At 38.7% G+C, this 143,985-nt stretch overlaps 2 protein-coding genes across 8 annotated transcripts; one reads left to right on the plus strand and one right to left on the minus strand.

Annotated features, from left to right (window-relative positions):
• Positions 1–7,918: 7,918 nt before the first annotated feature.
• LOC102218176 (DNA-binding protein SATB1) lies at positions 7,919–91,179 on the minus strand. 7 transcript variants are annotated; one of them, XM_023331299.1, is made up of 14 exons: positions 90,822–91,179; positions 89,415–89,448; positions 73,192–73,433; positions 67,794–67,970; positions 66,084–66,210; positions 60,893–61,016; positions 51,343–51,454; positions 49,564–49,641; positions 44,420–44,913; positions 42,883–43,095; positions 37,544–37,666; positions 35,919–36,074; positions 14,703–14,909; positions 7,919–10,344 (listed from the first exon to the last, which is right to left on the minus strand). In XM_023331299.1, the coding sequence occupies exons 3-14, from the start codon at positions 73,406–73,408 to the stop codon at positions 9,721–9,723; spliced, it is 2,652 nt and encodes an 883-aa protein (XP_023187067.1). In that variant the 5' UTR covers positions 73,409–73,433; positions 89,415–89,448; positions 90,822–91,179; the 3' UTR covers positions 7,919–9,720. The 7 variants fall into 7 exon arrangements, with proteins under 7 accessions (XP_023187067.1, XP_023187070.1, XP_023187069.1 ...); XM_023331302.1 differs by lacking the exon at positions 89,415–89,448 and having other exon boundaries at positions 60,968–61,016; XM_023331301.1 differs by lacking the exon at positions 89,415–89,448 and having other exon boundaries at positions 37,595–37,666.
• Positions 91,180–130,790: 39,611 nt separating this feature from the next.
• LOC106699635 (m-AAA protease-interacting protein 1, mitochondrial-like) lies at positions 130,791–138,587 on the plus strand. Its single transcript, XM_014468920.2, has 5 exons — positions 130,791–131,298; positions 133,212–133,283; positions 133,427–133,553; positions 134,559–134,703; positions 137,570–138,587. The coding sequence occupies exons 1-5, from the start codon at positions 130,900–130,902 to the stop codon at positions 137,652–137,654; spliced, it is 828 nt and encodes a 275-aa protein (XP_014324406.1). The 5' UTR covers positions 130,791–130,899; the 3' UTR covers positions 137,655–138,587.
• The last annotated feature ends 5,398 nt before the right edge of the window (positions 138,588–143,985 follow it).

Consider the following 143,985-nt stretch of genomic DNA (forward strand, 5'->3'; position numbering starts at 1 on the left):
ACAGTTATAGGCGAGATTCGAGTTTATGTTGTGGCGTTGCCTCTGAGATTGCCATTAAAATAACTTTATTAGGCTTTCTGCTGCATTTCCTGTCTGATTTACTGCACAGTCCCAGGAGCTCGCCGGTAGGCGCAGAGGACTCGCCGACACGAGGAGCCAGACCTGCCAATGTTCTGCCGCGGCAACCTGAGCATAACGTCCCTATTAATCTGTAGATAAACGTGGCAGAAAGGCAGCAGAGACGCTGCCCAGTAAAACGGGCTGCAGACCTGTTAATGCAGCATGTGTTCATGTTGGTGTGTCCATGTTGACAGAGATAACAACCAGATGATGCCAGGAAAACAACCTGTTTAGGGACACTAATCCGATGTGTTTGACTTGCTGTCAAATGTTCTGTAAGGTTACCAAAATGCAAGGATTACACAGAAGAAACAGTCAAGTTTTGCTGCTTTGTCATCTGGAGTACTGTGCCAAAGGAATAAATAATCCTTTATTTCTTCTTACTTTCCTTTTCAATTCCATTGAAATGCATACATCTTACACACCACTCATGCAGGTGAAGAATGCTGCAAGTTTTCATATATTCATGAGTCCAAAAAGCCAATTCATTTTGAAAGAGAATAAGAGTCACTGCAGTTACAAAAGGCCTTTGCAGAAATTTCTAATTATTCTACAGCAGCTGCATTTTCATTGACTTTATAATTGCACAAAATTGTAATAACAAAAATCAATGGATATATGACAATTTAAAAAAAAAAAGTTTTTGCACGAAGAGATCGTTTTTCGGCTGTCTCAAAATTTGTGTATTTCACAAAAGTGCAATGGCAACAGTTTTTTTTTGCATCATGTGACCAACAACCAGATGTTACTACTGGCGGAAAAGACAGAGATGGCGTGGCATGTTTTTTAATGACTTGCCGCGTCAACAAACGTTTTCACGTGATTTTATTTGTGTTTTTTATTTAATGGAAACATCGCAATTCCAAAATTGTGTTTTTTCAACATTAGTAGGATATTGAAAGTTTTGCACACATTTATAACAGAAAAACAGCTAGTGTGAAAGACCAGTCACAAGTGGAAAAAATGTAAAAGGGCTGATCGACAAGTTTTCCTTTATCTACAAACTTGTTGAATTTTATGATTGGACCAAAAATGAGCAAACACCACACCAATGTCACACAAAAGTGGTGGAGAGTTAATAATTTGGGCTTGTTTGGGAAGCCATACATGCCCAAATTCAGAGTCAAAAACAGCCGTCAATGGAAACTGACAATGATCCCAAACTACAAAACAAAAACACTGACAAAGGATCAAAATGTTTCAATGGCCCGATCAAAGTCCACACCTTCACCTGATTTAAATTCACTGGAAAAAATTACCAGAATTCCTCCACAATATTTTTGAGTGACAGATGGAAAAAAAAGGACAACTGCAAGTTATTGTTGCCAACAGTTCACCAAGCTGTTAAATCACAAGTTGTATTTAAGTTTTCACACTCAGCTTTTACATTTTAACTGCATCTTTATTTTAAAAATAACGATAGTGCAGAATCTTTTGTGCATTTTTTGCTGTTTAGTTTAGAAGCTGTAAAAAGCTGGTGTTTTTCTCTGAAACCCCCAAATTAAAAGCCTGTATGGTTTCTTTTCACCATGACTGTAAATGCTGTAAATATTAGTGATGTTACGTGATGTGCCGAGGCTTCGAGGCGTGTGTCGAGTAATGGAGGGGGCGTTTCCGTAAAGCGCGTATCGAGGCTTGCTTCATTTAGGGGAGGAGCCGAAAACGATGACGTCCGAAGCCTCGCTGCCCGGCTGTACCACGTGACTGCTTCGGGAAATGGCTCAGAGTTTGGCGCGGGGTTTGACAGCTTTAGAAACCCCACAGGATCCATTCAATATGTGGGTTGTTGTAGGCGAGTTGGGTCAGTTGAGAGAGTGGATAGAGTTTTGATAGTTTGGATAGCAGAGTTTGTATAGTGGTTATTTAGTTTGATACAGTTAGTTTGGTGTTTGGAGAGTTTAGGAGATAGATAGATAGATAGATAGATAGATAGATAGATAGATAGATAGATAGATAGATAGATAGATAGATAGATAGATAGATAGATAGATAGATAGATAGATAGATAGATAGATAGATAGATAGATAGATAGATAGATAGATAGGAGATTTAGGAGCACGAGGACAGGATAGGAGAAGGATGGAGCCGGCGAGAAAGAGGAGGATTTCCCCTCCTCTTTCGATTTCGAATTGATATCTTATGTTCTGTAAAGGTGAGGTGTTTATTGTGCTCCAAGGAGTTGGGGTACAATAATAACACCTCATCCATGTAGTGTCAAAAAAGAGAAATCGTTTGAAACCAAAAACTGTGGAGAAATTGTTGTTTCTTAATAAAAATGCATGAAATCATCCAAGTTACACAAGCATTAGCCTATTCACTAGCCCCTCCCTAGTTCCACAGGCACTTTCACTGTCCTCTGCCTGATTAAGTCCATGCCATTTTTCTAGAGTCACAGAAAAACTTTATTACACAACATGCCATATCACATGACACTACTATTTTGGGAATAATTACACACAGAGGATACATTCAAACAATATTTTATTATACACATATGTGTATACATAATTTATGTAGACAAATGATTTCGTCCTACACCTTTTGTGAAGTCATTCCCAAGAGCCATAATAGACAAAAATTCAATGCATCACACGTGTTAAGATACAGCTGGCTGTGATTATACACCTGGCCAGTAGGTGGTTTCGTGTGCACATGAAGCCTCAAGAAATGAACCCTTTCTCGAACCATTTGGCTCAAGTGGTTCAATGCCTCATGAGGCTTCATCTCACCATCACTAGTAAATATGATCCGTTATCTCCAAACAAAATTTATTTTTTCTACAGTCACAAGAGCGCGTTAAAATAAAGATTTTTTTTGTTTGCAGAAAATGGCTTGCTGTAGTGGCCTGACTCCAAACTCAACTTTGGAGTCAGGCCATTTTAAAAAGCTTGAACTGCAAGAACTATAAGGGTCAAACTTCTGCAAGCTGGGCCAAGCAGGCTTAAATGAAACCTTCACAGGTGCTGTCAATTATGGCAATTAGGATGAGGTGCCATGCAGAGAGCTTTCACATATCTGTCCAGGGCAAGTTGAGACTCTGTAGAGCGTTGATTGACTAATGTGTTTACTTTCTTCCTGCTGCATAAGGAAATGCAGACACAGCAGGTCTTAATGCTCAATTCCAATTTTTGGGGTAAAATTTATTTTGCTAATTTCTTTTTTTATTTCTTGGTCGGTTGTTTTTACTACTAAATAAATGTGACCTATAAGACTTCTGTGTGAATGGTTCACGTCCCCAAAGCCGTCCACATGTGGCGAAGTAGAACGTTGACGTCACACAGTGGCGCATTGTTTACGGAAGTAATAATGGATTGAGCAGTTTATGGGTCGATTTGAAAGTTTATTCAGCAACGGGAGCCGACAGCATGTCACAAGATCATAGCAAGACTAAGGAAGCTAAAAATAAATAAAGAAAGAAAGTTTATCTAATAGCAATGGCCCTTTGTGAAGCACTGACTGCAATCTCTATTTGTTTACCTTGTCGGGCTTCTTCTGATGCAGAATTATGATGCATATCTCACATCAATGACATAAAACTCTGATCAAATGAGACATAACCGTTTAAAAACAATAATATATCGTCCCATTAAAGAAATGTGACCGCGATCAGAGTTCTGCATGAACGGTTAACGTCCCCAAAGCCAGCCGCGTGCACAGAAGAAGAAGAAGAAGAACGTCGACGTCACTCGGCAGCGCCTGTTTACGGAAGTAATAACGGATAGAGCCGTTTATGGGTCGAATTTAAGTCTTTTCAGCAACGGCAGCAGTATCATCACAAGAACATAGCAAGACGAAGGAAAGAAAGCTAAAAAAAAAAAAAAAAAGAAAAGAAAAAAAGACTTCTTTCATAAGTTTATAATCACAATTTTCAACCATTGTTTGCCTAGCTTCTTCTGGCGCAGAATTATGACGCATGTCTGTGACATAAAAATCGAACAAAATAGACCAGTTAGAGTGAAGAAAGTTTGAAAACGATCCGAATTAGTACCACATAATGGAAATGATCGGAATTGGGGAGTTCAGAATGGCATGGAAAAGCCGACCTGGGTCGCATTTGCCTGCTGTGTGAACATAGCCTTACCTCGTGTTTCCTTGAATTCCTTTATTTATTTATTTTCTCTTTACCTTATGCTGTTGATGAGCATTGTAGCGAGTCATTCCCCTGCTTTGCTTAACATCGTGACACTTCCAGAAGTCTTTGTTATGATGAAGCCAAAACTCCTGTTTCCCTTCAGTTCGCCTGTGAAGTGTTAATGCTTGCATTTGATTGACGTCTCCATGAGGACTCTGGGGGATTGTGTTCAGTGGAGCGTGCGCGCTTTGCAGCATTTAAGTACATCCACGCTGCAGATGTGCATCCTTGCAATGCAAAATTCTAATTATTGAACAAACTCACAATTTCTGGATGTTTTTATTTTAATCAGTTTTGTCCACTTAATTTAAAGTTTTCTTTTAATTATTGGAAGTGTGCACTTTGGTAATAGTTGATGTTGAAATCCACACATGGAAAAGCAGTGTTTTACCTTCAGCATTACAACTATTTAAAATTAGATTTATGAGTAGGTTTGATTCAGTATTGATGTCTGGACTTAAAGTTTCCGGATGTATTTACGGTCCAAATTTATGGATGATGTTTAAAAAGGCTTGAATAAATATTTTTTTTTATTGCAGCTGCATAATTCTGCACTGAACATTTCTAAAAATGCCACTTTAACAAACTATTGCCTGTAATAAAATTTCTTAAGTAGTACCTGGGCAACATAGAACTATATTTTCCACAGATTGTACTTTCTAAAGCAGTGCTGTCTTCTGCCAAGAGCCTATAAACATTTGAACCGGTTCAAAAATTGGTGGATTTTTCTGTGAAAAATCTGCGGAAAATCTGCCAATTTGCAGATTATTTTGCAGAGAATTTCTAAGGTAAAGAAAATTAAGTTAGGAAATATGAGACAAATCTACCTGACATGCCCCTGGTTTGCATATGCAAACTAGCCAATTCAGGAGCGCCATTGAATTTCCTTGGTGCTGATTGGCTGTACCACCAAGAGCAGATATAGTTTCTGTGGTAGATGGTTTCCAAAGTGCATATTTATGTATTTTAAGGTACACTTACCTTAAAATACATTGGTTGATGTATTAGAATAGGAAGTTGTATACATTTTTAGAGGAGTTTTTAAGAAATCATAGATTTGACCTTCATATTTGTGGCCATTTCTGAGTTGATTTTCCCATTTATTTTGAATCTTCATCTTGAACTAACCAGTAGAAACACATCTTTAGTTTACTTTATGTCAAATTTTTGTTCAAAATGCTGTATTTCACAGATTTTATGATGCTGTGCACTCTGTTTTCCTGTGCATTTGGAAGAGAAATAGGCTCAGAGCATCACCTTCACTTTAGAGCGTTTGTTGCCAGAAGGCTCTTTCTCATCCGACCAAATGACACAAATTAGAAAAATTTTGCAAACTCTTAATGTGTTTTTGACAGCATCTAGGTTTCCTTTCTTTAAACTCCCTTAATGGCCAAACTTGGGTGTTTGACTCAATTTCAGCCTTTAACTTTTTACTATTTTTCTGAATGTGCATATGGCGAAGGTTATGAAGATCAATACTCTTCTGCTCTGGTTTAACACAATGTTCTCTTGTCTTTCTTATTTTGTAGAACAGTTGAGAAACATTATGCCACAACATGTAGGAATCAGAAGGTCATTCTAATAAAAAGTTTGAAGACACTTTCATCAACTTAAATAAGTCAGATAAGAATAAAATTTGTTTTTAAGGAATCATTCAGGCATTTTTAAAATACTTGATGTTTTTCCCTCTGAATAAATGGACTCAAATTACAGGTTATATTTGTACAGAATGTTCAGCATAAGATATGCTAATTTATTTAAAGATTAATTTACATTTAGGTTATTTATGGTGCTAATAAACAAAGAGTTTTGTGCACGACAAAGATGGAAAACCATTTTTTACTCATAAATTAACTCATGTTATAACCTTAAACCTGAAAATTTAACAAATATATAAAGCTAATCTGACAAATGATTTTCCTTACACTGCAAACATTATTTCATGTTATGCGTCCCCTATAAATATGTTTCCTCTCACCACCGTTCAGACTTTACCATTATTATTTAACCAGTTAAAATTAAACTTTGCTTAGAGCTCCACCCAGCTCTCACCACACATGTGCGTCAGCTGGAAGCTTAATGTGGAAACTGTTTGCTGAGGATTTCTACAAATATCACAAGAAGATGCCTCTGTTTGCTTCTTTTTCACCAACTCAGAAAAGGTGGCCTGTTCCCCAGCATGACGTCTCTTTAGTTTAATCATTTAAAAGCATATAAGCCTCCCCATGACGTGCCTGAGGTAACAGCATTGGTGACTCATCAGTCACCTTTATTGCCATGAATGTGATTTCTATTTTAACGTGTGGTGAAGTCTTTGAAGTGGAGAGCCAGAAAACAGCCTTACCTGTCGGAGAGTCGAACACAAACCAGAGCTTTCTGCTGCTGCTTGGGAGAGAGTATTTACTGAAGAATCAAATTTAACATCTACATGAAGAAAGTTACACTGAGGTTGACAGAACATGTTTATTTTTGACTTTATTTTGACCCTAATCTATGATTTACTAAAAGGAAATATTCTTTCTTTCTGTGTTAATCTTGTCCCTGTACCTTAATATCACATTATAAAAGCTTGTTTGTGTTATTAAATATTAAGAAGAAAAGCAACCTCGCAGTTTAAGCAATTTAGTTTCCTAGGTATTTACAATTACTTCTATAACGTATAGTTTTACAATTACTGAGAATGTAATTTTGAACTTAGTGAGTTTTTAGCTTTAAATATGTTTTATTTACTTGTAGTATAAATACTGACTATTTTGGCATTGTTTTTAATATTTTTGTTCAAATTTTAAACAATGATTATGTCATATTAGCCATTTTTGATGTTAGATTTTTAAAATGTATTTAGATAATTTTAGCAATTTTTAAATTTATTTTTGTAAGATTTAGACCATTTTGGACTTTAAATATTTTACACAAAATTTTCTCTTTATGCTTTAGTTATATTTTCTTTTATTTATCATAAAATAACCCTCAGAAAATCCAGATTTTACAGCAAACACACAGAGGAACAGTGGAGGAAAATATTTCAGGACAGATTTGTCAGTTTTTGGACTTAATTGGACAGAAATTATGTAAATTTTTAAAAACTTCTCCTTGTTTGCACTTTTAGTTGTTTTTTTATGCGCAGTACTAACTCAGTATTTAGAGATGTTCTTCTCCACTGTGTCCATGTGCTTGCACAGGAAGAACAAGTACATTAAAGTAATTAGACATGCTGGTTTAGCAACTCCATTAAATATAACCTTAAATGTACTGGACGCATTCTGTAAAATGACTTCTGCTGTAAAAAAAAAAGCTGTTTTCTAAAGGAGACAGTCTGGTTGTCATGAAAACAGTGATAATGACTTAACGCTGATGTTGCTGATAGTTGTTGGCACCTCTGTCAGCGAGCGGGTGAAAAATCAGGAAAAATCAACGCCGCTTTCTTATTTCAATCTCGTTTTCACCTCTTAACATGCTTTGTGTCCCCTCAGATCATCACCTCTGACAGCTCAGACATTTTTTTGTTTGTATTTCTTCTCCCCGGAACACAAACCGCATTACGTTTTGCAGGATAAGACAGAAAGCCGGCTGCTGGAGGACAGGCTGGCACGTTTCCCTGGGTGTGAACAGGTGAGGGGGGATTCCCTCTCAGTGAGGTCAGGACACCTGCGCCGCGTTAGATGTTAACTCCCAGGTGTTCACACCTCACGCTTTTATTTATTTCAGATTTCACAGGTGCTTCAGATACACTCAGCAGTTCGGAGGAGCCCAGGTACAGTCGCTCTGAGAGGAAGAGGCACAACAGAAAGTTCAGTTCTTGTACGATGAGCTTTTACACAAACTTCAAATATATTTACAATAATAAACAATCAATGATCCATACCATGTGATATTTACAGTTATTACAAACAGCAGGTGTTCCCAGCTGAGCGGGGCGTTTAAAAACAATTCACATTGTCTCGTGTTTTGATTCCGGAGAAGAAGACAAAATAAAAACCCCTCCCTCCGAGGGCGAAAGAGTCTGGTCAAGTTAATGCCAAGAAATCTGTGTAACAATACAAACACTTTTAATCGTGTAATTAACAATCAATAACCACTTCTAGTTAGAACATCTCTGCAGAGACGAACTGAGAAACACTTACAAAAACAGTCGGTTTGTAACAAAATAACCGGTGTTCTCGTTGAAATGAAGGCTTTTTAAAAAAAAGGAAACACTTTTTGTACAGGATCTTTACACAGCCGGAGCTTTCCCAATCGGATCGTTGACCATAGGAAGACGTGTCGCAGACATCGGACCTCACACAGATTGCATATGTTTTTTTCTTTTTAACTCTCTCTCTAAGCTCGCTTCAGGTTAGTCGTTCCACCTAAGCTTATTTGCATGATAGTAAAAATTGCATACAACAATAATAGTGAAGCTTGTAGCATGATTAGCTTGACGGACAGCACTTTATAGGCAACCTTTAAAGCACGCTTCTCCGTTTAAGACGTTTAAGACACTTTTTGTTTTCACTGCCCGGTGAAGTTACACTTATAAATAGGAATAAAAAGACTGGTGGAGATTATTGTTTAAAAAAAAAAAAAAAAAAAAAAAAAGAGGGGGGGAAAGTGACAAAGTTTCAAAATGAAAACTGTAATAATTACATCAGAAACACTGCATGAACCGCAAATAAATAACGTCAGACAACAGAACATTTTCATCCATTCACATTTCTAACCGTGTGGCATTTCACAAATTACAGTGACGAAGGTTTTGCAAAATAATCTAACATCGGCAGTGCCGTATAGTACAAGGCATTTGTTGGCATAGTTTCTTTAAGACTGTACTTTTTTTTTATTTTTACAGTTACAATATAATGTCTATATATATTTATATTTATAATTCTTCCCTAACAGATAATAAGTACAGATTGAGATCTTCTCAGAGATGCACCTGGGCTCTGGGTGATTGCAGTGATCCAGAATCACATTACGCTCTTTTGTAAAAGAATAACTTATCCGCCAGCAGGCTCCAGACTTGATACCTCATAATTAAGGCCTTGACAACCACTTGGTCCTTGATTTCAATTTCTTTAAAAAAACTACATACATAAACACCTATCGAACTCCTGGGAAACTTTTTTTTTGTTTGTTTCTTTTTTTGTTTCCTTTCGGAATATAATCAGTAGCTCAAAAAGAGAAGTCAGTGTAAAACGACGTACATCGAGTGCAGCCAGCAAATATCCACGTCAACATAATTACAATAACTTTTTTTTCTTTTTGTGCAGGTTATTAAAATGATGCTTCAGTCTTTACAGTGATTATTACAAGTTTTACAAAATCCAAAAAGTAGTTCTGGGATTTTTTTGGAGTCTGAAATGGGCTTTCCAGTGTGTGTGATCACATATTTCCACATAGACACGCCTCGCTGGTCCGGACGCCGTACAGACTGAGGTCACGGCTCCGCCTCACGTTCAGCGCGCTGCCATCATCATGGTCGTCGGTCCTACTTGACCTCGTGCTCGGACTCGGACTGCACCTCGGCGCCGCGGCCCAGGTGCTCCTCCATCTTGATGGAGAAGATGGTGGCGGTGGTCTGCGTGCTCTCGTCCAGCTCCTTCAGCAGCTCCCCGCTCTCCCTGAAGTCCGTCAGCTCCTCCTCGAAGGCGGGGCTGCTGCGGCTGCTGCTGCTGCTGCTGGTGTTCGCCGCCGTGCTGCCGCAGTTGTTGTTGTTAGCGGCGGCGGCGGTGTTGCTGTCCTTCGGTGCCTTGGCCGGGTGATTGACGTAAAAGCGTTGGTTCTGGAAGAACTTGATGATGGTGAGCTTGGGCAGGTCCAGCTGGGCGGAGAGCGTGTGGATGGCCTCTTCGTCGGGGTAAAGGCCCACGTCCTGGATGAAGCTCTGCAGGATGCCCAGAGCCTCCAGGGAGATCTTCCCCCCGCCGCGGGACTTGATGCCGCGGCCGCCCTCGTCCTCCGTCTCGGCCGGGGAGGCGGTGGACGGCTGTCGAGGCGGCAGTCGGGGGCCGGCGTTGTTCTGCTGCTGCAAGGGCTGCTGGGAGAGAAGAGGCTGGGAGGGGTGGAGCGACAGCGAGGGCTGGTGCTGCTGCTGAGACTGAGGCAGCTGAGCCTGGAGAGAGAAAAACCAGAGGAGAGTAGAAACTAGTTACAGTTACTTGAAAAAATATACTTTTAGGAGTATTTTTACTCCTTGCTTTTCCTTGAGTAATTTTATTATGAAGTATTTCTACTATAACTTGAGTAAAATTTCTGGGATGAAAACCAAACATGTTTTAACTAAACATTCACCAAACACACACCTGCAGTTTTTGTTAATGTTTCATAAGTATTTTATGGAAAGAAACTTTTCTTTTGCCTGATTTATTTATTGTTTTGTTATATGAATTATTGTCATTTTTGTCCCTAATATACCAAAATTTCCACTTAACTTTATATTTTGGTCCAACTGATTAAGTAAATTTTAAATATTAGATGATTGATAATTTGACCAGTTACTCTGTACTTGAGTAGACTTTCTACCAAATACATTTTTACTCCACTAGGCCTGTAGCAATAAATTAATTAATCCCATGATAAATTAAAACAAATACAATAATTTCCAGTTACAGGATTTATCTTTTTCTATCAAAACCTGGATGACAAGTGTTTAGTCTGGTGTTTTGGGCTCAACTAGCCCTTCAATTGAATGACAATTTTGTTTACAGACACTTCATAATTCATCTTATTTGTTGTTTTATTTATTTTTAGACATTTAAAATGTCTTCCAGTTCCAGAGTTGAATGTTCATTAGAATTTAAAGTTTATTGATCTTTGAGAATTTGTTCTTGTATTATTATGCCATTATTACCATCATGTTACCTAAAAATGGTGTCAAAACAACAATATTAATGTTTATGGCAATAACTTCAGCAAAATTTGTTATCCTGACAGGCCTTATGTATGCACTGGTTGGCTGTTGGCTTTATTGGGAGCTGAAAAGCAACATCACCCTCAGGTACTTAAATAACTCAAGCAGCATAACAGAGAGGAAACCAGTGTTTCAATTCTGTCCTCAGCAGCTTATCAGGCTCCAGTGGCAGCCGGCAATAATCATTCTTGCGCTCAATTCACGTAGCGACGGTGCGGCTGACTCGCCGCTGTTGATGGCTTTCACTCCGGCTTCGGTTTGGAGTCCCGTCAGTACAAACACATGACACATTACTCGTAAAATGTCTCATTGTGTGGCTGGAGAGGGAGCGAGTGGGCAACTCGTGGTCCCTGTTGACCCGGCGAAATGGCTGCTGTTGTGTTTTCATTTCTGACTCAGACGCTGTCGATAGGTGTTTCATAATCAAGTTTGCAAAACAGCACTTTGCGGGGACTCGGCTCGCCAGCTGCATAAATGCACCCAGAGATGTGATTTTACTGTACCAATATACCGAGCTCCGGTAACTCTTGTTGAGCAAATGGGAGTTAATTTGGCCGACGTGTCGCGTTAGTGAAAGACCGGCGGAAAATATTTAAACCCTGTTTTTTTTATGGACAGTAAGGAACTGCACCATTAAGTCAGAAATAATCTAATTTTATCCATCTACAAGCATTTCTGTTGCATGCAAAGTCTGCATAAAAACTCCCTCATTCCATATCTGCTGCTAAAAGAAATCCTATTACCTTATTTATATCCAGTAAATGAGAGCCTTTGTGAAACAACTGGCCGTGTATCTAAGGAACCAAAAAAACAAATCAAGCAGTCAGCTGTGGCGCGGACTTTTAATAGGAGTATTATTGTGCTTCATTAAGATGTTTCTACCGTTAACTGAGCCTTTGTGTTATTTGTTATTCATACGCCAGATGTCTCGTATAAAGCAGCTCTGTTAACTAAGTTCAGCCTAATGATATCTTTGAAAACAGCTTTCTGTGAAAAGTAGGAACTTTGAAGTGTTGCCGTGGTTCTAATTTACAAGTGTTCATTATGACTCTTAAACGTTGTTTATTTATTTTCCTGGAATATTAGCTGAAAATGCATTAAATGAGAAAAATTGTGTTTTTCACTTGTTTTTGACTCTTTCAGGATCTCATAAGCAGATTGTTGTCAAGAGAGTCTAGTTCTGCGTCTCACAAGTAGTGTTTACAAATTTATTCAGGCTGCAAAAATGATTCAGATCCAAAGGCAGTTTAATAACTGATTATTCTCTCCTATCAGATGACTCATTTAGCAACTAAATTGTCCAATAAAAGACATAACTTCTATGAAACTAACCGTCTGGCTTAAATTGTAAGAAAATAAGCACAAGAAAGAAAAGTGTGGAACAGCTATTTATAAATGTTTGGTTTAATTTCTACTATAGTTATGTTAAAAAAAGTACAGCTTGATAAAAAAAAAACATGGTCTCTACAGGGTTTTAAATTATTTCCATCTAAACTGAAGTGTTAAAAAAACAACAGATTTTGCATTTACACCCCTACTGCATTTTGCATTTATGAGGTAGCAGGGAAAAGATGCTCATCAGACACTGAACTGTATCAGTAGCTGCGTATTAGAAATTGGAATTATTAAAATAAATTTGCTTAATGGAAACACGCCAATTTAAAAAAAAAAACATTTGCTTTCTTTAGGATGAGGTGGTTTGATGGCTAAAATTAGTTTTGCAAAATTTGTGTATTTTGCGCATCACGCAAATCACATGATTAGGGCTGTTGTAAAAGAATATTTTAGTAATCGAGTACTCTATAGAATATTTTTACGATTATCCGAGGAATCGGATCTATCGCTCTCTCTCTCTCTCAGCGCCATCCCTACCGTTGGCTCCAAAACCGTGACAACGCAAGTTCAACGCCACAAAATCTCTCGTAGTCCAACCACCTCACCGCACAATTCAACACCATGCTGCCAGCACTTCACAAAAGCTCATAGGCGGAAGAAAGAAATAATAATGATCCAGGCGGAACACGGTGCGCTACATAATAAAACATAAATTAAGCTTCGAGGCAGATGCATTTTTCTCGAGGAATTTTAATAATCGAGGTACTCGAATCAGCCCTACACATGATCAGTAATTGGATGTTACTTCTAGCAGGAAAAGACAAAGAAGACAACAGGAAGTAGTAGGAGGATGACGGTGTTGCATGTTTCTTCACATCTTATTGCACGAACAAACTTTGTTTCAAAATTGTGTTGTTTTTTTTTGACATTATTGGAATATAGTCAAAGTTTTGCTCACATTTTTAATGGAAACATAACTACTGCATGTTCCACAAATCCAGAAAATTGTAAAACAGCCGAAACACTGAGATCCTTTAAACGTAAACTAATAATCAATCTGTTTAGAGTTGCTTTAAAACCATAACAAATGAAACACTAACCAACATTTTGATTTGTAAATGACGGCAGTTGGAAAAATTTAATGTTTCAGTTGTTGATTTTTGTGTTTTTATGATGTAAAGCAGTGGTCCCCAACCCCCGGGACCAATTGGTACCGGGCCGCGCAAGAAATAATTAAATACTTCCGTTTTATGTGTTGAGTCTGGAGGATCTTTTATTTTGAAAATCCTTTAACCGGATCCTGTCGGTTACGTCTTGAGCGCCAACATCAAGCCCACAAGCAGCAGAATGAGTTAGAAACAGCAGCAACAGCATCGGTGTCGGTCGTCTCGACGCGCCCAAGTGATTTGGGCAAGTGTTGCTACCACTTGTGGTACTGTGTTTATTACTATCAAGAAACATCTCTACTTTTGTCTGATCTGTACTAATTACATTGCTTAACAAGTTTTGATGCTTATTTTGCTTAAAATTAGTGCATCGATTTTGTTTTTAAAGGGAGAAGAGGCTTTTTGATGGCAACCTTTTTATGTTTGTTCAGTCTCTTCTACTGTCCTGAGCTTAAACATTTAAAGGGGCTATAATATGTACATAAAACCCTTTTATAGCATAATCGAGTCATTATGTTTCCTTTAGTTGTTAGAAAAATGCTGCATATATAAAAAAATTACTTAAAAGAACTTTGACACCTTGAAATTGGGTCTCCGTCTCTTTAAGAAGCTTCTATTCTTTCTAACACTTTGCATTTATCAATCATCAAAACAATCCTCCATATTATGCTGTTAACCGTTTCAGGAGCGTTGAACTGAGACTGAAAATTAGCTTATAACTCTTCCCAGATTGATGTTCAGGCTCACTAGTTGCTTCTTTAAAGTCATTGCTCATTTCTTTCCATCTTGGTGTTGTGTTGACATGTTGACACTGTGTGGAGGTGAAAACTTCAGCTTTTAAACAGGCGGTCACTCCATGTTATATTCTATTATCGTGTGAAATCTGTTGTGTATTTAAAGAGATTCCACACAATAAGTTAAACTGGGACAATTTTTTAACCTAATAAAAAAGATAAATCGCATTACATGACATTGTAGGATACAAAAAGTGTATCTTTTGATAAGCTGACTCTATAAGCCTGGTTTTCCTCAGTTTGTTTGATTGAACGTCTTGCTCACCTGAAGCTGGTCGGTGGAAACGTGGATCAGGTGTGGCGGCCGCTCGTTGTGGTGCTGCTGCCCGGCGCTGCTCTCCTGCTCGTAGATGGCGTCGCGTTCGGCCTGCGAGAGGCTCAGGAACCGACGGATCATGGACAGGTTCTCCCAGAGCGTCCGGTTCTCTGGAGACGGATCCTCTTTCCAGCGCAGCAGCTCACAAAGCCAACCCTTGAAGAAATGAATGAGAGGAAAGTTCAGCAAGTTACAGACTCTCAAACACAGGAGAATCGAGCAAAGTGAAGATTTATTTTAAATAAGAAGGTCTAGTTTACAGTGCAAACATATTAACACACTTGAAGTAAGACAAACCTAACTTACAAGTAACTTTTCAGCACAATATAAGAGCTTGTTTTACGTGAATAAGTCCTTAATATTGATGAAAAAGTTCTAGTTCCACTGGCAGATTATTTCACTATAACATGGGAAAAATGTTTTGTTACAAGTGAAAACTTGTGAAATAGCTGCAAACAGATGCAGAATTATACAACCGTACACTTTGTACAACAAACAAGAAAGCAACAAGTGGTTTCTGGATGGTAGGTCAACAACAAAACACTTGTCTTTTCTAGCAGCCATTGCACCGCGCATACAGCGGTAAAACCAGCTGAATATTGACTTTAAAACTTTTATATCTTGCTGAAAAGTTACTTATAAGTTAGTTTTGTCTTATTTCAGTTGTACCAAGATATTTGCACTAAACGTAGACCAATAATACTTGGAAAGATTTATTGTATTTGCTGTGCAGACTAAAAAAACTTGTTGTTATACAAGTTGAAAAACCAACATTTACAATTAATTTATTAAGAAAAACAAGTCAGAATAGGTATTTAACAGAAATGTTTTCCAGCACTAAACCCCCCCCCCCAAAGAAACACCCAAACACACACAAACTGAAGCTGCGGTGTGTCTGCTCCTCCTCTGCAGCTGAAGATGAAGACGAGAGTGACTGGAGGTCAAGTGGCACAGCAGCAAGGAACAATTTAATGTGACAAGAAGCACAGTCTCACACTGAGCTGCACCCTCAGGAGGAAACAAGCGACTCGTGTGTTTGAGACGCTCCAGCAGAGGGCCACGAAACACAGAGCTCAAAGACGGCGATCACAGAGAAAACCGATTTAACTGATCAAACAAAAAACCATGGATTGGTTGATTTATGACTCTAGATGTTTCTTTAAAGCTTAAAGTAAATAAGAGGTTCAGTTATGCCACGAGTAAATGGTTCTGCATGTAAGGAAAAGAATTAAATGACTTTAAAGTGAAGAATTATAAAAGCACCTAACGAAATAACCCCGAAAATGAGTTTACTCTTAGATTAGAAGGAAAGGGGCAGGAAAGCACATAATCCAGAAACAAAACTCCATTTTTTCTTGCAGACCAGCTTCTTTTTGCTAAAAGGTCGGGTGATTCATTTCAATTAAATACGTCTAAATACATGGATTCAGTCGGAGAAGTTTGAACTAAAATAGTTGCTGAGGTAACTAAAACAAATTTGGTCAAAATTGATATCTTAAGCAGAGTTGTAATTACTTTTACATAAAAGTATCAGTAAAACTTAACAAGTTTCAGAAAACTTTTGAGCCATTGCTGAATAAAAACAAAAATGTGAGGCCTGTTCCGGTTAAAAAAAGGAATATCGTCCAACACCCTGTGAATAAATAAAATGAAAAGATATTTACCAGCAATAATACACACACACCAAACACACCGGCCCTATTTCAGCAGGATACACAAAGAAACTCAGCATGCAGAAATGAGTGAGATTTATTTTAATTGCCCAAAGATGCACAGGATCGGGTTGGAGTGACCCACTGCTGTCATGAATCTGAGTTGGAAAGTAGGTGTGAAGTAGGGACAGCATTAAAACTAACATTATAGCTGGAAATGGCTGATTTCATGATGCTGGTTTCACTTCCATCAACACACATCGTCACAGGATGTGCTGCGGCTGCTGGAGACTTTAAGGTGGTTTAAAGAAAAACTAGAGCTGGTGATTGATTCAATCAAACTGACTGGTTTCACTCTACATTTTCTAGAAAAATGAACCAGGATAAAACAAAAACAAGTAAAAGTTGATTTCTGCTGCTACTCTGAGCTGCGTCATTGAGCTTATATGTGGGGAAGAATATTTTTGAATCTGTCAGAATTTAGCACAAAAATGAGGTTTTCCAAATGTTCCTGTACATCATTTATTTAACAATAATTGAAGAAATTAACTTACTCTTATCACTAAGAGTTAAATATTAGTCAGGACTTGACGCTTAAGTAAAGTGTCAAGTCCTCTTGACTTAAATATTAACATTAGCTGGGGATTTTTCTGACAATCATAGAAACAATATTCATAATGATAATTATAATTGTTAACAATAAATGTTATTGTTGTTCTTTAAATACTGATTTGACCTTTATGAATGCAAATCCAGATCTATGTGCACCCGACACACTGCAACGAATAAAAACGTTCATGTCTGAGCAAAGATGGAGTCGGCAATATCTGTAAACCTTTAAGCTCTTCTTCTATTTTCAGGTACTGATGCATATAGAAGAATATTTGAGAAACTTTACTCAGTTAAAAATTGGTTTGTGAATAAATGTGAGAAGTGAAAGAAGTGAAGATGCAGATTCGCAGCTGTAGAGACAGAAGGACTCTTCAGAGGCTCGGTGACGTGGTCGGACATGATGACCTCAACTAGAACAGCATGAGTGTGTGAGTAAGAGCGAAACGGAAACACCGGACCTCTGCCCAAGCTGCGGGAGAGGTGTAAAAGAACGAGGGCGGAAGACAGCGGAGGGCGGGCGCGCCTCCGGATGTGTGAGAGTCTGTTTGTGGGCTTCTCTCTCGGCCCGGCGGTGTGTCCTGGCAGTGCGACAGAGCGGCGCTGTAATCTCCCGGCCAGTGCGCGGCAGCACCTTTCATTTCCGCGGGATTACACCGGGCTGCTGGTCCGCGCACAAACACGGCGACACACACGGAGACACGCACGGAGGGCAGAGCCACGTCGCCACACTGCATGCAGGAGATAACTCAGCAGTTTGGTCGTCCCCCGTTCCAACTCCTCCCATAAGCCACATCAAACCCAGGAGGGCTTCTGGAGGAAGGCGAGACCAGGAGAGACATAAAGAGCAGAGGAGGATGGAGGAGAGAGAGAAAGGGAGAGATGGGTGGTGGGGAGGAGGAGGAGGACGGGAGCAGAGGGGGCCATAAAGCCTGCGTGCCCACCTTGTTCCTTTGCCACGTTTATTGTTGCGTTTTTAATTTGCATGCAGAGGGATTTGGACGGCGCTCCGGTTGGGCTGTCTGTGGTTTCAGCTGATTCGGTATTGAAGAACACACACACAGACACACACACACACACCCACATCCCCACACACACACCACCACACAGCATCTTGTCAAAGCCAGAGAAACAGTACCCAAGCCCAACGATGGAGTAATCCAACTCAAACACTCCCCAAACCAGTAGGATTAAACCCAAAGCAGCAGAGCCAATCAAACAAAGGCGCGACGTGAACTCCATTTCAATGCCAGGAAGTCCATTTGATTAAATAAACTACCGAGAGTTTATTAGTTCACAAGTATGAATTTTTTTTGTTTGTTTCTTTTTGTATGTGTGTTTGGCTCTTTTCTCTCACTTCTCTGCCAGTTCTGGGGCGGCGTTGAGCTTTTAAAGAAAAAAAAAAATCATGTACCACAAAAAGAGAATTTACCAAACATTTCTTTTTATGCTAAATGGATGCCAAGCAGCGGTTAACTCTGCTCCCAGCCAGCACTGAGGACAGTGGACAGTCAGCATTTTCCATGGCAGTTTCAAGAGCTTTGTTTGTGTTTGTCTAATTGCATTGCTTCCACAGGCCAGGCAGAGGCAGCGAGACGGGAACAAAGATGCACATGGAGAGCCAGAAGAGTTAGCACGTCCTCCGCTTGTCTGTAAACTAAACAAGCAACTGGAGGATTTCCTTTAAAATACGCAATACAGTTAAATTAATAAGGAATAAACTAAAATACTGTTGTGCTCAGAAGTTTCCATGGACTCAAGTTTTTTTTATCAAATTGTTGCTGAAGTTTGTTGAATGTTTTTTTGACAGCTTCTGGTTGATGATGATGATGATGATGATGATGATGATGATGATGATGATGATGATGATGATGATCGAATTTGGTAGTTTCTCCTTTTGAAATAGAAAAAGTCTAAAGAACTCCCTAAAATCTGAAAAGTTTGTTTCCACAAGATGGAAAAGTCTTTTGGAGTCATTCTTAAAAAACTCTGCATCTAAAGATTATTTTGGTTATCAATTAATCTCTCCATTATTCTGACGACTAATCATTTAATCTGATAAGAAAAAAATTGGCACATTTTGCCTTTTTTTGTACAATGAAAGATGCAAATAAACACGAAATAATTAAATTCCTTTAAACAATAAAATGAACATTTTATTAAGCTTATTTAGTGAACACTTGATGATGTGCAGCAAAAGATGCATCTGCATTGGAAAAACTACTTCTAACATGTGAAAAGCTCAGCCTTTTCTGCTTGACTTAACATTAATACAATGTGGAGCGATTTTGTTGATTGTGTTTTGGATTAACAGATTAATAACTGGACAGCAAAAGGGGCGTAAATAAAAGATATTTTTACAGAATTTGAACCAGATGAGGCTAAAACTAAGCCACTTTAGGAGTTCTAAGTGGAACATTTTTTTAAAAAGGGTTTGTTTTTTTATATGTTAAATGCAAACTGTTTAAATTCTTCGTACGGTTTTGGCTTCATTACTGAAATTGTCGTTTTTTGAGTCAATATACTCCATGATTAATCCATTACTAAATTGATTTGTCTTTTTAGCCTTAGCCAACACCTTTCCAAGGTCAGAAAAAAAAGTCACCCAAACTGCCTCCTTCATATGAAAGAAAACTGGTCAGGAGCAAATCATGACTCAAGTCTGCATGAACTGGAACCCATCAAAGACGGTCCTGACCAAGAAAGAAGGCCCTGTTTGCATAAATTGGGTGGAATAATAAAAAAAAGAAAATCTTCAAATTCTTCAACTTTACCTCAAGTCGACAGCTAGACGGTTAAAACCTGGATACAAACGGGGCAGGATGTTCCCAAAGACGCAATGAAATTGGATTTAAAGAGGAAAAAGCAGCAGACCCACGCTGAGAATTATCCAAAGCCTCATTATCAAACTTAATGAAAATATGTGGATAATGCCTAAAGACCCAACAAATTCCAGGAAATCAACTAATTAAATTAACTCTACAAATTCTGGCGAAAAGAGAGAGGACAAGCATCCAGCCAGAATTATTCATCTACATATCAGCGCTATCCACAACAGAAGAGCACCAAGATGTTCCTTATTGATATCATTGTTTGAGTTTTATCGTTTTTAATCAGCCCATCATAAAAAACACCGGGGTCATGCTCATGGTAAGTGTATGGAAACCATTTGAATATATGTATATTTTAATAAACTTCAAAGCATCAACCTGATTCTATGCTTGACATTCCTGCACTCTTGTGATATTACCGCCCTGTTGCAAATCTGTTTTCCCCCTTATTGTTTAATGTAATTTGCCGAGCCTCTCCACTGCAGCTGACAAGCACCGACTGCTCTTGATTGGATCACAGAACTTGCTGCCCCTGCCGCTAAAGTGTCGCAATATGTTCCAGAAAACAAAAATCTAGGGCTCTTCAATGCAGTGTACTCTGGGTTTTGTTGTAGATCATTAAGGGCTCTCTATAAATAAATAGAACAAGTAGTTCAGAACAGGCTCGGTTGTCGACTAACAGGGACATTTATGCATCACTCAGATTTTCCCATGTTACAGTTTAACCATTCTGGTTGAAAGAACAGCACAGAGACAGGAACTAGAAGACTTAGGGAACTTGCAGTGACTGATGAGAAGAAATACTTTCACTTACGGATGACCTGCATTCGTATGAGAAACAGAAGTAAGATGGTTACTTTTAGTAAGCAGGCTGTGAAGCCTCAAACCTCACATGAAGCCACGTTATAATAAACCACATACTAGTGTGGCTGAATTCAGAGAACAATGTCTGAGAGGAAACAAAAACCAAGAACTAAACTATTAGTGAGGTCAAGATGTCAAAAGTCTCTAACATCCAGTTTTTGTTTAATATGTATTAGGTTCATTTCATCCACAGTTTGCAGATGTTTGTGTAAAATGCGACGCGGTATTGTACTGGGATCAGTTGGAGGTGTTCGTCTTGAGAGCTCCAGGAATGTGCTGCGTTATCAGATGTTTAGTGAATTACTCTGTAGGTGAGCGCAGCTACGCCACACCCAGCCGGGCATTCACACGGAGGAAAGGGCGTGGCCGGCGAACCTCCCATCAAACTCTGATGACCTCGTCACTGGGAGCGCAGCTACTGGCAGGTGGCTCCACTTCTTCTGAACAAGTCATGTAATCAAGTCAAAATTTAAAAGTGGCCTGTATTTGAAACTAATTTGGTGCTCATGCAAACCTCTGATAAGTACGGCAATGATTTGATTGACGAGAAGTTGGCGTGTTACGTAAAGAGCAATGCATCGGATTTAATGGGGGCTGTATTTTAGGTCTGGATAAGGTTGAGAGGTGACTCAAGAAATCACCTTGTCACAACATGACCAGACATTGGAGCCATTGAGTACATGGTACCTTAAAACTACGCCTCGTCCTCTTGGCCTTGCCCATGCCAGAGAAATGAAATATGCAAACCCACAATACAACTCCTACCAAACTCTGCTAAGCAATGCCAACACCATCCAAAGCATCAGTTAAACATCCTTTGAGTATCCAGATCTTCAATTATCGTTTAGACTGTTGGTTGCTATGGTAACGACACGTAAACACCATTGAGACCGTCACGATTGCCCCAATACTGCCTTGCGGTGCCTGTTGTAGGTGTGTCAGCTCCTTAGTTATTTACTTATTTATACTCATCACTGATCTATACTTAGACCAAATTATGTTGGTCATGTCGGACTTCTTACTGCTCAACACTTTCAAAGGGTAATTAAAAATATCAATAGCACTTAAGTCCAGTCTAAAGCTTCTTCTAGGAAAATTTGAGATCTTACTTCAAAGATAAAGAAACAATATTTAAACCAATGTCATGCTCCAATTCCTCAAGTTTCAAAAAGTAGGCGTGTGGTATTGATAGGTTTGTTTAGGTCTTAGTCTTACAGGTGGTGGTGACGTTGAAGACAAAGAAAAAATTGGTGTTATTGTTTTATGAGGCCTTTCAGACAGTATTTGTGCCAGTTTTGTGTCCAAATCATTGATTATCCATTTGTGGACAACAAGAGCTACATTTTCTGTCAAAGTTTTGCTTCCTTTTGTCATAGTTTACCTTGTGACCTTTGCAGTCTATTGCAATTCAATCATTAATTACTTTTAAGACCTCTTGAGAAAATGTGATACTCTGAACCATGACAATGCACTATCATGATCCAGTACTCTTCCTTTTTCTCCCATACCAGATGGATAAGCCGGTAACCAACATTCTCCAAGACAGTTTTCTTATTTAAAAAACACCAATTGGGTTTTCCTGACCAATCCCAGGTATAGGTTTCCTTGGATGTCTTACTTATTGATTCTGTTTTGAATAATTCTGCTTCTGTTTTGTTTTTTTAAGCACTCTTACATACACAGAGAGGAAAGTTCAGAATATTATTAGCTAATAGAAGATTTTAATTCAATAGAAAACTAAAGCATTAGAAAACTGTACAGCTATTTGTACAAAAGTACATGTCTCTAAACAAGGTACATGCTTTTATAGACCATGAATTAAGGGATTTAATAGTTTTGATGATTTTAATGAGTAGTGAAAAATACCCCACATTTTTAGTACTTGACTTACCTCACAGATTCGATTAGATAAAGGGAAAATCTCTTTACTTTTTGAAAAACTTACTGATTTTAAATTATTCAAATGCTACTAACCAAGCAGTGTGATGTAAACTTAGAAGCTGCAAGATTTGAAGATCCAATGAACTAGAGAAGAAAATCTTTTAGTCCAAGTAGAGATAGCAACCGTCGTGTTCGGGTGAAAACATTTTCCTAGGTACACAATAGCTGAATTCATCCGCAAGATTTCCCCCAACGATGCAATGAAGTGCATCGTGTAAGTGAGTGCAGGAGTCACAAGCTGCCAATGAGAGCTCTGTCAGAAAAACCCACCCACTGAGCCATTCACCACAAAACCTCTGCTGCAAAAATCCCCAACATAAAAAAAACCCTCTAAAAAAAGCAGGCTTTGCTGTCAAAAAACAGGGACGCTACAGAGAAGGACAGACAGAGTGGTCTGTCACACTGCCTGCACCAACACCTTCCCCTTAATCTCATTTGCTCCTTATCAGCCCCATCAAGCTGACCTCGGCCACCGTGAAAATAAATAAAATAAGCCAACAGATGTCCATCAATTTGCCATTGGAGGCTTATCCCCCTCCCCGTCGTCGTATTGCTGCGCGACAACAACTGAGGCCTCATTTTTAGCCTCGGTAAGGGCAGTAAGGGCTGAATTTGGAAGCAAAAAAGGCCAAGATGATGCATCAGAAATTAAAACAGAGGCAAAAAAGAAGAGAAGTAATGATTGTGGCCATTGTTGTCACTGGCTGGTTGGAGGAGAGGATGGTTACCGGGGCAGCCAGACAAATCTCTCCTGTGTCTCAAGCTGGGGGTGAGTTAAAGTAGGGGGGGAAGACAATGCATTACTGTCTTTATTCCTCCTCCTTGAACTTGGCAAAAGTCCAGCGCTGGCAGACAACACAGTGCAGATAAATGCAGTCGATAACACGGTGTGTTCAAACCTGTTTGTCCTCTCTGAGCGTGCCAAACCAGTAACTGCACATGCACATTCGACCTACAAAGCTGGGGTGTGCTGTGCTGTAAATGCATTACGCCACGGTGCACGCCCATCTGCTGACGACAGCAGACTACTGAGATATTCCTGATGCTCAGGCATATGTGAATCTAACGCAACAATAAGCAGTAACCGGGAGCTCGTCTCAAGACCAGAGCAAGGCTTTCTGTGCAAACAGAAAGCGATGGTTTGAAACGTGTTCAGTTTACTGTAGGGCAGGAAGGGAAAGAAAAACAGGAGAACTAGTGTTTTTACTGTGCTGTGGAAGAAAAAGGAAAGTCACTTAAAGTATAGGTGAATAATCAATGAATATTCAACATATGGAAAGAGCAAAAGAAGTCTCAAAGTGTTAAAAATAAAAATGGGCTTTAGGACGTTTTAAAAGTGGCACTTCTAATGTGCAACGACAAATTGTTGCATCATTTCTAGTGGTTCATTCACATTAAGCAGATTTACACCTGACAACATATTTTTAACTAGTTTAGAGTGACAATTGCAATGGGTTTGTTGCCCAAACATGGAAACGAAGATGTATGTCAAATATGGATAACAAATGAAGTCCTGATTAGTTTCTGGTTTGGTTATATTCAGGTCTGAATTGATTTACTGTTTGAACCCCAAACAATATTTGGGGTTCAATGCTCAGTTTTGTTCTTTTTCTGTGGATTTGAATATTTTCCTTGTGGAAATGTTTTTTTTCTTCTAGGTACTCTGGTTTTCTCCCTTAATCTAACAGCATGAATGCGAGAACAATGGGAGATTTTAATCTGTGTGCTTGGCTGTCTGGTTTTGCTTTATTACTACAAGATAGTCAGTAAAAGACAAAAATAGGATTGAAAAATTATATAATAATAATTAGAATTATTAATACCTATAATTGATTGCATAAAATACTCAAATAATAAAGATAATAATGCTTGCAGCATTTACGAATTTTAGAGAATGCAAACTTTAGTTTTTAGTGGTTTTTTAAAAGCTGCAACTCATTTAAACAAACATTGTTTTTGCTAAAGTGACAAACCTGTTAACAATACTGGCCCCTCTTTTAACCTGCTACTTAAGCTTCAACAGATGCCACTAGTTTAGCTTTTTTATTTTTTGAAGAGGCTTTTGTGACTGCGAGGAAGTCTTAGCTAAAGGTCACCGCAGGAGCTGCAACTTTTGCTCAGAGGAAGAGATACTGAATATGTTTTGTTGTCATGGAGGCAAAGAAAAAAAAGTCGAAATGGAGGTACTTGGAAAAAATATGCCATTTTCTAAAGCAGACTGAGTGATCAAAGAGTTTTATTATTCTCTGCATAATTTCTCATAACCACCATCTGATTACAGTTCTGTTCAGCAAACTTGAAAACAAACTAATAAAGCTGACAAATGGTAATCTTGTTAAATGATGGCTAGGCCTTCAGGAGGGATATATTTACAGCCATCCGACTCATTTCAGATTTTCCCCTTTAAAAATATTTCCCATCATAAAATGACCTAAACATAACTCTGATGTCTGTTTTCAGTGCCGGCGTTCCAGATTGTGCCACCATCCTTTTCTGTTCTTTCTGTGAGCGTCGGTCTGAATTCTTCATGCCAAACACTAAATCTCTGTTGGAGCTGCGACACGGAGAGGTCTTAGCCAGACAGTGAGCGTTTTCTGAAAGAGGTCGCAACCTCTGAGCATACAATAAGGCGACTTGTCAGCGTTAACAGATTGACGGCTAACGCGACGCGCATTGTGCGGAGGGGAGCGAGACGTGACCGCGCAGGAAACCGGGCCCCCTCTGTGTCAGAGCTAGCACCAGAAACAATGTAGACCGGCTCTGTGTGGCCGTTTACGTCATGGCTGCCGACTCAGTTTGGCGTTTGGGGAATTTTCGAGCAGGCAAATAGAGGCAGATGGAGCAAAGAAAGAATAACCAAAGGCAAATGACCATTCCATCTAAAACGGAGCGTATTAAACATCTGTGTGGTTTGCTAACAGATTTATTTATTTATTTCTTCCTCCACAGCTGCACATCATGCTGTAACAACCAAAATGTGGGAGTTCCCCAGAGTGTATTTGTGTTACAGGACTAATATGAAACTAAACACTAGTGGTTAGCAGAAAAAATACATCCACTGGAGGATTTTTTTCCAAAGTTCAGATATGGGAAGGAACATTTTTAGTAAGTTGCACCTTTAATATCAGTCAGTATAAAATCCGTGAAGGTTTTTCTGTCCCAACGCAGCACTCCAGATGGTTCATGTACACAAAATGGCTGAAAAATGAGTCACCAATGGAGCTTCAGCACACGTGCCTCTTTGTTTCAGATACTAATATTGTTGAAATTGCACCATAATCCAGTTTAGCCTGGTGGTGGGCTGATATTTGGGTACGAGCACTGCCTGCGCAGCCAGTGTTTGAGTGTTCAAACACGGCTCTCCCACCGCAAATTTACCTCTTGTTTATCATCTCTTCTATTCAATACTGATGAGGCAGATGGAGGCTGAACGCGCACGCACCAGATAACAAACAAGACGAGGATGAACAGCAGACAAACAGAAACCACAGCTCCCATCCCAAACACGCACACACACGCGCGCGCCGTCACGTAGAGCACCTACGTAGAGTCTGATTCCATCAATTATAAGAGCTTGATTGAGATTTAATTCAAAGCTGGGGTTTAATTGCTAATATCAAAGGATAATTAAGCTGATAAATCATGACTGATCTTATTGAATTAGAGATTGAAATAGCAGAGAACTTGCAAATTGTCTCTGTCAGTTGAATAAGTCATTTAATTGGTCTACAAGTTTGCCTCTGATACTAATCGAACTAAATATTCACCCTAAAAAATAAAGAATTAAAATAAGTTTGTCAGTTCGATACAATTACTAACCATCATTAAAGTAATTTACCTTGAGTTTAGGATTTGTTTTTTTCACTCTGCTTCAATAATATTCAGATTTTGCGGAATATTTCACACTCCATAAACCTGTTTTCATTTTACAAACTACAAACATCAATGTGTTTATTAGGAGTCTTTTGCTACAAAATTGTAAGTAGGAAAGAAAAACATATTAGTAAATGGAGTCCACCGGTGTGTATTTTAATCTCAGTTCTGTGAATGAAAACCAAGGAACAGAGCAGAAATGTCTGAGATAAAGATGTGGAGAAGTTTAAAGCAGGATTAGTTTCTAAAACAACATGCTAAGCTTTGGACGTCTCACAGAAATCTGATTCATCCATAAACATAAAATACAAAGACACAAACGCTCAAAGTAACTCTGGAGGAGCTGCAGAGATCAACAGCTCAGGAGGGAGAATCTGTTCACTCCACAAATCAGGCTTTTATGGAGAGACAAGAAATATAATGTTGAAAGAAATGAATGCAAGATACAATGAGTGGCAGAAAATGAACCCTGGTAATAACATCTCCATGGTATAACATGGTGGTGGAAGCATCATGCTGCGGCTCAGCAGAAACAGGGGAAAGATTGTGAAAAAAATACTGAAAAAACACAAAACTGTTGGAGGCTGCAAATGTTTTACACTGCAAAAAACACAAAATAATAAGAATTATTTTTTGACCAGTTTCCAGTGCAGATATCTTAGTACATTTGTAATCAAACAAAACTAACTTAAGTAACTTTTCAGCAAGATATAGGAGATTGTTTTAACTCAATAATTCCTTTATATTGATAAAAAAAGAACTTCTTATACTGGCAAATAATTTCACTTATAACAATATTGTTATAATTTCTTGATGGAAAGTTACTCATAAGTTAGTTTTGCCTTATTTCAAGTGAACTAAGATATTTGAACTGGAAACTAGATTAGTAAGGCTTTGTGTTTTTGTAGTGTAGAGAGAATCCTAGTGAGTGTTGGATTATGATGTAAAATCCCGACACAATACAGGTAAAGTAGAGATGAGTGCAAGGCAGAAATAGTGATGTGGAGATCATGAAATACATCAGGAGGAAAAATAATGTGAGTGAAACCAAGTGCACATAAGCAGGATGAGGACTTGGATAGATCCTAATATCTCCCCATGCGATTTCACTGCACTCTATCACACACACCCCTACACACGCACACACACCCCACCCCGACACACACTCTCTCTCTCTCTCTCTCTGTCTCAGACTGCATCTGCCGGAGCTGGTGGCTGTAGTTAAATTGAAATATTTCCCGGCGTGTGTCAGAAGCATGCAGAATGGTAATTATGACAGATCTGATTAGGCGGGCCGAGTCGGGCGGCTCCGGGCTGCAGGTGCGACCTTGTGCATTCCTGCGTGTGTAAATAAAATTAATTACAAGCGTAGGGGGCGCGCGGCGCGTGACATCGGCGCGCACAGGGGGGACTCCCACGGGGGGCACCCTAATGGAATATTTTCCCCGAGTCTAATAATACAGTTGGTATTGACTTGAGGTAATTAGGGGGATCATTAAAGCGCTTTTCCCGGCGTATTTGCCTGCCTGATCAGATTAGTGAGAATGGGCCTCAGAACAAGCCCTGTGTGGTCTGTCAGGAGAAAGAAGTGGAGACAGTGGGAGTGGGTTAGATAGCTCGCATTTGCAGGGAAGACGAAACGAGGAAAACGCCACACCTGGCACAGGAGCGGGAGCAGATTCGGTCAGAGCCAGAGACGGCTCAAGGAATTCGTCCTGAACTAAAGCGGCTAAAAGCTGGAGAACGTTCATTAAAGACATAAAAGGTGATGACGAAGCGTCCCGACAGATTCCCTGCTTAGACTGGAGGGTAGGAGGTAAGCGAGGAACCGCGAGGGAGCTGTAGCGGTTGGGAGACAGATGGGGTGAGAGGTGGCATGTAAGGCGTAAGTGAGAGAGATGGAAAGAGAGATGCAAAGTGCTCTGAGCATGCTCAGTGCGGCCCAGTGCTAAACAGTCGGATAAAGGCTGCTGGGAATTCCTCTGTCCATTAAACAATAAGAGAAAGACTCATTTCAGGGGGGCGACTCACCGTTTGTGAGATAACTCATGAGCTAAATTAATTATTCAGACAGCTGGGTCTCCAGATCAAGAAATTTGTGTCCTTAATAATAGAGGCGATCTAGCCCTGCCTGTTTCCCATGGCAACCTAATAACCAAGCAGGCACGGGAGATAAATAAATAAATCAATTAATAAACAGTCACGGGCCTTTTCGACCCCCGGGGCTCCGGAGCGCCGGCTCTGATCTGCCTAATTTGAGAGACGTGCGATGTGCGGAGGAGCCACACAGGCGGGGAAGCTAAGCGCATCTTTACAGACAACTTTAAAGTTTGTTTGGTGTCGTTTTACACAGAAAGCTTAAAACAAGGCTAAAATTTATATTAGGGCTGCACAAAATTTGATCAAAATGCATCTGAGATATTATTGTTCAATATGGCAATGAAGATATTTATTGTAATCGACCCACATTTCCCCAGCAGTTTTTCTTTTCCATTTCTCCCTAAAAGTTTGCATTCTGGTCACTAGATTGGCAGGGAAAATCCTTGCAACTGGACAAATATACTATACTAACATTTAGAGATGTGATAAAATGAAAACTATAAGTCCAAACACATCTTCTTAAGATGTTCCGGATAAGAACTCATGAAAAATTAAGATTTTTCTCCAAAAACGAATGTAAAAGATGGCCGACAGACGCACAATATATCGGCACTAACATCGGAATCAGACATTTTTTAACATATCGGTATTGGTCTGGTAAATAAAACAAGACTGCTATGAAGAACCAATATTTGTTTTCATCTTGTTGTCTGTTTCTGAACATGTTTAATGTTATTCAAAACTGTTGAAACAAGAAATATATATAATATCACTGATATCCAACATTGACAATATTTGATATCAGATTAATATCGGATTTCGATTTTGACCCAAATTTTATATCAGTGAATCTCTACTCCACATACATCAGAGAAGACTTGGGTTGCAAGGTAAATCACAAACGTTTCCTCGCAACATCCTTGTGTAGAATATTTATTTTCTAAAGAACTGCCTGTGTTGCCTTAGATAATTATATAAACACCATGCTACTCACTAACCGGGGTCTGTAATCGTGAAAAAAACAAACACAAACAGACATTAACTGCAGACTTAAGCATTTCTTTATTTATTGCGAACCATCGCAAACAATAGCGCATGTTTTTCGGATTTTGTGCAGCTCTAAAGCCGATGGTGGTAGCAAGAAAAACCAGACAAACCTGCTTCACGCACACAACTTCTGCACGATTGAAACATTATGGCAGATTTCCTAGACCACTGATCGTACGGGATGCCAGCGGCGCTAAAATTTTTGTTGTGCAACAAAATGCCCTTGAATGTAGAGCACCTCATGAAGTCTTCCCTTAAGTCATCAAGAAAGTGGCTTCACCTTCAAGAAAAACTGACAAGCCCTTCTCAAACCCCAGCTCTGCATCTTGAAAGCATGCTCACTGTCTCCATCATTTGCTTTTTCATTAATATTTGGATAAATTGCTATATTAAGCTGTAAATCACTGTGACATGCCGTGAGTGTTTAGGGTTAAGGCTGATGAATTGTTTTAATCTCATTCATCTTCAATAAAGTTTTCAGCTGCCTCTTTAAATGAAATAAATGTAAATTCAGACTTTCTACTTCCCCGTATATTTTGATTTTGGATTGATGATTGCATTTCAGTGCATTTTTCCAGCTCCAGTCGTGATTTAAAGTGGCTTCTCAGTAACAGACTAACATCTGAGCAGCCACAGTCTAGAAACAGACACTGAGAAAGGTCAGCCATCTGCCTCGCTTGTTAAGCCGCCACTAGATGCAGCGGAGTGATGCATGCACTGTGTGCATGTGTGTGTCCATGCATGGGTTGTGCTTTGGTAAAAAAAAAATTTAAAATAAGGAAAACCGTTTAGGGAAAAATTCCAAAACGACGACAACGCCGCAGACTCTTCCCGTAACTTCTGACAAGCTTTCACAGTTTTTCCGTCCAGTTCCCTTCCTCCTCTTATCAGTGTCACCACCTGCCCCCCCTCACCGCCCGCCACCTACCCACCTCCGCATCTCAAGACCAACATGGCACTCACTCACCCCCTCTGCCATCACCCAAACCCCCCTCCGTCGTCCACGACTCCAGGGAGCGCCGTGCCAGGCGGGTGCAGGGTGACAGATGGCACACACCAACCTCCCTCCCCTCCTCGCACTCTTCTCTCTCTCTCTCTCTCTCTCTCTCTCTCTCTCTCTCTCTCTCTCTCTTTCTCTCCCACCACCGCGCCCCCCCACTGCATCAGCCCCCCTGCTCGGCCTACCTCCCTCCTCCGGTGGCGCAGCGGCGGACCAGATCAGTGCCATTCTGTCTCATTAGAGCCTGGCTAATTAGCGTAGCCTCTTCCAGGGGAGAGTGAGTGAGTGAGGGAGAGAGACGGCGAGAGGATGATGATGATGGGAAAAGGAGGGCGTTGGTGGCGTTGACGACGATCTGAGCTCTTCTGGCCATTGAGTCGTCGGAGGGCTTTGAGCCCCGCGGTGCGTCGGGCTCCCAGGGTGCTTGTTTCGCGACAGCGGGGGCTCTGATTCCACCCACCGCATGATTCCTCTCAGGAAGTGTCGGGAATGTTTTGACACAAAAGTCAAGTCAAAGGAATGCCACCCCCTCTCCTACTCCCCATCCCCATCCGCTCCACACCAACCTGCAGCTAACCTCCCATCGCTTAGTTAAACATTAGCTGCCAGGCTAACCCGTCCCCTGTTAGCATACTGAAAAACTCTTTCAGCTTTCATCAGGTAATAATTTGAATTGATGAATGTATTTCAGACATTTCACCAAGAAAATAAACAAAAACAGTTCAGAGATCAAATTATAGCTACCATCCTTACAGACTTACTATGCTTCCCTGAACAGGTTAAAATCCTTTAAATCCAAATAAGTCGCTGCTGGCCACGCCCCCCAACTCAATGTTTACAATGGCCTGTGAAAATGGCTGAAAACAGATGCTCAAATATGCAACTGTACATCTTTGAAAAGCAGAAGTAGAGCCTCCTGCACAACCAACAAGAATGCTTTAAATGGTTTCTGGATAGTAAGTTGACCATAAAACACTTGTCTTTACCAACAGCCATTGAACAACGACTAAACTTGCTATAGCTTAGCTGGCGTTGCTAGGTAATGGTCAGAGCTTCGCTGGGGTTGCTAGGAAACAGGCGCGGCATTTCTAGGCGATGTTACATTCCGAAGGTTTTTGAAATGGCTCATTTTCCAGACACCTAAAACCATTAGTTTATTACCAAAAAATAACTGGGTGTTCTTTTAAGCGCTTGGGTTGTCTTTAAAAGCAGGAGACACCAAAATGGAAGTACAAATACATGGATTTTGCAAAACAACGTCCTTTTTTAAATGAAATGTGCCGTTGTGGGATTTCTGTCTGTGCCATCATTTTCTCCGATTCAGACGATTCACAGAGCTCAACGAAAATGGATTAATACAGATTCTGATTTCCTATCAACGAGACGTCTCTCCTCGTTTTCCCAGATTGACTGGGTGCGAGTCGCAACCTTTAATCAGATAAAGTAACACGGCTCAGGTTAGAATCACAGCTCTATAGTTGCATCTGAATATGTGGCAGTAAAAGAGTGATTGAAATGCAACACTGAATACGTGAGAGAGGAGGAGGAGGGGGCTGTTAGGGTCTGGCAGAGGCCTGCTGTGGTTACGAGCCCTAAGAGAGAACAGAATGGCTGTGTTCCAGATACCTCCCAAACACACTCATACAACACACACACATTCAATCTGCCTGCACAGAAACCTATATCTGATGCAGGAGAAGCACGCAGATCTATACACACACTCAGTGGAGCAGAGCGTGCACCAATCAGGTAAATGTTTACTACTCCTCCATCTTCAGAGCCACAGGATGAAAAAACAGACCGTGTTTCCTTCTGGTTTCTATCAAATACTTGTCTGTGAATAAACCAAGCGCTTCTTCTGAACATACCGCTGCTGGGAAACGCCCACCCAGCACACATGGGACTGACGTGCTGGTCAGCTGATTTTCTGTTCTGAAACACCCCCACCCTCCCAAAGCTGAGCCTGAACTGACAGGACGGTGCCAGCTTCGGTGATGAGGCCTCTCCGTCACCCTCCCCCAACGATTATTTCCCTGGACCCCATATGGGCACCCTGCCAGTCGAGCCCATCCTCCATCTTCATCACCAACCCCGATGCTCGCTGTTAGCAGGAGCCTTTCATTCGGGTTATATTTTCCCTGCAAACATCTCTTGACCTCTTCAGCTAAATGTGAATGAAGACAACTTGCTTCATACGAACCAAAAAAAGGCAATAAAGATGGCGTCGTTGATATCGCACATAATGGGGGGGAGAGAAACAAAATCCTCCAATCAGAAGGAGCGATGATTTCACCACTAACACCTCTTTTCAAGTGAGCAAGGAGAGATGAGTTGGCAGCAGTGTGTAGCAGGGTTAAACAGACACAGAGTCGGTGCTAATTACTTACTTGTTTTGCCTTCCCTGATATGAGTTCTTGAGAAAATCATGTTTTTTGTGCATGAATGGAAGGTGGAGTCTGTTCTACCGCTTTTGTATAAGGAAATATTTTTATTTCAGACACCATTAACTCTGCAGCACAGTGTAAAACCCAAGCAAGCATTTTTAGATCTAGTTTCTAGTGGAGTTATCTTAGTAGACTTGAAATAAGACAAAACTAACTTACAGGTAACTTTTCAGAACAGTGTAAGAGCTTATTTTAAGCCAATAATTCTTTTAAAGGAATGAAAATGATTTCACTTACAACAAGCCATTTTACCTATAAGTGAAATAATAAAATTTTTAAATCAATATGTAGTAATTATTTACTTGAAACAAGCTCCTTTATCTTACAGAAATTTTACTTGTAAGTTTCATCTTATTTCAAGTTGGTAAGAGATTGTTACTAAAAAATTTGATAAAAAATCCTTAGTTAAATGTTATAATAATAATTTCACCAAGAACTGAAAATTTCAAAAAACCTCTAGCATAAACATTTTTTGTAAGTGCTTAAACATTAAAAACCAGAATAGACAAGTCAGACTCTTAAAAAACAAATTGAAAATCTGAATTGGCCAGGAAAAGCTTGATACGTACGTCCTAATGGTGTTAAGACCATTATTATTATTATATATGTATATTTTATGTGTTGTTGTTGTTTCTAAGTTTTGCTTTTTCTCTTTCTACAGGTTTAGAGGCAGACTTGTGTTCTCTCTCTGATTCTTTCTTTCCTCTAATCCCATCTCATTTCCTTTAAAATGTTTTCCCAACCTTTTCCCAACTCACTTTTCACCTTTTTTTCCATCTCTGTGTCCATTATATTTTAAATAAATCCAAAGAAAGTCCTAATAAAGTTTTAAATACATCTGAAGTGGAGCGTTGTGGTGAAAGCAGTAATCCTCTGTTTGTGAAAGTAAATCTGTTGGGCCTCACTTTGACACTCAGACAACAATTCTCACTGCCACACTGCCAGACAGGAAACGTTTAAAAAAAGAGAGAAAAAAAGAGTTGAAAATTAGAATAACAACATTCGAAATAAAAATTTATGGAAATAAATTAACCAATCGTAAATAAAACTTCCAGCATAAATATTTTCCTTGAGTGTTTTATTTAACATTTAAAATCTGAATCTACAAGTCAGGACTTTAAAAACTTGGAAATCTGGATCAACAAGGAAAATCCTGATCAGTGCATCTCCAACATAACAAGACATGACTTGAACCCATCTATGAAGTGGATTAAAATGACTAGAAAATGTGGGATCTATTAGGAATTTGCACTGGAAGCTCTGCGTAAGCTTTGGGAGCAGGTTTGTGGTTGGAGCAGCGACTGGTCTGAAGGTTGCTGGGAGCTGTGGCGGCTGCTGAGGTAAGGGGGGAGACCAGCTGCCCGGGAAGCGCCCATTACGAGATGGAGCCAGAGATAAGTGCTCTCACAGGCCCCTTTTCAGAGGCATAATTAGCACACTTCTTATCTGCAGCTCAATTCACATTCACACCCGCCTGCCATGAATGGAACGTGAAAAAGAGGCAGAAATCGGAGGGAACGGTGGAGGCAGAGGGGCAAGACGGAGAGACGGGAGGGGAGGCGGGGAGGGCACGGTGGAAATCGGTTCCCAGACAAGCCGTCAATTTGGGGAGAAGGAGACAGGAGCGAGTTAATACTGCGACTGCCTTTTCTCTTTCTCCATCCTTCCAAGGAGTCTTTGAACTCTTTAACAAAAACAGTGGTTTGTGCATCAAACTGCAATTTGGTAAAACAAAGCTATCTGGGGCTATAATCATCCTAATCAGCAAGAAAAAAAACATAAAGCCTTTGCAGATATTCCGAGATTATTCCGCCCTTGGTGATCTATTTCCCCACCCGTCCTCCTCATCAGGCACAATTGTGGAAATCTCTCCAGCTCTGCCTGCGACACACACATTACCGCTAAGTCCTGGGTGCCGCAGCTTTAATTGCTTTTAATAAAGAGTTAAACTGCTGGTGTGTTTTCTCCTCGCCTGTTTCTCTGTTTCCAGCACACACAGGCTCGTATTGTTCGAGCTTTGTGAGAAGCTGACAGGGGCCCCTCATCATCATCTTACTGCGCCGAGCTAATATAAACAGGTTTGTTTGGTGTTGAAACAACGTCAACCGCTGAACTCCAAACCCACAATAAAGAAGACATGATGATGATGATGATGATGATATCTCACTGCTGCTGTGTTCTGGAGTCAAACACATTTCACCTAAAACTTCTAGGCAACTTCACGTGACACATTTCAATACCTGAACGAGTTTTTATCATGGATGTTTTATAAAGAAATGTTTGCAAGGAGCTAAATTGCTGCTTGTTCTGATACATAAAGATTATTTAGTTTGAAACACATCTGCTGTATGCCAGGTTGCAAACTCGTTGACACACTTTGGCGAAAAAGTAAAATAAGTATCGGCGTTTCCATTGACCATATATAACTGCGCAAATTGGAATTATAAAAATAAATTCACTTAATGTAAACATGCCCATTCTTTAGGGTTTTTCAGCTGTATCAAAATTTGTGCATTTTGAAAAACTGCAATGAAAACACTTTTTTCATGTGAAACTAATGCTACTTCTGGTGAAAATGACAAAGCAAATGCCAGGAAGTAGTAGGTGGATGACTTATCACAGGAACTGCAAAATTTTGGATTTTTTCAGCATTAGTGGAATATCAACAAAGTTCTGCACACATCTGTAATGGAATGGCCGCTACTGAAACATAACATAACAAGACGTTATGCTGCACTTGCTTTGAACATGATTAACACCGATAATAAAACAGCGAACACGACATTTCCCGTGTGTTTGGGTACCTGGCTCTTGGACGCAGCCACCTTGGCGAACAGGGCCTGGGACACTTTGGCCCGCTTCATCTCCTGCTGGATCTCGTCATAGATGGTGGAGGTGATGTTCAAGATGCAGTTCTCAGTTTTGCCGTTCCACTCGCTCGGCAGAGGCGATGGTTTTACCTGAACAAGAAACGTAAAACACACCTGATGCAGAAGCCTAAAAATGTTTAAAGGGAAACTTTATTTTGTTGTGATAAATATAAACATATGGAGCTAAAAGCCCTATTGACTAGAATGATGGCACTGTCCAATCCAATGAGATTTAGTCAACATGCTGACCAATAATATCTTACAAGTAACGCCTCTTGAACTTAGATTTTATGTTATAAACCAACACAAAGTAGTGCAGTGGTGATGTTGCTTATTGTCCTCCAGCAATATTACTTTGCATATGTGACGAAAAGTTACATTTTTATCAGATCTTCTTCTACTGCATGTATGCTGCGTCCATGATTAGGAATTGCGGCAAACCTTATACTTTATTTTTCATGGTTTTATCTTAACAATGCATCTCATCGTACCACTGCTCCATAAATATAATGATCTTTTCAGTACTTCAGGAGTGTCAAAATCGTTTTCATGTTGGGCTGCATCAAGATCATAAATTTCCTCAAAGGTTGTAAGCAGAATGCATCAACAGAAGTAACTAATAACTAAAATATTCTAACTTTTTTCAATTAATACTTCTAAATATTAACATGAAGGTAATTTGGTCCTATACACTTTGATAAAATAATACATAAACAGTGTTGTCATAAAGTTCATTGAGTCTAGAGGGCCACAGAAATGACTATAGTGGGCTGGATTTGGCCTGCGAGCCTCGAGTTTGACCTGTGCACTACTTCATGTTACTCTATCACATAAAATCTCAATAAAATACATAAACGTTTATGTTTGTAGCGTGAAAAAATGCACAAAAAAGTTTAAGGGACGGGAAACTATATTCAGTTTGATTTGCAGCGCATGAAGTCCAGCAGATGTTCTCTAGTGAAGGATGCACTGCAAAAACCAAAACTTAAAAGTGTCTTTAGTCTAGTTTCTGATGCAAATCACCTTGGTACACTTGAATGAGAAAAAACTAACTTACAGGTAACTTTTCAGCAAGAAATAGGAGCTGGGTTTAAGTCACTAATTCCTTGATATTGATGAAAAACTACTTTTTATGTTGGATGATTATTTCACATATAACATGGATAAAATGTCTTGTTATAAATTAAACAATTTGTCAGTAGAAATAGTACTTTTATATAAAAACAAAGGACTTAAAGTCAGCCCAAATATCTTGTTGAAAAGTTACTTGTAAGTTAGTTTTATTTCAAGTGTGCTAATATATTTGCACAAGAAATTAGACATAAAATACTTGGTAAGGTTTTTGCCATATGGAGTATGATATGGTGTCGTGTTGTGAGTTAGCATGAGGCTCTGAATGCGCTGATATGTTGGAACTATTAACATTGTGACAACTGAGCGTGACCCCTATCAAACTCTGACATAGTCACATAATATTTGCTGATGTTTCTAAATGCTTTTGCTCAGAAACTGTTGTGTGAGTGTGTGTGCTTTGACCGTGGGTGTAATTGTGTGTTCACATTTTGCAGTGTTGCAGTTGTCGGGGTGAGTGGGTGACGCTGTGTGCTCACAGGTGAAATTCCCACTGGGATCCGGGGATTCCAGTCCTCCGGCCTCACGCTGTTGCAGTCTTCCCTCCGAGGCTGAAAATGTCGAGAGCAGAAAAAAGACACGGCCATGTTTGTTCAGGCTCACATGTGGAATAATAAAAAGAAATCTGTCTGCACCAACACACACACACACACACACGCACATTGGAGTGTAGATTACACCCACACTGAGAGCTGGATTGTTGCTTTGCTTAAAACCACTCTGATGTGTTGTATGAAATGTTAGTATTCTTATGTGGAGCTGGTGATTAAAAAGCAAATGCAAGTCAAGTGAAATCAAATCATTTTTAATCAGCGGCTTGTTGCATCTTGACAAAAATCCTTTGACAAGGTAACAAGCATCCTAATAAAAGCATTACCCAAGAATCATTAGCATATGAATCATTCCATACGAGGCTTTTGAAAGGAGACATGCACAGGGCTGGGTATGAGTGCAAGTGAATGGCATTCAAATAAATTATAATAACACCAACAGCGAAGAACTCCTACCAAATAAGAGGCTGTGATCAAAAACATATATATTCAAGTATTTATCTAGCTGCCTAATATGAGCCTGATGTGTTAACAACAATACCAGAATCCTGAAATTTGTGGTTGAGATGGAATGTCTGGGCATCTCTGTCTCTTTTATCTTCTTTTACGACAGCGCGACGCGGAGCTCGTCAGTCTGAGCGGGACGATACCGTGTCAAACAAATTGTCGAGGCCTGGACGTGCAGCGACTGGCTGTGGGGGAGCCGAGCCGAGGCGTCAGCACACATGAGAGAAACATACCTCTGCATCTGTTTTTATGAGGCCAATAAAAAGCCTCCTCTGTCTCTGGCTCAATTGCCACCTTGGCTGATTTATGTGCGTGAATTCACACCGCATTGCTCCACCGGAGAGAGGCTGGCAGATGGCCAGGGTGCGCGGCGCGAGCGAACCTGCGTCTGCGGCCGTGCGTGAGAACTGCCTCGCGCAGGAGCGGCTCTGTATGATGAATGTCTGCGCGCCGAAGTCACGTGGGGGAAGTATACAACCCCTGGAGCGATCAGGCTGATGTGTCAACAGTATTCTGAGAGCTGTTTGAATAAGAATCACAAACCAGATGCTTTGAACTTTTTCTTTTCATTGTCCTGACTGTTAACACTGCAGATTTACAGCCAAGTAGCTGTTTGAGAGTTAAATGTTGCACTGGTCGTGTTTTCGTTGAGTTTCTGGTTGGATGCGAATTGGTTTTCTTTAAACTCTGAACTTGTTTTGGTCTTTGTCTTTACTCTTACTGCAAATCTACCTCTGTTTTTGCAAGCTAGGCCTGGGAGATATGACTTAAAAATAAAATCTCCATTTTCTTTCACACCAGATTCAATTTTATTCTTTTTTTTCTCACTTTCTTTTCACTTTTTGAAAATATTATCAAACAGTGGCTTTTATCATCCCTGCTTTGAACAGGACTTCTTCCCATTGTTTAATTACCAAAAAATAGTCACAATATTAGCAGAATAAAAACACAATTTTACCTAAAACCCATCTTAAAATGACAAAAAAAAAGTCACTTTAATGAGGCAAAAAGCTTTTATAGAGTTATCAAAATCTGAGTGGTTCTATCTTTGAAATGCATTCAGTTGTTTACAGGATCATTTCAAAGTCCTGCTGCTGATAATAATTTGATGCAGTTGTGTTAAAATATGAAGTATTTCCTTATTTATAGGTTATATATTATTTATAAACTTAAACCAAAGTATAGCTTTGTATAGCTCAACATTCCTCATTTGAATTTTTGTGTTATTTTTTGTGTTGAAGTTACCGTTTAATTTTTCTAACATTACCACTTTATTGTTGTAATTTTGTTACTTTTTTCTCATACTTTAAAAAATAAAAAAATTGTCCTGTTCGTAAACGTAACCTGAATTCAGTGTGCATTGGTGAACAAAGAAATTTGGATTTTTCAAAAACCAAAAATTTGATTAATCAATGAAATTGATTTATCGCCCAACCTGTTACAAACTGAACTGATATGTGCAGAAAACGCTTTTAAGCTAGTCACGCTATCAGGAAATTTGAATTTGAAGTTATGAATGATCAGACCTAAATGTTGCTTCGCCTGAGTCATTCACATACTTTTTTTTGTAGGATATGAGTTGATTTCCTCCTAATTAGCTGGACCGAATTAGTTCAAAGTTTCAAAGTGTCTTTGTCTCGACTGATAACTCTGCAGAGCTACTTCTGGTTTTTAGAAACTGGTTTCAAGTGCGTAGAAAAGGCTTTGTTAGATTAGATACATAAGCAAACAATTTCCTGTATCAGATGTGAATAGTAGCAGTTTCAAATCTCAACCTTAGCTTCAGGTTAATCATAAGAACACTTTACAGCAGACTTTGTTTTTTTTACATTTTCACTTCAATAAATTGTTGTGCAAAGATTCATTATTTGGCTCTGATGCACTGCTCTGAATTCAGACAGCTGCTCAGTGTATTAATGTGAACTGCTTGAGTGCTTTTGCTCTAAAGTCCTACTCTTTTTACTAGAAAGCAGAGCACTTAAAAGGAGAGGGGGCCTGATTTTGGAGATGGAAGGTCCTTTGTCCTTCTTACTTTCCCCCTTTTCACCTGAATAAAAGCCAAATATTCTTTGCAGACAGGACAGAGGACGCCTTTGTCTGCCCCCGCCACCTCCCAGATGCAGCTGACCGCGCATCAAATGCTCTTAAGTGGTAGAAAGTTGCCACATACGTCTCTCATAAAGGACACTGACTCTAAGAGAGGGTACAGAGTTGTGCTGTGGTATGCAGGGATTTGGAGAGAGGCACCGACTAAACGATGTTTGATCTTTCACGGAGCTTGTCATCACTGAGGGAAACCAAATTTTTTTCTTAGCGAGCGCTGTCTAATGCACGGTAAAAGGTCAAAATTAGCACAGATGTTTTTTACTTCCTCCGTCATTTGTGCATGATCTTCACCTGAGTGGTGAGGGTGGGGATGGTGCGGAGCTGATTTGCATGCAGAAAGAAGGTAAAGGAAAGTGAATTATCTGAAGTTTCAGTCAAGTGTTCGATGTTAGGGGTTTAAAAAAAACATCTCTGGGTGGAAACTGGATACATACTTGCAAGAAAAACTGAGTGTGCTAATAAGCACAAGAGTAGTCTGTGTTTGTACAATAAAAATGTGCAGCCTAATGGATAACCACTTAATGCACCAGTATTTATGGGAGAATGTTCATCGTACGTGTCTGGATTTGGTTTATGATAATAAAGCAAACGGCCCCCCCACAACTCTGCATACCTTTCCTCATCACTGACTGCAAGAAGACGCCTACATTAAACAGTAATAATATATCAGAACAGACAGCTTAAAGGTTTAAATAATGCGATCCTTGGTGGAGCGTGGAGGGGGCGTCGGTGGCAGCCGTGGTAGACCATCTACTCTGAACCTGGACTAAAAGGTCTGCACAGTTTTACAGCCAGGTTGGCTCAATTTAAACTAACACCATCATTAACTATCAGTTAAAGTTAGATTTAAAAAGACAGGACAGATAATAGATGCTTAAATGTATTAAGTGCCTCACAAAACAAAAAAACAAGAAAACATTCTACGCGTTGGAAGAAATACAAAAATTCTCAACTTAATATTACTACTATACTTGTTGCTCCACAACTTTATCAATCACAGTAATTTTCTTATATTCTGATATAAAATAACTCCTCCCTGACTTGGATTTGACAGAAAGAGATTTTACTGTTCATCCGAGCGTTGATAGTTGACGTGATAGTTACTGCTGGAGCTTCCCTCCAGGCCAACATCTGGTCTTTGTTTTACATGCTGGCCTTTTTCTGGCAGCTTCCTCTGCTCACATCTCCACAGCTAAAAACATTAGCTGACAAAGCCGCTGAAGCATCGATAAAAAAGGATTCCCAAGGATTTTTCATGTCAATTCTTTTCTTTTTCGACCAACTTTTGCTGCGTAAATTTAAAAAAATTCACTGTGAATTTATGGCTGGACATTATGGGTGGCCATTGATCGTATCGTTTATTGTGTATCATTTACTGTGATAAATTTATGATCATGATTTATTGTTGTCACAATAAATAATGTTTAAAAATACTTAAAACTGCTCATATTGTTGAAATTGTACGTAGTCACTATTTCTTCTCCACTGTTTTTTCAATTATTAAATGCGGTTACTGTGTAGATATTAACATTAAAAATCAAACTTATTTAAGCTACTTGTGTCCTAAATAAGCTTGTTACAAATGGGTTTGTTTCTCAAGAGGAGTATTTATGTCTTTGGGTCTGAAATTGCCATAAAGTTACCTAAAAAGGAGTAGTAAATAGTTCTTATCATCACTTTTCTCATTGCCACAATAGTACCACAAAATAAATTTGATAAAAAAATTTGATAAAATTTTAAACCGTATCGCCCAATCCTCTTGGGCAGACATAAAATCAACTCTGGAAACATTTTTTTCTTCCAATAACCAATAAAATTCCCAGCTTTACTGACTTTTCCAGACTCTGAAGGAATCCTATCTTTACAATTTCCTGTCTAGACACAACAGAGTCACCGGCAAATTTTCTGTATTTGGTAAAAAGTCGACTCAAGTACTGAGTAAGTGATGAATTAATCAATCATTAATATTTAAAAATTATATCATCGGGTGTGCTGTGGTGGTGGAGGGGTTAAGCACAACCCACATATAGAGGCCTTAGTCCTCGACACGGCTGTCGCAGGTTCGATTCCCGGCCTGGAGACCTTTGCCGCATGTCTTCCCCCTTCTCTCATTACCCTCTTTCCTGTCAATTCACTGTCAAATAAAGGTCACTAGAGCCAATCAAATCTTTAAAAAAATTATATCATTAGACAGATTAAAATATAAATTTCAGTGAAAGTTTTGGCATTTTAAGGACGAAAATGAAAATAAATCATTTAAGTAACAAAAAAATAACAAAATCAAGCAAGAAAAAATTTTTCCAAATCAGTTTCTTTCAATAAAAAATGTATGAAACTTTAACAAAAACTGCAGGTGTGTGTCTGTGTCTGGTGAATTTAACTCGAGTAGAGATACTTTATAATATCATTCAACTCAACTAAAAGTAAGAAGTACAGCACAGTAAAAGTATTTCTTTCAAAAAAGTTACTCAAATTAATGTAATTGAGTAAACCTAACTAGTCACTATCCAACTCTGGTGGTGATTTTTATTAGAAAACACATGTGTGATGATTCAAGAAGCACTGAGTGACAGTGGGGAAGCCAGCAGGAAAGAGTTCGGTACCTGAACTGGCCGACTGGTCGGCGTGCTGATGAGGGGAGTGGAGCCCATCGCGGACGCTGCCGTGAGGCTCCGCTCCCTCTCCTCCTGATAGATGCGGTCGCGCTCAGCCTCCGGAAGCTGCAGGAAGTTCTGCATGGCGCGCAGGTTGACCAGCAGCGACTGGGACGCCGTCTTGGGGTCTTCTTCCTTACGCAGGATCTCAGACAGCAAGCCCTGAAAAAAGAAACCAAAGATGGTTAAAAATTTATGTTTTTATTCTTAAGAGAAACAGCAATGTAGATTTTTTTTCTGCAGACACCAATTTTTATCCATATCAAAGAAAACCTCAATTCCTTTTCAGCTTCGTCTGTCCATTTACACACGACAAAAACACTTCACTGGAACTCGTGTGCATAATACGTGTAATTTTGCACGTTTTCTTTTTTTTTCCAGGTTGCCTTTGATAAGAGCTCAGCTATTCGCCTTGTTCAGCGGGCAATCAGTGTATCCTCTGTTTACTTTTCAATAGTGCTCAATTCCATCATTATGAGACAGCGATGACTCCATTATCGGTGATGTGTGATTGGGCCTTTTCATCAGCTCCTGGCCACACACTGTGCAAACCGACGCTGTGCTTCTCTCACCATCAATAGGTGTGATTTGGTAATAAAACAAGGTGATGGGGAAACATACTCGTGTTTTTTTTTTTAGCATTTAAGTCCTTTTTAATTAACCAGAGATGTCTAACAGCTAAATTTTTAAAAAATCAGACGAGACACGCCTCATGTTTTCAATATTTCAGTGTGAATGCATTGATCCAGACTAGCCAATCGGTTTCCTTTCTATTACAAAACCCACTCTAGTCTGATGAAACACAAAGTACAACTTCCCCCTTTTTTTCTGCCTTTTTTTGGAAAACCACAAACCTAATAAATTATCCTCTACAGGCGCACAATCTGGCTAATTCCTCACATCAGAGACAGATAAGACTGAGACGAAGCTTCCTGAACTGTACAAAAACACCACTGTCTTACTCTCCCATGTGACTTTTTAAAGTGAGCGCTGTACGTTCAGCTTGATCTTTATCAGTCGACTTAATGCTCCCTATTATATGCAACACCTTCAAAGCAAAGACAAATTGAAGGAACAGTTTGGATGATGTATTATCAACACCAGATTATTGCCAAGAGGAGAAACTGAGCACAAGTCGAGGCAAGATGGATGATCATTTTCTAAAGTTATTTTTAAATTAAGTCACTAATGTCAGGAGACTGAAGTTGTTGAACTGTGTTTATGAAGTTGAAATCATTTGATGGTTCTGCTTCTGTATTTTACAGGTTTTTCTCCAGATAACAATTAATTGATTACTAAATTAGTTGATGATTATTTCAAGAACTGATCAAACACAATTAATGGTATTAATCATTTCAGCCCTAATGAAAACAAAAGAAAAACTGTAAAAGTTGAACCTAAATTCCTCCCAAAAGTAACCTACAGGATGCATAGAAAACAGACTAACTGACGTGATAATCAAATAAATTCTGTGTTTTGTCCTCACCTGGGTTCTGTTGAAGGCCACCCGGGCAAAGACAGCCTGCGAGATGCCGGCCCGCTTCAGCTCATCCCTCACCCACTGGTAGATCTCAGAGGAAACCTCCGTGTTGGATCCCACCTGAGGCTCCAGCGGCTTGGTGTGGGAGTTGCGGTTTACAGGTGGGTGGTTGAGGTACTGCTGCGACAAGGACTGTTGCGCCAGCAGCCGGTTCACCGCGTACTGCTGGTTGAGGATCTGCGCCATCACGAGCTGCTGGTTCACCAGCTGGGGGCTGATGGGCGTGGACACCAACCCCGGATGGTGCAGGCCAGGGAGCTGCGGCTGCCGGCCGCCCGTTTGGCCGCCGTGCGGTGGAGCGTGCGGCAGTGGCGGCACTGGTGAAGATGGAGTCTGCTCTGCGGTGCTGCCAGGGATGGGCTGCTGCTGGGAGAAACCCAGGTGGTTGTGGTTGTGGTTGGAGCCAGGAGGGGAGAGATCCGACAGGCTGTCCATCTCCGCTGGAGGAAGAAAGGAAATAGAAAACACAAGCCAAACTCATCATTACGGCTGCAACTAAGGGCTGTTTTAGTAATCGATTATTCTGATGATTAATCGATCATTCTGACGACTCAGTAATCGGATAAAAACCCAAAACACCACTCCTGAAATATAAATATGAACAATGTTCAGATTTATAAATATGAAAAGTGTTCAGATTTATAAATATGAAGTGTTCATATTTATATTTCAAGCTTACAAAGTTACACATAGTGATTAATCATGATCAATCACAGCGCCAGTATGTGATTAATTTGATTAAATCTCTTGATCAATTAACAGCACTACTTACAGCTAGCACAACATTTTCATGTTTTCATCAATATTAAGAAATTACTGACTTAAAACAAGCTCCTATATTTTGCTGAAAAGTTAACTTGTCAGTTTTGTCTTATTCTATTCAGGGTTGCAACTAACTATTATATCAGTACATGATTATTCTATCAGTACATGATTATTCTATCAATTATGATTATTCTATCAAACTGGCACATTCGGTTGATTTTGCATTTAACCATTAAGTCTTTTTTATATATTAGAAATACATTGAAATATGCAAATAAACAATTTAATTCCTTTTTCAAGTAAGAAAATAAACATTTTATTGCCTAAACTGCAGCAAGATTTCATTCCTTTAGTGAAAGTTTCATCATTTGATGCAAAAGAGCTAAAATAATATTTCTAATATCAACATGTAAGAAGCTCAGTGCAGTGTAGATATAGTTTGTTGATTATTCTTCAGATTAACCAATTAATAACTGGATATGGAAAGGTGCTTAATAGGAGATTTTTTATCTTTACAGAATTTGAACCAGGCAACTTGAGGAGTTTTGGGTAGAACATATTTACAAAAGTTTTTCTTTTTATAATTGCAAAACATATAGATTTATGCAAAGGGCCTTTTTTAGAGTTCATATCCCATTTAACAATTAATCAATTACTAAATTAGTTGATTATTTCAATGATAAATTCAAAACGATTCATCTAATTATTTGATTCAGGCGGTTTGATTGGTCCATTTGTGTTTATTTGTAGGCAAGGCAGAAAAAAAAGCTTAAACAAACTAGTTTTATTATGTTTTTTTAAGAGAATCAGAAGGTCCAACCTTTAAAAAAAAGGGCAAAAATCTGTATCAGTCTGTAAAACCCGGATTATTACATCTCTAACCATGACCACAGATTCTAATCCAGGGAAACAAACCAGACTTGGTCTGCACCGGATCAAATTATTGCCTGGGGTCGAAGCTTGCCTGATCGTTAACATTCTTGTTTTTGCTCTTTATGGGGAGGCAATACAATCAGGAGCTTTGAAAAGGAAATTGTTAAAACCAAAATACCAACAAAAAGATACTGTAATCTGTGTTTTTTCGGGGTTTGTTTTCTTCAAAGGGCTCTTCATCGATGAGTGGATATGCCACAGTTGGTTATCCGGCTTAAAAAGAAAAAGATGTAACCGCTGATAAAAGAGCCTCATTGTGTTTGACCTGTGTGTCTCATGCCTTCAGAATTAAGTTCAGAATGTGTTTGGCCTCGTGGAAAAAGTAAAGAGAGAGAAAGAGATCGACAGTGGTGCATGTGTGTGTCTGGCTGGGATTTATGTTGGTGTGTAAATGCATCCTTAATTCTAAAATAAGGAACACACGGTGGCCAATGTGACAATTTTAGGGATGGATGGTGTAAATATAAATGTGAAAAACACAGACAGAATAAACATCAGTGCATGTAGAAACCACCTCGTTTTAATGTTTTTCACCTTCCAGAGTTTAAGTGAACCGAAATTAAATGTTTTCGTTGTCATTTGAAGGCATTTTCGGAGATTTCTGTGGTGTCTCTTCTTTCGGGAATCTTTAAGTCCATAATGGCTGCTGGGGAATATTTTAAGACTTGTTTAAATGATGTGCTAAGAGGATGAAAACAATGATTTAACATTCAAAGTGCTACCCACAGAGAAGTGAATAAGCAGCTGGAAATTTTTTAGGTTGCAGAGGATTTTTTTTTCTCATCTTCTGTGCTGAACGAGTGAGGGGGAAGCATTCAAGGATTCATCTGCGTGGCGATGCTAACTCCTCGGAAGTGGGCTGCGGCCTCCACATCGTATGGGATTAATGTTAAAGATTTGGATTCCCCCCCCCATTTGATAGAGCAAAATATTTCAGCAGATGGAAGATTAACTGCATGGATGTTTTCCAAAAAAATATTGATAATCGTGTCTATGAGGTGCTTGCTCTATAACTGTCAGGATGCAGAAAACCACCGTCCAAGGCAGGTCTATTGAGTTTTTTTTTAACAAATGATGTGGAGTGGAGGGGTGACGAGGATAAAACAAGAACAAAACAACAAAAAAATGTTGGTAATAATCACATCTTTTCTCATAATCCCTGGCATTCCTTGGCTCTGATGGTATGACATGCCTATTCACTCCTATATGAATGTGTGTGTGTGCATATGCTTGCACATGCAGACTGCTGGGGGGCATGCTCACAACACACAAACACAGAGGCACATGGAGGTATTTCCATGCAAATTGAAAAGAGAAGGGGTGACAGAAGAGCATGGCAGGCCCTGGGAGGAAAAAAAAAACGGCTGCCACAGAAGCAGGAGTCCTCATGTGGAATCCTGCCACAAAAGAGCCCCGGATTAAACACACAATGGGAATGGGATGTGAGCTGAGGGAGAGAGCGTGTGTGTGTGTGTGTGTCTGCGTGTGTTTGTGTTTGACGGTGTGAATGAAAAAGGGATTGACCCAACTCTCACTTTTACGTTGGCTTTCCTAAGGATCGGGAACTTTATTCAATAACCAGGAACTTTAACCAAAGCACAGATAAATAACTTTATTTCTCAGTTTAGCTGCATTTTCCAGCAGATTCCTCTCCACATGTTGCCATATATCAACCCAATTAAATGGACTCTGCCACAAGCCTGTGGTGGACAGGTGACATATATGTGCTGGATTTTTTATCTGAAGTTTGGTTAACATGATATGTTAGTGCTAAACTTTGTGTTTGACTGCACGTCTTGAGATGTTATCACCGCAAATGTGCACCAGTGTGGTTGGTTTTCTTATCACAACATAAAGTTCCAGACTGAAGGGTTTTATACATGACCGTTTGTATGAGTTGTCACGATTACACAGAGTTTAGGTGATCATTTGAGTGGAAAAGTGACTTTATGTTAAGGGTTTGTCCTAAAAATCATGCAACTTGTGCGATTTTATGAGAAGATTTGAGTTTTCTTCTTTCCTGCTTCAAAGGTTTGTGCTTAGTAAGAAACAATAAATTCATATAGAAACAAAAACACTCCATTAATAACTGGAACAGCTGATTCTTTTAGGCTTTTTCTTTCCCTGTGGCAAATCTACAGTACATGACATCTTTGAGATCGAAGCTTTAGCAAACAAATCTTGAGTCCTGATTATTACCAAAAGTAAAACTTTTCTTCCAAATTAATAAGAAATGTATAAAATATAAATTTGATTCTTGAGCACAACTCAAAAACTAATTCTGAGTCTGAATTTAAACTTTTCGGGTAAATAAACCCATTAAAGGAACAACCACCATTTCTAATTCTTCATCTGACCAATCAGAGAGGGAATTTGTTCTTAAAGTGACATAATCCAAGTCATTCTGTGACGAGAATGTGCTTCAAGCAACACAGACTTGTTTGTGAACTCGCTATGTGTAATGTGTTTGGCTGATATTACTTTGCAGTCATAAATTGTGAGAATTAGTAAATTAAATGGATCATTTTTCATCGTTCCGCCACAAATTTCAACATATTTCAAAGGATTTTTAAGTGATTGACCAACAAAAATGAAAGCATAGTGGTGAAGTGGAAAGGAAATGCGGAGTGACGGAAAGCTTTTATCTTTTCTTTTCAAAGTTTCAGTCAGACTTTTTCACAACTTAACTTCTTGTATTTTATCTCTGTTGTGTTTCTAAAACAAGCAGCACACTGTACTTTTCAGTTTCCTTGAAAAAAATTTAAAACGATTCCTTTTTCTTTCACAACACCAATTATTTGTCGTTTTTACCAGACAAACTGTCAAATGATTCCAGAGGCGCAAATACTTTTGCGTGTCGACAATAATATTTGTTGAGCTGTGATCTATGATGGCCTCCAGATCAAATTCCCAAAAATATTAGTGTCTCTCTGAAATCTACTCAAAATAAAATCAAGCATTTGGAATAGTACATTGTGAGATTTTCTAAGTTGAGGTAGAATGTTTAAGTCTCTGCTTTCAGGGAGAAGATGAGCTCTTAAAGTGAATCATTTTTCATTTCTACATGACTTTAAATTAGCATGAATTGCTTTTTAGAACTGGAAATAAGATTTTAATTAAAATTCTAGTTGGGAAAGTCAGAAGGTAACTGTTTTAGTTTATGCATTTAGGAATAAAATGCTGCTTCTCAAATATTGAGTGGGTGACTGCATCTCCTATTAAAGTTTCAAATGGAGATTTACAGTTAACAGGAGCTAACCTTGCAGGTATTGTGGTTGGGTTAAAGTAAAGCTGCAGGTCAATGTGTGTGTTTTAAGAGGGCGTGTGCGTGTGTGTGTGTGTGTGTGTGTGTGTATGCGTGTGTGCGTGTGTGTGCCCATGCTGTAACCTACCTAGCGCATTGGCACGCGGGCTCTCACGGAGGACACACGTCCCCAGGTAGCCCTCCAGCTGGGAGGGTTGGCGCATGCCTGCACGGGCGAATACACACACACAGACACACACACACACACACACACCGCCGTGCAGGCGTGAGGAGAGAAACACAGGGGTTAAGGCTTTCTACAGATTGTCTCTCCCACTTCCAGCTACGCAGGAATAAAAAGCATCAGCATTACTACAAAAAGGCCAGACTGGCAGCTGCAGCAGCTCCCCGTCTGAGGAACATAAAACCGGATAGAAAACAAGTGTGACAGAAAACGTGTGGGAGTGAAGCAAGAGAATACACAAGAACAGCGGCTCTGAAGTAAATAATGTACCCAGTGTACGTTGTCACTTTAAAAGGATCAGATAAAATATGATCGCAGCACACCGTTTGCATGCAGGATGTGAAAACATTTTTGATAAAGAATCTCGTCTGTCATCAGTGTGAGGAATAGCATCCTGGCAGAAAAAAAAATAAAAATTCAGCTCAACAGATTACTAAAACTAATATCTCACCACTGCCTGCTGCCCTACAGGTTCCCCAGCACAGAGCTGCTCCGCTTAATAAAACTACAGAAACGTATATCTGATAACTATCTCCAGCTTTGGTGGAACTGGCTTTATATGACCCCCATTTCCTGGGAGGTCAAAGGGTATTTTTTTAGATTACATAAAGTAATGCATTGGTAGAGAGGTAGATAAGAAATCTAATTTAATTCTGGATGAGGTAGTGGACAGTTAAAGTCATTGCTGCCTTTTATTCACAGAGTTAGAGAAAACATAAAAAGAAAATATTCAGAAATGTTTGTTGGTTGTGGTAATAATAGCTCATTTTGAGATGCAGTAATTGAGAAAAAGAAAGCACACCCTACCCACCTTCCGTATTTTCTGGACAATAAATTGATCCAGAGTAAAAGTTACAATCATGTTGCAACCTTGGTACTCAATCGAACCGAGTCTACCGGACTATCAGGTCTGAAAACAGAATCCAAAACACTTTATGAATGCAGATGTGTTGTTGTTTTTACAAACTGTCCTGACATGAACATTAACATTCACCATGCTAACTGAGGCCTGAAGAGTCTGGGATGAAGCTGTTTGTATTTTTTTTAGCATTTTTCAGAAGGTGAGGTTGAGTTTTTCTGGGAAAAACTTTCCCATGAAGACTAGCAAACGTCTTAAACGTTTTGCACTAATGGATGTAGAATCATAGACTTTAAATTGTTTATGAATAGTTTCATAAGCCTTTCAGGATCGATGGGAAGCTTCTCTAAAGCTATTGATGATTCTTTCTAACTTGGAGTTGTGGTAACACACATCCAGAGTAGCAAACAGTAAACACTCCTGCTTTTATAGAGGTCACGATCCAAAAGAGTCCACTTAGATTCTCCACAAACATATTTTCAATTTCTTGCTTAATAATGCCAACAACAAAGGTTATATTTACATGTTTTTTGACCTTGTCGAGACCCGATCATTTTTACTGTCCTAATAAACAAAACCGTGGAGCTGAGAAAGGGTGTACTTTCTTATTCCAATGGTTGAAAGTCGTTTTGACCTTGAAATATTAGATAACAAGATAAAAATGTATCTGTGCAGCGTTCAACAGCAGGAAGACAAAGAGCCGTTTGGATAGGGGACATATTGTGATGATGACTGGTGCGAGTGTGTGTTAAAGAGCGCGTGTGCGCGTGTGCAAAGAGACAAAAGTGTGAGCGCCATACTTTGCGCCCCTCCGTTTTGCTTACCCATCATATCTTTTGTCTTCTTGAAATGTTTATACCAGCGCCCAAATTCCTGACACTTTGCCGCCGACACATTTGCATAGTAAGTGCTGTTCACAATGGAGGAAATCATACTCTGAAAGAGAGAGATTGATTGAGAGAGAGCGGGAGAGACTTTTAGATTCTCACTGTGGAAAATACAGACATAATATTAGAGCTGGTGGAACATGCAGCAACACTGTCGCTTGTCAAAGCAAATAAAATACAAGGGAGGATAAAAGTGTAAGACATGCAGATGTGTAAGATTCTTTCCTTCCAAACGAACAAGAAATTACATCAAACAAGGTTAAATCTGTTGTTTTTAATTTTTTTTTATCAAATGCCACAGAGTTTGTCTTTTGCAGTGTGGGTATTATTCATCAAGAACAAGAAAAATATTTACCTTCAAAAGGAACATAGCAATGTATTAAGCATCAACAGCTGTGGAGGTGTTTCATGTAAGCGAATACGAATCTTTTTATTTTTATTTGTGCAATCTGTTGGAGACAAAAAACTTCAATCGTGTCGGGGTCCGTAGCGAGCATGTCGCTCTGTGACGCTGACTCTCCCTATACAGTTGACTCTCAACATTTACCTCCAACCTGAGACAAACAAAAAACCCCATTTATTAAATCCCCATGCAGTTTCATTAAAACGAGCGTTTTAACACCTCGCCAGCCTCCGGGTGAATGCAGACAAAAAATGTTTTTGATTGTTATAAATATTCAAAAGAACCGAACCATCTGTTTTCAAATTATAGGTATGCCATCTTTATCGTTTTCTATAATATATGCGCTCGGAGGTTTTGTGCGGGGGACCTTCTGGCAGAACGAGCACAAACGAACTGTTTCAGCATAATTCTGCTTTTCTGGCTTCAGCTTCTCCGAGCAGAATGGGGAGGAAAAAGCCAACAGCTGTGCCATCAAAAAGGTCAGAGCAACTCTGAACTCCTGACCTTTTGTATTAAAGGGATACTTCAGATTTATTTCATGTAAGGTTCTGCTAAGAGGTTTTGACTGGTAGGTCTCTGCAGAAGTAGTTAGAGCAAAGTGAAGACAAAAGATTTCTATCATGTTAAAAGACCTTCAGATATAATTATATTTTATAAACTATCTGAACACGTAATAATGACTTTTTTATATACAACCGGCAAAACAAACTGGATTTTCCTGCTACAAATATAAATAAAACACAATATGCTTAATTTGTCAGACACATTTCACATGGGAAAGGCCCACAGCAGCACAGATCTACCACCGTACTTAACAGTGTGGATGAGGTTGAGGTTTTGTTTCAAGTCAGACTCAGCTGGACTGTTTGTTGCTTAGGGGCAAAATATAAAGTCTGACCAAAACACATGGTTCAGCTGAGGTTTTCTGCTGCATTTTAACTCAAACTTCTGACAGGCTGTGGTTCATGCCTTCAAAACAACTTGCTTATAGTGTGTGAATAAAAAGCAACTAAGATAAGAACCAGTTCTTGTAACCACTTTCTGCACCTTATTTAACCAGCAGGTTCTCCATTCTTTCCCCTTTTGAAGGCTTGTTTGGAAGGTCAATGTTAATTAGGGAGCAACACCAAATTTGGCGAAAGTCACCATGAACGTCTGCATAAATCATCAGGACTATTTAAAGGTACAAACCTTATTTTGCAGTTGATATTTGCAAGACTGGAGTTTTTGACATGACAGAAATCAGCTTTCATTTTGGCCCATCTACTGCAGGTAAAATATTAATCAGCCTACATCTCATCAGAACCCGACTTTAAAAGGATCTGAGCTGTCCCCTTAAGTTATAGATAAAACAACAACGGTTTCTTAAATGATATAAACTTTGCCCCTTTCTTCAAATCAATACAAGCAGTCTGCCAAAGATCTTTAATGACATGCTTTAGTTTTATCTTGCCCATGGATAATCTAGTTTGGCAGGAAATTGTTGTTGAACTACGTTAGACAACTTTGTAAGATGGTATCAAAAACGCAGTCTGAAACTTAAAATCGTCTATAGGAAAACATTAGACAGCAGAAAAGCTGTCTCTTTTCTGACAGTTGTTCTCTCCATCATCTCCTTCACTGTAAAGACACTGCTAGCTTCTTGGCAATCTCCCAAAAGGTTTTTCTGTTACATTTTTCACATTGCAGAGACATTCTTTGAAACTTCCCACAACATATCACAAGAATCTAACCATGAATACTGAGAACTGCATCACTTAATTTCCTTTTAATTCAATTCAGGTTATGTACAAGGAACCAATACACCACAAATGTTAACTCAAGTCGCTTTACAGGACAAAGAGTTCGAATTTATATCCAGAAATATATATTTAAACCAGTGTAAAACGGATTCCAGTTTGATCTTACTTATAATACAATGCAATTAAAGTGCCACTACTATTAATACTATCTGACTGCTGAATTTTATGCTGCATTCCAGTTTTACTTATAACTGGGAAATTCTGACTTCCCGGTCCTAAAAATCAATTAGAAACCTGTCCAAAGTCGGATTTCCCTTCAGAAACTGTGAAAAACTCCAACTACCATCAGTTACCCTCTGTAAGGCCAACGTCGCGTTTCAATATGGCCGCTTCTCGCATCAACAGTAGTAAGTCGAGGTGGAAACATGTTTACTTTACAAGGAAACATGTAAAAGTGCAACTAAATATTACAAGTTTATCCTGAACAAATTAAAAGTGGTTTAAGCTTCTGAAAAGTAAAGCTTAAAACAATAATTGTAAACAATGGCTATGGGTGTTGCCATGTTGAAATTCAGACGTTTGACATCAAATCCACATTAATCCTGGGTGAAGGGGCTCTACAAAACATTCTAATATAAACATAATTTCAATAATATATATATATTTTGCTGAACTGGTAAAGCTATTTTGTCAGATTGGAGTTAACATGTTACAAAACCCCTTTTCTGTTCAAACTGTAAGAACATGTCAGATCTAAAACTTATTCTAATGATCGAATTACAGTGGATAAGACTGTTATCTGCTGCAGGTAGGATATTGATTGCTCATGGTGTCTTAATAGAAGCCCACTTGAAAGTTAATAAATTTTATAAAGCTGGAACGACACAACAAAAACTTCAGAAGAAGCTCAGAAAGAAACCAAAGGAAAGAACCATGAGAGGAGTCAGCAGAAGATCTTGATTGTGGTAGAAAACATTTAAATGTTGAGAAAATGGTTCACAATACAGTGAAAATAAAACATAACTAATCTGTAGTTCAAAATGCCTGTGTACAGCGGATGGTGGCACACTTTCAGAAACTGATTTTATCTTAATATTTTCTGGGAAAAATGAAGACAGCTGAGCAGAGTCACATTGGCGACTGCAGCTGGGTGTGAATCTGTGCCAAGCATGTTGTGGTGCATCATCCCGCCATGATGAAAAACAAGAGGGGAGGAGGCGGGGGGGGGCAAAGAGGTCTGCAGTCGGACTTCAACAGTATAACAAAGCGGTCCTTTATAGATTTATTGAAAAGGCTTCATTCAATAAAAAAACCCTGATGGAGTTCAGGTTGGGGTTAGGAAGTCAGAATTAGCTTTTTAATGGGTCATACATTTATGTATGAAGCACTTCCTTCTTTAGAGTTTATGCAATATTGTTATTAGCAAAGAATAAATAATAGTTCAACCTTTTGTGGTCGATTCCTTCGGATGCGGCGAAGCCGGCCTGGTTTTCTGCCGTGTGTTTTAGCTCGGGGGGGTAGAGATGGGAATATTCTGGATGATAAATGGCGTACTTGGCAGTGAACCATGCAATCCAGTTTAACCTGGTTCCAGCAGCCCAAAGATCCACCTGAAAAGGCTAAATTTAAAGTGAATACAGTTCTCCTTTTAGTTCGGGGGGGGGTTGGGATAATGAACTCCTCTCCTCTAGACTGCCATATTTTATTTACAGTATATCTGGGCTAAGGCGGCTCCAGGCAACAAACAAGAGGCCTGCAGATCTCTCTCTCTCTTTCTCTCGCTCCCTTTTCCTCCGCCATCTTTGACACAGATGTTCTAATAAACGCTCCTCATTAATCAGCCCTCTCCCTCAATACATCACTCTACCTCTCACAGGGGGCCCAGCCTGTATGTGTGAGGAGAAACAACACACACACACACACACACACCTATTCTGCGTCCCCCACTGCTCTGTCACACACACATGCAGACGCACTAAGTGAAATCAAGCAGATAACCAGCGTCTCTGCTTCCACTGTGGAGCCAGCGGGAGGGCTGAGCTTCGGTGTGTCAACAGGTAGTAACTCTGCCTCTGTGCTGCATGTGTGTGTGTGTGGACCCTTTAAATGATAGCCATCTGCAGCACAGAGCGCTTATCGGCAAGACCAGGAAGTGGCACTGGGCTACTATCGGTCCCCAACATCTACTCCACTCCGCGACATAGGAGACAGGAAGAGAGAGAGAAGTGTGTGTGTGTGTGTGTGTGTGTGTGTGTGTGTGTGTGTGTGTGTGTGTGTGTAAGTGGATCGCAGTGCAGCAACCAGGTACTGTACACTCACACAAACACACACACGACTGCGCCGGTTGCCTGAATCGGTTGGGAAAAAGCGAATCCTATTTGCGACACTGCGCCTCGCCGCTCGCCAACATCTAACAGAGCTCAATTATGGCACATGTTCATCTCAACTGGGATGACCCCTCCCCTCAACCACCGCCATCGCCACAGACACACAGAGACGCCACGCACTGGCAGCCAGGTTGCGCCTGTGGCAGCCGAGGTGGCGAAGGCCTCGCAAAGATGGCATTTTGATGACTTCGCTGCTACACGACGCAGCAGCTGGTGCATCAGGGGCAGCTCAGTGAGAGGGTGGAAGGGGGGAAATTCTCGTTTGTTGCCATAGTTTCTGCAAACCAAACGAGGGTATGAGGTTTCTAAGCTTGGTAGCATCTAGGGCTGAAACAATTAGTAGGATTTATCATGATTTTTGAAATAATTGTCAACCAATTTAGTAATCAATTAATCGTTAACTGTAGTATACAGTCTCAAAAACATGTAATTTGCTGAAAAAACAACATACTGAGCAGTAATTAAGCCATAAACTGTACATATATATTCTGATCAGATCAGAATGGATGGCAGTTCTTAAAGACCAGATTTTGCCAAACCTGCTTTAAAACATCAGTTTGTCATTAATGAAGAGTACGGCTGAAACGATTAATCGTTTTGAATCAAATATTGAAATAATCATCAACTAATTTAGTTATCGATCCATTATTAACTGGACTATACAAGGTCAAAAAATAAGACACTCAGCAGTAATTAAGCCAAAAATGTAGTAAAAAAAAACAAAACAATTGACTTCCTGTTCTACCCAAAGCCTCTCAAGTGGTATAGTTTAATCATCACCTGATTCAAATTCTGTTAAAAAATCACTTTTTACAACCCAATTATTAACCAGTTAATCCAAAAAATAACCAATAGATCAATCCTATACTGTATTGGTGTTAAGTCAAGCAGAAAGGGTTGCGTTTTTCACATTTTATTTTTATTCTAGCTGCAGATGCATCCTTTGCTACAAATGATCACTAAAGAGATTGAATGTTTGAAATGTTTAATTTAATATTTAAAACATTAATTGAATTATTTGTTTTTAACATGTTTCTAATATTTCACAAAAAAGGTGCAAGTTAAAAAATCTGTAGAGTGATAATTATTTTTATCCGATTAATCGTCTGAATTAACTAAAATAATAATTAGTTGCAGAGCAGCTGACTGGTAGATGAGAAGTTTAATTTTGCAGACGCTTCTTCAAGTCATTACCCGTTAAAGTTTAAGAGCCGCTGTGGGTCGGAACCAATTGCTTGAGCAGTGAGAATAGAGTCCAAACACACAAAGAGTGAAATTAAAGATTTGACATCGCAGAACACAAAAGAAGAATTTCACGCAACAACAACAATAATAAAGCGTTTTCTTCTCCTCCGTCTCCTCTGAGAGCCGTTCAGAGGTGGGCTTGCTTGCTCACTCACTATCCTGTCATCTGTTAACCTCGCCTTTTGCTTTGGGATTACACAGCAGAATATCAGGGAAACACTAATCCTAAAAAAGGTCCCAGTCTTCCGTTCCCTCCCACTACGCCCATTTCTCCTCCCACAGCCCTCGCTCGCTTTGGTTGAAACCTTGCAGGGAGGGGCCAGGGAGCTGGGGAGAGTGTTTATCGGGGAGCAAACGGCTGGGTGGGGGTAGCCGGACACATGCGGCCCCCACAGAGTAACAGATGTCAAACGCCGTCATAGCAGCCGTCTCTTAGATACAATTGGATCATCAGGACATGTTCTAACAAACCGAAGCCAGAAATTTCAAATTGATAAGAGTGGTTTGCAAAATAAATTTCCAGAAAGTATTGCTGCCTCAGTAAAATCAACCGACTTCCATCAAACGCCACCGAATTAGAAAACAGAATCCAATTGTATTATAAATACAGCCGATCGAAGGTCTAAGGGGTTTCTGGACACCATTAGTCGATGTCTTTTGAGGTGGTTTTTTACTCTGCTGTGGCATCAGCCATCTTCTGTGGTCTGGTATGTTGGCGGTGCAGCTTATCTACAGCTAAGAGGAAGCAGTTAGATAAGCTCAACATTAAACGGAGGGTATAATGTATTTTCCATTTTATTGCACAACTGAGCAACTTGTTGTTATAAAAACACTGTATGTCTCAAAAACAACTTAATAGATATTTTACTGTGCATATAGCCCAGTCTGATGCCTTGAAATTAGCCTCTGTCTCTTTAAGAAGCTCCTACCTTTTCTCACACGCCCCCTTCAGCAAATACATAGTAACAACAATGCTTCTCCTTTATGCTGTTCTTAGCAGCATTGGACTGAAAAGTAGTTCCTATAATGAGCTCAGAAGACGCGCAGTTCCAACAGGTGTTTGCTAATTGCTGCTGCTGCCGCTAGTCTGAAGGAGCAGAGGGGGAGAGGAGAAGGGTAGAGGTGCTCCAAGGTGGAGGTTTGAGCAAATGTTAAGGCACCCAAATGGCTACAAAGAGAGAGGACTTCTCAAACATGCATGAATTTCTGAGGAGGGAATGGCATCATAACAGGATATAAAGCTCCAAAAGGTCCATGTTGCATCATAACACCACCTATGTTGTAGGATGACCACTCAACCCAGTGCATGTGGACAATGTCTCCCACCCCATGCATGAAGTTGCTGCTGAACGGGAAACTCCTACAGTGAGAAATTGCTGCATTCTCGATGCACAAATGTGCATAACAAAAAATCCTTAACCATCACTGCTCCCAAAAAACTGAATATGTGTTTCGATCCTCGCTGGTATTTGTTGTTATTTGTTGTAAATACTTTGTTATTTTTTGTGCACAAACATGCATAAATGTTTTGCGCATTTTTAAAAAAAGTTCCTCCTCAGTTGTACATTTCTTTTAATCTGAATATGCCTCCATCTGCCTGTCACTTTGCTGCTGGTAAACCTGAATTTACCTTCTATTCTATTCTATTCTAACGGCATCATTAAGACTGACGAACACAGGGTGTGTTATTAAACAATAATCTAAACTTTGAACATCTCCCATGGCTTTGCTCAACACATCATCTGAAAATGGAAAGAGCTTAGCCTCCAACCTACCCAAACCTTTGCTGTCTAAGTGAAAAACAGGATAAGGAAGGCAATTAATAAAAGAAGAGGTTAAGAAAACCATGGCAAGAAACTGGAGAGCCACAAATCTGAATCTGTCGACAGGATGACTATTTGTCAAACCTACAGAGGAAAGACATCCTGTTTGAAGTTTGTGAAAAGTCATGAGCCAGAGGAACAGAAAACAAGAAGAAAGTAGAGGAAAATGTAAATTATTGGCTTCCTTACAAGATGCTATGTTTGGTAAAGTCGGAGTATAAGTATAAACACATATTTCCACACTAAAGCTCAGTATCATGTGGTAAAGATGCTTTCTTTCAGTTGGGAAAGGTCAAATTTGAAGGGAAATTAGAGCAAAAGAGGAGGCAATGCAGGCTCACCTTCCAATGGACGGCTTGAGCAGAGCTATGTCTGAGTTAAAAAGAGGCCAGTCAAAATCCAAACCTAAATCTAATCGACATTGACTGTGTCAAGATTTGTAAATTGCTGTTTACAGACGCTCGAGGTATCTGGCGAAGAAGAACGGATGTAAATGTAAGCTTCTAGATGGACAGAGCTGGCAGAGAAATGGAGGAAAAGACCTGCAGCTCAAGAGAGTCCAGAAATAAATCATGTTCCTTCACTAGGATGCTCTTCTATCACATTCAAATCCCAATAAAACTTCTAGAATTGTGTTGCTGTGGCAAAATGTAGAAAAATCCACAGGGTAAGCTTGTGTAAGCTCATTGCTGTTGTGTATATATATCTGAGATAGCTTCGGTTTTACATAACAGAGCATTTAGGACTGATTTATAGCATTTAAACTGGTAAGTGGGAAAGAAAGACATTGGCTTGAAAGAAAAAAAAAACAAAAGCAATCTGATAATTTAATCTGAAACTTGTGTGTGTGTCAGTCTTGCGAATTTGTGTCTGAGACAGACTGAATGTGCTTTGTGTGTTAAATCCTCTGAGCTAGTGTGCGCTCTCCTCTGAGCCGTCTTCACATATGGACCGTAAACAGGGTGATTACCAGACCGGGCTGGGCTCCGCCTGAACGCCACCCAGGGACTCTTTACATCATCATGCCCAGCTAAACACACACACCCACCCCCACGCACACATGCACCCAAAGCAGCTTCTTACGTATACGCACGGCACAAACCCGGGTCTCCAGGTGACCATCCGGTGGACAGGGAGGAGAGCTGGCTGCTCGCTAAAAACCTCAAAGAGCGCAGATATAGTCTGAATATTTCACCAACAAATCCAGGAAAACACACACAAGCCGGGGTGAGCAGTAGCTAACACACGCACACACACACACACACACACACTCTGAGATATGCAGCCTTTTCTTTCCATTCACTGCCTCCATGATATACCGACTGCATTGCCTTTTAATACAATATCAGTGCAAGCGCGCTGTATTGAACCTCTCGGCACGCAGCGTAACACCTAACATGTGAATGTGTAATTCTCCAGCCCAGTGCAGCGATACGAAATGAACTAAAAAGACAAAATTAAAAAAAGAGAGCAAAAAAGAAAAAAAAAACAATCCGGATCGTTCTGGGATTGGTCCAGTGTTTATCTAACAATAACCATATGTTCAATAACACCTCTGGTTTTTTGGCTGCCGCTGCACGCACGTCTCTTGGTGTGTGTGTGTGTGTGTTTAGTAGGCGGCAAAAAAAGGGAAAAAAATATTCAGACGACAATGGCCATTGATTTGGATTTTCTATGCCAATTCTCTTTCCCAGTGGATCAAACTCAGGGCATTTGATAAGTGAAAGATAAGAGACGGAGGTGATGGAGATAGGGGTGTTTGTTTTGTTGTGTGGTATGGTAGCGGAAGGAGGGGAGGTGGGTGAGGTTGAGATATTTTTCTGCTTTCTTTTGCTCTTTTTTGGGGGAGTGGGGGGAATTTTGAATAAGCGGATTGGGCTTCAGCACCTGTGATAAAGGGCATTCTTTAGCCAGAGAGCTCTGATTCATGTCTTTGAGTAACTCCTTGAGGGCGTTTCTTACTGTAGAGTGGCTCCATTGCTCGGGCGGCAGGTCCTCCAGCTTAGGACAACTGTTAAGAAACAAAAAAACACACGGGAGACGGAGGGTGTAAGGAGAGGAGAGGGGAGGAGAAAGGGATGGAGAAGGACAAGGGGTAGAGAGAGGATCATGAGAAAAAGCTTTTAAAAAATCCCTGACAAATATTAATTTATTTGCAGATTTACTCCCTGAGGAGCTCAAATCAATTTAAAAAAGCTGAATTTACTTGGTTTGCACTTTAAATCACTTACATTTTCCAACATTTTGATTATTAGGGAAACAAAAACTGTAGTACAAGTTTAAAATGTCAAATGAATAATAATCTTGACTTGGTTTAACAATAGTAAAACAATGTTTTAAAGTGACTGCTCATTCATACACACAGTATGACGACACCTCTCTTCCTAATATTAATAACTATTGGTGCTTAGGACAGGAAAAGTAGAAAAATATATGTTGAATTTTGATTACTAATACTGACTACTAGGAAAAAACTATTGTAGACATTGAGCAGAGCACCAACATGAGCGATATCATCAGCAAAGGAGCCCCTGACGAAAAAATTATAAAACTTAAACTTCGATTTCATAAAATGGTTAAAAAAATGTTTTTTAAATCATTGTGACCCATTTAGCTTTTGAACGGACTTTGTAGCAGAAGGTAAGAGGAAGCAGTTTGCGTTTTAAGATCAAAGTTTTTAAAGATTTTTCCATGTAATAAAAAAATACAACTTTATTTTTTAGTTGTACTCTGGCTTTTATATATAAATAATTGCTTTAGGATTGCAGGTCAAAAATCTGACAAATTAATTTGTTGAGAGTGCATTCTTTTCAGCAGCAAAATACGGGATTATTATGAACCTGAAAGATGTTCCAAAATGTTAAAATCCAATATTATTCAGATCAGTAAATACATCTTAAAGCACAGAATAACAACCCTCTTCAGTGTGGAAGCTGTTACTGACTGAAGAAGAGTGAATTAACTACTTTCAGTACAAACAGACAGCTGTTCTGGTAAACAGTTTAAAATGTTAAACCAATAATAATTTGGAATTGGTTTTTAAATAGTAATACTTTATGTTAAAGCTGCTGCTCATTCATACACACAGTGTGACATCACCTCTGCTCCTAATATGAATGAATAATGGTGCTTAGGACAGGAAGACGAGAAAAATATTCATTTAATTCTTATAACTGGGTAACAAGAAATCGGATTTGGTATCTGTAGCACAAATTCTAGGACTGAAAAGTCCAGCCACAAACATTAGATAATTTCCCCAGAAAACAAATATGTGAAATCTGTTTCAGTTAGTCCAATCCCGTTTGAAGTCCATGTGCTGTTGAACTGAAGACACATCAGAAAGGCAGAGCAGAGAGGAAACCAGAGAGAAGAGAGAGCCGAACACACGGGCCTCTGCTCGTTTTTCCTGCTGCAAGCGTCCCTCCAAGACAGACAGATTTCATTTGGCGCATCAAGCAGATGCATCTGGAGATTACTCTGTCTCTTTCTCTCTCTCCTTCTCTCTGCCTTCCTCCTCTCTCTTTCAGATTCTCCCTCTCTCCCTCTTTCTCTCTCTCCTGATTGTTCTGATTAGTTAATTACTTTATACAACACATCTGCTGGATTGATGCATGAATTATACATCAGCTGCATGTGGCGACTATTATTCTGTGTTACTCGTACCTTCCTGGCTTGTTGTATTCGCCGAGACAATTTAAGTCCTAACTGGGTAGATTTCTGCAGTCAGAACGCAACATTACTGAAAATATTCAGCACAACAATACGGTTATAGGAGTAACAGACTGACGTCGAATTTAGTTGGGAGAGTCATCAGCTGCAGACATTCATCTCTACCTGGAAAAACACTCCTGGGTTTTGAAAATGAGAAACATATTTAGATGGAGGGTGTGGGCAGCTGAACTGGGCTCCAGTGGTTTCACCAAGTCTGGATGTGCAAGACGTACGTTTTATGCTTTGCTGTACACTAAAATTAGCACAAAAAAAAAAATGTGATAAATCCACAAAAATAGGAGAGAATATTTGGAGAAAACTCAGTCATTTAGCTTGTTGGAAATGTTCTGGAGAATGGAAAAGACAAGGATGCGTGCAGCGGTCGAGGCCAACATCTGCTAGCAAGAAAACACACAGCCTTGCACGTGCACGCACTCCATCAAGCCGACAATGGATTTTCCAGAACACCTTAAACTGCTCCAGCAGCTAGAGAGCCTCTGGGGAGATGGAAGTGAACAAGAGGAGGGAAAGAGCGAGCAAGGCGGGAGGAGGGAGCAGGGAAAGACAGCTATCCGCGCATTCAGAGACTGGCAGGCCGGAAATAAACACAACCTTCTGTATTCTGGCTGGTGGACGTGCTCGCATCAGTCAGTGCATGTGTGAGTGCTCGGCTGGAGAAGGTGGGAGGCAGCGGAGGGTGGGGGAGGTGGGTGAGACAGAAGGGGAAGAGGCAGAGCAGGAACAGCTCTCCAGAGAGTTGCAGAACACTAGGTTAGCGTGCAGCTGGCACGAGCCTCCACATCAGCGCCAGCTGACTGTTTGCGCGCGCACGCCTTTGTGTCCACGAGCACATGCGAGCCCGTTTAGGTCCAAAAATATAAACGTGTGTGTGCTTGCTGTGTAATAACACAACAAAGACTCTCACACCTACAGAGGAGAATTTAGCATCCAATGTGATGAGAAGACAGTTAACAGCGTTCAAGCTAAGGCTTGAGCTGGTTGGTTTTTCTTCCCTGCAGCATCGTTTAGGTTTCAGGTTTTATGTTCTGGTTCTAACTGGTCACTCAGGTTAGCTGGAATACAACCTCAGATGTGTAAAACTTAATTTTGTTCAACCAACATTTCAAAAAGTTTGTAGAATAACCAAACGGTGCAAAAATGTTCAGTAATTGTCTTCTGGATGTTTGTATCTGTGCTTTACATTACTATTTAGGAAATTTGCAACATCTTCCCATGACCTTATTTTAGGGTGCATTCATACCAGCTCTGTTAATCCACTTTAGTCAAACTTTAGTTTATTTGCCCAGAAAGTCCAGTTTGTTTGTGGAAGTGTGAATTCGCAATCAAACTCTGATGAAGACCAAAAAGGTGAACTATAATCCCCCTGATGACCTAAGTCTAGGTTCGATTGAAGTGAATTCTGGCGTGGTTAGAATGCACAATATGAATGCAAATGGATCAGGACTCACTCCAAAGGTAGGAAGTGAACTATAATGCACAATTCTGGGTAAATACAATCTAAACAAATCCGAGAACCTAACGCTAGTGGAGGAAATGGCTCATAATCTTTTGCCAAAGACAAAACATAAATCCTACAACTGCTAAAATCTGATGCCAATTCATTTTTGTTTATATTTTGAGAAGGAAGTTGCGCTCAGTGTCATTTTCTGAGGTTTTTGTATTGTGCCCTTCTGTAGTTCTTGGTGCAGCGCCACCACGGGCGAGGAGGGGAACAGGTTTTTCAAAAGTTCTGGCTCGTTTGACAGTGCACCGTGAAAGTAAACCATACCAACCGAAAATGCAAAAAATGCTGTAATTTTGGTCCCTAATTGAATTAAGTCTACTGGACTATCTGGTGTGAAAACACCCTCAATTTATTCATTTAATTGGTTCTGGCAAACCACAGAATTTCAATCATGATGTCTAAACTTTGACTGGGTCAATACAACTGGGTCAATATCCTGTTGACGTCCCAGTTTGGACCGTCTGACAGAAAGATGGCTTCAGATTTGACGGTAGAATAATTTGGTACACCAAGGAGTTCATGGTCAACTTAAAGAGTGCAAAGTGACCAGATGTAAATTTTTAGGCTTTACAGTTTTCCAGATGAGTTTTGTTTAGTTTTCTCCAGAAATTGTGCTGCACTTTAAGAAGAAACATCTCTACATTGTTGCCAATTTTTTGCAATTTTTCTTGAAGATTTCAGGATCTGACCTTGGGATGCTTTTCTTTCCAGGAAAGGTTTTCCACTCTCCCCAACATTTTCCTTTTTTTATTTCTATAAAATGACCCAGTAAAACTTCTCAGATTGATGAGCAAGAGGAATTGGTTCTGTGAGGTTGTTACTGTTGGTTTTCTTTCTTGGCACTGTTTCACACACGCTGTATGTAAACTGCCAAAATTCCTGATTACTGATAAACAATGCATTTGATTAGCAGAATCTGGACGTCACTATTATTAAAGCAGCATGAATTAACTTATTCTATGAATATTTTCTTTTTTTTTTTAATAAATACTTCCTTATCTTAAGTATTTTTTTGGATGCATACATTTATAGGTGTGTGAATGGGTGAGCATTTGAGAGTGTGAATGGATGATTGTAACCAAAAGCAACAATAGGGAGTTAAAAGTGTTGTATTGCCCATCAGGGGTTGAAATTTCAATCTTAAAAGTACAAAACAGATGATTTATTCATAAAACCTTAAAATCAAATCAATGTTTATGGTCTGGATTCCAAAGAAACATTTAACATCTGGGGATTTTTGTAGCTATTTCTGGTTCAAAAATGAAACAAAAAACATAAAAACGTTTGGATTAATCTGCTGGAATCTCCTTTTATTTGCAGCGCTTGATTCAATACTTGCAGCTTTATCATTATATTATATTTTATCTTCCTTCACCCATTTACGAAACAAAACGCTAATCAGTTAACAGCACTTACCAGTTAAATTTAGATCAGCCAGTGGCACTAAATCCACTCGATCGCTTTAAACTAAACTGTGAATAGTCTTGGATGATGCATTCGCTCTCTGTGTTTCCGTCTCTTAACAGATAAAGTGACTAACTATAAAACAAGTGTGTGTTTTTGGCACCCAGTAGGTGTAGAGGTTTTCCTCTGATATCTGTTCCTGTTTCCTGGGAGAGGTCAGGCGGCTGTTCCTGTGACTAATAAAGCTATTCTGGGTCTGAAACCAGCAGATTGGCACCTGCCAAGGAGAAAATGCTACGTGCTCATTGTGTTAACGCTGCAATCAGGGATTAATGCGACTCTGCGGTAAACCCTCACATGAGATTAATGTATTCCGCATGTGTTGGCGAGGATGTGTGAAGATAATAATAATAAGAAGAAGCGGTGCCAGGTTCTTACCTGTGCAGCTGGATCTTAAGCGTGACCACGTGGTAGACGTCCTGCAGCATGTCGGCCACTGTGGCGTCCGGCGCGTCTGTCACGTACGACAGCGGGACGGGGTTCCACTTCCCCACCTGAATCATACCTGAGTGGATCACAGACAAGCCGACGTGGGTGAACAACAGATGTGGACAAGAGAGTGAGCGCATCTAAGCATCTGAGCTAATTTAAAAAACAGTAACACGTGTGAAAAGTGCGAATAGCACCATGTGTAGGCACCCAAGAAGCATCTTGGTGCTATAATCACTCTCCGCTCCTCTTTATTTATTAGTGAAATCACAACAAGCATGTGCGAATTTCTCTTGACGCCGTCTTCAAACCTGCAGCAGCCCACACAGCAGGACGCGAAGAGGAGGAAGGCTCGCGGGAGAGCTGGATAAGGATGTGTGTGTGTGTGAGATGGACAGGTTACAATAAAAGAGCATGCAAAGAGGCACCTTGAAACAGCCAGCCTCGGCCTGCATGTGCTCCAGTGCAATTAGTGGACCCTTTCCTCCACCTGCCTTCACCACCTACACTCGCTGTTTGTGTGTATAAATATACGCACTGGAAGTGTGTGCAGAGCATGCATGTATGCAAAAACAAGTAGTGCGCCTGACCCATTGGAGACTTTAGCATCTCCTCTCTGGGATCAAGATGAGCTACACTGCAAAAACACAAAATCTTCCCAAGTACTTTTGTCTAGTTTCTAGTGCAAATATATTAATACACTTGAAACAGGACAAAATTAACTTACAAGTAACTTAGGAGCGTGTTTTAAGTCATTAATTCCTAAATATTAAGGAAAAAGTATTACTTCCACTGGTGGATTATTTTACTTATAAGTAATATTTTCATCAATATTAAAAGAAATTCCTATATCTTGATTAAAAGTCACTTGTAAGTTAGTTTTGTCTTATTACAAGTAGGGCTGCTACTAACAGTTACATTAGTAATTGATTGTTCTATTGATTATTTGACGATTAATAGATTAATCAGATAAAAATGGCAGATTTTTCAAATTTTTTATTTAACCACTTAAGCCTTTTGTTACACAATATTTGAAAAAACATTAAAAGCAAATAATTCAATTACTTTTGTCAATAAGAGAACAAACATTTTATTATCTAAAATGCAGTAAAATAGCATTAAATTAACGAATTGATTATTTGTAGCCAAGGATGCATCTACAGCAAAATAAATATTTCTAATATCAACATGTGAACAGCTCAGCTCTTTCTGCTTTACTTTACATCAATACAGATAATCTGTTGTTTATTTTTCAGATTAATAAATGGACAGCAAAAGGTGTTTAATAGATTTCTTACAGCATTTGAAGCAGGTGAAGCTAAAACTGCCACTTAAGTTCTGGGTAGAACATATTTACAGATTAAGACAATTTTTAATCTAAGATGAAAAATATGTGTATTTGTACAGATTTGTTTAAATTACTGCCCTCAATAGGTTGTTCTTTCAGCAAATGGCCATTTTTAATAATTACTAAATTAGTTGACGATTATTTCATTAATCGATTAATCACGATTAATTGGTTGCACTAGAAACCCGATTTTGTGAGATTTCAGTGTACTGTAGCTTCACGTTTGCTGTAGCTAGGTTATCGTGGTCACACAGTGTGTGTGAGCGTACAGTAAGAGCATGGCAGGGTGACGGAGCGACCTCGGCGGTTACCTTTGGCCTGAGCTGCGGAGCTGTGGGAGTAGCCCAGCGACAGCAGGGCCATCTCGATGAGCTGGTTGAAGAGCATGTCCTTGCGCACCAGGACGAACTCGGCATGTTCCTCCTTGCTGTCGAAGTCCATGGGGTTCTCGTAGTGCTCGACCACGCAGAACACGGGCAGCATGTTGCCTGACGACACACAGGCACAGGCGAGAAACTGAGTGGGTTCCACATTTCTCCACATGCAAACGCTGACCTTCAGCGTTCCGTCGGCAGGCTGAAATTCAGCGCCGATGATTAAGTTACAGTAAGTGTCGAGGGACTCGGCGGGAATGACTCGACTGCCGCAGAACAGAAATGAACGTAAAGATGAAGACATCGCTCATGTTTGAGGGAACGGCTTCTAATCAGAGGCACACACCTTTACCCTTTATTTCCTTCTGGTGACATAGATATTGTTAACCTTTACAAGTACATGACATGTAAATGTAAATCTGAAAGCTGCTCATAACTGTGTTGAGAAGTCATCATCTGTTCATCTGCAGCCTCTCCTGTTATTTTAAGATCTCCCCTCTAGGGTGGGGTGTTGTTTTTGTGCGTCTTTGTGGTTTTCACAAACAGTTGCTCTCAAAAGTGTACTCACCCCTATAAAATACCAGGGACTGTGTTTTAAAAAGGCCTGACCAAGATAAATCTCTTAGTTTTCCCACACATTAATGTGCATGCTACATAATTCAACCAAAAATACTTATATTAGTTAGAAAGAATTAAAAAAAAAAACATCCATAAACTAATACTTTAGATTTATTTGGTCCACAGTTAACATCACTTATAGTGAATCTGATTATGCTTTAGTTAAAGCTATATATTACTCATATGTCGCAAAGGTATCAATCAGGAGAAGGTTACAGAGAAATTACACAGCTTTATAAGGACACCATGGCGGAGTGAAGGCCGTTATCAACAATTATGGAACAAGACAGAAGTCACAAAAGGGAAATGTTTCTTCAAAATAAAGAAAGGATGCCAAAAACTAAAAATATTTCAGTTCAAGGCAACAATGACTTCACCTTAAGAAAATTTAAGATTAGTTTGTTTTTCAATTGAAATTCTCAGAAAAATGTAAAAATTTTATAAAATGGTCCATGCTATTTTATTGCTTTCTTCTACTATTCCATATCAAACCAAAAAAACTCTGAAAATAACTTTCTGACGGTACATATTATTTAGAGAAGTCATACTGGTTGTCAAAGAGAGAACAAAATGAGCATGAATTCATCCACAGAAAGTTTAAAATTGGATGAAACTGAACAGAAAAAGGCACTTTATTTGTTGATGCATTTAGAAACGAAAAACAGTTTGATCTTTTGAGTTTCATCAAGTTGATCACTTGGCGACCTACTGGAGAATCACCAGTTCTAAGTATTTTATTTTCTTCTTGATTAAATCTATCAAATAACTTGCAACATTCTTTTTAAGAGAGGCACAACAGAAATCCTCTTTTAAACAGAATTAGCTGATTTACTGTTTAGCTAGCTAAAAAATTCAGAGCCGTTTCTGAGGGAACGCAGCTCAAAAGTTAGCTATTTTCTGTAACATTGAGATAAACAAAAAATAAGTGGTACAAAGCACAAAATGTGTAAAAATTTAGTAAGAAATTTTGAAGATATGTTGGTATTCAAAAAGTATCTTGAATGCCAGCAACTTTTGCTCTTAAAATTGGCATAAACTCTAAGATCAGTGCCTCTCTTTTTTGTTCATTAAAGGCCAAAGTTTATATATTAACAGCTGAATTTATATACATGATTGTCTGTAAAAATGAAATCAGAACCAGCAGGTTGGACCTCAAAGTAAACCAGAACCCTGGATTGGCCATTAAAGCCCAAACGGTGCGTCGCTACGTAAAACATCCGTTAAAAATCGTCCTTTCCTTTCTCTCCTTTTGGGCACAATATCCTCCTTATTCACTGTCAAGGTACTGTGATTACATTTGCCTTTCTACTCTTTTGCTTGCCAACCCAAAATCATCTTCCCATGATGCAGCGCTTCAAATCCCGAGCCACCTCCGCGCCCCGAGGTTCACTCTTCTGTGTCAACAGTGGCTCTGCTGCTTTAAGAAATGAGCAATTCTTGTCCAAAGACTGAATTTTCAAATGTGCAAATATCACCTGTTTCTGTTAAAATAACATCCCTGTAAATTGAAGAGTTAGAAAAGGGCAAATTTGGCCTTTTAAAATTGAAGAAGAGGAGGAAAAACAGAACACGTCGAAGCCTTCTTAAAGCAGAGCGTGTTTACGAGCCGCTCCGTTGCTCCACTCGGCTGTCGTGCGGAAACATTTCTGTATGTTTATTGTCACTGCAGACAAAAATGATTCACTTTCTAATATTTTCCAATCCCAGGCATTCCAGAAGATGTGCACAGCTCTGGCAAAACAATCAATAAGCCGACAAAATGCAACGGAATGTGCTGAAAGAGCTGCTTTTCTCCTCCCCTGATTTTAATAGATAAAGATCTAACAATAAAGACTGCTGTGTAGGTTCATTTGGGGGATCAATACTGGCTTTGTTTCCAGGGAGCCCAGTGAGGGCTGCGGTAAATATTGTTTCGGGCTCGGACACAATGCCCACTGTGGGCTCTCTGCGAAGCCTCGGAGAATCATCCGCCTCCACTGGTCGCTTCACCCAACCAAAAAGAAAAAGAGGAAGAACTGATGAGTGGGAAGAGGCGGAGGAGCGGAGAGGAGGCTCGGAGGAGCAAACGCGGTGGGAGGCCACGAGGAGCGGCGATGATGAAGGTGACAAATTAAACTCTCTCTCAGCCGGAGCACAAACACGTACATAAAAAGCAGCGAATGAGAGCAAACGGCCCATATGAGGACGCTCGCACGGCCGCTTTCCAAGACTTTCTGCATCCCGGTTGGCCAGGGAAAAACTAAAGCAGCCAAACAAACAAACAGTTTGGGAGCCAAGAGCAATCACGGCCGAGACACTGCAAGTTTTTTAAATAAAAAAAAGAAGAAAAAATCAAAAACGATGTAAATTACGACACTGCTTTGCAAAAGTATCCCTAAAATTCTGCCATAAACATATTGTAGTGACGGTTTTGCAATAAGCGAAGAAATACCAATGGATAATAACGAAAGAGACGGATGGTTATGCATATTTTTTCTTTTTGTTTCACAAATAAAAATGTGAAAAGTCCTCCTTAACTCTTTTACCCTCAAATAAAGTGCAATAACCAATTGAAAATAGCAGATAGAGTCATTTAACCTCAGTATAAATCTATCAGAAAACACAAGAAAACACATCACCCCCCCTAAGAAACATAGTAGAGGCACCATGATGCTGTGGAGATGCTTTTCTTCAAGATGGTAAGAGATGATGGAAAGACGGATGGCTCTAAAAACAGAGCAACCAAAAAACGTGAGACTTACCCTAAACATACCAGCTCCAACAGAATGACTTGGATTAAATTAATCTATCAGAATATTCCAGTAAAATCCAGACCTAAATCTGAAGATTTGAAATCTGACGCTCACAGGCACAACTCATCCATCCACGCCGTCCTTGAGCTGTTCTATAAAGATTGAGCCAAAATTTCAGTCTGCAGGGCTGCAAAGCTGGCAGAGATGCCCCACAAGGTTTACAGTCTTAAAATCCATGCCACTGTTTCCCATTATTATTATTATTATTTCTCAAACTTTTAAAAATCATTAATTATTTCACGTCCTTGCTGCTTTGTGTTGGTGTATTGCATAAGAAATACCAACAAAATTTGACAAAATGTGAAAGAAGTTCTCACTACTTTTCAAAGTCGGATAGCTTTTTCAGTTATTTTCTTCTTAAAACATGAAACCAGTTATTTAAAAATACATGTTAAAATATTAAAAACTAGATTTAAGAATCTCAATTTTCAAACTGAAGCTTCTCAGTACATAAATATAAGAGTCACAGTTGTAGTGCTGTGCAGAAATATTTCTCACACTGCTCCTCTATTAGCTTTTGTTTGAGCAAATAGTTGCTGTGTGATATATGAATGAGAGAGTGAGGAGTCTAAACAGAAGAGTGTTTTCTTTTCTTTTCTCTAAAATAAAGTTTAGGACAAGTGAGTGGAAGAGCACGTCCACTCAAGTGAGTACTAAGGTTGAGTTAATCAGTGTTTAACTTACTTTCCTTCATTAATATGAATTTTAATTTTTATAATTCCTAAAAAATCTAATTTTGACTGTATCTCTAAGTCTAGGCATTTATTGTTTCATTTATCGTGATAAATCTCTTATCAAGCTAAGCCTTTGACTTTTTGTTGTTACAATAAATTTCAATGAATGTTGTTTAAAACACCCAAAACTTTTATTTTTACTATTTTTAAACACTGTTTCTTCAACAGAGGTGTAAAAATTTCATTTTGATTGCCTTGCTTTATCGTATCGTTTATCATTTATCATGATAAATTTCTTATCCCGATAAGATTTTTATTTATCGTTGTGATGATAAATTCTGATTAATGATGTTTAAAAATCCCTAAAACAGTCCCTATTGTCAGGATTGTAGTTTTTACTATTTGTAACCACTGTTTGTTCAATAAAGGTGTATCAATAAATATCAACAGACATGAAAATAGCACTAAATGCAGTTAGTGTTTGTGTTTTAGTGCTACAAATCACACTTTTTTATGTGATTGTTGTCCAACACAAATTGTTTTTTAAGAGAAATACATGTGCTTGTTGGAGCATATTTACAAAAAAACTTAATAAATTGTTCTTATTGTCTCTTTTATTGCTATCAAAATAATACCACAAAGTAATGTGATAAAACTCTACATTCATATCACCCCTATTTCTTTCATTCACATATTTTTTCATAATTTAGTTATTCTAAAGAAGTTTTTAATAATGTCCTGGGTAGGACAGTCTCGACATCAAATAAATTGTCCCAGAAATTATTACGATAAATAATAACATTGTCATTTTGAGACCATTTTAGACTGATATAATAATAATAATGACATAATAATGCAAGCAGATCATCTCAAATATATAAAAAACCTCTCATTTCTAAACATAAATAAACAAAACAACAATTATTCAACTGGATTATAAGTCTCTGTAAACAAAATTACGATAAAAAAAATCCATCATTCAGCTTTGACAGGGAAAACAGGCAAAAGTGGCAGGCAGTGCAAAATAACTACTTTGTATTGGGTGTCAAATGTTTGCATTATTTTTCAAAATGTCAACTTTTCCACAATATTAACGATTATTATTCATCTCATTTCAACTTATCATGGGATTGATTGTTGCATTGCTTATTGCGACAGGCTTAGTCACAACAATTTGTTGACTGTAAAAAATGACTGAGGAAAAGTTGAATAAAAAGTTGACCATTTGGCTGCAGCTGCATGCTCTCCTACCTCTCTTGTGGCAGGCTTTCAGCAGGTGGCCAGCGGGTTTGTACGGGATCCCGGCGAGCTTGGCCCCGGCGCTGCCCAGCCTGGCCCGGCCCAGGGGGCTGCCGTTCTGCTCCAGCCGGGGCAGCTTGGCCGGCGGGGCCTTGGCTTCGGCCAGGCCGCCTACCAGTAGCTCCGAGTTCTCCTTGCCCAGACACGACTCGCTGAGATGGTCCATCATCCTCAGCACCTCAGCTCACTATCACCTGGGGAGGGATAAACAGAAAAGAAACAAAGGACATCAGCGGCTAATTTTTTGGATCATTTATGAAGGTAATCTAATAAAGCTGCTGGAATGTTCATATTTTTTAATGGTGTAACGTTTACGGCTGTCCCGCCGGATACTCTTGAGGGAAAAAAAGGGGTAACGAAGGTAGAATTTGTTGTGCAAACACCTGACATTGTTCTTGGTTGCATGCAGTGAAAACACACAAGGTTCTGCAGAGCGTTGCAGGAAACTAACTCAATTCGGTGTGTGAGTCATTGCTTCGTGTGGCTTCATGCTGCAGCTCGGAGGGCAAAGGGAGGCGAGAGGCCGCGCCGTTGCTCTGGTGCGACAGACATGTCGGCTGCTCAACAAGTGTGAACTTTATTAATAGGTTTTTTAAATGAAAGCGTTAATTTTAAAAACACAACAGTAACATTTACGAGCCTGGGACGGCGGGGGGAAAACAAACAGAAAACAAAAAAAAAAACGTGGCTCGAGGAAAGTTCAGAACAGGCGACTGCTGACTCATAATCAGTCATGAAAATTTTGAACGTGGGGACGCTGCATCACCCACAGGTGCTCCAAGAGCTCGGATACAACTCAGCAGAATCGTGGTGAAAACTCAATGTGCCGTTTGTTGAGGTGGAAACGTAATGGTGCGTGCAGGTTAACGGGAGCTGATGGACGTGAGCTGGAATGCTCAGAGTGAAAAGGGCAAAATCATCCACCCCCATGCAAAAAAGATCATGAACTCCCCCATTCATAGCATGCAATGAGGCAAACTAATATGAGGAGGGAGGGGAGGAGGACAGAGAGGAATCCAAACCCGGATGCCGTCCAGATCCAGGTCAGGATTTTTAAATGACCTTAAAACACAAAACAGGAGCAAAAGTTCAAATCACATTCTAATAAAGTGGATTAATGCAGAAATGGAGTGGAGTGCACTGAAAACTGCATGCAGAGTTAAAAAGAAAAGAACAACAAATAAAATAGTGCAATAATTCAACCCTGACTTATGAATCTCAGGTTTTCAGGGAGTTGGTTGAAACTAAACGATGCCTTTTTTCACCTGACAAGTGGCTAATAAGCTTTATAACAGGTTAAAACATTTTAAAGCATTTTTCCACCGTGCGATTCACTTTTCTGGTCTACAAGCAGCAGCATTTTTGGAGAAGCTGCGACTGACTCATTGACTTTTATTGACACCTGTAAAGACAGGAAAATAAAAAGTATACAACAGCTGATTTCCTTCTCTCTTTTTTGGCAACGTTTGGACACAAATCTGTTTTATTTTGTTGGGGCTTTTTAAAACATAAATAAAGAGATAATTCCCCTCTATTAGTCTGAGTCTATCAGTGCATGCCCTATGCTCGGTCATGTTGAGATAACACACCAACCTGAATCTGAGAACTTCAGCACTGGAGAGCATAAAAAACCGCCTGGAAAACGCGTCTCCTTCAAGTTTAGCCAGTGTAGAAAAATATTTCTTTTTTTAAAACAAACAAAAAAAAAATTAAAACAAAAAACAACACAACAACTCCCGGGTCCTCTCCTCAGTTGGACTCGCTCTCCGTGTGCATGACAGCGGGGAGGTCGTGCTAGAATCAGTGTTGAACCAGACGCTTTCTCCGGCTCTTCTCGGCAGCGCAGCGGACGAACAACAACAACAACCCGGCGTCTGTGTGCCACTGCGAGGGACGACGAGGTCGAGATGGACCGCGACGGGCGAACATTGGCGAGCGGTGCTGTCTCTCTGCGCGCGTGCCGGAGCCCCTGAACGTTAGCTAATTCCGTCCAGCCGGAGGAAACAAACGGCAGAAACAACGGAAAGCGGTAAAACCGGCGACATTTAGCGTCACAAAGTGGAGCGGGTTTAGCCGCCTCCGACCGCCGCTGCAACGGTTACAAGTCGAGAGGCGACTTCGGCTCTAGTTCCGCTCCGCGACATCCAACACCGCCGCCGAGCAGTCCGGATAGCAGCCGGTAATAAACCCTCGATGTGGACGGATACGAGAGCAGCCCCGGCGGTAGGGATAGTAGGAGGCGTCCTGTCTGTTGGATGGGGGATTGGCGTCCGGACGGAGCTCCTCTTCTGTTTCTCTTTCTTTCTTTCTGTCTCTGCCCCTCTCACTCCGTCTCTCCCTCTCTGTCCCCATTAAATTATTAGTTGTATTGACTCATCACTCCCCCCCTCACTGCTCTGCTCTCCTCGCTGCTGCCTGCGCTTTCCCCCTTTTTCTCCTCCTCATTTCCAACAGCGTGGCGGAGGAGGGGTACATTTATTTCTATATCGTTATTTGGGGGGGTGAGAATCATTATAAAGCATGAAGCAGAGCCAGGGTAAGGTATTAGCGAACTACGCGGCCGCTTAGTGACCCTCAGAGGCCAGAGGGGGGCACCCAAGAGCACTTGAATTCTTCCAAAAACATATTTTATTACATATTTGTCGAAACTGTCACTCTGTTGCGACCATATGGCATGAGACTGTGAAAAAATTTAGCTCCTCTGCCTTCAGTGTTATTGATAAATAACCAATCAGAGCCAGGAGGAGGGTCTTGGTACTGTCAATCACTCTTCATGTAGCGCTGCAGCTAGCAGAGCCTCAGGCTAATTAGCATGGCTAGCAATGATAGTGGTTTGCTTGTAACTGTATGTTGTTTCTCTGCCATTAGCATATTGAGCAGCGAGTACAGGAGATTGATTGACAGCACTAAGTCCCGCCTCCTGGCTCTGATTGGCCGTTTTTGGTCGGAAGTGAAGCATTTCTTCACCCAACAATAGTAGCTCAAAGAGAGGATGGTTAAGATTGATCTTTTCACAGATTATCTGTCTCATATTTTGCCTTCAAAACAAAAAACATATTTCTACAAGTTACATATTGAAGCTTTAAAGGAATAACTCACATTTTTAAAGAGGGCTTTTCTTAAAAAGGTTTTGCAGGCCTGGGGCAGGGCCGGCTCAAGCCTTTTTGGGGCTCTAAGAGGATTTTCATTTAGGGCTCCACAAACCAACATGTCAACACCAGATGCTTTATCATTGCTAAACTATTCAATGTGTGTAGCATGCCTGCTGTCATGAGCATCATTAATATTTACTCTACATCACCAGTGTTATTATGGCTGTTGATTTTAACCTTACATGAGTAGCAAACAAAAAAATATTTGGACTTTGAAATGGAGTGTGGTGTTTAAGTGTGTCAAATTATTTTAACTATTAAACAGTAACGTCACCTGATACAAGCTAAATCTACAGTAAACGAGTTAATCTAAGTCATTCATAAATCTGTTACAACAGCAAGATTATGAAACCAAAAAAGAAAGTCCACTGCCTGAGAAGTAAGCTAGCAATATTAAAGAAAATAAAAAAAGCAGAATGACAGACGTTAATTTAGTCCAATCAGGTGCCGTCCTTGAGAAACTCCTTATTTTGGAAACACCTACTTTGTCTGCAGACATGCTTCTTTAGGTCTGAGTTAATTTAATTTAAAAAGTGAAACTTCATTATCATATCTCAACACTTTTTTTGTTCATTATATTGTATTATAATTTTGAACAAAACTTTAAAAACCTTATATTAATGCAATGCACTGTCAATCCAGAATCTGTCCTGGAAGCACGATCCGTACCATCAGCTAATTAGCGCGTGTGCTAAAAGAAATACTTCTGGTAGTGTATTTTTATTTGTTCTGGTATTTTACTGTAATAATAAAAATAGTGTATAATTTTTAAAAATAACAAAACATTGAAATAAAAACTGTTTAGTCGTATTTCAGTATAGAGCTTTGACTATTTTCCGAAAAATAAATCAGGTAAACACATTTGCCCATGCACAATATTGAAACATTAGGAAAGATGGAATAATAAATTAGTGTTTCTTATGAAAACATGGGATATAGTCTTGTACAATAAAACATTTAGTTAATCTAATAAAAGATCTGTTATAAAAATAAACGTCTTTTTTTGTTCATGATCAGTCCACTAGGGGGCGCATTGACGCAAATCCATAAATCCTTTCTAATGAATTATAATCTTCAAACTAAATTCAACAACTATTATTCTGTAAGAGAATTATAACATTATCTTATTGTCTTCTCTTATCGTGTTTTAAATAACATAGATAAATATGGTACACTTTGTTGATGTGAATTTTAAGAACGATCCATAAATATTTCTTTTAGCGCTTTCTGGACAGATCATGCACTCAATATTTGTTGGAGCCATTTTTGCATGAATTCATAAATGCAACATGGCGTGGAAGCGACTAGCACGTAGCAATGCTAAGGTCTTAAAGAAACCCGCCCAGGTTGAATTAATGGCGGCCTTCACCTCTTCTGCATTGTAAGTCTGCAATCTTTCATTTTTCTCTTTATGGTACCTCATAGTTTCTCTGTGAGGTTTATGAGGTCAGTGAGCTGGCCAGTTAATGCAACAGTCATTAAAGCAGCTACTGGTACTTTTGGCAGTCCTGCTGGAAAATAAAATCAGCATCTCAATACAGTCAGTGGAGGGACAGTTTGAAGTGCACAGAAGTGGTTCCAGAGACTCCTCTGAACTGAGGATACAATGAAAACACAGTGGAGCAACACCATTGGGTTACACTGCTCCGCAAATCCCCACTGAAACTGGAAAATTTCACACTGGATCTCAAGCAACTTGGGTCCAGTGCCTCGCCACTCTTTCTCCAGACTCTGGGAACTCAAAAGGAAATGCAGAGTTTTACTTCCAGTTCGGTTCAGTCCTTTTTCCTAGATACATCAGAGTGGTATGGCGCATGAAGCTACAGTCCACAATTTGTGAATCTCAATCAAATTCTTTAATGGGCAGTGCTTCATAATCCTCTACCACAGTTTTTCCTTCCAGTAAGCTTTCCACCAATATGCTTGAATGATTTTTTGTGGCATACCATCATGCCAGATAATGGTTTTTCTGTAAGCCACAATGTAACAGAGTTCAGTTTTTTATTGGTACTATGCAATATTTAATTTCTGAATTTAGGGTTTTCATTAGCTCTAAGCTATAATCTTTAAAATTAATCAAAATAAATACCTAAAATCACACTGTATGAGTTTACATAATTTACTTTATGAATTCAGACTGACATAAATTAACGGTTTTTTCCTGATATTCTAATTTACACGCCTTTACGTCTTAAAGTAATTTTCTTACAAGGTTCTGTTAAACGTTTATGAGCTGTTATTATCTTCCCTGCAGTAGATAATTCTTATATATATATATATATATATATATATATATATATATATATATATATATATATATATATATATATATATATATATATATATAGTCCAGAAATGTGCAGTCCTTGGCACAGCCAAGATACTGCGCAGAACCCTCAAGCTCCCAGGCCTCTGGTAGAGGACCCGAGCTCAGAGGATAAGAACCACCCGCGGTGGGTGAGAAGGGAAAAATTTTATATATATATCTGGTCTATATTTAGATTAATCTACCTGACCGAAAGACAAAGTGTGCATTCTACAATCTAGAAACAACTAAAATCACAAAAATGTCCTTCTTTATTAATCTTTCTACTGTTGTCATATTGGCATCCAAGCAGCTGATGATAATTTACACATGAATTTGAGTTAGGAGGCAGTGTGAATGGAATAATCTTCCTATTTGAAACAAATACTCAGAATGTAAGAGTACTGGATTTCCAGTTAAAGTCTGGTATGAAAGTAAAGCAGAGAAAATTAATTATTAATTTTTAAACTGCCTTACTTTTCTTTAGGGATGTTTTTCTGATTGGTGATTATTTGTTCCGTTCTCAGTTCATGTTTCACACAGGCAGAATATTGGCAGCGCACCACCTCCAACCTCCACTTCCTGTCTACATAGTTCCTGGTTTCGCACACTTGACACAGTGAAATGGTTCTTGAAATAGTTTTCCAATAAACTACTAACACGTTTTTGAGATTAAAAGTTGTTTTTCACACAGTAAACATAACGTTTGGTTTTACCCACTTTCCAGATTAGCACTTTATTCCTTATTTATCTAAATAATTAGGCGTAGGAAGCTACACACTGCAGAAAACATATTAACTGCTTTTGTGAGAAAGCAGCTAATCCAGAGCTATATCTGGATTTTCTAGTTTAATAAGAATAAGCCTGACTTTTAATTAGCTCATAATTTTGAGTTAAATATATTTAACATTTTAAACAGTTTTAAAATGTTAAATATTTTTTTAAAGCATGATGACCTAAAATTACTAAGGTTTTATATTTGCTCAAGTATTGAAACTGAAATGTCGTCTATAATCTAATTGATTTTATTTAAATCAAGCAATATTTTGCTAAAATAATGAAACATCAATTAATGCATCTTTAAGAATGTTATCATTCACATTTTTACACAGTATTATGGAAAAATATAGAAGAAACACCCACTAAATTTAGTAGACAATTTAAAGTTTTTAATGTGGAAACTTAAAGTTTCTAACAAGCTAGTATTCTCTGTTTAATTAGTCAGGCTCTCTGCTCAGGTAGCCAGGCCAGTGCCTATCTGGCATGTTGCTACTAAAAGGAGTAACGTGTGTTTATATTTTCTGACGGGACAAAATTACACAAATTTGTTTGTCCTGTAAGCGTGGGGAAAAAACAAACTGTCTTTTTCTAAATTGCTGAGATGCAGTGTTTAGCTAGTAGAGGCGGGCAATATGACAAAAACATTTTTGCAACATTTTTACAGTATAATTTATGTCTTTCTAAGTATTTTTTTTTTCAGAAAAGGAATCCGACAGTGATAATTCAAATATATTTGCATTGCACCGAAAGGCTAGTTTTCATCCAAAACAGAAAACTCTATTAACTTAGTTTAATGTGATATATAGACTACAATTGTCTTTGGTTTGGAAGATCGTTAACTCTTTCAAAAGCAACACAATCAGATATCAACTGCCAGTGGTAAATATTAAATGAAGGATTGTCTTAATTGTAAATAAGCACGTTAAAATAGATTTTTTCAAGAAGGTTTATCTGTGATTAAACCAGTTTTGCACACGTGATTATAAATAATATAAATATGTGAGCATAGACTTACTACAGTATGCTCTGACATTTCACAACATGTGAATCATCGCTGAAGGAATTTTAATTATGGCGGCTACTTATAACTTACAATAACACAACATCCTGATCACAATTACATCACACATTCTCCACAATTATTATCTGACTTTTCTGCGATGTTAGTGCCAGAGGAAAACAATCAAAATAACGCTGAAAACATAGACCGCCTTCTTTCAAATGCCACTCTGCTAAGGTTAGCTAGCCTGCATTGCTAATGGTATTGCATGGACATAAGCTGGACGGACAATTTTAGTCGTGTTAATTTTGTTCCCTATTTTCACAATAAAGCTTTTAATAATATTTTATGAAGATCTTCACTTCTGAACAAGTACAATGTATTAAATTCCTTATTTTGCTTTATGTAAAATTTCAGTTGCGTTAAGCTGCCTTAGCAATCAGCTATCACAAGGTGGATTCATACACAAATTATGCAATAAACACTCTCCGTAGTTTTGCAATTATGTTTACGTAACAGTACTAATCTAATAGTTTCTAAAAAAAATGTTAATTAGTAATTTATTTGTTACTTGTAGCTTAAGAGTTAAAGCCGAAATTCACTGCTATCTAACTAATTAACTATAAAACAATTAGTATGAAAAGAATGCATGACATAAAAGTTGCATGACTTTGTGTTTTTATGACGTAAAGCATTTTGAAATGGCTTGTTGCTAAAAATGTGCTATACAAATAAAATTTCAGATTGATTGATTTGATTGAAAAGAACAATTGACAACCAATTAAGCTTGGTGGCACTGTGGTGGCCAATTCAATGGTTCCCTCGCCCCCCATATAACCTTTGTCCGCCCCTGGAAGAGAGTGAATGTGTATGTGAGAAAAAGAGACCAACAAACCCCCATTTGTTTGGACATATTTCTCAAAATGTCGAGTTAGAAAGAAAACACATTTCACTCACACATACATAAACAACTATAAAACCCTACACACACGCACACACACCCCCGGTGTGATTTCAGACTCTGCACACAGGAATTTTTAATCAGCTTGATTAGAGTGAGGCGGTCCTGCATTTATTAGTGGGCAGCAGCACACAGATGCTCTCACACACACACAGACTCCAAATACCTCAATCTATTAAGGCTGTGTGTTATTTTCATGCTTATGTTTCATTCAAGCATTTTTCTACTTTTATTTCACCTGCATTTATTGTGCAAAAATGGCAATAAAACAGATTTATACGAGCCAAACATTGAGGAAAATGAGCCACCTTAAAGCTACAATACATATTTTATATTTTGCACAAATCCAACCTTATGCTTACGTGTTATTGCATTAAAAGTAAGTAAGTTAAACTTCCTTTCACGCAAACATAACACCTTATAAACTTTAACCTGCGCTCTCCATTATGTTAAAGTAGATTATCCCAAAATATAAGGCAGGATAATCTCTGTTGACGTTGTCAACAAAAGTCTGAACTGTCAAACATTCAGAAGGACAAAATGTTCAGCGAGCAGCTGGACGTTGATGTTGTTACTTGTGCAATTATTTCAGAAGCCTCAAAAAAGTTAATCTGTTGAAACAGACAACAGTAGCACTGATATACTGTTTGTATGTAATTAAAAGGTGGGTTTATAATAACGGTTTACTGTGGGATTATTAATGCTGAAGATGTGCATGCACAGGTGAGAAAAAGCATCTAAAATGTTGCTTGTTATGTGTTCTTATGATGTCATCCAAATCTGTAACCCATGTAAGACGAGTGCGCTTTCCTCCCTTAATTGCTGCAACAAATGAGAGGTGAGAAGCCGCTTCTGTCCAGGTCGCGTAAGAACAAAAACAGGAAACCAACACAACACAGGAAGCCTGCGCACCTATTGCAGCGTCAGAACCAGAGGCTCTGAGGCGACCTCGCAGGTCAGGCGGGTACGAGCCGCTTCGCACATGTCAATAAATCTTTGCAGGGCACAAAACGAGACCTGGGTGCGGGGGGGCGTATAAATCAACTCAGAACGAGGAGGAAGCGCTTGAGTCAGTGAAGAAAGGAACGTGACATGATGACTTTTAAGAAAGGCGGTCAGTTCTGGAGTCGAAACTTAGACTTAATTTGAAAGAGGAACAGGTACGGCAACAAGATGCAGATAAATGTGAAACCAAATCATTGTTCCACTCACCTCTACTGTGAGGTCAAAAGTTTGTTCATCTGCAAATATGTATGTAAAAGGCAGAAAGAGGCCGGCAATTTTAAACGGAAAAACTACAATGTGAAACTCACCTTTCGGACCCGCGATGGAACAATGGAGTGGTTGACACCTGGTTCAGTGTGAAGTTTTGAGGGGGCGTCTGAATTTAAAACGGAGACCTACGATTGTGGCTTCCTTTGAAAGGAAATGGAAGGAAGACTTTTTTTAGACCCCCTCCTGACCAAAATGTCTACAGTGACGAACCGAGGCCGCCACACAGATTCACCGATCAATTCTTATCTCGACCATGCTCAGGGTTTTAGAAAACTGCCAACACTGTAAGCTAAACAAAGCTGTGGTGTGCAGTGTGGTTACACAGCTCTGCTGTGTGCCGTCGCAGACCAGAATCAGCTCGTTTTCAGCATCGGGCGAGACATTTCGATCAGAAAAATGAGCAATTTCAAACCTAAAATGTAAACAAGGTTGAAGCTCTTTCAGGAAAAAACATCTACATATAGCTCTGAAAAAATACAGAACAACAGCAAATGTTTAGTTTCTCTGATTTTTGCATTTTTAGGCATTTAAGTAATAAAAACAGGCAACAATTCTTCCAAATTTCACATAAAGTATTGACATTTTTTTGCAGATTGTGACAAATAGACTGAAATAAGTGGTGGGCAGTATGGACTTAAAGTTTCATCACGATATTTTGTGGTAACAATAACAACAATTTATTACTTCTTTTTTGAGTCTGACTGCATCTCAGCATTCAAAACCCCACAAACACAAATTCTGCTCTTGAGAAAAATTGTAATGCTCTTCTTTGTTCCTAAACTCCTCACAATTATTGATATTTAATAAATAAATAGTGGATAAAATAGTAAAACCAACACCACAGATACTTTTGGGGGTTCTTGAATATTAGCTGGAATGTATTGTAACAATGATAATTCAAAAATCTCATCATGATAAGAAATTTATCACAAGAAATGACAAACAATATGATAAATTCCCACTCCTACCTCAAACAAAAAGCAAATATCACAACAATAATTACTTAACTTTGCTTTCATGCAGCTTTTTTTTTTTGCATATCTGCTCCAGTTAACCTTGACATGCAGCGCCGTCACGCTCTCTGCATCTCCTGCTTTGCGGCACCTCGACTTTCACAGCACTGCTGCAAAAGACATTATGCATCTTCACATGTTTTCCCACGTTTGACGTCTTCTGCAGGTTTTTCTCCCCCCCACCCGTCTCACGCCCCCTTTCCTCCCGGCCACTCTCGGTAACCGAGCGACGGTGAAAAGCGAGCCATTGTCGACAAATGCTCTTTTTCTCTCTGGCATGACGCAAACCGCCGCAGTCATTTTCCACAGCGATTGTCGGGCGCCATCAGAGAGAGAGCGCCGATAACCCCTGCCAGGCCTTGGCACCAGCCAACAGGTGCCGCCACTGCCAGGCGAGGCTTTGGCACCGAGCGCGGCTCGCGGAAACCCTCTGACATCCAGAAGGGCACAGATTTGCACTGAATGCACCACTGAATCAACACTGCTGATTATCAATTAACATATAGCGGGTTTTGTGTCTCACAGAAAAGAGGAGCAAAAAAAATGGGCTTTGAAGCAGAGAAAGCTGGTTTTAAAACATACTAGTCTTGTGCTGTCATAATCATGTTCTGAATGCAGATTTAGCTCTGTTCTGGGTGGCTTTCTGCAGGCCTCTGGACTGCGCAGGCAGGATCTTTTTTCTTCTTTTTTTCACGCCTGATGGCCACATTTGTAAAGATGTCATGAGAAATCACAGAATATCTGCACCACCTGCAGAGTGTGCCCTATCAAAGGTAACGCTTATCTGTGTATCACATTTGGCCTGCTGGGTAAAAGCCTCACGTTTACGTCTCATTAAGCCCATTTCTTTAAAGAAGACACCAACAATCAGCACACAAAGGGGGGAGAACGTGACTAAGAAAACACATCACAGTTGGCTCGGCGTCGAGGAGCGTCTTTATTTAGAGCGTCACGCGAACCCGAGCCGCCGCCGCTCGCAGCACGTAGGTGTCTGTGATGTCTTCATGCTCGCCACTTGTGATGCCTCTAATGGGCATTAATACGATTATTTGCCTCCTAATACAAATTAGTCTGAGCGGCAAACACAAACAGCATGGGGGCTAAGCTCCGCCACCGGTTTCGACTCTGAAGCGTCTCCCACAATAACGCAAACATAATGGTGTTATTTATTAGAGGCTGCGGAGGATTTTAATAAATCTGTCGAGGAATGTGTCAAAAAGACGCCTCTGTGAGTGGGTGCGCAGACGAGCCTCAGACAGACACTGAAAGTGGAAATAAAGTCAAATAAAACTGAACAAATTGGGTTTTTTTCTCTCTTTTTGAGGAAATTTGATCTAGAAAAGTAAAAAAGAAATCCCATAAAATTCAGAATTATGAAAATAGTAATCCAATTTGTTCTTATTGAAATACTGGCATTCACTGCACTGCAAAATCACAAAGTCTTACAAAGTATTTTGCCTACTTTCTACTGCAAATATATTGTACACTTGAAGTAAGACAAAACTGACTTAGAAGTAACTTTTCAGTAAGATATATGAGTTTGGTTTAAGCAAATAATTCCTTAAAATTGATTTTAAAAAATACAAGTTCCACTGGCAGATTATTTTACATAAAACCTGGGAAGAATATTGTGAAATAATCTTCCTGTGAAACCATCAGTATTAAGGAATTATTGACTTAAAAAAGCTCCAGTATCCTGCAGGAAAGTTACTTTTAAGTTAGTTTTGCCTTATTTCAAGTGTACTAAGATATTTGCACTTGAAATTAGACCAATAATACTTGGTAAGATTTTGTGTTTTTGCAGTGCGTCTTCTCAGAGAGGTCTATAAAACTCCCCAAAAATTATAAAACACATTTATCACAACTTCCTTTATATGACTTTACATGCAGATAAGCAACTAGAACCATCTGAAAAGAAAGTGATTTTGATCATTTATGTCTATGCTGCTGTGTTGGAGGAGGCAGAAAAGAGGAACAGGGGGGCATGATGAACCGAGAGTCGGCTCCTGAGTCTTTAATTGTTTTATAATCACATGAAGAAGACATAAATAGCAAGTGGTCTCCTCCTCAGGTCAGCTGACATTAAGGCCTGACGCCGCTCGGCCTCCGCCTGCACCAAACACCAAAACCGTTTGCGCTGGAAGACGAAAAGACAACAACACCGTTCTCACACCGCAAACACTCTGCTTCTCAACAGTCACCCCCCTTTAAAGTGCGCGGCGTGCACTGTACACGCTGCAACTCCCACGCATGTACACGAACATCCGCTCGGCTCCGGCGTGCAGGCTGCGCTTCGCTTCGCCTCGCCTCGCCTCTCCGAACGCCTCAAAACTCCCCACGACTCCTCTGAGATCAACCTGTGTCCGAACCGGCTCTCGCTTTATTAGATTACAGAACCAATTAGCCGCCAGACAATCAACAGGCATCAGAGGCGGAGCAGCTTCTTTAACAGAAAATTACTTTTCTGCCACTGCAGCCCGGACAGGCCGGCCTTTCACATGACCGAATAATCAAACTCTAATTTTTGCCTCGTGGATCGCAACAAATAAACAATTAATAGAGCCAGACAGGCGGTGAAGGGAGGGGAGTGTTTGTGTGCGTGAGACAGAGGATGAGGAGCTGGCTTTGCGAGCGAGGGGTCAGGAAGGTCAACATGTCCTGCTGGGGTTTTTTTTAAACAGAGCAATCCCAATTGAAAGAGTTGCAGGTGAACCAGGAAGTGACGCCTGATAGAAACCGAGGCAAGCTGCTCCTAATAAGAGTCTCTTTCTGAAAGATGCACCTCTTTATCTGTGTTTTCTCTGTGCAGATTTAATCCCTCGTCACAGGATAAATCATCCATCCCCTGACGAACAAAACAGTTGTTAAGGCAAAGTGTGTGTGTCAGGCGGAGAGAATACAGTGTGTTGAAATTGTTTCATTGGGGTACGTGGGTGGGTATTAACAACCTGATCTTAGCGGGATGCGCTTTCCTCCAAATCGCTCCTTTTTTTTTTTCCTCCCCCAAACAAAGGATTCTGGAAAAACCTACACAGATTGGATAAAGACAAGCAGCACAACAAAAGACAATGTGGTTTAAAAAAAAAAAAGAAGGGAAAATATATACGGTGGGACATGTAATGTGATTTGAATCGTGAAAAACTTGCACGCACGCATCTTTTAATTGCAGGAAATAAGAAGCAGAGAGAAAAGAAGGCGAGCAAGAGAAATGTCACTTTGGAAGAGCGTGACGAAACCGAGATGACGGACTCGGAGCGCGACTCGCCGAGCCCATTCTGAGGACGCCGAGACAATGTGAGGCTTTTATCAGCAGGCCAAGGAATCTGGATCAACAGTATGCAAAACATACACCAAAATAAATGCAACCAAACATGTTGCAACAGCATAACCTCGCTCGTTTTTTATACTTCCTACAAAAGAAAAGTTTGACAAAATGAGCTGCAGCTCCTGATGCAGTCAGGGTGGCATGTCTGTATCTGACAGCAGAGCTGCTGCTGGTGTTGGGGGGCCTGTTGGTATCTTTCTTTATTTTCAGCCCAGGAATGCAGCAATCACTATTAACTCGCCAAGTGCCAAGCTTTTTTTTCCTTCTTTCCCTTCTCCACAAACTAGCTGCAACATGCCGCAGATGAGGTTTGTGTGAAGAAAATCATTGTTATCTTTCTCCTCTATTAGCAGTCTGACAGAGTTGTTTTACACTGAGGAGCGTGCACGCACCGAATCCCCAAAGAGACACACATTTAACACAAAAAAAAGAAAAAAAGAAGCGAGACAGGCCTCTTATTTACTGGCGACAGTCTAATAAATACACTTGCTGGCGGCTAAAACAGGTATTTACTTCACTCCCTACCGCAGGTATAATTTCACTGTTTGCTGAGCTGTTATTTTGCCACAGCGATAATTATCGAGGTGGCAGAGAAGGACAATTAATGGTTTTAGACGAGATATCAGCCTCAGCTCTAAAATCTCTGCAAACACCAGAGAGATGAAGGGGAACATGGAAGAATTTCAGGAGAAGTCTCAACTCAGAGAGGAAGATGGAGGCGGAAATTTAGCATTTTTTGTTTAAGCTTTTTCTTCTCTCTCTTTTTTTTTGGCTTGTTTGAGATGCACCAACCATTTGAAGTGGGATCAGAATCGGCTTTTAAAATACTGAACAATCAGTTTTTGAAAAAGGAACAAATCACAACCAGCAGCATGTATGCTGATGCAGGTTTTAATTAAAGGAGAATCAAATAAAGCTTAGAAACATATCATTTGATGCATAAATCTAGATTATGCATTATCTTCATTACTTCTAATAAACAGCATGTAGCTCATTTCTTTTCTCTTTAACACGTCAAAATCCTTAGAGGAGAAAAAAATCCTGATCCACAAGTCAAACACATATTTTTAAAAATCTAATTTTCCTTTTTTATATCCATTAATTGCATAAGAAATGTAAGTTTTCTGTCTGTAAGCGCAACAACTGACAGCATGCACTTTAAGTTTGACTAAAACCACATGAAACTGGGGAATATAAGACAAGTTTTAATGATTTAATTAAGAAATTGTTTCATTTTTACTGATGGATTCTAAACTATTCTAAACTAATTTTAAGTCTACTTTTTAGGAACTGCAACACATCAAGCATAAAAGGAAAAAATATACTGCAGGTTCTTTTTTAAAAAAAAAATAAAAGGATTACACTCATGATAGATTGATTACAGTTTCCCTCATTCAAAACCAGAATAGCAAATAAAAACAGAAATCAGTTTTGGCCTGGAAAACCCAGATTGGTGCAGCTCTACTTCGAGGTGAGAGTTTGGGAACAAACAAAAACAAACAAAATAAAACAGAAAACAGAACCAAATGCTGGGTTTTTACATTTTTTGATTGGTTTTGCGTTCACTAATTGGTCCCTCGTGATCACGGGGACAGAATTCATCGTCTCCTCTGGAGCTCAGCAACCATCAGATGATCCCCAAAGAACGCGGTCCGAACCGATCCCAAACGCTGGCTGGGATTACGACTGCACAAACACCTCGGTTCACATCACAAGCTGACTTCCTGCTCGTACACTACTACGCTACAGTAAATGCAACGTGCTCTGGTTTCGATTAGTCGTAATGAAAACAAAACCAAGCCGGTGAAGAACAAAGGTTGTACCTGCGAGTTAAAAGAAAGAAAGAAAGAAAGGTGGAAACCCCGCAATTGTTTTCCGAAATCAGTCTGCTGACTGTAAATCACAGAGGGGTTATTGTAAGAAGAGAAACGGGATTTCATCACACGGTTAATAAGCTGTGACAGATGTTTTACTCCCCACCGCCGCCACCGCCGCATCATTGTGACCTGGCAGTCATGTTCAGCCATCCTCATGTTCTGATTCTTATCATTCCTGCCAAGCAAGTTTACAGATTTCGCCAAGCATGTTGACGTGTCCGCCTGGGGACACGTCTATCTGCGTGTGCGTGTGTGAGAAAGAGATGTATCTTTGTGCCACTTTCCCGACCACAAACTGATAAAAAGTGGTTGAAGAGGAGCTCTCTCTCTCAAAGCCGAGGAGTAATACTGAGAAGTTGTTCTTCTCGAGGCTTTTCGCCTTTGTCAGAAGACTATGTTACAAGAAGTGACACTTGGCAAGCCTGAGACAGGAAAAGGGCTGTTTATGTTGGTGTGTGTGTGAATCGCTGTTCTCAACGGTACTGACCAGATAAGCCGCAGCACCTTGAGCTGCCAGAGATCTGCAAAGATAAAAGGAGAAAAATCACCGGTTCTTCGCCATGATCCATTTTCTCACATGCAAAAGAAAGTGCCAGGCTTTGTCTCACCGGTGCACGTTCACTCGCACGATTGTTCATAAAAATCCCCGACTAATAACCCAATCTGACACATCTGCTCGGGCCTCTGAGTCATCGGGTCAAACCTGCATTTCTGCTGACGTCTATTTATGAGCGATCTTGATTAAGCCAGTGGCCGAGCCGCTGCCTGTGTGAAATGTCAGCTTTTTTTTTTGTTCCTTTTCTCTAAAGGAGCAGAGTGAAACCTTTAAAAGGCTGCAGACCACAGAGCAGCGGTGCCCACGCACAACATAAGACGGCAACACACACTCCTATCTGCCTGTCAAAAAAAACACACACAACCTGCACAGCGTTCTGGTTGTTAATTCATCCGCACAGCCACAGAGGAAGAAGCAGCTTCTCTGCATCTAACTGGACTCGCTGACACCAAGTCAGACTGAAAAACTTTTACTGCTGTGACATTAAATTAACAACAGTTTGACTCAAGCAGCAAAGAGGAAAAAGTGAGCAGAGGAGAAACGATGAGGTGAGTCCAGGATGCATAAAATGTAAGTTGTAAATGCAAACATTTACTATCTTTCCACATAAATACTGTTATTAGTTTTCTCTTTGCACATGCATGTCAGTATGCTTAAAGACAAAAATATCAAAATATCCGTCACTTGTTTGATCTTTTCCCCCAAAAAAACTCCATATTAGTTTTACAACCGACTTGATTCAATAAAATCTCTTTTGAAAATGTAAACATCAGAATCCCTCCTCTCTTTTTTACGAACAGCAGCATCACTTCTTCATCTTAAAATTCAAAATTTGACTCGTTTTGTCGCAGAACAGACGATTGAGATCAAACAGCATCTGAAAGATTTCACGGTTTTTCAGTGGGAAGAAAATCAAAATATGGAGAAAAATTATTTTAGGATCGTTTTTAAAGCGAGGCGGAAACATGAGGTGACAGGTGTGCAACATTCACCTGACTTTAGTCAACTTTTACCAAGTTTTATGGCTTTTATAACTTTTTGAAACAGAAATGTTATCCTCTTATAATTTTTATTTTATTCTTTATATTGAATAAAATTTGATGAATGTGCAGATATGTCGTTTCAAAACATCCACCTGCCTAAATAAGAGAATTTCAGTGAATACATTTTAGATTTTGTAAGAAAATATGCGCAAAAGTTGATCATCCTCATTTAAAGGAGACGCACCTTACATGTTTTTCTGGTTGTTTGTTTATTGTTGTTTTTTTCCTGATGATGAGACTTTAAATGACCCCCAATCAGCTGAGGGCGGCCATGTGCGGCTGTGTGGCTCCATACCTGTAAAGTCAGCAGCCGCTCGACCTCCTGTTTTCCATCAAAAGTTGAACAGCCTCCCCGTTTCAGCGCTCCACCGCGGCGAGAGATCCAAAAATAGGCGACAGCTCTGTGGGAAGAAAAGCTGCTCTGAAAAGTCAAAAGTCCGACGGATGAGGAGGAGAAAGAGGAGGAGGAGGAGGAGGAGGAGGAGGAGGAGGAAGAGGAGGATGTGGAGGAGGGGGGTGGTCTTGTGGAGACCGCACAGGCGGGGAGAGGTTGAAGTTGAAGGAGCGCACACGGAGCGCAGAAAACGCGAGCAACCGTGCGCTGCGGGCAGCGTGGGTGAAGTGGAGGAGAGGAGAGAAGAGTGGCGGCATGTGAGGAAGGAGGGCTGCTTTGAGATGAAGGGGTGGCAGGTAAACGCAGCGCCCCTCCCCGTTCGCATGATGCTCAAATCGATGATTTGCCAGCTGCGGCGCGGCTCGTCTCATTGCCCCACTTTGGTATCCGGGGACGCGAGGGGAGAGAGAGCGGCGCACTCACTCACTCACTCACTCACTCACTCACTCACTCACTCACTCACGTCCATTCTCACATTTACACACCACATGTCTGCATGTCAAGGAGAGGAGGAAGGTTGAATCAACAACAACAACAACAACAAAAAGAAAATAAAAATAAATCCTGATAAGATTTTGCGCACACCTGAGCGGAACCTTCAGCCATCTCCGGTGCAGGAAAGAGCGCAAAAGTGCGTGCAAATAACTTTTTAGTTACAAGTAGTAATAATAATAATATTAATAATAAAAAAAGCATAAATGTTTGCGGTTGCCTGTTTTAATCTCATTAATTTCGCCAGTTTGAACAAAGCTTTTAGTGGGGAAAATATCCCGATTAATATTCTGTTTATTCTGCAGGAAACATTTCAGATGCGTCGTTACTGAATTCATCAGCTGTTGCCTTTTTTCCCTCAAACCTGCGGGCCGAGCAGCAAAAAGTAAAACCTCTAAAAGGTCATTACAGACAGGCGCGGGATTACTAGGTTTTTAATGTATATATTTGTATATTTATTATTTTTAAGAACTGTTTTTAACAAAAAGGTTCAGAGAACAGGTGAGATAAATATGTTTTTTATTATTATTATTATTTGAACAGATTTCCAGAGCTATAAATGGACCGATTTCGGAAAATAAAAGAAATTCCAAGAATTGAGCTTCTGTAGTTAGTAGGGAGATTCTGAACTATCGGGGTTGTAAATTAAATTGTCTCCATTTTAACTTCATTAAGATGAATCTAATTTTTCTTTTCCTAATTTCCATCCGTATTTTTTTCCACAATAATCCTCTTTATATAAGACTCTCCTTTTTTTGTTTAGGTAAAATCTTGAATGAATTTCTTCTGCGTTGTCTGGGCTTCTATTACATATTATTTAGTTTTATTTTCTTTAAATTTGTGCCACGCTTTGGAACTTTTGCGCGCATTCCCGTGCGTGTCTGTGCGTGCGCGTGGATGCTTTTTTCTTTTCTTTTCTTTTTTTTGCGTGGAAATGATTGACAGTTTGCATCTGTGCGCAGGCCAACTGCTCCGCAGTAGCAGGTGTGCAGGAGCCCACAGGTAACGCAGCTGTTTACCTCCAGTACGAGCGCGTTTGTTTTTTGTTTTTTTTAGAACAAACAACACACTGATCCGTTTCTGCATTCACACTTAATTTACACTTGGTGTTAAATATAGAATTAGTGAAGCGGAGAGGGTTTTGGTTTGGACAATATTTAGATTTATTTTTATTTATTTTTTGGATTCTTGTGCTGAGATTATTTATCAGAGGAGACGCGGAGACTCTGGAGTCCTTATCGTAACTGATGTGTACAAATAGTTCTCAGAAAAGTTCATTTGTTGTGGTTTTGGGACTCCACAAAAGTTTCACTATGAAGTATGTGAGATTTGCATTAAAAGAGACGGAAAAAAAAAAAGAGAGAGTCTTATCTCCCTCACACACACCGAATCTCTGTGAATGATTCACAACCGCTTCTCTCTCCTGGGAGAGTCGAAATGGGAATTGAAAAGTTCCAGTAAAGAGATTCAGATTTGCTTTCTGCGTAATTATAAATTCATGGTAAGTTGGGGATGTTTTCATCGCGGATGACAACAGCTGGTGATTTTCAATGCAGCCTCTGATTAATGCAACAATTCAATGTGGGTGTGAGACCGAATGTCACCACCAGGGGGCCCAGTGAGCCTCATTTCAGCAGAGTGAAAAGCGGAGGGCAGCTAATGGTGACCCCTCCTCTCTATCCTGTCTCTTTAAGACTCTTTAGAGACTCCAGTTTTGCGTTCAGGTTTACTGCGTCAACACTTTTCATCTAAACCCAACAAACCCTGAGCTTTGCCCTCCAAACACAGCCGGCTTTATTAGACGTGCCAGAGCTTTCCGAATTCAGATTGTTAATGCACATTTATGTTTCTGAAGCATAAAGACGGCTCGATAAAGCACTAAAACAAACATGTGTGAAGTGTAAACAAATCAAAGCAGACCTTGAGCTGAGACTTTTAATCATCTGCACTTTTTTTTTTGTTCCCACTGTGAAAACAATAAACAGCACTTGGAAAATTGCAAGGGTTATACACCCCAGAATTAATTTTTCCAACCCATAACTAAATAGAAAGACACGGCTCTCTCTCCATCAAGTGGGTATATTTTAATTACAGGCTATTGACTACAGAAAGTAATTTGTCTCAGAAAGATGCCCAAGAGCTACAAGACAGACGTCTCGTCTAAATGTGGAATGCTCCGTCGCTGTTTAGTTGATCTGGTTTTGTGGTTTGCCTCTGCAACTTTCTTCTGCAGCTCTTTTGTAATTATTCTGCCTTTAAAGCTCAGCGAGGATTCCTGGGAAGACTGGGACTTGTCTGCAGGTTTTAGTCTGGATCAGCACCAGATTTTCACCTTTCGCCTTCCTCAGATCACCTGAATTATTCCTCTTCCAGAACTTGTTGAAATTTTGGGGTTTGTCAATTACAGGAGAATCTCTGCAAATTGGAATATCATAGAGAAATATGTTTAATTTGAAAAGCACAATTCAAAAAGTGGAAATCAGATGTTGTACAGAGTCATTACACGTTCATCTGCAGCTAACAAAAGCCCAAAATTTCACTTCTTAGAATTTCCAGATGGGAAAAGATGAATAAAAATGTTTTTAAATATAGAAATTCACACCCAATGAAGAGTATTTTCACTTATTGTTACAATTTAGTGATACAAATCATACTTCTTTATGCGACTGGTGTCCAAGTAGAAATGTTTGTCCGCAGCAGTATTTGTGTTTGTGGGTCATTAGTTGCCATTAAAGATGCAGTCAAACCACACAGTTTTATGCAAAAGAAGAAATAAATAGTTTTTATTGTGACTTTTATTGTTAATTTTAAGCCTGATGTTTCTGGTTCAGAACTGGATAAACACTGAGATTTCGAAAAATGTAGCTGAAACGATTTGTCAGCAACGCAGATCAAGAATCGCAAACTGTATTTTTAATACCAAAATCAGCTTCAATTTCAGTTCCTTCAACTTTTGCAAAGCAAATATAAATAAAAACGGATAAATCAAAAGCAAAAGAGTTTATTCTAAGGCTCGGCAAATTTAGTTTCCTGTTAAAGTTACTTTCCACTGTCGCCACATGCTTGCTCAGCATGACTCATTATAAAGCAAAGTTAACTTACACTGAAAAATTTGATTGGCAGTCCAACTTAAAAAAATATCGAGTTAATTTGTTACATGTAATCGAATTAAGTTTGTTCAACTTAATTTAGTTACAACTTAAACTTAATATATTTATTTGGGTAAACTTAATTTGATTACATGTAAATCAGTTTTTTTTAAGTTGGATCATCTGGTTTCTTTTTTCAGTACAAATTGACATTAAAATCTTAGTTTTGCTGTATTATTGAGTTATATCTAGGAATGAAAGGGAAATTATGCAATTTAATTTGAATCTGTCTGTCACAGGTGTCAAACTCAAGGCCCGTGGGCCAAATCTGGCCCACCATAACTAGTTATGTGGCCCGTCATGACTATCCAAGGTCCGCGTGAATTCAACTTTAAGATAAATTATTATCTTATCAATTAAATCACATTGGTTTTCATTTGTATAGAAAAAAATTACCTAAACATGAAAAGATGTTTAAAAAAACAAATTGATCGAAATGTTAAAAGTTTTATAAAAATATTCTGCCACAAAAATACATCTCATCTATATGATTGGAGTGATTAGAGTTTAGGTTTTGAACCAGTCCTGGATAAATAAAGTGAACTGAACCCGGATTAAAACGTTTGAGTTTTCAATGTTACCTTAGCAGGTCTGCACTAAGGCTCATCTGGTGTCTGCAGGCTTCACGCCCTGCATGCAATGCCACTACTGTCGCCACATCCAGCCAAGCGCTGTGATTTGCTGCCACCGCTTTATTAAAGCACCAAGACCTGGCTGTGGAAATCCTCAAAAAGCCTCATATAATGTTGAGCCGCCGGGAAAACGTTGCCAGCATGCTGCTCGGACCTTCCTGTTCTGGCTGATAATCTACACCTTAGTGGAGTCTTAATCCTGTTTTGATTTATCATAAGACTACATAATGGGAAAAGGTATTAGCTATTATAATAAACCACAACTTACACAACCTGAATATGTTCCGGCGTTTCACAGGCTGCGTCTTCTAATTTTACAACATTTCATACATCCTGAGCATATTAGATGAGTTTAATCTGCCTGTCAGGGGAGCAACTAGACAGCAGGTGTAAAAACTTCTGCGAAAGGTTCGTTAAGCTTAATGACCCTAAATGTGGATGTATATGTGCGTTAATATCACCACACTGCAAAACCGCAAAATCTTACCGAGTATTTTTAGTTTATTTCTAGTGCAATTATTTTATAACACTTGAAATAAGACTAAACTGACTTACAAGTAACTTTTTAGCAAGAAATATGAGCTTGTTTAGTCAATAACTCCTTAATATGGTGAAAAATTACAAGTTCCACTGCCAAATTATTTCATTCATAATCAGGAAAAGTTTTAAATAATCTTCCAGGGAAGCCAGTACTTCTTAATCAATTTTAAGGAATTATATACTTACAACACATTAATTTTGGGTTTTTGTACTTTACCAAGTACTTTGGTCTATTTTCAGTCCAAATATCTCAGTGCTTGACATAAAACTAAACTAAATTACAAGTAACTTTTCAGTGAGATATAAAAGCTTGTTTTGAGTCAATAATTCCTTAATATTGATGAGAAATTGCTATTTCCACTGGTGGATTATTTCACTTATAATAAGACAAATTCTCCATGTTATAAATTAAATAATCTGGCAGGGGAACTGGATATGGATGTTGGATTAATTTGGAGTTAATTATAATTTATTTGTAATGTCTGTTTTTCAGGGTGAAATGATTACGCTTCAAACGACTACAAAACAAAAACTGGGGGAAAAAACTATGAGCCATAATCAAACTTTGGGAATAACAGAAAATATCTGACCACTGTTCTCTGAAGAATCAGTAAAAGTTAATTTAATTGAATAATTTCCTGAAACATACCTGATCTTTAAGCACACTCCAGAAATCAGTTGGACTCCATATTTGTTTTTTCCAATGATCAAACTTTTCTCCAGAAGGTTTTTGCCATGTGCACAGCTGCAAGTTCCAGTCCAGCTTGAACGTTTTGGAGCAGATCCCCCTCTCGGTCCATATTGATGAAAAACTGGGTTCACTCTGGATTACGGCTTAAACGATTAATTGTGATTATTTGTGATTAATCGTTTACAGAAATAACCATCAACTAATTTAAAATCTCATCTGCGTTGCTCAGACTGTCATGAAAAGGTCAGATACAGGTCGAATAAAGGGCAAAAAATAAATTTAAATCTGATTTTGGTCACTTCAGGCTGCAGTGTGAACGTAGGTTTGTGTTTTTGCATCTGTTTTCTGTCAGGAGAAAAGTTAAATCCACTCCACTGACGTCCTTCCCTTCAGGATGTCGCCTGTAGCTTGTCAACATGGCCGCGCGTTCAGGTTCGTCCTGCAGCGCGGCACAACGGGAGACTCTGTGTTTGACATGCAATGCAACGCAGCGGCGCCGTCGCAGCAAGACGCTCCGACTCCTGGAGAGTCTATTAGCTGTGCTTAATTAAACAAACGTGATTAGACTGATCCAAACTCACACAACTGAGTCCTCAGTACGGAGAAGCAGGGAGGAACTGCAGTCACGCATGGCTCAGCTTCATTAATAGCTCTTGTTAAGCGTAACACCACTGCAAGCTGCGGCGTAATGCAGACGTTTCAAGTCCACTTCTGAAATTTGCCAATCACAGTTTAGCGCCGACTGCTGAGAAGAGACAGAACTCGGAGAGTCGGGATAACTAATAACAGATTGATTGCTGGTAATTTGGTGCAAACATGTGGGTGGGATTTAGCAACGGCTGTCTGCTGCAACCAGGTGGAAGGCAACAGGGAAATTTTCACTCACTTGTAAAACATGAATCACTGACAGACATGAAGAGATGAGAGAGAAACCAAAGCGTCTGCATGTGCTGATATTTCAGGGGGATTTTAACTCTGAGTCATTTCAATTCACCATCAAGTGTAAATTGTTTCTGTCAGGACATATTATTCAACTTATAGCAGCAGTTCTATAAGTTGGGAAAGAGAGACGTAGACTTTGAAAAACTCAGTTAAAGTTTGAACTCTCCCTGCCCTCTGCGTCTCCTGAGTTGGATTGTGAGCTCATTATTCAGTCACACACAACCCAGACATCCAGAGCGGTTCTGTCTGTCCGCGTCTCACTGATGGGTTCTGACGAGCGGCTTCAGGTAATACGTTATTAGTTCAATGCATATTCAGACTAACAGGGTCGCCATTATTATCCCAACTTTGGTAACTTTGATTCACTCAAACCAAAGAAAACAGCCTGGCCTGATTCTGCTTAAAGGGACGATAGTCCGTATTTTTCCAGGCACATACACAATCCAGTCACTGTGTTACCTCCAGTTGTTATAAACATGCAGAATGTACCAAACATGACTTAAAAGAAACTTGGTTTTGCAGTTTGATGCCTTCAAATTGGGCCTCTGTCTCTTTAAGAAGCTCCAGCTCTTTCCGACGCTCCGCCTTCAGCACGTCATCGCAACATTTCTCCGTTAAGTCGTTTATGTTTCGCTAAATAGTAGTTTGTATGATGGCTGTTCAGTTCCACCAGGTGCTTGCTAATTGCTGCTGCCACTAGTCTGAAGGAGCTGTGTGCTTGGAGATTCAAGGATTTCACAAACATGCATGAAAGAATCAAAGCAACACTCCAGGTACGTTTTTGATGAGGGAATAACATCATAATACCCAAAAAAGTAAATTTTACACAATATAACCCCTTTAAGTCCTTCAAAACTAGATTTTTTGTGCATTAATTAAAGTTAGTGTGCCATGAAAAAGGACAGATAAAAATGGAATGGATTTTTAAAAGTGAATATTATGCTTCCTTGAACAGGTTAGGATAGATTTATGAACTACGCAAAACAGGCTTACCAGATTTTTTTTGCAAAAAAAATCATTCTTGGATGATGAGATTTTAGTTTGGTCAGTTTTGATTACTTTGAGCTTCTTTCAGAATGATCTGTTTTAGGTCCTCTTGTCACTTTAAATTAAAAAAGCTGCTGCTGGCCCCACCGCCAACTCAACGTTTACCCTTGCACGTGAAAATTGCTGCAAACAGATGCATAATTATACAACCATACATCTTCGAAAAGCAGCAGTGGAGCCTCCTGCACAACCGACAAGAATGCAAAAAGTGGGAACTGCATGGTGAGTCAACAACAAAACACTTTTCTTTTCCAGCAGCTATTGTACAGCTCATACAGTGGTAAAACCAGCTGACAAAAGTGCTGGAGCTCCACTTGGGTTGCTAAGTGATGGGCTGGGGTTGCTAGGTAACAAAGCAGTGCCCGTCGAATGTGACTTAACAATCGGGATGTTTTTGAAACAACTCATTTTCCAGACACCAAATAACATTAACTTGTTGCCAAAAAAAGTCTGGGTGTTTTTTTTTTAGAAGCAGCTGAGACCCACAAGGAAGTACAGAAACATGCAAATTGTGAATTTTCATAATAGGTCCCCTTTAAAGGTCCTGGTTCCCCTAACTCATCGTCATAGTGAGACCACTGCTTATACGCTTTGATGCGGTTCTAGTTGCAACGACTAGTTAGAAATCCAGTCCTTCACGTTCTTTAACAGTTTGGTTAAACTCCACCACCAAGCCGTCTTTCATTCTCGTTGCAAAACCCCCTGCAGGGAGTCTTTGACGTAAATGGTGTCAAGTTTTAATGGACCGGGTTCCTACCACAGAACAACATCACACATATTAGGTCAACTGGGGATTTCAGATTAACTCAGGGTTAATCTGAAAGTCCAATAAATGAGTGACGAATGAGCAGAAAGAAAAGGTCAGCTGGGAGATTCTGAATTGATCAAATCAAACTGTTTTCCATCCAACAAATGCTAAGGTGCTGATATTTTAACTTGGTGTGAAAAGCTATTAGTTGCTCCTACACCTTACATTTCTTTATTAAGGAGGAAATAAATCATTAACATGGAAAAAAAAACTTGAATATTGAGGCATGTTTGGTTAAAAAAACAGTCACTTATTTGAAAGTTGTTGTTGCTCTGCTGCTGAAAATGTCATTTCCCAGTAAAGTAGATCAGAAAGCGAAGCAGGAAGGAGACAAAAGTGGTGTTTACAATAGTCTTTGTGCAAAAACCACGTCATGGAATCTCATAATTATATAGGGCAGGTAGGCATGATGTAGCTATGGTAACATGCGTGTTGATGTTAAACGGAGATATAAATATGAGTGTCTGTCTGCGTGTGCTTGCAGGAGTGTGAGGCCTCAACCACTCTGCAGGCACAGCTGAAGTTTAAGCATTAATGGAGACGATTAATTAACCTTTTGTCCTTGTTATTCTAACGCGTTGATCTGCACGGTGAAGGATCTCTTATGGTTTATGGTTATTTATAAGTACTTGCTTAAATCAAAAACAAATTCATTGTAAGGCAGAATGAATAAACAATTATGAAGACAACTTAGCTTTAGCTGCATCACAATACTTATAAAGAAAGTGACTGGTTTCAGAAAATGTTTAATGTACTTATATGGGGTTTTTTCATCTGATTTTATATGCAGCTATTGGGTTATTTTCAAACTTTTCTGGACAATTCCTTGATTTTCTCTGAACACAGAGGCAGATTTATTTCTGCACAGGTTCATTAATCCAAATTCGTCACATCACAACCAAACTCTTCGTAATACAGTACAAACAACAACAAGAAATCATGGATCCACTACCTCGATTGAATGGTTCGGGCCAAATGTTGCAGCTTCGTGCTTCTTACCTACAGCCGACACATTCTCCGCATCCAGAAACAGCTGCAGAATTTGTTTTAAGGAAACTCTTTAATCGTTGAGAAGTTCCTGTAGATAGCTGCAGGAGTGGGAAACCCGTTTTAACACATTGTTATGAAACTGTTCAATTTCAGTTTCATCAGGCAGAGAGAAAGAAACTTGATGACACCGAGTTTCACTGAATGTTATCGGAAAATATGAGACAAATTCTAAAAGTAAGCGTAGCACCAGTTTCTACTGCAGGGAGATGAACTTTGAGCACTCAACACATATTTCTGCATCCCTGGTAAAGGGTTTTAGTTTGAGTAAACTCACTCAGATTGGATAATAAATAGAAAGAATGTGTTTGTTTTAATATATAAAACCACCAGTTCAACAGTTACTGCACATCCAAAATTTCCCGATTTGAGTAGGACATGTTACAGGGTATAACTGTAACATGACAGAGTCCAGCTTGCGAAATAGAAAAGTAGAACTGAAGTTTATCTTCTTGCCAGATGCTTCAGTCTGAAAAAGTTTATTGCATAATCCAAACGTTCGGTCCACTCAGATTTCTACTTATTAGGCGCTTTGCAATGGTTGAACAAAGTGGCAATTTGACTTTCGCTCCTCTTTAACCAGGTTGCCGTTTCTTCTCTGATCTCACATCAAACAGGCATTTTCGTCCACACACCTGCTGCACAACGTCTATCTTCTCCTTTTGGACCATTTTGTAAACCTGAGAGATTCCAGTAGAGCAGCAGTTTCTTAAATATTCAGAAACTGCTGAAATGGTTGTTTAATGGCACAACAACCATTAAAAATTCCCCTTTTTAACTCGTTGTGACGCATCGTGGTGCATCGTTTATATCAGCAAATCTCACTACGCCTTGCAGCCTAAATGCACCGAATAGCCACCATTTGAGCAGCTTATTTGCTATTTGCGTTAACAAGCAACTGAAAACCTGTAAATTAACTGGTTTTCACGTTTAACCAAACACGACACATACATTTTTTTTTTATCTCTTAACAGGTTACTGAAGGATGTATTAGTACATATAAAAACCCTAGATAATTGTGACAAATTGCACCATTTATAATTTTTTTTTTTAATTTCAGATAACACAACCGCTGCCTCATTATCAGGTGTAAATTTGCACACCAGTTATACCAGTTTCTAGCTTCACTGGCTGCGTTTTGTTGCCATTACAGATGTGCACAATTGTTGTCTATGTTCCGCTAACGTTGAAAAAACTGAATTTTTCAATTACAGTGTTTCCATTAAATAAGAAATAAAATTAAAATGACATGTGAATAAAGCAGCGACAGATGTAAACAGCTACATGAGATTATATTCATAATTCAGCTGACATCAGAGGAGACGTCGACGTTTTATTCAGGCGTTAGGTAGTCGCTGGTAACCAAGTGGAGCGGCTACGTATGCAGCGTTTTGATTAAGTCTGTAATTTTTACAGAAGAGATTCAACACTTTTGAATGACACACAACATTTAATGGTGGAGCCAGTTGTACCTTGTTAAAAAAATAATTAACTATTATCCTCAACTGCTTCCTGTCTTCTTCTTCGCCTGTAGCACAGCTGGCTGCTGGTCACATGACTCGTGTGATGTGGAAAAAGTGTTTTTATACAGCCGGAAAACAACCTCATCCTAGCGCAAAAACGTTTTGGCAAGTTTTTCCAAAATTGACATGTTTCCATTAAGCAAATGTATTTTTGTAATTTCAATTTGCGCAATTTTACAGTTAATGGAAAAGCAGCTATTGAAGACGCTGTGAAAGAAAGAAAAGTGGTATGTTTTTTTGTAACATATTTAAAATGTTTTATTCATTTTAGTTTAATTTCGACGGTAAAGTGCAGCAAGTTGATGACTTCGCTGTTTTAAAACAAGCAGCTTTGGTCAAATTTCACACGAGAAAAATATTAAAAAGTTTCTCCGGATTCCTGAAATTTTTTTCTTTCTTCAAAATTTGGGGTAAAATAAAATAAAAAAAAAATTACTAAAGCAGTGGAGGGTAATTTTTTCTGACTGCACATGGAAGCGATACTCCATTTTTAAGTGAATGCGGAAGTGTCACCGGATCATCCATCAATCCACAGACGTCTCCATACGCCGCAATGCTTCACTTCACTTCTAACAATCACTCACATAGTAAACCTCTAATCCAGCTCGCACTCTCCAGTTGACTTTGACAGCAGCTTAGCCACCCCGCCATCCAGCATAACGCAGCGGGAGCACAGAAACCCTCAGGGGTGAGATATCCTACGCCACCCCCTCCGCCTCCGTGGTTGCCCCCGGTGACAGTGACAGAAGTCTGTAATTGCCACCTCGTCAGACGGCTTCATTAAGCTTTGTCTGCGCAGCTGAATGGCAGCGGATGGGGAAGAGAAGAGCTGGAGCCGAGGAGAGGGGAGAGCCCACAATGCAATTACTGCGTGGCTGTGACAGGTGGGGCGTCCAATCCTCGGCATCAATGGGGCCCTGATGCATGTTGGGGAGCCACTGCATCATTTTTCACCCCCCTCTGTCATTAGTTGGTAATGATTGGATTATTTTGCAGATGAATCGCTGTATATGTCTTGCTCACAAACATTTCCTGGCCATATTAATCATAACCATCAAAGGCTGGGGAGTCAGAGCGAATTAAAAAAACAACATGTCTGCATTAAAAATTACTGCAATCCTTCATCAGGGTGCTTTTACCCCATTGATTAGAGGATGTGTCGTCTTTAATGAATGTCTTTGACATGGTGACATAAAAAAAAACACTAATCATGTTTAATATTCTAATAACACAGTAGGTGTAGAAATATTAATATAACAAAAAGGCTAAAACAGCATTTTGTTTAATCTCTGTATTGTTTTAACATTTATTAATATTGACTGCTCTATCTATTACCCCAATCTACCAAAGAAGAATGTTTCAGTGTTGTCACATTTTCAAGTACAGTACCTTGAAAAGGATTAACAAGCACTGAACATTTCCATAGTTTGTCACGAAAAACCACTAATTTGAAAGGATTTTATTTGTATTTTACATGATAAACCAGCACAAAATGGTGCATTTTGATGGAGCATATGGAAAAAAAAATCACTCGTTTTTTTATTTAACCCCTAAATAAAGTGAAGTGAAACTACCTGCCTACAGAAGTCACTTAATAAATGACTCAAGATAAAGATCGATAGATAAACTGAACTAGTTAGCCTCATTGTGTCTGTACAAGAAACATGATCACAGGTTGCACTAGACAGTTTTCATTGTCTGTCATTTTGACTGACAGGGCCAAAAAAAGAGGAAAATCCAGTCACAAACTATTTTAACATGTCAATTTTTAAAATGATAATAATTAACAAGATTTGCCCAAACCCTGGTGTTACGGGCGCTAGGGCTGTCTTGCAGAAAAGGTTCACCTGCACCGACATTTATGAGAGCGACTGTCATTCAACACTGTTGACCATGACATATTGAAACGTCTGGAAAACTGGGTCAGACTGTGGTCCAGCACTTGACTGGTTTGAGTCTTACCTGACCCACAGGGACTTCTTCATGTTAATAGGTAACTTCACATCGGAGTTGACAAAGATCACATATGGGGGTTTCCCAAGGTTCCATTTTCGTTCTTCTCTTATTTAATATTTACATCCTCCTGCTAGCTCAGATTATAATCAGCAGCAACAGAAGCCGCCATAATTATGTAGAAGATACACACCAGGTGACAACAAACCCATTCAACCCCAGTGGGGAAAAAAAACAATGTGTGGAGATGTGCCGTAACTTCCTCCAGTTGAATAAAAACAAAACTAATGTAATTATTCTCTGACGTAAAGAGAAATAATCAAGTGTCAACACACAGATTCAGTTATTAGAGCAAGAAACGAGCAATCAGGTCAGAAATCTGAGTGTAGTGATGGACTGAGACCTGAACATTCAGAGACACATAAAGACAATTACAAAGTCAGCCTTCTATCACCTGGAAAACATTTATAGAATTAAAGGACATTGATAAACTCATCCATGTGTTTATCTTTAGTCACATACAGTAGATTACTGCTACATCTGATCCAGTTCTCACTAAAACCAGGAAAATAGATCACATCACCCCAGTTCTAGAGTCCTTACACTGGGACCCTGTCTCAGAGAATATACTTTAAAATGATTTGTTAGTTTATAAATCACTGAACAGCTTAGCACCAAAAATCATTAAAGTCTACTCTGCATCGCCAAAATCAGAACCAGACATGGAAAAGCATGATTCACTTTTAATCCCCAATCTAATATGGAACAAACATCTAGAAAACTAAAATGCTTAAACACTTTGTTGCCTTTCACTGTTCTACTTATAATATTACCTGAAACATCATTTTAGTCCAACTTTTTTCCTTCATTATGTCACTGCAATGTGTCGTTTCATCATCTTGTTGATGAAATATTCTATACCAGTAAACCTACATTGCCTGTTCTGTATCAAAACATCTGTTTTGATAAGATAAGCTTACATTATACAACAATGGTAAAGATTTCGTCTTTGATTTTATTTAAAGTTGAGTTATTATCTATACTCTGACGTCGTGGTAAAGCATGAAAACAGCAGCAGGATTTACTCCCATTCAACCCACCTCCAGAAAAGCACATTCCTTTCATCCATCGAAATTTCACATGACTGGGATTGCCCTTGGTGGAAACATATCTTAGCCATCCACAACTCTTGGAAAGCTCCCGTTGGGTGGTTCCACCCATGCCAAGCGCCTGGGTTGGCCGAGAGCCTCCAGGGAGGCCGGGGCCTGCGTCTCCATGGCCCAGTAAGCCTAGGGGCCTCTTAGCCCAGGGAAATGTAGCGAATCAGAGAAACGGTGCCCCACCTCCCCTTAGCCTTAGGACAGTCGAAGCTAAAAGAAGGCTAATGGTGGCCAACTGTGCAGCGAGTGGGTCTGGGGTGTTGAGGAACCGTGTCTGTAGGTTTCATCTGCATTGGCGTCGATAAGGATGTGTACAGTTCGTCCTTTGCCTATCACTACCCTGCACAGGGTGGGAGCTGAGTGTGATGCGTTTAAATGTGTGTGTGTGTGTGTGTGTGTGTAGCTGTGGCACAATGATGAGGGACTGGCAGGCCATCTCCAGAATGCCAGCAGTGACTGATGCCACACCAGACATTCCTTTCAGAGACGGTGGCAGCGTGGTCAGCTCCCTGCCAGCTTTCACGGACCCCCAGGACTCCAAGCCTCTCCCTAACATCCTCAAAGCAAAGACCATGGCCGAGATGGCACGACTTTCCAGCAAATTAAAGACAAACAAACCGAGAAAAAGATGTGCCCGTTTTCAACTTTTTGTTTTCCTTTTGTTTATCATGTCGTCGGGGCTGGATTTAGGAAGATGTGAGCCTCTGGCTAGACCCAGTTTTGGTGCTGTACCCACATGTTTCTTTTAAGCATACAAATGAAATGCATTGATAGTTAAGAGAGCATCAACTTCAAAGTCTGTTTACATAAAAACAGTATTTAAGAACCAACTGTGTATTTGTCTTTTGTCCGTCATCTTTGCAAATATTCTCATTCCTGCAAAAAATATCCAAAATATGAATGTAAGTATTCCTGGTGCGCACTAAAGCCATGAGTTGGACTCAAGTCATTAATATTATGACTTAAGACTTGATTTGTACAAATGTTCAAAGTCCCATCCGACTTGACTTGGACATTTACACCAGTGACATGGGATTTGAATTGGACTAGAACCTGTTTAATTAGTGAAAACTTTGGATTTTACCCTAAATCAAAAGCTGAAAACATATATTATTTAAAAAGGGTGCACCATTAATTCATTTCACTCATTAGGTCTTAACAAACGTAGAGAGTCTCTCTGTCTTTCCACATTCTGTATATATTTGTATATCAGATTAATCCATTTATTTTAAGCTTAAGACAAATATTCTTTAAGAGTAATTTCTTTTGGGTACATAAGCTACATAGTACTCAGAAAAACGAAGTGCAACAGGCAACAACTTCCAACCTTACTTCGACTGATCAGTAAGTTTTGTTTTGCTACGATGAGATAGATGATGAAATATCAACTCTAGTTGACGGTAGTCTGTCTTTGCTTGAGACCTGAGGTTAAAAACATGGACTTGGTCCCACTTCTAGCATGTGGTGATGTAGCTTTCATTACAATACACCAAGCTCCTGATGTTTTGACCAGTGTAGTTGGAAAGTAGAGTTCGGTTGATGGCAATATCGTAGTTTGAAAAAAGAAGCCTGAACTGATTCACCAGTTCACCAATCTATCCAATAATCCAGTCATTCTTTGACCCTGACATTCATAATTTAATCTGTCCACTGATGCACCTGTCTGTCCTTTATCAGCTCATCTATGAATCAATCCATCCAACCATCCACCAGTTTATCCATCCATCCACCAGTTTATCCATCCATCCAACAATACACCAGTTTATCCATCCATCCATCCACCAGTTTATCCATCCATCCAACCGTACACCAGTTTATCCATCCACCAGTTTATCCATCCATCCAACAATACACCAGTTTATCCATCCATCCAACAATACTCCAGTTTATCCATCCATCCAACTGTACACCAGTTTATCCATCCATCCAACAATACTCCAGTTTATCCATCCATCCAACAATACACCAGTTTATCCATCCATCCACCAGTTCATCCATCCACCTCTCAGTCCATGCACATCTTATTCATTCTTCTGTCCACCCCTTAAGCGATCGATCCTCCCAAATGATCCATCTATTCAACTCTGCATTCATCAGTCAATACGTCCATCTGATCATCCTCAACACAGTAATGCCAATCAACAGAAAATTTATCTTAATTTTTTTTGTAAATGTGGAAATGGGAGTCTGAAAAAGTTTTATATTTAAAAACAAAAAAATATATAGGAACTGTGATATTGGGGTCACCGTTTAAAAAGTGATATTTATTACACAAATGCAAAAAAATAAAAAGAACATTTATTCAGGGTTGTTTTTACTGCACGACTAATTTTAGATCCCTCCAGCGTGGAAAATGTGTCTTCTAAATTTTTTTCCTCCCTCCAAAAACTAAGAAGATCCCAACTAAAACCCACAGAGCAGAAGCCATTCAAAGCCACCTTGCTCTCTTTCTGTCAGACAAGCCTCTCCATCTCGTCTCAGAAATTACTGCAGAGGTTAGAGGGGTATTCAATAGCCGTAGCCCCTCATGCTCCTCCAGGGCTTAAGTGATGACACAGAATGATTATAGCACCGTTAAATACCCGGTTTAATGAGCCAATTAGCCCTATTGACATCCATAGCCGTCTCGGAGGTGGGGAAAGTATCAGGTACATGCTCCTTAATCAGAACCAATAACACCATTTAGCCTTCAAACACTAATCCTGACTCGCAGGCTCTCTCTGGAATCCACTGTGATTTGTCTGTACTCACGCTGAGTAACTTCACGCCTGATTCATTTTCAGTTCCACTCCTCCTGCACAGTTGTAAGTTCACTGTGGTTTTGCTACCATTATGACGGATGAGTTTTGGTATGATTTTAATGCTCGCACAGGATGTTTTCTTATTCAATATATATTTTTAAGCAGTTACAGCAGAGCTCAAACCATGCCTAACACATAATTAAACAATTTTTTTACTATTAGAAATTAAGAAAGATGTGCAAGCAGATAGTGGAAAACCCTTCTTCTTTCCTCTTTGAGGATTTCCATTTGATGGTCTAGAAAAAACGAAACCGAGAAAGTGTTACAAATGCTTCAGGTAAATTTGGGGCATTTCATTAAAATACTTGCCACAACAAAGACAGTGAGACTCGTAGCCTTAGCCCAGGGCACTTGTTGAGTCATAATAGAGTGAATGTTTTGCTATTATTCGAGTTACTGTAAATTTTATCCATCCTCAGCCTCACCAAACCGTGAGAATATCTCAGGATGCGCATATGAAACTGTTTTCTTCTCTCAGTGTCGCAATCGCAATGTTGCCCAAAGGGAAAGGAAAAAAGTGTGAAATGAAAATCCGTTTGACCAGAGACTAAAAGACAAAAATCCTGCACCGCCTTCCAGGTACTCAGATGTTACCTACACAGATTTAAATGTCATATTCGAGGAAACTGCTTCGACATTGAGCACATACAGGATGCAAAACTGTAGTTTGATATGGAATAAAGAGCAGTTTCTACTGCGTCTTCTTGTGGTTAAGCTGAAGTATGAACAGAGCTGAAAGTGTGCCGTGTCTGTTGTTTTTTTTTTTGTTTTGTTGTTTTTTTTTTTCATTTCTGAGTAACAAACATCAAGGTCAGCAACTCAAACAAAAGCAATGTACCAACATGCACACAAATATACAGTCCACAGCTGAAACTGGTGCACTTCCTTTGCTACATGTGGTGCATACTTGCACTACAACACCAAGTCCACAACTGGTACCGCAACATTGTCGCACAAACCTACAAGCTCTTCACACCTTCGTGGGCATCTGCCAGGTTCACAACAACACAAGCAACCTTTAAATCATCCCACTCGTTTCTCTTTTACAGTCATACTTTTACGGTCCACCGAACCTCAATGCATGTAAGCATCAGTACATTAGAATATCATCTAAAAATGTATTTCAGCAATTCAATTTACGATGCAAGACCTCGAACGACATATTAGAAAGCTATGTACTGTAGTTAGTTGGGGCTCCTTTTGCATTAATTACTACCTCAATGCAGCGTGGCGTGAAAGGCTTCAATCAATGTCATATTATTTATATTTAAGTCGACATTATTTAGATGAAAGGCGCACAATTATGTGGTCAAGTTTTCTTTCTAATAATTATGATTTTCCATTAACAGCTAATGAAACTATGACATTTGGCTGGAATATAGCATCAAATTAATAAAGTAAACACATGTTTCATATAGAAATGCGGGCCATTAGCAGGTTTACACTGCAAAATAAAATCTTAGGGTTAGTGTTGGGGTACCCTAATCTCACAAAGTATTTTTGGTGGAGTTTATATGGCAAATATCTCAGTACACTTAAAATAAGACAAAACTAACTTACAAGTTTTCAGCAAAATATAGAAGCTTGTTTTAAGTAAATAATTCCTTAATTTTATGAGAAAGTATTAGTTCCACTGGCAGATTATTTCACTTATAAAATGGGAAAAATGTTTTGTTTTAAGTGAAATAATCTGCCAGTGGAACAAGTACTTTTAACTAAGAAATCTGTGTCCTCTGTAAGCTGCAGTTAACCCTATTCCTTGCACACTTTTTTGTGTTTTTTCCTTCCACTCAACTTTCTATTTGCATTCTTGTATACAGAACAAGGAACAACCAGCTTCTTTAGCAAACAGTTTCTGTGGTTTCCATCCTTGTCAAATTTGATTGTGGTTGTGTAGCCCATACAATAGTCCTATTGTAACATTTTTTACTTTAATAGTTATGCTGTAAGTTTTACTTTAGAAAATAAAACTCTCCTTTCTTTTCTAATAATTAAAGATTCCTGCATAAATATTTTCAATATGGGAAAATGTTGCTATAAGTTCAATAATCTCTCAGTGGAAGTATCACTTTTCATTAGGGATGCACCGATATAAACATTTTGACAGATATTGAAATCCGATGTTAATATTACCAATATTTACTGATATTATATATATTTCACCATCGTTTCGACACGTTTGGAGAAAAAAAAACCCAGAAACAGATGGAAATAAGATAAAAATAAATATTGGCCTGGTTTTATTCATTGGACCAATACCAATATGTTAAAAAATGACAAATATCAGCTGATACTGATGTTAGTGGCGATATATCATGCATCTCTACTTTTCATCAATATTAAGGAATTATTCTAAATTTATCATGTGATTAATTAATTGCTTTTTGTGACAGCTTAGTTATGATTGAATGTACCGGTAATCAGATTTTAGTTAAATCTGCATAATTTCACCCAAAAAGGACTTGCAGATGATCTGAATAGATTAACAGGTTAACCTTTATCTTTTTGTTGCAAAAGATTTTAACTGAAATTCAAATTAAACATCTGTGCTTTTTTATAATATTTTGAAATTCTCAAGCAGCCAAAACTCCAATACATAACTGGATCCTTACAACTACAGGGGGATAAAAATCACTTTCTAGAAATCGTGTTGTTAGCGTCTCCTTGGTCTTGATCTGTTTTTGGGTAAATCTGGACTCCAGATGGCGAAGCAGGGAAACATAAGACTGACGTCCCTGAAGAAGCGATCCAGAGCCGCGCAGTAGTGGTGAATCTCTTATCTGGTGTTGTCCCTGTGGACCAGCAAACGTGTCTACCGTGCCACGTCTGTCTGCTTTTCCAAGTGGCCACAGGGGAGGCCCAATTAGCTGTTCCCATGGAGAGGCACTGAGGCCCTAATAAGAGACGGAAGGAGAAGGAGAATCAATTAAACCTGCGCTGACCCCTGGAAACAACATGGAGGGATTTATCTTTGAATAACCTTAAAAATGAGACGGCAAGATAACGGTGGGAATCTCTGCTTGTCGATTTTCATTTCACTGCAAAGGCCTGAACCCAGCATGAATATGTGAAACCAGGACTGAAATGGGTCAAAAAGAGACCTTTTTAATACTTTATTTAAAAGAGTCATGCTTATTTTTTTTTATGTTTCTAATACAACTTCCTAATATAACACTAAAGCCCTTTGAAATGCCTTGCTGCTGAAATGTGCTATACAAATAAAATTTTATTGATTGACTGAAGTGTTATAATTATGCATTTATGAATTAATATGTTTTTTTTCTAATATTATGTTAAGTGTGTGTAAACGTTTTTGTAATAAATGTTTTGTGCTATGATGTGGACCCCAGGAAGAGTGAGATCCACATAGCAAACTAAATTTTTTAATTGTGTAGGAAACTCTCTTGTTTGAGTCCCTTGCAAAGTGACGGAGGGAGATCCCGCCCCCATCTCCCTCATGGAGGCCAAAAAGCTGCTTGCTAACAACAACTAGCATTGGTTTTAGCTGTCAAGTTATCAATATATCGCTCTAAGTCTTAAATGTACGCCTGATATATGAAAGAAAAAGGGAGGCAGTGCTTTAACTATGACAACTAGATAACAAAGTCAGGAAACTTTTAATTAAGAAAAAAATAGCAAGGGAGAGGGAAGTAGTTCAGCTAGTTCAGCTAGCTTGACTTTGACAAACTTAACATGTAGATGTGCTGTAGAATTTGATGTGTTTTGATTCAGCTAAAAAATAAAAAAGGCGACCCACACAACAACTCTGACAGATCATCAGTAGAGCAGGTGTTTAAATTAGCTAATTAGCCTTGGTATGTTAGCTAATAGCGGCGGTAGCTAATCTGCCACAGCTAAACATCAAGACTAAAGACATAAAGATGTAACAGACTGAATGGTCTGTTCTTTGTGTGGGAAATATTTGAGTGTATTTTGGTGTTGAATCCTGGAACATAAAGTGGTGTTGTTGTCAGTTGCTACGGCAACGGGTCTGCATGTAGCGCAGCCAACACCGAGGGTGAGAAAAAAAGTGGTTTTGAGTTGTTCGTCAACAGCTTTTCTGCGTTGTTTTTCCCTTTGCTGTGGCGCACTGCACTGAATTAATAGTACCTACATCTCCAGGTTTCATGTAGTTAACATAGTTGTTCCATATTAGCAGTGATCAATGTGTTTTTCCATCAGTACAAAGCATTCAGGGTGATTTCTATGTAGAAGAAACTGACAACTTTATCAGCATTAACAACAAGTTGTAATTTTTCTTACAGAATGGCTGCTAAAATATTATTTTCTTTTATCATTTTTCCCTCTCTGCATAATTTAGATCTCTAAAATATCCTCTAAACTTTGTAAAAGAAGACAAATTGTGCGACTAAAAATAATTATGGCGTCTGTGTCTAAATGAGTTGATTTAGATGTTGCCTCTAGCTGTTGGCTTGATTCACCTGATGATTTAATTTGACTTCACATTGACTGTAGATGAGGGACTGACTATTCATAGTAACTCGACTCTCATTTGACCTTTTAGTAGTCAGCAGTTTTTGTCTTTTCAAGTCTAACATTTTGGAAAGCTACCACTTTTTGATTCAAAGTAATTTCTCTACTAATTTAGTCTACTGTAAGAAAATATAATAATTGTCATCTCCTGCAATATTTTTATGGAAATGAGACACAAGTCAAACTCAAAGCCTGACTTCAGTGTTTTAGAGTTTGACTATTAAAGAATCTGTTGCTTTAATAAAATCATAAAAACTTACGTTCTCTCTGTCTTTATATCCTTTTCTATGCTTTCCCTGAATAAATCCAAATATTGAATATTAATATGCTTTATTTAAGAGATCATCTGGTTACCAAGGTCACAGATTGTTCCCAAGAAGATGGATTATTTCCACTTTTTAAGAGACATTATAGCTACTTACCTCTACAAGTAGAATCAAACTTGTTCAGGACCCAGCTGACAGATTAAATATATTTTATTTTTTGGTTCTTGGGTGTCCCTCCCGTTTACTGATACCATCCCAGGCAGCTGCCCACATCAAAAATCGCCTCTGTGTGGACGATTTCATAAAATGTTTTAGAAAATGTTTTATTGTCTCAAATCGAACATGTCTGAGAAGTCTGGTGTTTTCATATTTAGGAATATTCAAAGGAAGTAACTTTAATTGAGAAAATGTCTCTCTCCATTCATTTCCTAAGGCACTTGTGCGCCGAGGGACCAACGTTGTTTGTGCATGTAAAACTTTGAGCTCGTACAGGTAGATGTGCATCCGCCGGCTAGAAACACAACAAAAGACAGCTGAAAAACCTTCTCAGATGTTAGGTCAAAATAAGTAGTTACATTAATCTGCAATTAGTAATACTAACACCTTAAAACTTTCAGATTAATCGCATGCATTGACAACACTAATTTAAACATATTTTATTGCTTCAATCAAATAAATACATGCTGAACTGGACCCATTACTTAGTCTAAAACCCAGTCAACTGAGGCAAATTGAAACGAGTAAAAATGAAAAATAACTGTGCCGTAAATTATAAGTATTGTTGGTAATTTGTGTTACCAGAAAACGGTGTGTAGCAAAATCATGGCGAGACCTCAGGAGGCAGAACACGATAATGAAAAGTTTGATTATGCAAGTTGCACTCTGTTTTCAACAGAAGTTAAATTCTGCATACAGTTCTCCTAATTTGACTTTAATTAAACAATACTCTATCAATGGTACTTTCAATGACCAAATGTTCCCTCGTAGCCCAGCGAAGGTTCCCAGCCGTCAAGCCTGATATGAAGTTGGTCTCAGGGGAGCTCAAGCAGAGTCTGACGTGCAGAAATGACAGCTGATGCCTTCAAAAAGTTAATTAACTTTTCAATTAGGACGAGTCTGATGCTCTTGTGTCTGCTTTGAAACAACAACACCGCAGTTCGGAGAGAAAAACACACTTGTGGAGAAAGTGAAGCACTTCAGAGGCTTCAAACACTTGAGTTAAGGTTTGTAACGTGGGCCTGTGCAACTGAAGCACTGCGAGTTGTTTTTATTGTTACACATTTTGTATTATTATACTTTTTTAGATCACATTTTTCTCTGCCGAAATCTGAAAATGGATCTAAAATGATGTGGCGATTATGGGAGACAATAATTTGGAAAACTCCTGCCGCTTTAGACAGAAAAACAGCAGGTAAATGCGACCTAAAAACCAGATTTTATTTTAATCTGAACTGTCCCTATTTCCCCCCCAAAAAATTCAATGTGTGCCATTTCGGTAATAATACGGATCCGATTGTTTTGAGTCTGAACAATCTCATTTCATCTGACTTTTACGTCATTAACGCTAGATATTCATCATTTTTGCACCAGAAGAAACCATACCTGGTCAATCAGAACGTAAACAATAACTTACAATTATTATTATGAACTTATGAAAGAAATCTGTCACTGAAGCGCATCACACTCTGACTACACGTTCAAACAGACTTACCTGCAGAAGTTGCAGTCGATGCTCCGCAAAAAGACACTGCTACTAGCTAAGCCTTCTTTCTTTTCTTCTCTCCTTCTTTTTTAAGCTTTGTTCGTTATGTTATGATCTTGTGACGATACTGTCGGCTTTTAAAGTTGCTGAACAAACTTTAAAATCGATCCGTGAGCAGCTCCCTCCATTATTACTTCCGTAAACAGTGCGCTGCTGTGTGACGTCAACGTTCTTTTCTTCTGCGCATGCGGGTCGCTTTGGGGACGTGAACCGTTCACACCAAAGCGTTATCCTGGTATGAACAACCACGTAAAATAAAATAAAATAAAATAAACGTTTTTCATCTAAGAATCAAAATTTAGCTGTATTTACTTATACCAAAAAAAAAAAAGACAAACTTACAAAAAAACAGCATAAACATGCAACAGCTACCAACTGTGCAGCTAAATATACATAGATAAAAAGAAAAAAAAAATCAGTTCACAAATAATCACAGCTTCCTATATTTGTTAAAGGTGAAAGGATGTGTTGATGTATTCTGTGATGTAGGTATAGCGAAACCTTCTGAGATTTGTTTGCATGGTTTGCGGATTTTAAATATCAACAGACAAATTCATTAACTACATATGAGAATCAAAGTATGAAATATGTCAACATACGTCTGTTGTCGCCCAAAAAATATATTTCAAAAGAACCATTTTGTTTCATGTCTGTCATCCATGTGAAACTTTCACACATCATTTTAATCAAGAACTTTTCTGTAAGGGCCTTTTCACCACCTACTGTATAAATTGCTGCAAACAGATTCGTACATCTGTTTGCAGAAGCAGAAGCTCTACTTCTGCTTGAAAAGCAGAAATAGAGCCTCCTGCACAACCAACAAGAATGCTGCAAGTGGTTTCTGGATAATAAGTCAACATGAAAACACTTTGGGCTTTCCAGCAGCCGCTGTTCAGAATGTAAATTAGCCGACCAAACGTGCTGGAGCTCCACTTGGGTTGCTAGGTGACAGGGTGGAATTCTGGGGTTGCTAGGTAACGTGCTGAGCTTCATTGGGATTGCTAGGTGAGGGGCAATGCCTGCTGATTTTTGACATTGCATTCCGGTAGTTTTTTAAACATTTCATTTTCCAGGGACCAAAAAGAAAACCATTAACTTATTGCCCAAAACAATTTGGCTTTTAGGTTGTTTTTATTAAACAGCCTAAAAATGGAAGAATAATAATGTACAAAAAGTGAATTTTGCATAATAGGTCAAACTTCAAAAAGGTGTTACGAGATGTTCATGTTCTTCCAAATAAATGTTTCACTTTTTGTTGTCTTTCGAAATGAATTTAGAAAAACAAGTTAACATAACAGTCGTGTTTTTGGCTTTACTCTTATATGGAGTATAAGAGGAAACCAGAGTACCCAGAGAGAACTGATACCAACTTTAAGGCATAACTGAGAACTTTACAGGAAAACAATCCCAGAAAATCTCATGCTCATTTCCTTACAGCCGTAATTTTATTCAACGCTACACTTTTCATTAATGCGTTTTCCCTCCATTTTCAGGCTAATATCAGGGCGTGCGACAGAAGTGCTCATGTGCACTGATGTGAGGACAACGTGCCGTCGCGGAGCCACTCATTAGCCCGAGTCTGCCTTACACCTGGGGTTCATCCAGAGCACAGGTCAGGGGGCTCGGGATTTGCGCGATAATTATCGACAAGCAGATGTTATAAAATCATTTATGATAATGCAATCATAATAAATGGGCTTTGTGCAGCCGGCCAGATGAGTGGAGGAGAAGGAGGAGGAAGTTTACACGAGAGAGAGAGAGAGAGAGAGGGAGAGGAATTTTACACCAAGCTGCTTTGAGTGCATAAAAAAATAAAAACGTATGGATGAAGAGCAGCTGCTTGCAGCATAAGCACAGATAAAAATATCTTCATATCAGTGAGGATAAAGCTGCTTTAATTTGCTTTGTTTTCTGTAAGTTCATCAAAATCACTGCACATTCAGCACAGATATTTGGATCTAAATTAGGAAGTGAGCGTGATGTTTTCTCAGCAGCGTTTTCCCAGAGTCCCACATTAGTTGTGCATTTTTAGGTATTTCCATGTGTTGCTACTTTTGATCACAATGCTGCCATTTAAATATAAAAATAACCTTCATCTCCGATGCAATGAGGCTCCTCACAATAAAATATTAGGAACTAAAAGAGGAGGATGGGGGGGAGTTAGGTGTCTTTACATATATTGTCATTTGCTATAAGACACCCTATCTGTCTCTCGAAATGTGTCAGGAATTACCACCAATTCCAAAAACATGCATTAGCCCCCACCTTAGGTGCAATACTTCCTTTTACAGCGGGCAAATATCGCAGCGAAACACGGCTGTGCGCGGCAGCTAACCTGGCAGCTGGCGGAGAATAACCCTGCGCAGGAAGAAAGCAACCATGTTATCATGCACACACATGTGGTCTGGGTAAAGATTAAGCCGTATTCATCCCTGGCTGCTTCGCTCTCTCCTGCCTCAGTCCATCACAAGATATGGCAGCCGTTCAGCCAGGAAGCCAGGAGAGGTGCCACGGATTTCACGGCGTTCCCAAATCAGGCCGTCTGGAGACTCGGGCGAGGTGCTCTGCATTCGCGCTTTGGCTTTCCCACAGATCACACAGCTCTGGGTTTGGGATTTTTTGCTGCTAGAAGCTCCCCTTCACCCACTCCAACACACACACACACACACACGCATTTAGCCTGAATACAATCCCCTGTTGTGTGTATGGAATTGGGAATCATCTGCTGATTCATCCTTTCTGAGGACTATTGTCTAACAGCATGTTAATATTTTCAGGGAGTTTTTGTTGTGCTTTTTTTTTTCAGGAAAGTGGATTTACGTGAATGGAAAACCAGAATGTAAGAATGAAAATGATTATTTAGCATGGAGAAGTGAGGGATCACAGCATGTCCCTGCTGAGGTGTACATTATGACTGAAAAGGAGGTTGGGAGTGCTGTTGGCCTTGACTTGGGAGGGAGGCTTACACCCCGAGAGCTACTTAGAGGCCTCTCGATGCTAAGCTGCTAATAATTCCTGCGGTTTCCTTAAAAAACACGGAACAAAAAGGGGAAACAAAGTGATGAATGTGTTGGGGGAGGCCGTCATACTTCTTGCAAATGGGTGGGAAAAGAGGCGGACGAAAGGTCAAGAGCAGTGGCAAAGGGAATAAATAATTAGGCACAATTAGCATTTGTTAAATATAAAAGCTGCAGCTCATAATTATTTCACTGGGGGAAAAAGTGTGTTTTTGTCTCGTTATGATGCAAATATCTCGAAATAAGACAGAACTAACTTACAGGTAACATTTCCGCAATAATTTCTTCAAATTCATTAAAAAGTTTTAGTTCCACTGGCAGATTATTTCACTTATAACAAGACATTTTTCCCATGTTTTATTTGGAATAATCTGCTAGTGGAACATGTACTTTTTAATCAATTCTAAGGGATTAATTACTTAAAACATATTAATTTTGAATTGTTAACCTATTAAATATAGTTACACGTAAAAATACAAAATCTTACCAAGTATACGTTTGTCTAGTTTCCATTGCAAATGTTGTATTATACTTGAAACAGGACTAAATTAACTTGCAAGTCACTTTTGAGCAAGATATTGGAGCTTGAGTTTCATAAATAATTTCTCAGTATTGATGAAAAAGTATTAGGTCAAATTAATTCACTTATAAAATGGGGAAAATGTTTTGCTATAAGTGAAATAATCTAGAACGTTTTCATCACTATTAAGACATTATTTACTTAAAACAAGCTCCAACATCTTCTTCAAAAGTGACTTGTAAGTTAATTTTGTCTTATTTCAAGTATAATAAGACTTTTGCACTAGAACCTAGACAAACATATAGTTGATAAGATTTTGTATTTTTGCAGTGTTATTAAATTTAAGATGTTGAATGCATCATTAACAGGTGAAAATTAATATCTTTCGAGTAATTAATTCCTCAAAATTGATTACAAAGTGCTTGTTTCACTGTCAGATTATTTCACTTATAAAAATAAATTTTTCTAATTTTATAAGTGAAATAATCTGCCAATGTAACTAGTACTTTTCCGTCAATATTTAGGATTAATTGACTTAAAACAAGCTAATTTATCTTACTGAAAAGTTACTTGTAAGTTAGTTTTGTCTTATTTCAAGTGTTACGAGACAAAAAAAACAGGTAAAATTAAATTTTTTGCAATGTTGTGTCAGTCTTCTGATTATTATCTGACTCGGCAGCTGCAGAGGGTTAGAAAATACTCAACTGTGATCATTTCTGACAGATATAAATTCATCCAAGAAGCAAAATATTCCACTTTCAGAAGAATAAAAGCTGAAACTTCACTGAAATGAAAGCAGGAATTAATTTAATCTTATTTAATGTGTGATAAAAGACAGGAAACAAAAAGTACTGAGCCTCCCCAAAGTGACAACAGTGGTGTAAATGTGGCTGAAAATTTGATCATTTGCACCAGCTGTTACGTGGGAAAAATCACCTTCTCCTCGTTGTTGGTGTTTGTCAGAAAAACTGCAGACTGGTTTGCACTTTGCACGCGAACCGCAGGTTGTTGGAGCAGAAGAAATAACATTTATTGGGATGGTTAAGTCTCGTTGTGCGCTCTGAAACTTTTTAATGGAGGTGAATAAAGACAAAAGGCAATCTGCGTCGCCTTCAGGGAACTCAGAAGTGAAGCCAGGTAATGACAACAGCGTATCCAGGCAGAAACAATTAGCTTACCCATCTGAATATTCAAGGTGATGCCCGCGCCATTTGTGTTGGGCTTCCTACATCCTCGCTTCAGCAAACACAGACGAAGGAGGGGGCGCAAATCCAAAGTGCCTTCCCTATGTCAGTGGGTTTTTTTCTCTTTCTCAAAAAGCCACTGGTGCAGTGTATTAGTCATAATTTATGTTTATCATCTCTTGTACCCTGACTGACTTCAACAAACCGTTTAACGCTCAGAGTGTACGTGCATATGGCTGCTTTAATAGTTATTCTGCATGGAGGAGCACTTTAAAGACTCTAAATCACTTCTTTGTACAAACACTAATGAATTATGTCACCACAAGTGCAACTGAAAAGTGCAGGCAAACCGCCGGTAATCATTGGGAGTCTCTGGGATTTTAATTATCAGGAGTGGGCTCCTTCAAAGTGTAACTAAGAGGCTTCAGAGGGAGGACAGCAGCGGCAAAAAGAATCAGCTCTTCTGGAAATAAAGGACTCTGGACCTGCTTTAACTGGTCATAAACCTCAACACCACTTATGTATGAGTCACTATGTGTCTGAAAACTAAATAGACAAACATACAAATTATAAAATATATGTGTTTATGTATGACAAATCTAATGATTTTAGGTGACATTTTATTTGAAGGGGTGTGAATAAGACTGGTATGATATTGTCATAAACATTAAGGAGTTTTTATGAATGTTTATTACTGTGGTCATAAAGTGTCATTTGGTAAATAATGACATTTTTAATGCAAAGTTACTTTAAAAGTGTTAGCTTTGCATGTAAAGTACACTGATTTAATTTTGTATGCTGGAAAATGTGTGCGACAAACAACTTGATTGAACATTTAAAACAAGAAAAGGGTGCGCAAACTTAAATGACCATTGGATTTTGCTTTACACACGATCAAGATTAGGTGTTCAGACTCTAACATATAAACACACACCCACAGTAATGAGTGGGTTTATGATTTTCACCTCTAACACATTTTTTATAGTCAAACAGAAACTTTCCGTGTATTGCTGGCTGGATTTTTGTTCTCAGAAAAGTTCTTGATGCCCATTTAAATTCATTTGTTTCCTGAAACTGACCCATTTTAAACACACTTAGTCTCAATCAGCAGAACTGAAGTAAAAGTTAACTGAAGTTTTTAGTCCTGATGAACATTTTGAATTGTTGCATTATAAAAAAAACAGCCAGTTACCACCAGGTTTCATACATTTGATTTTCTTTGACTTGTATACACACTCATCTTGTCAGATAACTTAATCATTGTCTTTTCCATGCATCCATTATCTTCCACTAATGGTGCATTCACACCAGCTCTGTTTGGTCTGCTTAAATCGAATTCAAGTTGCCTAGAAAGTCAGATTTGTTTTTGTGGAGGTGTGAACCAAAACAAACCTCGGTCTCAGGTAGATTTAGGTGAACTCTGGTGCTGTTTGAATGCATATGTGAACCTCAAAAGCAGGAAGTGGACGAACGCGCAGGGCATTCTGGGTAAAAACAAAGCAAACACGAGAGTCTAATGCTAACAGGAGAAATGGCTCGTGGTCTTTTACCGAAGACAAAAGAGAAATCGTGCGACCGCTAAAATCTGACGCCGCTCCACTTTTGTTTACAAGTTGTGAAGAAGGAAGTTGCACTGATGTCTTCTTCTGAGGTTTTTCAGTCATTCCCTTAAGTAGTTCTTGGTGCAGCGCCACCAGAAGCGAGGATGGGAACAGGTTTTTCAAAGAGTTTGGTTTATTTGACAGTGCGGTGTGAAAGCGAACTAGAGCAGCTGAAAATGTAACAAATGTTGAAATTTTCGGCCCCCAATCAAATCCCAAACGCTCTCTAGCCCCTCCACTAGTGGCAGGACCTCTACTGTTGTCTTTTCTGACTATAAAACTTTGCTTTGTCCTCAGAAACAACTGTACATTTTAGTCAGGTTTGATGAAGTTGGGTTTGTTTTGCGACAGCACTTTCTCTTGTCCCTGGTGACGTAAAACTGGCTTCACTACGGACAGAGATACTGGTGATCTCCAAAAGTTAATAGTTTCTGGTTTGTTTTTTTATCTGCAGGTGTCACTTCAAGTCAGATGGTTAAATATTGAACAGTTTGGCTTAACAACTGGACTTTGGTCTCAAATATACATAAAAATAGGTTTTCTATGCGAAACAATTTGCTAGTGGAATTAGTACTTTTATTTTAATCAAAATTAAGGAATTATTGACTTAAAACAAGCTCGTATATCTTGCTGAAAAATTTCTTGGAAGTCAGTTTTGTCTTATTTCAAGTGCAACAAGATTTTTGTACTAGAAACAAATCCAAACAACTTGGTAATATTTTGTGTTTTTGCAGTATTGCATCAATCTTCTGATTATTATCCAACTCGGCAGCTGCAGAAATTGTAAGTTATTTTTGTCTTATTTCAGATATTTGGACTATAAACTAAACAAAAGATACTTGGTAAGATTTTTAGTTTTTGCATAAAAGCTTAAAATCATGATGATGAGTGTAAACTTCTTAACACATCTTCATATTCTGTACATTTTTGTTTCTAAATTGTGAGAAGTTTCTGGTTTTAAAGGTGAGAAACATTAAGGTTTCCGCAGATGTTTAGCTGGGAGCAGTTTTTTATTTAACCACGTTAAAGCTGATTTTAAACGCCTTCTCTTCGTTGTCTTGAAACGGTAACTTGTCTGTCAAAAGCAGCTTAATGCATTCGATCCTGGCATCGTTTTATATGCCAAAATTTTTGGAATATTTACTGACATTTTATGGAGTTTCTGCTTGGAGCCAGAGGGGGGATCTTAAAGCCCCTCTCAAGAGTATTTACGTCTGAATAGGCAAGAATGGCCATTTTTAAGTGTCCTAAAATCAGATTTATTTCTGGGACACAAAAAAAGCCCTCATTTTCAAATCATTAAAATGTCAAAACCCTCCATTTTTCCTTTTAGACACACGTTAGAAAATAGCTGAAATATTTCTTGTGAGGAATGTGCAAGGTGGCCATCTTACAGAAGGTGTAGAGGTGGGATAAATTTAATTACGGCTTCAAATATTCATTTGGCAAATGTATCAAGGTTGGAAACACGGGCCCAGAAATGCCAAGCCAGCCTGGCAGGCGCTTACAATAGTGGATGGCAAATGACGGTAATCCATGAAAAGAGACCAGACATTTATAGAATTTATAGCGAAGGACTCGCCATTCCACACCTCTGATGTTTGAGGGAATTGGCAAGATAAATGTGGGGAAAATATATAAAATAACCCAAAGCTGTTTTCTTTCCTTCACTTTGGTGGCTAAATGTCCAAATTCATTTGGGTTTAGAGACATGTGTGAACAAAATTCAAACAAATCTCTTTTTTTAGGGAATCAAATGTGGGTTATTTGGATTAACGAGGTGCATGAAGAGCGTTTTTTTTTCCCTCCGTTTCTGCTCATCTTTTGTTCTCAGGCCTCAGACGGTCGGTCACTCAACGCGCCGACAGACGCAGGAAGACACGCGTACGTCTCTGCTCTGTGATCTAACGCGCCCGCCGTCTCGTCTCCAGCTGTGCAACGGGTTGTAGCGGCGTCGCCAGCGAGGCACCGAGCACAGGTGAAGGCACACCAGGGCACTTCCTCTTCCTGTGACAGCGAGCGAAGGCGGCCTACTTTGTCTGCGTTATCTCGCTTTTGCCCCGTGTAGGTTTGATTTAATCAGCAGGTTGGGGGAAGAGAAGGATGGGAGGGGGGAGAGCTTGCCTCACCTTCCCAAAGAACGGAGCCGAAGGAGAAGACGGGGGCGGAGAGAGGAACCCACATTCACATGAACCCCCCCACAAGCAGCAGCAGTAGCTCAGGTCGACCTTTGACCTCCAGCTTTACCGATCCACTGGGCAAACATCGGGGATCAGTTTTGCTGGAGCTGCACAGAAAATAAACGGGTGCACAACAGTTTAAACTATCATGGAAACTTGTTGGTGACCTACATTAGCGAAGCCACAAGCCATCTTCAGTTCACTTATTCACCACATGCGATGAAGTATAATCAAATTAAAGCCGCAGGGAGTTTGCAAATGCAAGATTAGCGTAGTGAGGTCAGGCAAAAATGAACTGATAAGTGGTTCCAGAGTTTGCTGCTTTGTCGCCCTGTGCAAAGAGTCAGAGCCGCACCTCGCATCTTTAAGTTCACACACTGAAGAAAAGAAAAAAAAAAAGTCCTCTTGTGGCCAAACAGGATCAAACGAGGAAGTCGGGTGATTTTCAGAGTAATAACATCACTCGCTGACATGTTTCGAACCAACAGCTCGGGGTTCCTGTAAATGTTTCCGGCTTTCTCGTAAAACCAGAAGCTAATAGGACGGCGCCAATGAGCCTAATCTGCTTTGATTAGTCAGCTCTGATGGCCTGAGCGTCTGCAAGCCCGCTACTCTGCATCAGCTCTGCACCAGTCAGGATGTGCCTTAACGTGCGATACCACAAATGGTTGCAGAACGCCGCCTCAAAAACAGCATAAAATACAAAGTCAGCATATTTTTTCACCCATTGTTGCTTTGACAAACAATAAAATTACAGCTGTTACACCTCAGAGAACTCTCCTGTCTAAATATGACAGCGTATGGCTTCAAATCGATTCAATTTGGTCACATTACTCAGCTGAGGTTTTGCGCAAAACACCAAAAGAAAAAGCGGGGATTTACCAAAAAGGTATATCGGTCGATAAATACAAAGAAAACATTTTACCGGGTAAGAAAGTAAAAAAAAAAAACAGTTTCAACCCAAAAGGTGGAAATCCCAAACTCTCTTTGATGATTAAAAATGTCTGAATAGCGATTCTTTAATTTTTGTTCAACTACAAAGCAAAGTTCTGATTCCTTTAGTTTTAGGATTTAGCATTTATTTTATTTATCAGAGCCGTTAACGTTTGAGACGTAAAAGAGGAACATGTTGAGCTCCAGGATAAAAAAAAGCTGAAAAACCTTTTAATAAACCTTTTATTTTGGGGTGCAAGTTTTAAACAACTATTTACCAACTAACCACAAATTTAAGATTTACTCAAAACTTTACAAAACAACCTACCAAACTGTAGTCATTTCCTCTTTGATTTTAACTTTCCCTCTTCTACAGTTGATAAAACCAGTTCAACTTTTACTTTCATAAATACATAAGTCATATAATTGTACTGTATGAGTTTTACTGTGACTTTTGGTGAAGACCAGGTAAGGACCAAATGGAGTCAGGACAGCCAACGAGAAAAAAGTTGTAAACTTTAGCCCAATCTTTAACAGTTTTTACATTCTCATTTTCCTTTTTTTAACATCTGTGTTGCTTTAAAGATAATTAAACGGGCGGTATTTTGTATTTTCAAGGCACATAGTGCAAATAAGTAACTATTACATTCAGTTTTTATAAAAATGCTGCATATATCAAACATAACTTCAAAGTAATTTGACTTTGCAATTTGATGTCTTGAAATTGGTTGTCTGTCTTTTTAAAAGCTCCTACTCTTGGCGAGCTTCACAACAATACTCCTCCATTATGCCGTTTTATCAGGTGCTTGCTAACTGCTGCTGCCGCTAGTCTGTAGGAGCCGCTAAAAGATGAATCGTTCAAACACACTGATATTTGTTTCAGGTGAAAACTAAAAGTAAAGAACATTACCAGAACACCCAGCGTAAACAAGAGCAGATTTTATTTCCCTTGAAGTTGATAAATTGACGTCACCAAAAAAATCAACAAGCTCCAAACAAGCAAACCGAAATGTTAAAATTATCCATCCGTTCGTCTCTGCTTTCTAAATGAACATATTCACTTTTAGAAATTATACAGTTTTACATGTGAAAGTTTGTATGTAAGTTTAATTAGATACAAACTGTCAGACGGGCAAATAAACTGTTTATTTTGGGAAAGTAAAAATAGAAAACAGCATCTTTCAACTCAAACTGCTGGAAAAGAACATTTCTTTTCTCTGTTTTGTCTTCATGAAGAAAACACAACATCCTTATAATTACTGCTTTACCTCTTTTCTGGAAAACTAAAGCTCATGTCACACCTGCCTCTTGATTTGTGTCTGACGTTGTCTGTCAGTCAGAGAAATATTCCTCTTGCTTTACTTCTGATTTGAAATTATTCACAATTTGAGAAAATTTTGGAAAAGCTTTCCCATCAACACTGCAACTTCCACAAATCAGTGACCCAGTTTGGTTTAATTTACTCACCTCAGGATGCCAGATGCTTGAAACTGAAAGTAAATTGACTATTTGTGGGCATTTAAAGAAAGTGCACTGCCAGGCTCTAAGAAAAATAAATAATACAAGATAAAGACAGCAGGGGAAAAGTAATGATGGAGTGATCCCAAAACATATTTTTGATATGGGCAGCCGCCCAGGGCGGCACTGCAACAGGTTGGTGAGGGGAAATGCACCAGACTAAAAAAGTATATTTATCTGAGTTGGATTTTGAAAGAAAACTTTGTTTGGTGTAGGGGTGGGTGACATGGACTTGCTAATTGTGATATTTTGTGGTGCTATTGTGGTAATTATAATAAGGATTATGATAAACGTGTATATATGTTGCTTCTTTTTAGGTAACTATATCTGACTTTGCCAAAAACAGGAATGTTGTTCTTAAAAAACATTTCCACAGGATGCCACTGACTTAATGAAATGTGGTTTATATCACTAACCTGCACACAGTAACTGCATTTAATCCAATTTTTTTATTTATTGATATTTATTGACGCTCTTATGGAAGTAACAATTTTTTAAAAGTAGCAAAGATATAATTTCTGATCACACTTGCTTTTTTATTTTAAATTTATCATGACGGCAATAAATCAAAATTGTTATAAGAAATTTTTCACAATAAAAGATAAACTAAACGGTACCTAGTTTAGTGTTATTATGACTTTTATGACAAGTCAAAGAAGCACTGCTCTGCATAATGCATTTACAACATTAATTTAATTAAAATAAAACATTTTGTCATCAATCTTGAAGTAGAGAGTATTAGGGCCATACTAAGAAAAAATAAAATTACAAGAATAAAGTCAGAATATTACAAGACGTCCCAATAAAATGAGAATAGTCATAATATTTTGAGATTAAAGTAATAATTTTAAGGTGATAAAGATGTAGTATTGCGACTTTATCCTCATAATTTTACCACTTTGTTCTTGTACGGCTTTATTTGTATTGGTATGATTTTATCCATGTATTATTTTGACTTTATTCTGATGAGCTTTATCCTCGTATTACTTCAACTTTAATTTCTTACAACTATATTTGCAATAGTATGACTTTATTCTTGTAAGAGTTTATTCTCTCATTATTTTGACTTTATCTTCGTACAACTATGCCCTAGTAATAGTATAACTTTATTCTGGATATATTATGACTATTCTCACAATATTAGGACTTCATTTTTGTATTACTTTGACATTATTCACATGCAACTTTATTCTCATAGTATGAATTTATTCTCCATCCCATCATTTTCGTAATAGTATGACGTTATTCTCGTATTATTTCGACTTCATTCACATTCACATGATTTTATTCTCAAAAATTATGACTTCTCGTGTTATTTCGGCTTTATTCTCATACCTCTATGATTATTCTTTTCATAACATTATGACTTTATTCTCTTATTTTGCTCATTTTATTTTATTGTGGCTCTAATTTTCCGCCGTATTAAAGTATCTAGATTTACCTTTTACTCAACAACGATGGCTTTTTGTTTCTAAATAAGAGACTCTCATCACTCTTAGTGATGTGGAGGAATGAGAGATGATGGGACATTTACAGCAGAGGCAGGAAGAGAGTCTAAACCAGGATGGATGGATGGATGGATGTAGGAGGAGGAGAAGAATCCTGATATATCCTGATCTGAGCCTTGGGGCATTGATGGCTGTTGGGGAGGCAGTTTGAGGTGGGGGGACGGGTGGGAGGAGGCATTGTGTGCTGTGTCCGTGCGTTTATAGGATTGAGCTCAAGTTTCCTTTGTGTTTCCATTTTGTTGAGGGATTATGTTCTTTGAGAGAGTTGTGCATGCAGGCAGACACACAGAGTGGAGGCGGAGAGGACGGGTGAGGCGGCTGGCGGGGGGCGAGGAGGGAGACGAGGAGGGAGGGAGGATGTCTTTGTTCAGAGCATTGATCATAACAAGACAGATAGCAGAGTGTATGTGTGTGTGTGTGGTGGAGAGAAAACCAAGATGTCAGGACATGTAAACCAGCCCTGTAACAATTTAAAATCAATTTGCCTCCCAAGTAGGAATTTTTTTTAAATTTGTTTTTCCTCTGAGCGTTTTCCCAGGACTTTGTCCGATCTGAACAGATATCAGTTACATAATCAGGTTTAGTCTCTCTGCCCCTGGAAAGTTTGTCACGCCGTAATTACCCGACACGTTTTCCTGCTCGCCGTTGACATTTGCAGCATCACTGATCAAACACTCATAATGAAGACACAGAAGAAGAGCCGAGGTTGAGGCAGCGTGGCGAACTGAAGCAACAGTTTAACTCCGAGTCTCCTCCAACCCTCCCAAAAAACACTAACCTAGCCCAGCTTCCTCTCACTAATCGATTGGGGATAGATGAAAGTCTGCGTCGTGGTGATAATCCGGGCACTTCAAAGTTTTCCACCGTGTCTCATTTAAAATATACATCCTGGTGTGTTTGCGTGGCTCCAAACCCGCTGGGTAGCCATTGTGCTTTCCTCGACTTGTTAAAACACCACATGGTGCATTTGCATAGGATAACCAACATATAGCAAATCATTTGCATGCCTGAAAGTGCACTTGAGTAACCGTAATTACACGTGACACCAATTACTCTGTTACTTTGTATTAAATTATAATGGAAAATTCCACCAGAGAATTGGAGCCTAATTCCATCTTAATTTGCATAATTTTGCATATTAATCACATCTCAGATGAATAATAAATTTTGTTTCTTTTTTTTTATTTATGCATGGTTTAAAAAATTAAAAAAAAACAGGTTATAAGATAATTTGTAGGCAGAAACTATTACTAAGAACATTTTGGAGCTAATTACCTTTTGTTAGTTGTCGCTGAAGTTTAATTATTAACCCTCACTTTGAGTGAAAAAAACCCAAAGAAAATATGATTTTCCTCCAAACTTTGTTATTCCATTTAAATATAGAAATGCCAAATTCATTCAGCAACCACAATTTAAATCTTATTCGTTTCTTTCTGTCTTTCTTTTTATCCTGATCAACACCTGTGCCTGCTATTTTGCGAGGCTCCCTTCCAGCTCCCACAAAAACCAATACCTGTAGCCCAGACTAAATTTGAATTTACAAAACCAACATATTTTCAGATTTAAAAAATGCAGTCCTCACCAGCACAAAGTTCTTCTAAAACCCCTCACAATGACGACTAAAATGTACTTTTTAAGGTCTTCCATGAAAGAGGTAAGAAACATTTCAACTCTACTGATCAAATTTATCCAACCTCGACACTTGTTTTCAGAAATAGAAGATTTTATGTCTTTCTTAATATTTTTGTGAGTATTTAAAGCTGCACCTCTTTCCTTTTTTGTTGGAATTTTAATCCCTACACTGAAAAAAAAAAGCATATTTTAAACGGGGCAATGATTTTCTAAGTCTCTTTTTAGTGTGTTCTCCGTCTAGACTTTTTAAATTATTCAGCCAATTTGATATGGTGTAAAACAAGTCGGTACGGATGTGTGGGAGCCTTCAGACAAATCCCACCGCGACCAAAAATATACAAATAAATTCAGGAATGTTTAAATTTGCCACTGCCTGCACACATGATTGCTGCACAAACCCAGGCCCCGCGTTCAAACGGACCTGCATCGCACACTCTGGAGGTTTCCCCCTGAATATCTTCAACCCTGTTGTGACCCACAGGCTCTTAATGTGGACAACAGCGCCACTCAGCGGCAGCGGAAAGGAAACGAAAAACACGCAGCTGCTCGAGATGGACGTCCTGCACGTTCACTTAAAGTCTTAATAAAAGAACACAATAGATTAAAATACCGCTTTTAATTTGACTGCATTTATTCAGTGGGAGAATATTAAGTTGTTGTTTTACACAAAACAATTTTTACAAAATAAAGACGGTTACAGGATTTTTATTTATTTATACTTTTTTAAACGTCTAATACTTAATGCATGACGGGACACAGAAGAACTTTTCCCTTGGCTACTCTTCAAAATGGGAAAGACTACATTTGTATTTCAGGAAGAGCAATAAGGACGGAGTTTAACACTGAAACTCTGCCAAAAAACAAAAATCATTCGATCAATCACACATTTCAGCAACAAGGCAGTTTCAAATTGTGTTACATCATAAAAACACAAGAATAATAAGTCATAAAAACAACATAAAGTCAACATTTGAGAAACCAGATTACATTTTGAGGAGTGCCATTATCAAACCCATCGAATCTGTGAGTCAATGTTGAATTTATTACGGTCCAGAAGCAGCTCTGAGCATTTAAAGGAACTCTGTGTTTCAGCTGTTTTGCAGTTTTCTGAAAGTTTGCTCCAGATTTGTGGTGCATAGAAGCTGAACGCTGCTTCTCCATGTTTGGAGAAGAGTTTGGATTCGGGCCTATTTTATCTCGCTGTTAAGGAAAGTGAGGACGGAGGTAATAAAATATGGAAAGCTCACTTTTAGAAACTCGCTGCAAATCTTTAGCAGACGTGCTGACAAAAATGGAGAACATATAATGGCTTTAAGAACATGGCAACCCGCTTTAATTAAATGGAGGATTTTTAGAGAACTGTCATGAATCTATCAGGGATTAGTAAATTAAAACACTAGAAAGTCAAAGAAATAGGATGTGAATCTTATATACTTACTCCAATACTGCAGTCTGGACCGCGTCAATTCATTGATCAGTTGATCAATCGTGTGTTTATGCCGTGTGCGCGCGCACAGCTGAAATCGTTTTGGTAACGACACGATATCACTCTGATCAGGTTTTCTATTTAAATTATCTTTAAGAAAACAAAAACAAGAGGCCAGAAACAGTTTGGGCCACTGGCCGTTTTCTACTGGTTTTATTTTTTTCAGATGTTCCGGCTGGATATGACCGACATAAAATTAGTCCGCTGCTTTTCACAAACTTTAAAAAACACAGAATCAGTGAAGCCCCATAAATTAGTATTTGTCTCCCCCTGCTGGACACGTTTGGTGAAACACTCTTGTTGCCTTCAATTTGAACAGTTATTTATTTCAAATCCTTCACCTAAAAAGTTAAAGATTTTAAAATATTTGTGTCGTTCGAGAGTTGTAAAGGACATGTGCATTTACTTAACAAAATAAATATAATTTTACTGAGCAAGCAACGCAATCCTGGAGGACTTTAAAATTTGATAACAAAACTCGTGGACTCGTTATAGTAAAAACAAAAAGTCTAAAATGTTTTAGAAGTACAATGGCGCTGTAAATCAATACTCAAGATTATCACCCAAATTAATAATGTTCGGGATCATGAAGCATCGGTTTCTTTTCCATAGAAATATAGAAACTGTAAAGGGTTTTATTTTGTCAACAAGATGATTCCTTTAGAGCCATGAGATAAAAGTGAAAAGCAAAAGTTAAAAGCACAAGTCTTTACTATAGAAAGCAAGTAGAAAACATTGAATATTTAATCTAAAATATTTAATCTAATCAAAGAAAAACAGCATTTTGTGCTTCAGCTTATTTGTTTACATGCAGACTCTGAAGTGTATTGATGTTTTCTTATATAACTTGAATTTCTCCGTATTGTTAAAAGTGATCTAAATAAGTCCAAGAGCTGACTTTTCTAAAAAAGTTTCCATATGGTTGCAGTTGTAGAGTTTCCTACAGTACCTGAATGCAGCAGCAGTGACAGTCCGCGTCATGTTGACTAAAGCATTATGGGTAGAACATGGGGTGAATTGCGTAAGGTTACCATCGGTCGGAGAACCGGCGGATGCGGGGAGTGACCCGATTCTTGGTCCAGTCGCTGCCCCGATGCAGCGGATCGCCGGCCTCGCTGCACGCCGGGATCTCCGCGGCCTCGCAGCCGGGGCTCAGGCCTGGAGCAGCGGCTCCATCTGCAGCAGGGACCCGGCGTTCCGGTGCCAACAGCGGGGGAGATGGTGTTCGGGTCCCGGGCGTCCTTTAAGCACCGAACCTGGGCAGAGATGCTCCAGGCGGAGGTTCGTGTTTGCCGGGGGGAAATGCAGACTGTTCAGCTCCCGGGCAGGAACCGAGGAGCCGCCGGGGAGCCCCGGATCCCAGCCCCACATCTCTGTGGTGGGCATCCCGGACCCGCTCACCTGGATCCGGTGTAGAGTCATAACGCTCCTGATTGAGCTTTACTTTGAGGTGGACATCAACTCTGCAGAGTTTCACAGAGGAGTAAAGCAGGTAAACTACAAAACATACATTAAAAAAATAACCTTAAGTATAACTGCAACAAACTGCATAAAAGTCATACAAAGGTCGATGTAAAGTTGCATAAATGTGTTTATGTGAAAAACAATAACACAGAAAAGTTCAACTCTTTACATAGCAATGATAATTTATTTCTAAATATTCACCAGCTGATATGACAATCATAAATGTTGAGTTCAGTTCACCTGTCACCATAACCAGTAGGAGTAGCACTATGTCAACATATTTTTACTCAACTAAAAGTAGAAAGTACCAGTCCACAAAATCACTCAATTAAGAGTAAACAAGTATTTGGTAAAATACAAGCACAGAGTAACTGATCAAATTATCAATCACTTAATATTTAGAGGTTACTCCATCAGACGGTCCAAAATACAAAGTTAAGTGGAAATTTTAGTATTTTTAAAGACCAAAATGACAATAATTCATATAAGTAACAACAAAAACTCGGGTATAAGAAGAATTTTTTTCACATCAGTTTCTTTCAATAAAAACTTATGAAACTTTAAGAAAAACTGCAGGTGTCAACTGTGTCTGATGTTTTTCACTCATTGGGTAGAGAATCAAGAAATTTTACTCAAGTAATAGTGAAAAGTACAGCGTAGTAAAAATACTCCTAAAAGTTATTTTTTTCTAAAAAGTTACTCAAGTAAATGTAACTAGTTACTCTCTAAGTCTGATCATAGTAAATTTAGCTAGACGATAAATTGTCCCAGTAATTATTGCGATAAACAATAATATTGTTTTGTTTTTTTACACAATTTTTTTTTTTTTTTTACCCCTCCAGGGGGTCTTTTGTGGGCTCTAGTGTCCCTTATGTGATAGTGGGCTGACAGGAAATGGGGGAAGACATGCGGCTAATGTCGTCGAGTCCGGGAGTCGAACCCGCGACGAGGACTCAAGGCCTCCAAATACGGGTCGCGCTAACCACTACGCCACCACGGCACGCCCTTTTTACACAATTTTTAAGTAATGTATTGGTAGTGGCATAGCATTCCAAGTTCGGCTTCTCAAAGACGGTAAATGCCACAGATAATGTTTTTATCATATGAGAGTGGACAAAGGAAGACAAATTTATTTTTATTTCAACCAGTATCATCATAATATTTAGCAATAATGTTGCTATATAAGACTTTTATAAGATCTCTTATGCAGAAATATGTGAGCAGCCAGCTTCTTCAGCAAGATTTTTTTGTGGCTTGTGGAGGCCATTAGTAAAATAAATGTACTTTTCAATATTTTTTTATTCAATGTGTTTTCTGTAGGGCTAGACAATAAGTCAGTATCGATAACTATTGATTAGTTTTTTTTTAATGCATCTAAAATAATACCAAACTGATGGTATGACCTTTCCTGTTTTATCCAGTTTTCACTCCACGCCGTTATTTTTTCATTCTAAGCAGTTTTGAGGCACAGTAGTGGGACCTTAAACTGAAAGGTTGTTGCTGAAAAGTAACTGAAAAGGTTGTTGCTAGGTAACCAAAGAGTGAGTGAGTTAGTTGAAGCCTTTCCTCTGCCTAAATCCCAGAGAATGCTCTGTGTTTCTTTCAGTGAAATTGTTGAATATTCTATCAGACATGCTATCTACTGATATTGATTATGTGTCGATTGCGATATAGATTGTTATTGATTTATTGTCCAGCCAATAGGTTTCTTTTTTTTTCATTTGCGGAAAATTCTCTAATTATACCATGACAAATAGCCAAAGCAAAGCCAAAAATCTGTTAAAATCTTTGGTTTTATTTGCCGCAAATCTATGTATGACACAATTAAAATAAAATCATAAGCATTAAAAACTAAATAAAAAAGATTAGCAATAAAATCGTGATGCCAAAGTCTGATTAAAAACAAAGTTTTGAAAAGTATTTTCTCGTTTTCCATCGCAGGCTTTGGTCCATGTTTCCAGCAAGATGTCCAGAGGGAGATACCATGAGCTGAAAGGGGTCGTGACCGATGAGGTAGCACATTTAAGTGACCCAAAATTTACCCACAAAACATTTCCTGATTAGTTTCAGGTGTAATGCTGACTCAAATCAACAACTTACAGAAACATTTTATTTAAAAAAACCCTAGAAATCCTTTTTTTTTGTTGTTTCTGAAGATGAGGGAATACGTGGAGGAGAAGTGCAAGCCTCTCACTAAGGCGCAGAGGAAGCAGCTCGCCGTCAAAATGGAGGACATCATATTTGTGCTACCAGAGGACCTCTCTGTTGTCTTCGATGAACACGGTGAGTTCTCCTGATGTGAAACACTGAATTTCAGAGATTCACTCTAATTCTAAGGTGTTCATCCTGAATTGTTTTTTGTTTTTGAAAATTAAATTTTTCCCCCCCACCAATTCAGTCCTGGGGTCTCTATATTTCAGAGTGATGTCATTAAGGCCGCCATCTTGTTTTAAAACTTCTGTTTATTTGGACTCAACTCTACAACGAAATATGTAGTGCCAGGCTAAAAAATGTTTACTTTAATTATGAGAGTAAAGTTCTAATATTAAAAGAATATTCTTGAATGACATTATGATTAAAACAAAACATATATACAAACATTAAGATACAACAACATGGGCTCATAATCCTTTATCTTTGTTTCTTTAGCGCAGAAAACAAACATTTGAATCCTGTCTGGAAAACAAACATTTTTCCAAAATGGTTGGAAAAACCATTTTGGATGGTCAGAGAGACTTTCTTCTCTATGGCATCCTATAAGGTCCAAAAATAAACAAAACAAAAAAGTAATTGAAGACTACAAATACCATTAAATCAAAACGAAAACATTTATAAACAACCCTTATAGTGCACATCTAAACAAACAAACATCTGTGAACAATCCACACAGTTGAAAAATTAATTTGAAATAATTTACGGTCCATTTGAACAAAAATAAAGTGATAATATTAGGAGAATAAAGTCTTATGAGCACTCCATCATAAAAAAAATTCAAATGAGGAATGTTGACGTTATATTTTGGTATATGTTTTACTTAAAAGAAATACTATAGAAATAGAAAGTTTCTATAATTTCTTTATGCACATATGAAAATATTTTCCGTCATTTGTAGTTTCTTTTATAGGGAAAAGAAAGACAAAGCAAAAGTGGTCTGAAAAAATCAGAGCATATATTTTAAAACAACTACTGAAAAGTTAAGCTTCAAAGTTTTTACACAGTTTCTGCTGCTAGCTGAGGCGCGGCGTCTCGGTCTCCATAAATCCTCCCCACTGTCCCTCCCCACTGCAGGTAGGAAGTTCTGCTTCGTCGTCATGAGATTTTGGTTCCTGTCGTCACACGAGGGTCCAGATGACCCAGAGGGCACCAAAATCTTCAAGGTGACCTCTGGAGAAGACGGGAGCCCTCAGAAGAAACTGGCAACCGCAGTTTATGAGTGAGTTGACAACTCAAACTGTGAAAAATGTGGAGCAACGCTTAGGGAAGATGAGACCTGCGCAACATCTCAGATATATGGCTGAAACGATTAATCTGATTAATCGTGATTAAAGGATTATTCAAATAACTGTTTAAGCAATTGAGTTGTTTGATTATAAGGCCTTTAAAAAAAAGTAAGCTTGCATTTTTAGAGCAGTGATTAGGCCAAAACTGAACAAAAACAAACATTTTTCATTTAAGATGTAAACATGTTTAACATGTCATAGTTTAACTTCACCTGGTTCAGATACTGTAGAAAAAAACCAAACAACTTCCTATTATTGATGTTAAATCAAGTAGAAAGGGCTGAAATTTTCAAATGTTGATGTTAGAAGTTTTTTTAATGAATTATGTTGTTAGTTTATTTGCATTTTTGCAAATTTATTTTTAGTATTGTATTTTAAAAAGTGGTTAAATGCAGAATGTGCCAAACGTTTTATCCGGTTATTTGACTAATCGTCAGAATAACTGAAACAACAATAACCATTAGTTGCATTAGTTAATTTCTGCATTTATTTCCTCTGGCAGGATAGACTTTTTCTACGATTGATGCAGAAAACTACATTTTTATTCAGAGAGCGATGCTAAAGCTCACAAAGAAAGTTGTTGGCTTTTTGATGAAGGAAAACATGGATAATGTGAGTTTCTCATTATGTCATCATCACAATTTCTTGGCGAAAATATCAGGTTTGTGTTTTCCTAACATGGTGCAGCCTTACTTTCACTCACAAATAAGAAACCAAGATATTCGAACGTATCTGCTCCTCTACATACAAAGAAAAAACTGAATAGAGTATATTTCGACCCAGTTTAAAAATACACCTGGTATTTTTCTGAAACATTTGAGTCTTCTGGCAAACACAGTGTTTTTTGAAGAATAAAGAGTTACTTTTTAATTATATCTGTCACAGTAACAAATTTTACTGGACAATAAATTGTTGGAATAAATGAAATATTGTATTTTTTTAATACTGGTATAATAATGCAGGTTTGCACTCAAAGACCAATAAACTTTCAGTTTGCAAAGAACACTTAACACTAGAACTGAAAATAAAACACAACCACCAATAAAATTACCCTTCAAAAGATATGAATCATCAGAATAAAAATTATTGAGCTCATTTCAACTTACCAAATGATTAACGGATTGTTTATTGCAACATTTTTATTCAACACATTGTCATTAAACACCCACACATACGGTCTTTAATATTTTAATATTCATTCATTAACCCACAGTACTTTTTGTATTCTTCCTTCTCATGAATGTAATGATTTAATGCTATATAAATTGTATTTTGATGCGTAATAAATAAATAAATACAGTCTTTTAGGGGAAAAAAATAATCTTCAGAATTGAAATGATCAAACTCATTTTAATTTATGATGTGATTGATTGATTAACTGCTTATTGCCACAGGCTTAAATGTAAGTTAGATTAATGTCAAATACATACATTATTCTGCAGAAACAGAAAAAACTTTATTAAATCCTCAGAGAGAGTAAAAATGCCTCTTCACTTCCTCCATGTCCAGGCTCTAATACAGCCGTTCAGAAAGAGCAGGATTTGGTTCAGTTTTTGTGAAACTGCTGCTCAAACAAAACGGAGGAAATCGGTTCTCAGTCAAAGCCTCTTTCTGCTCTTCCCCAGTAATCCAGTTAGTTGTTGGGCCGCAGTGTGTGGCGGTTCTGCCTAATACCGCCGATCTGGTTGGGCAGATTGTTGTCCCTGTGGGTTCAGGTCTGAGAAAGCCTGTTTCCTGCTAGCATTATCCTAAAGGCGAGCCGACCGACTGCTAAGCTGGATAAGAAACCTTCTTTCACAATCTTATTACCGTGAATCGCAGATATGTTCACACGCTAAAACTTTTTCACAGTTTACCGTTACGACCAATGACTTCAGGGTTTCTGTTGTTGAGTTTTACGTGATAAACCAACACAGTAATTGTAAAAAAATAAATCAGTTTTTTGCTAATATAAATCTGAAAAGAGTCGGAAGGGTTTGTATTCAGCATGGCTACAATTAACAATTATTTTAATAATCAAATATTCTGATGATTAATCGATTAATCATAAAAAAATTGGCATATTCTGCAGATTTTTCACATAAGCCTTTTTATATAATATTTTTCAGACAATTTGTCAATTAATCAACCTTGATTTTGAAGTCTCTTAGATTTATGTTTTTATGTAGATCTGTTTTCTTTAATATGTATGGAAATATCTATGAGTAACAATTGTTGTAATGAATAAGATTATACAAGGCTGGACATAAATTTACATAGTAAATAGTGCATATATTTATGTATAGAGGTAGTTAGTGTTTATATACAGTGGCATATAATAGCCTTATCCTTTAACTATACTCAAATATTTCACAACATATATTTATACTGTGTAAATTTCCTGCTATTAATTTGTGTAACTTCTAGGTATGTTAATATTTTTCTTTTTTGATATCTAATAATGAGGGTCCATCTGAAAATATAGTATGAATTTATGCAGTTCATAAGTTTTTCTCTTCTTATTACTCCGTTTCGAACATGTTAAGATTACTGTGGTTACAAAAGTTATGTGTCTCTTGTACTTCCTGTTATGTTTGTTACTTTATACTGCTAACATTTTTGAAGTAAATATTAGATACTATACATTAAAAGGTGCAAATAAATTTACTTAACAGGAGTTTGCTTTTTTTTTATTACAGAATTTGAATCAGGTGAAGCTAAAGTTTTTAGTGTTTTCTTTTGGAATTTCAATAAACAAATGAATATAAACCAGTTTTTGCTCTTTTTAAAAATAAAACATGTTTGTCTCCATCTCCACAGATTCCACGGAGAGCTAAAACCAGGGACGTCTCCTGATTGGATGGTAACAACCGTCTGGCACTGGCACTGGAAAATGGCCGAGTGAATTCACTTTGCAACAACGTCAGGATTAATCTGGAGAACTGACTGCTGGATTTAAATGGTTTGAAACAACGCACATGATGCAGATTTCAGTCATGGGAGAAAAGACTCGGCAGTATGATGGAAAAATATGTAAGGTTTTACATATCAGGACATAGAAACATCTTCAAATTGTTTTAAAATTTGGGTAAATACAACCTCAAATGAACAATTTCAGACGTATTGCATCATTCTTCCAAATGCTGAAAATCTTGGAAAAACATAATCAATGACAGATAATAAAATAGAAAATCCTTTATTGTTAAAAAAACTGTTGGAAAATTCAAGTGTAACAACAAATATACTTAACAACAAATATACTTGCAAATGGAAGCATTAATATTGAAACTACGGTAAGAAATATAAAACCTGAACATGTAGATTTTGGAAATGAAACTGGGAAGGGTTGTCAAAGGTCTCAAATTGACTTTAGTTTTCAACAAAAGAATTTTAAAAATCTTTAAGTGAGAGCTATTATGTAAAATGTACTTTTATAAAGCGTTATGTCATGTTATAATGTTATTGAGTGTTATTACTCTGACCCATCCATTGCATGGTTGAGAAATCCTTGAATTTTAAGATACGACTATGATGCAAAGTCAAATTTCCTTTAAGTTGTTTGTGAAACATACAGCATCTTCATAAAACTGGAAATAATATAGTTACTTGACTGTGCTGTAAAACGGCACGATGTGGGTCACTCTTTTTGTATTTAGCCGAGTTTATTAAATTAATTAAAAGCAGATTTGGGTGAAGCAAAATTCACTTTTGAGTAAAAATCTCTGGTGCTTGAAGAGAATGCAGAAAGCGAATCCTTTGTACCAGAGGTGTGACCAAGTCACTGTGTTGCAAGTCTCAAGTAAGTCTCAAGTCTCTGTCCTCAAGTCCGAGTCAAGTCTCAAGTAAAGACAGGCAAAAGTCGAGTAAAGTCTCAAGTCAGGAACCTTTAATTTCAAGTCATTTCGAGTCGTTTTTATTTTATTTTATTTTTATAATTTGCAATTATACAAAAAATTCAAATAATAGACCATTTGTTCGTTTTAAAATATGTATTTATCTCAAATGATAGAACATGTGTAGCTGAACACAAAGTATAAAAAACATTTTTAAATTGGACCACTTTATTGCCCAGCTCTGTTAAACTTGATATTCAATAAAAAAAGACGAAAATGCTGACATTTCCACAGCACAATACAAAGAACCATAACAGCAGTTTTTTCCTCTTTTCTCTGACCTGCCAAAACAATATATTGTCAATATAATTTCCCAACGTAGATGTCTTCAAATACACCAACCATCCTTAGATGATACTAGTCCCGGCTCATCATCATGATGGGACAGAGAGACTCTGTTCCCTGTGTTCAGGTCCAGAATCTGCTTTCTGTTCCGGAGCCCCGCTCACTATCCACCGGCTTCCTGAGCTAACACGGTGCACATTATTTGTGGAGGCATTTGAAGGACCGGATTTATGGTAAATCATCACCAATTTAACCCGGAGTACACATGCTAACACGAAGTTAGCTAAAGTCAGCTATCTTACAGCAAAAGAAAAGCGCCACCTACCGATCTTTGTGAAGCTTCAAATGCCGGACAAAGTTGGACGTCGTGGCATCTCCATCCGATATTCTCTTCTTGCATGTTTTACAAGTTGCAGTTCGTTTTTTAGTCGAAAGTTCATAACCTACGTAGCCAAAAGAAATTACTCGCGGAAGCATATTCGAGCGGTTATTTCGTATTTCGTTCCCTGAGCTCTGTAGCTTTGCCGCGTTTTTTTAAACGTCCAAATCCTGTTAATTTGATTGGTTGTGCTGCAGCTACGTACACATACATACATAAGCAGAGAGGAAAACCATAGTGACGGTCTGCGCATATTGATACGGAATGAGTGAAATTAATTAATGACGCCACTTTATAAATAATGTGTTTTAAATTTTAAGACTGAGTAAAAAATATAAAGTCTTTTCAAGTAAACAGCTTCAAGTCGAGTCAAGTCCCAAGTCAATGGCATGAAAGTCAAAGTCAAGTCCAAGTCTTTGAGCATTTTTTCAAGTCAAGTCTCAAGTCTTGATTTTAACGACTCGAGTCTGACTCGAGTCCAAGTCATGTGACTCGAGTCCCCACCTCTGCTTTGTACTGTATCCAACATTTTACTTGTTTGTGATAATTTTGTCCTAATTAAAGAAAGAAAGTCTCCATTTATATCAAGTACTAGATATAAATGGCCCCTGGGCTGCACTTTGGACACTCATGATTTAGCTGGTCTAAGGGTAAAAATGACTCTCAAAGGAAACAACCAAGCTGGTGTAATGGGACAGACACTGCATCTGCAAATATTGCTCTGAAAATGTACATTTTGTTTGTCTGTTGTTGCTTTTACCTTATTTTAAGACCTGTTTAAGACTGTGTACTTTTACGTTCTTATATGCAAAGCTAAGCATTGAACATGGGTGAGCCTGCTGTAAGCAAGCCCATTTCCCACTTGAATTATTCCCTTGATGCCTTCAACGCTCCAGAACTAAATGTTGCCACAAACAAGCTTCACCTCCACTCCTTTAAGTTAGTTGTTCTTTTTTTTTTATGACTTTACCAACAGAAACCCATTTGACATTTCATCAGATAATTAAGTATGCAATCCCCAAAACAACCTGTTGAGCCATAAACTGACAAAATCAACTTTCTCTTTTTTACTCCAAAGTCTGGAATGTGACTCGGGACGACTGAGTTTTATTATTTTGTTTAAATAAAGTGCTTGATCTAAACTGAATATGCCACTCCTGAGCTTTATTTTTACACTTCTACTAAAACACTGCATATGATGAAATATGTGTTAAAATATAATATTTTGTAAAGAAAACACAGATGATCCTAATACAGTTACAGAATGACAACAGAAAAAGGGGGCGGAGCTGTCAGTTGCTGGTTGCTACGGTAACCACCAACCGTCAAGAGCAGCGTAACAGAGCTAGCAACAGCAGTAAATGTCAGGAGAAACAACTTCCTGACTAAACAAAATACATTCAAAGAACAAATAAAACAAATTTATTCAAACTTCACATCCATAATATTGTTCAAATAAAACCTTGTAACACATATTACGGAAGAGGATTAGGGCCACCAAAAAAAAAATAAGATTATTTTTTTAATCTCAGAATTCTGAGATTAAAGTCGGAACTCTTTTTTTTTTTTTTTTCGGTGGCCCTAATCCTCTTCCGTACACATATAGCAGAATGTTTCTGCCATTTAAAATATATAAAGCATATTTTAAATTGCACTTTCCTCTATTAGACAGTTGCAACACATCTTAATCGTTGTCTTTCAAAGAAGAGAAGTTGCTGTTGTTGATTTTCTGACCAGATGCATGTTGAAGAACACTTCTGTTGAATGGTGTTAGGATGTGTGTTCTTTCACCAAACGTTAGCTAAAAAGTCTCAAAATAGGAGGATTTAGCATTTCTTGGTGACGCTGGTTGCCCACTTGAGGGCACTGGAGACCTGCAGACATCATCCCCACAGCTTTTCCTCTCATGAAGTGAAAGCTGTAGTTTTTCTTCTTGAACTCTCAACATCTCTTTTTCCTTTAATTTTGTGCTTTTCTTTTGTCTACAGGTTTTTAAACTCCCTGCTTGTAATGCAGACATCAATATAACTACTGCTGAGTCATCTGGAAACTTCAACTTCAGTCAAATATCATGAAAAATTATTTCTGTCTTTTAATTTAAAAGTGAGTGATTTAATTCAAGTTTTTAAAGGGAAAATTTAGACTTTCTTAGCTTTACATTATATTTTAATGTTATTCTGTAATCAGAAACACAGTATTGCTTTGATTCATTCTAGTCCTGCTGGGAATTTTAAAAACCGCATACTTTTTAGTCTCAACTTCCTCCAGATTTTCAAAAGTAAAAAACAAAACTTCTTCTGTTCTGTGTAAGTTTTTGTTACATTTTTACTGGTCATCTTCAAAACATTCATAACTGGCTTCTTTCAAAAGGTCAGTTCTTTAAAAATACGCCATCTTTTCCTGGGATCCTGCAAATGGATGTTTGTTCAATTATCTAAATTGATTGATTCATCTGGATGCTACATGATCGCATAATCAATTCTAACTTGTGGGTTGGCCATCAAATACCTTATCAGCCAATAAATGCATCTTTTTTAACATCTGTACTGTTTTTTTTATGATGCTACGGTGCTATAAAATTTTAAAATGTAATTTTTTTTTGCAAGAGAGAAAATTTAGGCCTGAGAAAATATTCCAATCTCTATTTCATCTGATGGTTGATGAACAACAAATTCTCCTCTTTGGCTGTTAAATTATATTAGAAATGTGCCACCTGTTTCTGAAAACTGTGTCTCATTGCATTCTTCCAACTGGCTCCTGCATTATTAATTAAAACAAAAACCTGCCCTGGGAAACAGAAAGGTTGCTGTCATTAGCAGCTCCTTCATTCATTTGTAGCGGCAGACATGGAGGATTAGTCTAATTTTTCTATGTCTGGAAGTTTGCGTGGGTTTTTTATTTTTTATTTTTTGGTTCCAGCTGAATCTCTCGTTGAGTCGTAATGAGATTAAATGAGTGTTGCTGGCCCGGCTCATGTCAAGACTCGAAAGAATTTAGCACGCCTGTGAATCACTGAAGCACACAAAAGCTGACGGTTTCTCGTAGTTTCTAACTGTTAAATGTTTTTTTTCCGTTTAGATTAGTCGCTGCTGGGTGCAAGCCAGCGTCATTAATTTAATTAATCCAACCCTTCTAATGGGATTAATCTGTCTCACTCAGTTTAATGTTGGCTAATATAATGTCAAAATGTGTTCTCTATAAATCTTTAAAGAATAACACAAAAATTATTGAATTAAAAATCCATTTTTGTTGGTCTACGTTATACACTGAAAAAAACCAAGTGATCCAACTTTTAAAAAATTTATATAAGTAATCAAAACAATAAACAAACGTAAATAGATCCGATTGCATGCAGCAAATTAAATTATTATCTTTTAAAGTTGGGGCTCCATTCTCTTTTTTTAGTGTACTTTTCTGAGAAATGTACTTTGGGGTTTTCAGAATCTGTGTCATAATCATCAAAAATACAGACACAAACACAAAATATATCACTGTGTGTAATGAGATGAGCTGCACTTTTAGTTTCAAATTTCTGAAATGCATATACTTACTAAAAAAATAAATAAAAGACAAGGAAAGACGAAGGTTTCAAACCTAAAAACATGCTATCATCTGTCAAGCATGATGGTGGCTGCATTATGCTAAGGTTTTTTTTTCTTTTTTCTGCTGGTTGCACAGAGACTAATGTAATATTCTTCTTATTTCAACAATTAATAGAAATTGTGTTGTACCACATTTTTAAAACTATTTAAACCCTAAATATTGGGAATGCCACACATTCCACTAAAATAATCTTAAATTAAAGCTGCAAGCAGCCTCGAGCGGCCCTCCCAGCTCAGCGCCACTCCGTCCTCCATGGCGATACGAACCGATGTGTTCGGCAGCGCAATCCGACGAGGCACCAAAGATCTGGTGGAGATCCACTGATGCAGTGAGGAGATATGATATCTCAGCTATATCATATAGCTGATGGATAAACCCAGGAGGAGTCAAATTACTTAAATTTTCTTAGACAAAATTAAATATTTGGGTTTATTTTGGTTCATCAGAACCAGAACGTCAAGGTTCTCATTGTTGAGTGTGCCTTGCAGCTGTGGTCAACTGTTCACATAAATTCAAATTAAAAAATCCAAGATGGCAACCAATTTCGTAATGATCCGGATTCATACATGTCAATAAACGCATGCCCAATTTTCTGAAAGATTGTGGTTGCTGGTGTCTCTACCAGCAACAGGGTTTCTTCACTTCGCGTGGCATCCTTTTGGGGGTCGCCTTTTGCCATATTGGATTTAATTCGGTCGAGTTTTACTTTCAAAACAACGATTTCCTTGTTCAGTTCATTGTTTTCAGCTTCAATCCATTCAATTTGTTTGGTCTTCTCGCGCAACGTGTGCTCCGCATTTTCTTTTATGGTCTTACATGTCCGCTCCAGCAGCACATTGGTTCTCGATATGGCCTCATAATCAGTTTTCAATCGTTCTGCTGTATGTCTTGTTGTCTCCAAATCTAAATTGAGTTGCCTAAATTTTTCCTCATAATATTCATTGCGATTTACCAGCATCTCCTTTTCTGTTTGCCAGCTTCTCCCATTCCTGGTGTTCTGGCTACGTTGGAGGCGCTCGATTTTTCTCATTAACGTTGCCACCATCTGTTTAAGCTCCTCGTTTTCACGCTCAAAC

The sequence above is a fragment of the Xiphophorus maculatus genome, chromosome 3 (assembly GCF_002775205.1).
Source record: "Xiphophorus maculatus strain JP 163 A chromosome 3, X_maculatus-5.0-male, whole genome shotgun sequence".
NCBI classification, from domain to species: Eukaryota; Metazoa; Chordata; class Actinopteri; order Cyprinodontiformes; family Poeciliidae; genus Xiphophorus; species Xiphophorus maculatus.

What these genes read in the sequence shown, in the direction of transcription:
- LOC102218176 (XM_023331297.1), bottom strand. Translation starts at nt 73,408, where the DNA reads ATGATGGACCATCTCAGCGAGTCGTGTCTGGGCAAGGAGAACTCGGAG. An exon ending in CTCCGCAGCTCAGGCCAAAG is followed by an intron (nt 66,211 to 67,793) that starts GTAACCGCCGAG and finishes TGATCCACTCAG; the next exon opens with GTATGATTCAGGTGGGGAAG. An exon ending in CTTAAGATCCAGCTGCACAG is followed by an intron (nt 61,017 to 66,083) that starts GTAAGAACCTGG and finishes GTTTCTTAACAG; the next exon opens with TTGTCCTAAGCTGGAGGACC.
- LOC106699635 (XM_014468920.2), top strand. Translation starts at nt 130,900, where the DNA reads ATGCAGCGGATCGCCGGCCTCGCTGCACGCCGGGATCTCCGCGGCCTC. An exon ending in AAGGGGTCGTGACCGATGAG is followed by an intron (nt 133,284 to 133,426) that starts GTAGCACATTTA and finishes TTGTTTCTGAAG; the next exon opens with ATGAGGGAATACGTGGAGGA. An exon ending in TGTTGTCTTCGATGAACACG is followed by an intron (nt 133,554 to 134,558) that starts GTGAGTTCTCCT and finishes TCCCCACTGCAG; the next exon opens with GTAGGAAGTTCTGCTTCGTC.